This window comes from Heterocephalus glaber, unplaced genomic scaffold, assembly GCF_053883595.1.
Source record: "Heterocephalus glaber isolate CG9 unplaced genomic scaffold, H.glaber_assembly_v1.0 deba00001442, whole genome shotgun sequence".
Classification (NCBI taxonomy): Eukaryota; Metazoa; Chordata; class Mammalia; order Rodentia; family Bathyergidae; genus Heterocephalus; species Heterocephalus glaber.
Genome location: NW_028258296.1, coordinates 26,954,974 through 27,077,034, shown reverse-complemented (window position 1 = coordinate 27,077,034; position 122,061 = coordinate 26,954,974). Strand labels below are relative to the sequence as shown.

Below are 122,061 nucleotides of genomic sequence, written 5' to 3'. Positions count from 1 at the left end.
AGCTAATTGTTCTCCTATGTTCATGGCAGCATTAGTCACAGTTGCCAAAATTTGGAAACAACCTAAGTGCCTGTGGATAAAGTCCAATACATAGCATGTAGAATGGTGGCTGAGGGTGGAGATGGGGAGAAGTGGGTCAAAGGGTACACAGTTACAGTTAAGTAAACTGGATAAATAGCTCTAATGTATGAAGACTGTAGTTAGTAATATTAGACTATGTGATAGAAATTTGCCAAGAGAGTAAATTTTAGGTGCTCCTACCCCATAAAAAAAAACTAAGATGAAGGGCCAGGGATTTGGCTCAATGGTTCCGCCTCCTCCCTCACAAGCACAAGATCTCGAGTTCGATCTCCAGTACTAAAAAAAAAAAAAGAGGAAACATGTATATGTGCCAACTCTCCATGATGAATGTATTCATTATGTAACACAAGCATATACCAATAAGAAATTAAAAGAAAGAAAACTGTGGAATGAATGACAGTGTTATGGTTTAGAACTGGGATATCTCCTAGAAACTTCATGTGTTTGGAAGGTGGTTGGATCATGGAGGCACTACACCCATCAGTGCATTAATCTGCTAATAAATCCATAGCTAAATGTGCTGTTGGGAGGTGTGGTCTGGTCAGAAGTGGCAGATCTCTGGGGGTGTGACCTGGAAGCCTACACTGTAGCTCCCTTGAGTTCTTCTGCGTGTCCTCTCTCTCTCTCTCTCTCTCTCTCTCTCTCTCTCTCTCTCTCTCTCTCTCTCTCTCTCTCCTCTCTCCTCTCTCTCCTCTCTCTCCTCTCCTTCCTCCCTCCCTCCCTCCCTCTCTCTCTGTCTGTCTCTGTCTCTCTGTCTCTCTCTGCTTCTGGATGCCATGAGGTGACTAGATTTCCTCTGTCAGACCCCTTCTATGCATTTCTGCCTTGGAACCAGCCAACCATGAACTATAACTGTGAGCCAAAATAAACCTCTCCTTGTCTAAGTTGTTGGTATCTGATATTGTCTCTGCAATGGGAAAGTGACTAAAATTGATGGGTATTTTAATTGGCCTGACTAAAGTGATCATCTCACTATGTATATCAAACATCATGTTGTACAGCTTAAATATCTACAGTAAACTAAACCAGGCATTCTAGCACCAGGATCTATCCCTTCAGAATCGCACTAGATTTTTACCTAAGCCTTTTGACCAACCAATGAAGTAAAAACTAGGTTATTTGCTTGTTTGGGAAGGGGTAACAAGATGATTTTTTGGTCATGTAAGTTAACTTTTAAAAACTACCTGAGACAACTATGTGAAATGATTAAAAAATAAGTATCTCTTTAAAAGACAAAACACAAAGAAGCTGGGAGTGTACCCCAGGGCTAGTGCTTAGCCATGTGTCCCCCCCCCCACCATCAAATTCCTAGCAGTATTGCTTCACTTTGTACCTTTAGAGGTTTTTTGTTTGTTTGTTTGTTTGTTTTTTTACTGAAAAAATTATTTCTATTTTAATCAGTTTACTCTGCAGTCATTTATCCCTTAATGTGAATTTGTTTCTTGAAAGACGTTTTGATCTGGAGGAAGAATCCTGAGGAACTAGCAATGCGAGTTCTGAAGGGAAACATAGCTAAACCCATACTTTTCTTTGGGGTTCTTCTTTTTTTTTTTCATTAAGTTTATTGGTACGTTTAGGTATACAATACAGTTACATTCATCACTGGGACCTTGTACCATTACATGAGTATCTTGGTTCTTTTATTTCCCTTTCCCCTGCCCTTCTTTCACCCCCTCCACCCTTCCCTATTTCCAAAGACTTTGTTTCCATTTTTTCCTTTTCTCATATTTTTTTCTTTTCCCTTCTTTCTTAACTGTGATTCTTATGTGTGAAAAATAAATTTAAGTAAAATTACCTTAGAAGGCAGAAAACTTCTTCCAAGGATTCCAAGTCTTGGAAGCAAGTTGATTTAAAAAAAAAATGTTTTTTTCTGGTACCAGAATCAAACTCAGGACCTTGAACTTGCCAGGCTGGTGCAGTGCCACTGAGCTAAGCCCCCACCCTGATTTTTTTGATATATTATATTTCCTATTTCCAAGTTTTTTGACATATCTCAAAATGAAAACACCTTTTTCTTTTGGTACTGGGACTTGAACCCAGGGACTTCACATTAAACCACATCCCCAGCCCTTTTTATTTTTACTTTAAGATGGGTTTACTAAGTTGCCCAGGCAAATTTTCAGTCCTCTTGCCTTAGCTTCTCAAAGTGCTGGGATTACAAGTATGTACCATTATGCTCAGCTTGTTTTTCCTTTAAAAAAATCTTTTAATTAAAAATGTTTTGAATATACAAAGGAGTTGTGTCAGTCAGCTTTCCCATATCTGTGACATAATACCTGACACACAACTTAAAGGAGGAAAGTTTTAGTTTGGCTCCTGGTTTCAGGGGATTCAGTCCATGGTCAGCTGGCTCTAAGGCAGAAACATCCTGGAGAAATCAGTATTAACTCCCCTAGTCAGTGGTATTTGTTTAATATCCTAAAATGACAAAGACAGAAAGATAACCTGACATTATGAGCCTCCAGCTACAGTGGAATTAAGGTTGTAATGGAATTAAGCTTGCTAATCAAATAACCATAAAACCTTAATTCTCTCTACAACCTTAATTCCTTTTTGCCTCATAGCCTGACATATTCACAGGTTCTGGGCTCAGGACATGAACTTCTTTTTCTTGGAAAAGCCATTCTTCTGTGGTAATTCATTTTGTATCTCATTGTTGTGGACCCTAGGAAGTCCAACATCAAGATGCTAACAGATTTGATATCTGTTAAGGGCTCACCCTATTCTTCCAAGATGATACCTTGTTGCTACATCCTCATATATTAGAAGGGACAACAGCTCCTTCTTTACTTCTTTTATAAGGACACTAATCTCATTCATGAAGGCTCTACCCTCATGGTTTAATTATTTCCTAAAAGTCTTACCTCTTTAGCACTATCACATGGGGAATTAAGTTTCAGTATATGAATTTTGGGGGGACATTTTCAGATCATAGCAGAGTCTTTGTTTTTAAACTCCATTTCAAGCTGGAAGCTCTGCCACATGCCTGCAATCCCAGCTACTTGGGTGGCTGAGGCAGGAAGATCTCAAATGTGAGCCCAGCCTGGGTGTCTTAATGAGATCCTGTCTCAAAATTTAAAAATAAAAAGAGAGTTGGTCTTGGTGGCACATGTCTGTAATTTCAGTGCTCCAGAAGCTGAAGCAGAAGGATCCACATTCAAGCACAGCCTGGCAACTTAGTGACTTAGCAGAGTCTGTCTCACAATAAAAAATTTAAAAAGGAAGAATGTAGCTAAGAAAAAGGCCACAGGTGCAACCCCCAGGACTGACACAAAGGAACAAAAATCTATTATTCTGTATTGAAAATGCTTTGTTAGTAACATGAGCAGAATCACTCAATTGTATTATCCCGTGAGAGTTTCAAACCAGTATCAACATCACTACTAGTTAATATTATAGTATCTAAAATAATAATAATCTAAAATAATTAGATTATTTGTATTCAGTTTAAAGTATTTTGCATCTCTATTTGTATATAAAACAATTTATCCAAGAGGTACAGTTAAAATACTAGGTGCTAGGGTTAATTGAAATATTTTTCTTTATGTGATTATGTCACTGCTTTGATATGCAAAGTTCATTTTTATATAAATGGGTTTCAATTTAATTTTTAAAAATTCTTTTGACCACGTATCAAAAAGCATGCACATTTGGATAATAAAATACAAGAAATGAAACTAAAAATGTCTGGAAAGTAGTTTAATCTTGAAAAGAGGAGTCTGAATCTATGATCTGGGACATGGAGGGGGAAGTAGGATGGCTAGACAAATTTTATTTTTTTATTTCAATGTTGGTTATGAGAGTCTTTTAAAATGGGCTATGTGTAGAATGCATAATATAGATTATATTTTTAGTGTATAGTCAGCCCTCAATATTCAGATGGTCTATATCTTGGATTCAACCAATGGCAGGTCAAAAATATTCATAAACAATTTGAGAGTTCTGTTATCATCTAAACAATATAGTAGAACACCTATGTCTATATCATTTACATTGTATTAGCTATTATAAGTAATCTGAAGATGATTTAAAGGCAGTGGAAGGTTGTACATAGGTTGTAGGCAAATATTCCATTATTTTTAGATTTCAAAATGTCAGGTAAAAGGGCCAAAAACCAAGACCAGACCAGGCCACAACAAGCCTTTATTAGGGGAATAGATCTTCTGGGCTGTCTCTGAACAAAGGAGAGACAAAAGCAATATGGCCAGGGCAGGAAGAGTCTTTTATAGAGACTGGGATGGGGTTTGTAGGGGCTGAGGCGGGGTTGAGTGAGGTAGTGACTAGGGAATGGAGGAGCCAGTGATGTCACTAGGTGGTAGGAGGTGAGTGAGTATTAGGTTACTTTCTAGACAGGAACAGGGGCATGCTGGGAAGAAAGGTTTATTCTTTAGTGGGAGAAACCATCTTGGCATGACGTCACACAGGGGAGGGGGCAAGCCACCATAGGAAGAGGGCAGCTACTATACATAATAGCTGCTGAGGTAGTGGGAGACCTATCACTAAAGTTTAGTTCTTTTAAAAAAATTTTATTAGTACATATTTACAGTATGTAATGATTTTATTTATTTTGGAGAGTTGGTACATGTACATATATCTGCAGATTTTTGGTATCAACAGAGGTTTCTGTAACCAATCCTCTGTGGATACCTAGGAACAATTCCATAATAATAATTTTAAGTTATAGATGTATTCAGTGTGGTTGCCTGCATCTGTGTTTATTTTAAAATAGAAAGATTTTTAAAAAGTACTACATGTTAAAGAGAGTTAAACATTTTGAGTTTAAAAGGTAGGGTACAATGAGGACATTGATTTTCTTGTATAGCTGATGCTATGGTTTAGATCAAGAATGACCCCAAAACTTTCATGTGCTCAGAGGAGGGGCTTTTGAAAGGTGATTGAATTATGGGGGCACTATAGATGACTTGCTGTTAGGAGGTAGGGCCTGGTTCAAATAGGCGGGTTAGGGGAGCATGACCGGGAAGAGTAAATCTCCCTTCCCAGCTCCTCCCTTCTGTCTCTGCTTCCTGACCACCAAAATGTGAGCAGCTTTCCTCCACCAGACTCTTCCAGAATGCCCTTCCTGCCCTTTAGCCAGCTGAACATGGTCTGAAAACATGAACCAAAATAAACTTCTCCTCCTTTAAGATGTGGAAGTTTGGGTACTCTGTCCCAGAAACTAGAAAGTGATTAGGACACCTCTCTAGAAAACATCTCAAACGAGTTCTGCAAAAGTAATAATAATATAGTTTAAATTAATATATATTATACCTTGGTAATTAGTTTTAAGTAAAACTTCTGATTTAAATGAATCATTTCTAGTACATTAAAAAACTATCATGTTGGAATCAGCCCACTACAGACAGGCAGGTCTGCGTATGCCCTACCGAGGTCGCGCGTTTTGGGGAACATGCTGAATCAGCCCACGCCCTGGCAACAATCCATTGACAACCGCCCCATTCCTTTGTACAGCCACCTGGTTCCACATTGCAAAGACGCAGAGGACACCGGACCACCAGACCACGGTACTGAGTCCCGCTGCTGCCGGCCCAGAGGGCAGAGAAGCTCAGCTGGTCCCAGAACCCAGAAGGAAGCTCCCCGCCTCCATCCCAGGCTCCTAGGGCAGAGAAGGTGAGCTGGTCCCAGAACCCGGAAGGAAGCTCCCTAAGGAAGGTAAGCCACGTGGGTGCCAGCTGCCCCGTGGAAATGAGAAAACACATAAGCAAGCCTCAAAAACAGAGTTCCAGATCACCTACAGCAACCCCAAAGGGAAACGAGATGGAACAATCTGATACTCAACCACCTGGACTCTCTGAACTGGCAACAAAAGAGGATCTGGGAAAAATGAAATCAGAAATAATTACTCAGATAACAGCAAAAATTTTGCTCATGGTGCAAAACATGATTAATAAATCTAGAGAGGACACAGATAAAAAAATAGAGGATCTGAGGAACATGATAGAATCCCAACATAGGAAACAAATGGAATCCGTAAAACAGATGCAAACGGATTTCCAAGAGATTAAAAACTCCATTGAAAGTCTGCACAGCAGAATGAACCAATGTGAGGACAGAATTTCACATATAGAAGATAAGATTGCAATTAGTGAGGAGGAAAAGAAAAATTGCTTTAAAATTGTAAGGGAACACAAGAAATCAATCCAGCAGTTGCTAGATGATGCAAAGAAGAATAACATAAGACTGATTGGAGTCAATGAAGAAAGAGGAGAGAGTGCAGATGACATAAAAAACTCTTCACAGAAGTGATGGCAGAAAACTTCCCAAGGAGGGGGAAAGGACTTGACATACAGATAAGTGAGGCATATAGGACTCCAGCTAGGCTTGATAAAAAAAAAAATCTATACATAGGCATGTAATGGTTAGGATTCCAGAAATCCAACAGAAGAAAAAAAATTCTACAAGCAGTGAGAGAAAACAAACAAATCACATACAAAAGAAAGCCCATCAGAATCACAGCAGACTTCTCAATGCAAACCCTCAAGGCAAGAAGAGCTTGGAGTGATGTATTTCAAGCCCTAAAGGAAAACAGTCTCCAACCCAGATTGATGTACCCTGCAAAACTATCTTTCAAAATTGATGGAGAAGTAAGATACTTTCATGATAAAGAGCACCTCAGGAACTTCATGAATACCAAACCGGCACTCCAAAAAATTTTAGACAATACCCTGGGAAAAGACAATGAAGATCACAACCCCAGGAAGCCCAGCAGAATGAATCCATTGGGCATGACAAATTAAATGCAAAGGGGGAGAATCCAACACAAAGAAAAAGTCATGACAAGGCTTTTAAAACTTTTGACTTCATCTCCCTAATGAGTGTATAATTCAATCTTATTATTGTACTGATTAGTATTTTTCTGATTCTAGAGTTGCACACCATTCCTTGTGCTATACTGGCTATTTATCATTTTCTTATGTCTACATTTTAATTGGGCTGTCTATTAATGAGCTCTAAGAATTCTCTATATATTCTCATCTTAGTTTATATGCATTGTAAATATAGTCTGTTTAAGTACTACTTTTCATTTTAATATGTCATTTAAAGTTCTAAATTGTGATGGAATCTCATTTATCAATTTTTTTCTTTTATACATCATGTCTTTTGTATCCTAGGTAGTTCTTGCCTACCCTGAATTCAAAAATATTTTCCCTTATAATTTCTTCTTGAAGTTTTATACTTTTAGGCTTTCTTATTTAGGTTCATAGTTCCCTTCAAGTTATTTTCATGTATGGAAAAAAAGGGTTGGGGTTAATTTTTTATATACGGATACCAGGTGTTCTAGTGCCATGTGCTGAAAACACTATCTCTTCCTCGGCTCTTGAATTGAGTTTATAGTCTATAAAATGCTAATGTTAAATAATCTTTCAAAACTCAGTGGACCATATATGTGTGGTTCTATTTCTAGATTCTCTGTTTTATTCCAATGATCTGTATGTCTTTCCTTACACCAACAATGCCTTGATTATTGTAGCTTTAGAAGAAGTCTTAAAATTAGGTATTAAACATCTTCCAACACTGTTTTTTTTTTAACTTTTCTAGGTCCTTTGTACTCCTACATAACTTCTAAATTTCAATATCCAATTCTTCATTTATAGCAAGTATACACAGACCTGAATTTTTATATATACCTTGTGTTTTCTAATCCTGCTAAATTCAAGTACAAGTTCTAGGGGCTCCTAGAGATTTCTTGGTATTTTCTCTGTAGATGATCATTTCATCTACATATAAAGATTTTGCTTCTGCCATACCAATCCTATCCTAGTTGTATCATTTTATTGCCAGACTATTTTGGTGGGGCCTAGGTTTCAAAGTTTAATGGACAGATAAAGAGTAAGCATATCTGCCCTTGTTCCCCACCTTAAGGAGAAAGCTTTGTATCTTCTCCATTTATATAAGGCATTCTCACTGGAAGTATGGAGTACATGTCTTTAATCTGTTGAGAAGTTTCTGTTCTACTTCTAGGCTCCTGATAGCTTTTACCACGAATTTAGTATTCAGCTGTAGAATTTAGTCCAATAATTTTTCTCCAACTAGTGACAGGATCATATGGCTTTTGCCGACTTTATGCCAACTGATATTGTATAACAGGAAGAAAAGGTCTAAAAGAGCAGGGAAACTGGGAGGGGTAGGGGAAGGGAAAAAAGAGAAAGGAAAAAATATGAGAAGAGGAAAAAAAATGGAAACAAGGTCTTTGCAAATAGGGAAGGGTGGAGGAGGTGAAGGGAGGGCAAAGGAAGAGGAAAAAAAAATAAGAACCAAGAGACTCATGTAATGGTACAAGATCCCAATGATGAATATAACTGTATTGTATACTGAAAATGTACCTATAAACTTAATGGGGGGAAAAATGTACCAATGATTAGAATGAATAATCGATAATGCAAAATAGGAAGGAAAGGTCCAAAGGGGTAGAGGTAGTGGGAGGGGCAGGGGAAGGGAAAGAAGGGAAAGGAAAAATGATGAGAAATGGAAAAAATGGAAATAAAGTCTTTGTAAATAGGGAAGGGTGGAGAGGGTGAAGGGAGGGCTAGGAATGGGGAAAAAATAAGAACCAAGAAGCATTATGTAAAGGTACAATTCCCAATGAGAAATGTAATTGTGTTGTATACCTAAAAAGTACCAATAAAAGAATTTAACAACAACAGCAACAAAAAAACTATCATGTTTGAGTTACACATATATGGATTTATTTTCATGGCAATATTGAGCTGAATGGGGATCATGAGATTATTACTACTGACCTCCTTTTCTCAGGGAAGAACTGCATGGAAATTATCTCCAAAAAATGTGATTTTTTTCTTTTCATTGCTTCCCTCATCTTACCATTTCCTCATGCATCTTTTCTTCCTTTCTACCCTCTCAAAATATGAAGAAGCTAATGAAGTTGAAGCTTTAGGAGCCCCATTTCCACAATCCCTAAAAGGCTTTAGTAGGGTTACTAGAAACGTGTTTACTTAGGTATGTTTTTGTAAAGCTTGCAAAAATAAGAGCTTTTGACCTCAACCTGTCAACATTCATTGTCTCTTTCCCCTTGCCCAATTGTTGCTTTTTATCTGGAGGTACTACTGAGTGACTGCAGGAATTTTAAAGATTTAACTACAATGAAACTGCATTGGGGATACGGTAGCTCTGGGTAGTGAGGCATGTTTATTGATTCATATTCACTTCCATGTCTAGATAGGCTCTTGCACCCTGTCCTGGTGTAGGCATGGTTCCCAGGAATACAGTACTTTGCTGGTTCCTTCTGCATGGTGACATAAAAGGGTAGAGCCCAAGGTCACATCACTTCGTAAAGATGTCTTAGAGCAACAGGTACTAGAAGTACATAGGAAGTACTTGTATATAGGTAAGTAAGTAGAGGCTTCAGTTCTCACTATTGCCTCATCAGAACAAAAGGAATATCCTCAGAAATGTAGAATATGCAATTATTCACACAAAATTTTGTTTTGAGACCCATACAAGATAGAATGTCATAACTTCTGCATTTATAACCTCTGTTTATGATATAAGCCAGCTTTCTAGAAATTGTAATCTGTTGTGATTTCTTTCTCATTCTAAATAATCATTTTATGTTTTATAAAAGAAAGGGGGGAAGCCACACCATATTTAACTGTTTCAAAGTATTCCCAATACCATATCAACCTGATGTTTATTATCATTTTGCTTTGTAAAATAAGAAACTTGGGCTATTTTATGAAAGAACAAAGAAGCATTTATCTAGCAGGACTTTGGGGGTGGATATGAAAGATAATTTAATGAATTTATTTACTCCCAGTGAGATACTAGTTCTATAAAATTGAGAGAGAGAGTTGATGGGCTATGTTTCTCTGGGCATTTAGAACTAAACAAAATAAAAGCACTAACTAGAACCTTGCAGGGTAATTAAAGTTTAAGAGTAGATCATTTGTCATTGAAACATACATTTTTTAAGTGCTAGAGTTCAACCTGGGACCTCACACATGCTAGGCACACACTCTCCCAGTGAACCATATCCCCAGCCACTCCCCTGTAGGTTATTTTGAGTTCAGGTCTTGCTATGTTGCAAAGCAATCCTCCCTTGCCTCAGTCCTCTCCTTGGCTGTGACACAGGTGCATGCCACTGTACCTGGCAAACACAAAAAGTAGAAAAAGGAGTAATAATAAAAATCAAATTGAAATATCCCTCAAGTACATTTTAAATATCATAATTAAATGTCCATACTACTTAGAGTAAAAATGATTGAATTTTTCCTCAAAGGAAAATTTTTATTTCAGTCCTAATTTCTACATAGAAGGTACTTTGACTATGTTCAGGGATGACTTTAACATTTCAACACAGTGATTAAGACTATATTTCTTGCAGTAATGAATATATATAGGCTTCCTGGAGGTCTAAATATGAAGTAAATAACCTGGCATACACTGGATGCTTCAGAGCAAATTTCCTAAAGGTGTTGTATGAGATGTGTGTTGAGCTCTTTCCAGCTATTTTCCTGAAAGAGTCTGGAAACATCAAGATCTGGCACTCTAGAAGCTGCCCGAAGTATAACAGTGAATTCCTTTTTTGTTATGAAACCATCTTCATCAAGACCAAAAAGCTTAAATGACATTTGCAGAATCTTTTCAGTGTTGGCAGGATTGCACAGGATGGTCAGACCTATCACATACTCTCTGAAGTCTATTGATGCCATCGTTATTCCTGTCAAAGAGCAAAAAGTTGTCTCAAGGGCTCTGAAATTGGGAGTTTTAAATAACTTGAAAACTCTTCAATTCCTATCTTCCTTCCTTTTGAGGCAACTGCAATTATAGCATAGTCATCCAAATGTTTATCAATATTATCCCAATCTAATTTTAATTTATGGCTAATTTTTGTAAATTCTACCAAACCAGCTTCCATGGGTAGTTGAGGAAGTGTGGTCTGTCACAGGTACTCCGAAAGCATTCTCCATGTTAATTTGGACCTCACTGGCAAAAAGGAGGGGTCTTTTTTTCTTCATCATTTGGGATATAAACAGGCATAAACTCAACTTTCACCCTGGTGAAAGGTTGACTCAGAGTTAACATGCAGGCCTGGAAGCCTGTAAACCCCTGCCAGGTCCAGGTCACCGTGTCCAGGGAGTTTGGGTACCTGAGCAGCGCTGGGTGCACAGGGGCACCTGGGGAGAAGGCTCCTGCTTTAAAAGTGACCCGACAGGAGCTATTGGTGCACACACTTTCCGGAAAAATCAGAATTTGCGGCCCCTTCGTTTCGGATGTCACTCGCTTCAGGATTTCATTCCTGGCTTTCTTTCTAGAATCTGGGTCTTCTCGGGTCACAAGCACCGGTTCTGTTAACATGAAGAGTTTCCCAGCCAGCGGGATCTGCATGTTCTGACTTGCAGAGACCACCGAGGGTAACCCTGCCACAACACAGGCGATTGCATCAAAGAAAGTGGAGTGTGGGCCTGTAACGAAGATTGGGGCCTCGTCTATCTCCAGTCGCCTTTTCCCTTTTCCCTTTAACCGTGAACCCAGCGAAAAAGAACGCTACCTGAAACAAGAATTTGAGTACTGATTTCGTCAGATTTTTTCTCCAACTCTTGGTGGGTTCCGTCAGTCGAGTAGGAAGACCAAAGGTGGAAAGCATGACCACTGGTCGGAGGAAGAGGAAGAGGAAGAGGAAGGCGAGGCAGGCCACCCGCACAGACACCAGCACAGCCCCCAGGAGGATGGTGCAGGCCCAGCACCACGCACTCAGGTGCACCTGCTGCAGGAACGGGGTGGCCACCGCTGCAGGGTACCGGTACCGGAACTGGCTTCTTTCCTGCGCGACCGACCGCAGTATCCCATATCTCTGTCTCGGAGTCCGCAGACAGATCAGCTCTCAAGCCGACTTCTTAGTAAACTCAGAATGCGGGCACTTTGGCTCTGGGCGTGGCCTCTACATGCACTCCCTCCTCACATTCAAGCACTCTTTCGGTTTGCACATAATTAGAACTCTTAGGGGATTGTGGGTTAATGAATAGGAAATGATGTATGACCTTTGAAATCAGAAAAATCAAAGATGGTAAATATAACAAGCTATTTATAATCATATCAAAAAAAATCATTTTTCCTTTCCTGCAAACACCTTGCTTTTGACATATATGGGTAATAAGTTATTTTCACATAACAAATTCTGATATTTATATTATGCATATATATCTACTAAAGCTATATTCATTTGAATGGATAAATGCTAATTACAACTTTTTAATTTAAGTACCATTACCACTTAAAGTTTATTTACTGTGAGCTGCTTTGGCAGATAGTTTGTCAAATTAATTTACTCTCATTACAAATTGATTGCTATGGAAATAGTTCTCTTTATCCTAAGAAGTTTAACTGATGGCACCCTTGAGCCTTTGTGTTACAAGGATTTTTCCACATACACTGAAAACTAGAGTGCATCTTAATAGGTCAGAATTGACCCAGGCATGATGCTGCACTCCTGTAATCCCGGCTACTTAGAAGCTGCTCAGAAAAGGAATCACAAATCAAGGTCCATCTGGGCAACTTAGGGAAACCCTATCTTAAAATAAAATAGGACAGAATTGGCCATGACACATTTGATGTGTGTGTGTGTGTGTGTGTGTGTGTGTGTGTTACTGAGAATTGAACTCAAGGTCTTTGCACTGAGCTACATCTTCAGCCTCCATTTTCTATTTTGAAAAAGGTCCCATTAAATTGCCCAGGCTGGGCTGGAACTTGTGATTCTCCTGCCTCAGCTTCCCAGAGTGCTGGGATTACAAGTATGAAACCATGCCTGGTTTTGGTTCATATTCTTAAAATTGGTCCACATGAGTCAATCACCAGTCCAAAATGACATAAGTAACAACAATAACAACAAACCTCAAAATCAACTTAATAATAGGTTTTCATTAAAATAAATCAGTATTTATTGTGGCAACACACACAACTAACGATTCATGTTCCTTTTTGTTGTTGTTGCTGCTCTTCAAAAGTGATAAAGAGGGAAACACAATCAAAGTTGGTATGAATCAGGCTTTCTTCTATACCTGCAATTCTGACAACGTCAAATGGAGGATTCTTATGTTTGCTAATCACTAATTTGAATTCCTTTTTCCAAGAATTAAAAGTCATATTGTAGGTCTCTGAGACATGTTTCCATCTTTTGGAGAATACCAGATTACTGCTACCACAGGAAGAGTGGTATGGATACCAAAGCTGGTAAACAAAATGTGTTGGAAGTTCCAGATCATGGGCTATATTTTATAGCCAAATGGATCTTAGGCTTGATCCAACACTTATGCTATGGGCATTGGCAAAGTTACTCATTAAACTTCATTTCCACATCTATAAATTGGTGATAGTCCCTACCCTGTAATGTTGTTATGAGACACCAGCATAATATATGTAAAGAATAGTTATCATTGTAAATACAAGTTGCTATGGTATGAGAATTTTTAGAGATGTTCCACTTTCTTCTGTCACTTTGAGAATTATGCTTAGAGAGGGAGACATTCTTTTCACCAACATAGGACTAATTAGGGAACACAGTGTGGTCTCTAAAGTGCCATGATTTGGCAATGTTACTATTTGTCTCCTCCACCCAAGGAGAACCTAAAGGGAATGAGGAACAGTCCTTTGAGCTGGTATTGTTCTCTATTTTGCAGCTCTTCTCACTTTTACTTGTAATGTTCATTTCTACTCTTGAATCTTTAACTGCATTCCGTGTATACTTTTAAGGAAAAGTTATCATGTAATCTATCTTTCTTTTATATTCTCCTCCTACACATGGTGTCTAGCAGTATATCAGATATACAGTATTATAGTAGTTTTTCTTTATCCACAGCTTCAGTTACCTGTAGTCAGCCACAGTTTGAAAATATTAAATGAAATAGGGGAAGTAGGAGGGGTAGGGGAAAGGAAAGAAGGGAAAAGAAAAAATATGACAAAAGGAAAAACATGGAAACAAAGTCTTTGTAAATAGGGAGGGGTGGAGGGGGTGAAGGGAGGGCAGGGGAATGGGGAAAAAATAAGAACCAAGATATATCATGTAAAGGTACAAGATCCCAATGATGAATGTAACTGTATTGTATACCTAAAATGTACCAATAAACTAAATGGAAAAAAGAGAAAATATTAAATGAAAAATTTCAGAAATAAACCTGTAATCCTAGCACTTAGGAGGACAAGGTAGGACGATTTTGAGCTCATGGCCAACCTAGGTTATAGAGTGAGTTCTGGCTTGGACTACATGACAAAGATCCTGTCTGAAACAAAACAAAACAATTCATAAGTTTTAAATTGTGCACTAGTCTGAGCAGTGTGATCCCACTCAGGATGTGAATCATCCCACTGTTCAGCATATCCAGGCTGAATAAGCTACCAGCTACCCACCAGTTAGTCACTTAGCTATCTCCATTATCAGCTTTTCCTGATAACGAAGTGCTTGTGTAACCTTTATTTTACTTAATTACAGCCCCAAGGTGTAAAGAGTGGTGATGCTGGCAATTCAGATATGACAAAGCTGTAAAGTGCTTCCTTTAAGTGAAAAGGTGAAAGTTCTAGACTTAAAGAATCATATGCTGAAGTTGCTAAGATCTACAGTAAGAACAAATCCATCTTTGAAATTGGAAAGAAGAAAAAAGAAATTCATGCTAATTTGCTGTCTTACCGAAAACTGAAAAAGAAATAGCCCCAGTGCATGACAAGTGCTTAGTTAGGATGCAAAAGGTGTTGCTGTATGGTGTTCCATGGTGTCCTCAGTTTTGGACATCTGCTGGAGGGGGGGCTCTTAGAATGGATACCCCGTGGATAAGGGGGACTACTATATTTAGTCATTAAGCAAATATTTGTTTGCTTACAGTGTACCAGGCTCTTATTCTAGCCTCCAGATGTCTATTAGTAAACAAAACAAAACAAAAAACAAAATCCCTGCCTTGTGGAGCTCAGATTCCAGTGCAGACAGGAAGAACACTATTAAATTCTTCTTACATTGAATGGAGAAAAAAGACATTTTGATCACTTTCCTAATTTACCAAATAGGCTGGAGAATTCAGGAAAGCAACTTAGTGGATGTGCATTCCTACTCTACAACGTTTAACAAATATATATATGCATAAATATAATGGTTGAAAATAATAAAAAGAACTTTTAAATAATAAAATTTATACCACTGCAGATTTGTCTTTTAATATGGCACAGCTAATCCTTAACTTTCATTTATAAGAGGCACCTTATGTCAATAAGGTAAAGAAAACAAGAAACCAAAACTAAGCCGTTCCCCAATTTCCTTTTTGTAAAAGTGTATACATTTTAAGGCAGATACTTTTCTGTGCAGAATACTACAGATGAAAATCAACATGATATCACATGCTCACACATTCACACTTTTTCAGTACCATTTTCAGGATATTTATTTATAATAAAGCATATTAAAACAGACTTTTCCCCTAGTAAAACATAAAGAAGTTGATGAATAATTTTTAAAAATTAGAGACTTCATTAAAGACCCTTCATAGAAGATAAAGAAAACTCAGTCTTTTTTTCTTGTTTCTTCTTTTAGAAATGTCCATATCAATTTGTTCACTATGTCAGGTTGGTCTTGCTGAAGCCAATGGCTGGCTTCTAACAAAATAGTTAATCTGAAGTAGTTCTTAACATATATCTTTGTGACTTCAGCCATCTCAACCTCCATGAATGCGTCTTTCTCTCCCCATAGTAGTAATGTTGGAGTGGTTACCATGTGATGCTTGAGAGGCAGGCAGCTATAAAACAAAACATGTGAGCTTTGAGATTCACTGTGAAAATTAAAATAACATTTTCCACAATGTTCCATTACACTATGGATTCTATACATTCAAAGGGGGCAATATGACCTCCAAAGGGGTAAAAACTGTTTCAGGGTAGGGAGAATCTTAATTTTTCTAAAGCATGAAGGATACATACAGTAGATAAACAGATAATAAAATTTCACGGGGTAGAGCATAATTAGGGAAAGAATGTTTTAAAAAGTCTCCTTAAGGAAGTGATAATGAAAAATGGTTGAGAAATACTATATCAAGCAGTCACTTGTATAATAAAACAAATAAAAGGTTATTTAAGAAGGGGTACAATAAAATTTTAAATTGCATGAGACCGGCAAAATTTATAGAAGACTATAATTAAATATGAAATTAATCACTATGAGGAATTGATACAAATGCCAGAATTTGAGTGATATAAGAGGTCAGACATGTGCCGGGAAGGTGGCGCCCCCAATTCCATAGGGACAATGGCTTTTGCATTCAGGACCCTTCCAGACCTTACCCTGTGTACCTCTTCCTCTGGCTGCTTATGTTTATTCTTTAATATATCCTGTATACCACCTGCCTCACAAGCGCAAGGTCCCGAGTTCAATCCCTGGTACCAAAAAAAAAAAAAACCACACAAATATATCCTGTATAATAAACCAGTAAGTGTACACATGTTTCCTTGAGTTCTGTGAACTGTCTCAATCTCAGGAGGGGTTTGTGGGAACCCCAATTTTTCTGATTGGTCAGAAGTTCCAAAGGCCCAGAATTGGGTTTAAACTGGTTTAAAGCAGGGTCAGTCTTGAGCATTAAGCTCTCAACCTGTGATATGATGCTATCTCCAAGTAGATAGTGTCAGAACTGAATGAGAGAACGCCCAGCTGTGTCCCCTGCAGAATTATTTGCTTACTGGTGGGGAGAAGTTCCCACATCTTTTGGGGTCACAGAAACCATCTGTATTGATTCATGTGAGAGCAAAGCAGCTTTGTTTTAGATACACATTAATATTGTCCAAATTTCTGAATGTATGGAGTTTTCTAAAATTTTGTTAATTTCTAACAGCATTGCATTCAGAGAACATAATCTATATGATATTAAGTTTTTGGTATTTGGTTAAGAGTTGTTTTGTAGTCCAGTATACAATGAATCTTTGTAAATATTCTTCATATGCTTGAAAATTAATGTATATTTTCTATTTACTGAGTAGAGAATTGTTTATAAGACCAAAGATTTTAACAGGACTGGTCAAATCTCTTATAACTTCATAAATTATTTTTCTGCTTGATCAAATCCCATGAGAAGTGGGTTAAAATCTTCTATAGCATTTGTGAATTTGGCTATTTTCCATAAGTCTGTCAATTTTTACTTTTATATCTGATGTTTTATTGTAAGTTTTTACTTGTTTATCTTTCCACATAGATACTGCATAGATCCTATAGTTAATCTGATTCCCAGTCTGTTTTGGATCCTTGATTCCAGGTTTTGGAGAGTACTTAGATGAAGCTGTGATCCTGGGGAGACTAAGGGTGATAAATGAGGGCCAATTTCATGCATGAGTACAATGAAATATGTTTAATTTGTAGTCTTATTATATGTCATACACCCCTGTTTTTAATTATGTACTTGGCTTGCTTATTCTGTATGAAGAACAGTCCTAAGGGCATCAGTTGAGCTTTCAGAAGGTCTAATGTGACCTTCACCCAACTAGATTTAATCTACAACAATCTAGTTTGAAACTGTCTTTTGTCTTTATAATTTTGTGAGTTCTGCTTTTCACAGGCTCTGTCTCTCTTTGCCTCTCTCTCTGTCTCTGTCTCTCTGTGTCTTGTCTCTCTGCTAATTAACAGGATGCCAGTGCTCCCTCTTGGGAATGCAAACCTTTCTAATGAGCAATTGTTAGTAAAAGAACTTTGGAAAGATGAGATTTTTTTTCTTGTAGTTATGTAACAACATACTGTTTTATATCTCAGAGTTAGCTCTAAATAAGGGATAAAATGAAAACATTTTTTTAAAAAAAACTATCATTCTTGTCTTCTGTCCAAAACTAAGACTTGCATGAAAATTCATCATTCTCTTTATTTGCTCTTTACAAACGTATATGTATGTATTTGTAATGTTTTTGTTGCTTGTTCAAAAAAGAAGTTTGAATTTTCTTCTCCCTTCATTTGTATCTCATGACTCCCCTTGGATTCCACATTGACACAGTTGTTTTATTTAAACCAACACCTGCTATATACCTTTTTTTCTGTCTTCTTTTGAAAATTTTGTATTCTTATGCTTTACTTGTGACTGCATAAATACCATTAACGTGGAATTTTTAAAAACCCAATCTGGAAATATTAATTCATTGATAGTGATCACGCTCACTAACATATGAAATTGATTTGTCATTCTATTTTGTGCTTTTTATTTTCTCTTCTCTGCTTCTTTTTTATCCTTTTGTACCTTCCTTTGAATTTCTTATCCTCCTCTACTGGTTTAAAAATATTTAATGTATTTTCTTTCTATTATTTTTCCCAGAAAAATTCTTAGTGTATATACATACATATTCTTAGTGTAAATACAGATATGCACTTAACATTTTATACATACTGTATGTATTATATATATATACATATTCTTAGCATTTATATATTATACACAATTTCTAATTCTATTCCCATGTCAAATACATCTTGTTTTTTAAGTCTGCATTTGTTTCGCTAAGGTATATTCTGGTTAAGCTTTTGAGATATAATTTCTAATTAATAATTTTCTTTATCTTGTATAAGATGCTACTTAATTCACTTATTAACTCTAAGACATCAATGGTCATTCTTTTCATTTTCTAAAAGTTCTTCCAGGTTTTTAAAAATGTCTTGCAAACGCAAGGTCCTGAGTTTGATCCTTAGCACCTGAAAAAAAAAAAGAAGGAAAAAAGAAAACAAAAGGAAAACAAAACATACATGCTATCAGTGTAAGTGATACTGGTGTATGAAACATGCAATTATCATATGTGAAAATTGGGTGTGACAGTTGAAGCAAAGATTATTCTTGTTGTGGAGTTCCATTGGTATTTTCATTGTAGTTCACAGATTTTCATTTCTGGTGTTATCTTTTAGGTTTTGTAATCAAGTAAACAGCTGATGTGAAATGTTGATGTCTATTCTAAACACTCATTACACATTTGGTATTTTATTTTATTCCTATCTTATTTTCCTGCTAAGTGTATGTTGTATAATATCGTAGGAAGCTCCTGACAAAACAGGAAAAGGTTAAAAAAAAATGGCCTCCCACATAGGAAAGGAAAGCTAAGCATATGTGCTGTCAGTGTAAGGGAGATATTTACATGGAACATGCAGGTGTCATGTATGAAGACTGCCTCGAGTGTAACAATTGAAGTAAAGATTATTTTTGTTGTAGTGTTCTGTTGATATTTTCATTGTAGTTCACATAACATAGGTTTTTATTTCTGATGTTATCTTTTAGGTTTTTTAAGAAAGTACACAACTGATGTGAAAATGTTGATGTCTATTTTAAGTACTCATTACATATTTCATATTTTATTTTATTGCTATCTTATTTTATTATTTAGGTGTGATAATTGAAGTAAATATTTTTTGTAGAGTGCTTTTTGTATTTTTATTGTTCATATAGGAATTTATTTCTAATGTTATCTCTTAAGTTTTGTAAGCAAGTATACAGTTGATGTGAAAATGTTGATGTTTATTCTAAATGTACAATATGTATTAATAACTTAATACTTTATTTTATTGATATTTTATGTTCCTGTTAACTACACATTGTATAATATAATAAGAACTTCCTGACAAAACAGCAAGACCAGCGAGATGTCAAGTATGTTCTACAAAAAAGCCAGAAAAACAAAACACATGTGCTGTTAGTGTAAGTGATACATGTGTATGGAATATGCTGTTGTCATGTGTCAAGACTGCCTTAGGTGTGACGATTGAAGTAAATAATTTTTTTGTAGAGTGCTACTGATATTTTCATTGTAGCTCATTTAGGAATTTATTTCTCTTGTTCTTTTTTAGAGTTTGTACACCAAAAAGTCAATGTTGAAAATTTTGATGCTTTTTTATAAACGCTCAGTAAATATTAAAAATGCAATACTTCATTTTTGTGATTTTTTTCTTGTTAAGCACTCATCATTTAATATAATAAAACTCATTAAATTGAAATTAATAATTCATCAATAGAAATATTCTAAAGAATAAACATGGGTTTGACACACCCACGTTTCTGCGACTTTATGACAAAATATGTGTTACATTTTGGGGGCTAAATCTTTCTTCATCTCTAAAACTTTCTTCATCTCTACTGTTTTCAGACTGGGTAATTCACTCTACCATTGACTCTAACCTGGACTGTAGTTCTTGTATATACACTGAATCTCCTCCAATACATTGTCCACATTATGGCCTGAGTAAACTTACCCAAATATGAACTGGATCCTTTCTCTCCTCTTTTTCTGAAGCTTGTTCACTGGCTTCATAATCATGCTCTTATATTTTTAATATGGCCTGCTTGGCTCTGCATGGTCAGCTGCTAACTACCTTCGGGACCTATCTTCACCTCATGCTCTTCTCACCCTCCCTTGGGGTGTTCCAGCCACAGTGGCCCTAATTCTGTCATTGGAAAGCATAACACCCATTTTCCCACACAACTTTGGTCCATGTTCTTTCCTATTCCTGGATTGCCAGTTCCCCTACCTTTAACTGTGTTCAACAAATACCTATATCCTTTGCTTCTTTGTTCAAACATCACTTCTTTAGTTCTCATCTCTTTCTTTCAACATTCTGTTAGTATATAACCATGCATTCATTATTGTGGTGGTTTAGTGTGTGGTACTCCCACAATGCTACAAGTTTTCATGAGACCAGGAATCTTTTTCAGTTTTGCTTATCACTGTATCTTAGAATACTCTTTTTTTTTTTTTTGAGACAGGGTCTGGCTTTGAATTCACTATGCACCACCATGCCTGGCTCAATAAAATAGTCTTGAATGAATGAATAATCATTAAAATATAAATCTATTCAAACAAATTCAAAAAGAGATTAAGTGGATAGAATTATGGATAAAACAAGTGATAGCTATGTGGAGGATCTATTGTATTACATATTCTTCTCTTAACTTTTCCATATGTTTGAAATTTTCCATAAAAAGATAATGCAACTACTAAAAATTTAGAGTATTGTATTTGACTACTTGGATAAGTGGTGAATTTAATCTTAAAATACTGCCTCTTTACATTCAAACTGAAATATTTTAATAAAAAATAAATTATACTGACCTGAAAATATTTCGGTAATGGTTAATTGGACCACTTAATGCTCCAGGCTGAGAAAAGACATAAATATAAGCTTCAAGATCTTCTGTTGTTAATCGACATCCTTTTCTTCCAATGCCAGTGCTCTGACTGGTAAAGAGATGTTTCAAAGCCTAATTTAAGTGAAAAGAGAATAATTAAACTTTTCAATTATCTAATAATAGCTAAATCTTTAGCTTTAAAGGGAGATGGTGATCAGCGTGCAGTGACAACTCCTAACTTTTGTTCCAGCTAGGTTCATGATTTCATTGTTTAAAAACACATTTTATGAATTTTTGTTTTTCTGACCTTTTTATATTCTTCCCTTTTAGCTCCTTTTGCATACTTCACCCTTTTGAAAAGCTTCTTGTATTCTTGGTGTCTTTTCATATTCTACAAAGTCCAGCTCAAGTGCTACTCCTACCAAAAAGCCTTTCTTAATATTCCAGCTGTTGCTTACTGACAACTGATCTTCTCCCCCACCAAGTCTCCACCCTCATTTTGAAAAATACTGCTCTCTATACCAGCATTTCACAAAGTACACATCTAAATCACCTGCGTAAGAATAATGGGTGGTTGTTTAATTGTAAACCCCTCAACCCCAAAAACATGCTTGTAAAAATGTAAAATGACGTATGTATGAAGTAACTGCAAAACTATTTGTAATAGAAAATGACTGGAAACAATCACATATCCATTTGTAGTGGGACTGGTTGAATAAACCGTGGTATAGTTACACAATGGTGTATTGTATTCTTAGTACTCCAAGAAAAGATGGTCGTAAACTATATGTTTATATGGCATAATCTCCAGGCTATATTGTTAAGTGAAAAAACAAAAAACAAAACAAACAAACATAGGTTAAAAAAGTGTTTTACAACATGCTATCTTTTGTATAAGAAGGGAGATAAATAGAACTACATGTAAGGTTATAGTTTTAAAAAGAAACCATATAAAGATAAGCCAAAATTAAATAAAATTGTTTCCTGTGGGAGATGGAGAGAACAAGATGGAGGGTTCAAAGAAGCAAGCAAGACCTGTCTGAATGTACTTTGTTTTAGAATTTTGACTTGGAACTACACAAATGTTTTATGTAAAATCACAGAGTTAAGTAAAAACCCTATAGTCTTAAATTTGTGATGGAAAAACAAGTAAATACATTATTTCTTCTTTCTAAAAAATATGCACATCTAAATCCTATCCAATGGAAAGATTTAATAGCAATAAAATCCCAGTTACAATGATCACCTTTTCACCTAGATTGTAGTCTCTAAATACCATTTCTTGCCGAAAGGATTCAAAGTTCCTTCACTAAATGTCTGATTTTAGATGTATAGTAGGAAATAAAATGTAGGCCTACAACAGTGATGGTGAACCTTCTAGAGTTTTCAATGATAACAAAGAGTTGGCTGCGGCAGTTGTGCCGTAAGTTCACCACTGCTGACCTAGAACATTAAGAAGTAATGTTTCTTGCTGGGGATTTAGCTCAGTGGTTCTAGTGCCTGCCTTGCAAGCACAAGGTCCCAAGTTTGATCCCCAGTACCAAAAAAAAAAAAAAGTAATGTTCCTGAACACTGAGTACTAATTATTCTTGATTTAAGGGATTATGTCAAAGGACATAGGAGCCAATGTCCAGGGGTTCTCACTTGCCTAATATGAGACAATCTGGGATCAAAAGGAATAATGATTGTAATTGATTGGTGTATAACAAGTATGAATTCATTACATTGACAACTGTTTAATAAAGGAAAGAATGAAGCTTTTGTCCTGCCATTCTTGTGTAAACTGTATTTAAGAATAATCAAACAGATGATGCGGAGGACTTCTTTGCAAAGGAATTCCAATTAATAAAAGCATAAAGGATGACAGAAGTAAAAGAATCATTATTTTGCACACTTTAATGAAACAATAAACCTAGGCTATTGTCATCATTGTGCTAAAACTCATTTGAAAGGATGTCAGGAAATGTTTGATCAGTTGACAATTCATGGGCCCACTGATCAGTGTTCACATCATAAAACCAGGAACAGACTTCCTCAAGGTGATGAATTAGAAAATATACAGCAACAACTATTAAGTATTCTTGTCAAATTAAACTTCAGTCTAATCAAGCCTCTATATCATTAGTACCTATGAAGTAGAAAAAGTACACAATGAAGAAATTAGTCAAATCCAAAATGTGGATCTTTCTTCAGGACAACTGACCCAATTTCTCAATAAGTACATGGTATATTTTTTTAGAAAGAAAAAGCCCAGAAAAGAATTTGTAATACATTGAAAAAGCATAATAGCCAGGTATAGGGGCATGTGACAGTAGTCCTAGCTCCTCAAGTGGCTGAAGCAGGAGAATCACTTGAGCCCACAAGTTCAAGACCAGTCTGGGGAACAACAGTGAGACTTTAATGAGGAAAAAAACAACAACAACATAATAGCCAAGTATAATGTATGGACCTTGTTGGTTCCTGATTCAAACAAATGAAGAATGTCAAGAGTTGAAATTGTTAAGGAAATTCAAATAGGTATTAAAAATTAAAAAGTTGTCATTCATTTTGTTAGGTTTGATAGTGGCACTGGGGTATATTATAAAAACAAAAAAAGCCCTTATTAGCTGAGAAGTAGCTCAGTGGTAGAACATATACTTAACATGTTAAAACCTTGGGTTCAATCTTCAGCTTAAAAAAATTCTTATCTGTCGGAGATATATACAAAATTATTTCCAGTAAAATTATATTGTCTTTTAAAATTTCCAATATCTACCACCATTGTGAACATATAAGAAGTGTTCAATAAGTTTCTAAGATACTCGCATATCAATATACATGGTACACCAACACCTGCATGTTTGCTTTGTTTTATTTATTCCCAAGGGCTTTCACTTCTGCTGCTGTCAATCTTTCTTGCCTGATATTCACACTCCCTCATCTCTCCATGAGGTTCTTTAAAAAGAGGTATACCTTAGAAGTATGGGCTCTCACAAAAAACCGTACAGCTAGGCACTCAAATATAAGAACAGAGACTATAAAGAGAACTAAGTCTATAGGTAAGTCCTCAAAGCATTCATTAAGTTTTAACATTTTAATTTCATTTTTCATTTGTAATGTTTGCCTTACCTTGAAATCATTTATTGAGAACATAAATTCTGGGAACTGTGGTATTTGGAAGAAGTAGTAATAGCTGGATTTGAATAGCTGGGCAGGGTGTTGTAAAATATATTCTGAAATTAAAATGCTATGTTAGACTTTATTCCAGAGGTATAAGCTACTTGCTATTGAAAGAACTTTTTAGGAGAATTTTACCTTTAAGACAATCTCATAAAAGAATCCACATAAAAGAATCTATATATTGCTCTTTAGAACAATTTCTATCTTCTTTAATTTTATTATAGGTATTTTTAGTATTTATAAAATTTATAGCACTTTAAGTAAAAAGAAAGTTCTCCTTTATGAAGTCCTCACTCAGAAGGGAGTAGGAAGCCCAAACTCTGCTTTTCCTCCAAAGTCATCATCAGCAACCTGACACTTTTCTTACGAATTCACAGTAATTTTCCCTTTAGAAAAGATTTTTCCTTACAGATTGATTCAAACTGAACATCTCATTCATTTGCCCTCAAAAAGAATTGGAGAGTTTCCTATAAATTCATTCATGTATCTAGAAAATTCATTCATTCAATGAATATCTGTGTGTCTACTGTGTCCCAGGAAATTTAGCCATGAATGAGACAGGAAAGGTCCCTGTGCACAAGAATCTTACACAGTAAGTGACAAATACTTAAAAATCACTTTAGAGAGCAATAGTCTCATAAAAAAATAAAACAAGCTAATCTTACTGAGAGTGATGGTGGCGTGGAGTGGAGGGACTCTGATAAGACGTGATCAGAGAAGGTCTCTCTGGGGACGTGATATGTGGGCTGAGTGCTGAATGGTTAACAGGGAGCCAGCCATGCAAAGATGTAGAAAGAGCACCCAGGAACAGCAAGTAGGTGTTGGGCTTGATATTAGCACAAAGGACAAAGAAGGCCAGAGTGACCGAAGGGCAGTGAAGGAGGCGGAAGTGGTATGAGAAGAATCAGAAAGAAAAACTGAAAGCAAATTTGGTAGGATTAGAATGGCAAGGATTTTATTTCAGGTGGTTTGGCGAGACACCTAAGTCTTAAATGGGGAGTAGTGTTATATATTGCACACTATGCTTTTATTTTCCTTGCCATAGGTCATTTTTCCTTATTTCTCATTTTGTGACTACATTAAATATGGTTATAGAGTTCTTAGAAATATAATTTTTAGGTAAATGTTCACAATTATGCTAGACTCTTTGTAAAATCATCATTAAACAAGATTTATTCACTCCTACATTAAGAGATATCAATACAATTAAAGAAAGAAAATAAAAATGTTACTTGGAATTCTCATATTGACCGGCTTAAAACTATTATTGATAATTTCAGAAATAGTCCAAGTATCTCCTTGTTGAAATCAATAACTACAATTAATCCATATAATACCACTACCAAAATAATAGTTACTCAAAGGTCCTGATCAATTGAACAGCATGTAGCATGACTTCTGCTGCCTAATTCAATTGAGAAAAATATAACAAATCTCAAGATATTTGAGTACTAAGCTTAGTAACTAAACAAAAATAGATCAATTGGTCATGTATCTAAAATTCAGTCCTTACACTTAAAATATGCAGTATTTACATATTCACAGTCCCTTTCTTCCTCACTTGTTTAGTTTGGGGAAGAAATAGAAATATGTTATTCTGAATTTTTTGTTTCCTAAAGGGCTGCTGTGGGTCTTAGGAGTACCTGTATCTCAGAAAACCTAACAAGGGCTGAGTGTAATAGTGCACATCTGTCTAACTACTCAGGAGGCTGAGGCAGGAGAATTTCAAGTTCAAGGCCAGCCTGGACAATTTAACAACTTCCTATCACAAAAAACAAATAAAACAACTTAATAAAGGTAATTAAAGAATAAAAAATTATATATTTTCCCAAACAAAAGATGTGCGTAGCCATTGTTCACAGGACTAAGAGTCATCATTAAGTTTTAAGAGTTCCCTTTAAAGCAAAGGCTCTCAAAGTATAGTTCCTGTGGATGCCTCTTCAAGATTCTTTTAAGGTGTCTACATGGCCAAATCTTTTTCATAAGACTATGACATCATTTATTGTTTTTCACTGTGTTGAAATTTGCATGGATGCTACCAAACCAATAGTGGATAAAGCCACTGATGTCTTAAGACAAATCAAGGGGTTGTGACTAAACTATACCAGTAGTCATGTTAGTCTTCACCACTGTACTCTTGTAGCAAATTCATTAATTAATTAATGTTCCAGTTTCACTTAATCTCCTTGATGAAAGAGCAAAAACTATTAATTTTATTAAAGCCTGAGTTTTAAGCACACATCTTTCTAGCATTTCAGTATTCCATGTGATTAAATAGAAAGAACACATAAAACAGTTTTGTTGCATACTCAAATACAATGGTTGTCTTAAGGAAAGGCATATCTGCAATCATTTTAGTTAATGAGTTGAGTTTGCTGCATTTTAAAAATGAAATATCATTTTAACTTGAAATAATGGCTTAACAAACTATCAGTTAGATAGGTATTTGGCAGATAATCCCTTGAAAAGGTGCAAACTGAGCCTCTCACTTTAAGGAAAACAACAGTATTTTTTGCCATTGATAAAATAAAAGCTTCCTTTTTTGTTTTTTTGAAAAAGGGTCTCCCTATATAGTTTAGGCTGACTTTGAACTCACTATGTAAGGCTGGCCTCTAGTTTGTGATCCTCCTGCCTCAGCCTCCTGACTGCTGGCATTACAGGTGTGCACCACCAACCCTGGCTTAAATAAAAGCTTGTTTTCAAATAAAGATTGGAATTTTGGAAAACTTCTATCTCCTACTGGAAACTTCATGGTTTTGCAATAGTTAAGGCTTTTTCTGATGAGGCTAAGGTGATATCAGTGTGATTTTTTGATATCAAGTAATGAAGTGTGTCATATCAACCTATTGAAGGACTGCAAAATTCAATGAACTCTGTGAACTACTGAAGGTCTCCATAACTCAGTTTTGTATCAATACAAAATCATGTATGTATAAAATATCTATTCAAAATGCTAGTGAGTCCAATTGATTTTAATGTGACACAGTATGAAAAGTTCTTTTACATGTCATGTTCCACATTGTTACTAACCTTTAAGAAACAACCAGTTTTTGAGTTTGGTGTACCATGATGGAGGAAAATCCATATTTAGCTGAAAAGGCTATTAAAATATTCTTCCTTTTTCCAATTACAAATCTGTGTGAGGTTAAATTTATTCTAACAATGTATTACAACAGATTGGGTGCAGAAGCAAATATAAGAATCCAGTTGTCTTGGATTAAGCCCCAAATTAAAGAAATTTTCAAAAATATAACATACCCGTTCTCATTAAAGCTTTGGTTAGTGTAGTTGGTAGTTTTATGTAGTCTGTAGTTAGTTTTAGTTAAAACATGCTACTTATGTTAACACATAATCGATTTTTAAAGAAATGAATTAATGTCTAAATACTTTTAAAATTTGTTTTAATTTCCAGTACAGTGACTATTTGCAGATATAACCTATATAAGCAAAATACCATTGGGGTCTTTAATGATTTTAAAAGTATAAAGACATCCTGAGACCAAAAATGAGAGAGCTGCTGCTTTAAAAAATATTTGTATTTCTAGTAGCCAAAGCAGTTATACAAGAGGAAAATTTATTTCTAGGTTTTCAGAATTCAGTACTTTCAAAGTAATGTCATTGCATTTTCCCCTTTATCTCTCTCTAAAATAATGGTGAAATGTTTCCTTTGCAAGCAAAGAAGATAAATTTTTCTTACAGTCTTCAGGAAGATTTAAAATCAAGGCATCTAACACTGTCATATATCATGGTTTAGTCATTTTATTGTTAAAAGAACATATTAGCCAAATTTTGCTGTTTTTAATCCAAAATGTCAGCGCCAATAGTGACTTGTCACATTAGCACAGATGATTTAATGAAAACTTAAACTCACCTGTAAATACATTTGGATGAGGGAAGTTAATAACAATAAGCTTTGTCACCATTTCAGGATAACAGATAGCAATTAGCCAAGCGATCATGCCCCCCCAGTCATGGCCAATCAGAACACATTCGCTATACCCTGAAATTGAGAAAAATGTTAATGTCATTGAAAAAGAACAGGTGGGTGCATCATTACCTCACAAAAAAGTGACATTTCAGAAGCTACTCTTTCCACCATCCTACCCTATACTTTTCACAGATAAACTGTGGTTAGTGTTTCCAAAACCTGTCTGTACATCAGAATCACATAGATAGCTTTTTAGAAAATTTAGGTGCCCAGGATCCACTCTAGACCTACAGATTCCAAATCTCTTTCAAGAATCTACATTTAAAAATAAATCTGAAATAGCCAGCTCAGTTCTGTTCTTATGGATCTGAGTTTAGAAACTATGGTAAAGAGTGCACATAATTAGGTCTTAAATGTAATTATTTGAATTCATTTTTAAATGCTGAGAAATTACCAGCTATAGTAAAATCATAAACGGCACATTTATGTCCAATCTGTATTTTTTTTTGAGACAGGGTCTTACTACAGTCACAGGCTGGCCTGAAAGTCACTATGTAGCCCAAACTGGCCTTGGACTCGTGATCCTCCTGCCTTTGTCTCCTGGGTGCTGGGATTATAGATGTGCGCTACTGCACTGGGCTTCAACTTGTAAATCTTTATGTATAGAAAGTATGTATTTTCTCTCTAACTCCACAAATCCAGTGTTACAACTAAACATGTCAAACTGAATTAGTGGCAAGTCTTAATTATAGCATCTTTAGTTACAGTCATGCACTGTGGAATCCCATTTCCATACATATATGACGGTGGTCCCATAAAATTATAACAGGGATGAAAAATTCCTATCACTTACTGATGTAGCTGTCCAAGCGTAGCACAATGCATTACTCAGGTGTTTGTGGTAATGCTGGTATAAATGAACCTACTGTTCTGTTAGTCATTGGGAAGTACAGCATGTACAATTGTGTATAATAAATACTTGATAATGATAAATGACTGTTACTGGCTTATATACTTCCTATACTATACTTTTATTGTTATTTTAGAGTGTACTCCTTCTAATTATTAAAAATTACTGTAAAACAGTATGCTATGTTATGCTGAAAGCAGCCTTGTGCATCTTATGCTTTTCATGTCTCTTGATTGCAAGAGGCCACATTAAGTAACTGATACAATTTAGGTTTGTGTAAATACACTCTATGACAAGTGCACAAAGATCAAACAGCCTGGGCTGGGGATTTAGCTCAGTGGCGCTGTGCCTGCCTCACAAGCACAAGGTCCTGAGTTTGATCTTTGGTTCAAAAAAAAAAGGAGCAAAGATAAAACAGCCTAATGATGCATTTCTCAGAATAAATTCCACCATCAAGTGAGACATGACTGTAAGCTTCATTTCATGTAATCACTAAGATAATATGAATTAGGTTAAACTATTTTTATTAGTACTTTTATTAGTACATGTTTGTAGTACATAATGATTACATTCATTGTAGGGAATTGGTACATGTATATAATACATCTCAATTCTTCTTTTCTCCCTTCCCTCTACCCCCTTTTATTTTGTCAGCATCAGATTCATTTATTTATCTTATAATATCTAATAAAGTTAATTATCATATACACAGATTAAAAACCAGACTAATAGGCCAAAAAGCATATAAAACACATAAGACAATTATACTAAGTTAAGGTACACTTTTAGGTACATTGTCCATGCTAGATTACAATAACTGGGCCGGGGATTTAGCTCAGTGGTTCCGCTGCCTGCTTTGCAAGTGCAAAGTCCTGAGTTTGATCCCCGGTACCAAAAAAAAAAATAGATTACAATAACCCTTTTTCCCCTCTCTAACAGAGATTCCTAAAAGATTTCCCTTGTACAGCTTGATAAGATTCATTTGTAATTTATTTCTGAAGTACTTAAAATTACTTAATTCTTTCAATAATTTCTCACCATTATTATTCTAACATACACACACACATACACACATACTTGTTTATATTATTGATTTCCCTAGGAAATTTCATGATGACAGATTTAGGTCAGGTCTGACTGAATTATCACAAAATCTGAATGTAATACAACAGTTTGAAATCAACATCGGAGTCTCTTTTATTGTAATCAAACTCAATAAAGCCATTGTAGACTGACTCCATCCATTATTTTCTCCTCTAAAGTATTCAGTCTGATCTATACTCTCATTAGATTACTGTAGAAAGGCTCTTTGGTTTCATGGCGCTTTTCACTGTGTTGTTTCCCTTAACATACTGATTTTAGTAGTAGTAGTAGCTTGTAGTAATAGTAGTAGTAGTAGTAGCTTAGTAGATTTTAGTAGTAGCTGATTTTTAGTCATCAGGGATGTAGTAGATTAGATTATTGTTTTAAAAAATACTCCCCACTTCTACCTGCCATAGAAGAAATATACTGTGCTGCCCCGTTGATATTAAACTTGGCCATGTGATTTGCTTTGGTCTCTTGGCAGAACCAAAGGCTTTATGACCTGACTTTAGGCACTGCCATATGACTTTCTTTGGCCAATGAGCTGCTCACTGAAGCCTGAAATATGCTAGTGCAGCTGGGCTCAACCTCTTGCCATTTCTGCCATTGCCCAAAGAGCTCTCCCCAGTCCCAGTTAGCAACTCATCTTTAGCTTAGGCTCTAGCCAAACTTACAGTAAGAAGCCAGACCCAGGTAGACCAGAAGCCTGAAGCAAAGACCTACATTTGACCTGCGGATCCATGAACACAGAAGGAAATGATTATGGTTATACGTCACTAAGTTTGAGGTAGTTTCTTATACAATATTAATGTGATACCAGCTGATCAGTAAAAGACAAATAATGTAAAGTACTTTTGAATCTCATAATACTTTAAAATTATATTTAATTGTGGGTTCTGAAAAAATAAATTTTCTGAGTGCAAGATCAAAATTTTCAATAATTGGTTCTAAAAATAATAAATAGTATATATTGTCTATTTTTTCCTAAAAATAAATGGCACTTTCTTCTTCTACACCCCCAAAGAACAGTAAGGAAGGTCTATTTTTATAAAACAAACTTTGAAAGTCATTCTTTTTTTTTTGGTACCGGGGATTGAACTCAAGACCTTGCGCTTTTGAGGCAGGCTCAGTGCCACTGAGCTAAATGCCCAGCCCTGAAAGTCATTCTTAACTGTGTACTCTAGATGTATTATTTTAAATTTTCTGGACACATATTTCAAGCTGTATAACTAAAACCATGGAGATAGGAAGCAGATAACAGCTTGGGTAGATGGAAAATGCACCCTCCCAAGAAAATAAGTCATCAATTCACAATTTGTTGAAGTTAGTTCCTTAAAAAGAATTTAATACTGTTCAAAAAAATTAACCTACCTAAAGAGTCTAAAATATCCTTTATATCTGTAATTAGACAGTCCAATTTATAATTTTCTCGATGACCAGGGGCATCTGTTTCTCCATAGCCTCTCAAATCCAGTGCAACAACTCTATATGCACTTTTAAATTCTCTCAGTTGGTGACGCCAAGAATACCTGCAGGGAAAAAGAAACATTAAAAATACTCTATTAACTAACACAAAAAATAACATTAGTAGGGCATGGTGATGAGTGCCTGTAGTCCCAGCTACTTGGGGCTGAGGCGAAAAGATCACTGAGCACAGAAATTCAGGATCAGCCTGGGCAGCATAGTGAGACCTTGTCTCAAAATAACAAAAAATGAACACCAAAAACAGTAATACTAAAGTTTTCCCAAGTGGAAATCTATAAGAAATTCTTTATTTTGAAAAATAATATAATTGCTTCTCAGTAAAAAAAAGAAAACCATGTGAGAAGGAAGCACTGATAATCTTTACTAAAATTATCTTATCTTTTTACCAGCTTCAGCAGGGTATGTATGACAAAACGATTTACAGAAACTATAAAAAGTTGGATATAAAAATCAATATATATGTATATATGAAATCAATTTTCTAAGCTTTTCTTAAATGATGCTTGTAGCCATCAGGGAATCTGTACTAAGATCAATCCATTATTTTATAGCCTTAAGTTTTAGATATAATAAATAATTATAAAGTTTTGAAATATTGTGAGAGAGAATGCGAGCTTGAGTGTTTTATAAAAGCATCTGAATGGTTATTTTACCCAGGACTTTGGTGGAGTAACATAAGCAAAACGTTTTTGTACAATCATTTGATTCTCTTATTAGTAAATTTATTAGATGAAAATATATTTTCCTCTAAAGCAGATTTTTCTCATCTTACTCTACTATCAAAAGGGCCTGGTGTTTTCAGTAATTACTATATAATAATTTATTTATGGATGAAAAAGCCTGAAAATTAAGACAGATTATCACTGAAAGAATCCAATAGCACAACCTTTTAAAATGATTCTCTACTTGCTATGCAAAATTCTCTGGAGAAGATCTGAACCCATGACTAAAAGCAAGAGTGATACTCAAAACAGTTAACAACCAAAATGGCCAAAATGATGAGTCAGAATGGCCAGAGTGCTGTAGCCATGCTCTCCAGGGCTCTGCGGTGCCAGGTATTCCCTCTTGTGCTTAATCATGAAAGTGCAGAAAGAAACTGCATGAAACTGCAGGAGATTTTTTTTCCTCCAATAAGCAAAGTCATTTTGGATAACTAACAAGAAAAGTATATATATATACATTTTTTTTTTCAAGGTGACTCATTGTGTTATAGAACTCAAAATGTGCACTTAAAAAAAAGCATCCTTATGCACATCTGTTCACGGAAACACAGTGTAAAATGATCTGACACAAGCCAAACGGGAGATTATTGCCTGAAAATATCTCTGGAGTGCAACAGACAAGCAAACACAGAGATGTAAGATTAAGCCAGTAGTGAGACGGCAGTGCAAAGTGACCCAAAAGTCAAGGTGGTGGTGCATGGCTGTAATCCCAGCACTTGGGGAGCCTGAGACAGGAGCATCACAAGTTCAAGTCCAACCTGAGTAATTTAGTGAGAACCTGCTTCAAAATAAAAATAAATAGGAAAAGGGCCGGGGATGCAGTGCAGGGTGAAGGCCCTGCATTCAATCCTCCATACAGTCCCTCCTCCAAGTGACATAAAGCAATAAGATCAATATAACAAGTCAATCACCTCACATTGACAGATTATCAGGAAGAGTCTCAGACACAGATTTGGAATTATGAATGCACACAAAATCTCTAACCTTTTGCTAGGATATCTATGACTTAAATATCTGCAAAAATATTGCCAATTAAGATGGGTTTGAAAAATGTTAATAGCATTTGCTTTTGCTAGACCATAGCAATCTTCTTAATCTTGGCTCTAGGTTGTAACAAAAATGAAGCAGTTTGCTTCCTCATAGCTTCTCATCAATTGACACACATAACTTTGTTATTTTCTCATTAGCCTTACAATTTTGAATTGGTTTTTATGTCTATGAAACTGAAGCCCAACTCTCCCCACTGTATAATCTCTCATACTCAGTCAATAAAGTTCTGCAGATTTAACATCTTAAATATTTATGTAATCACTCCTCCTGTCCATCCTGTTATGATTACATTAATTCAGGATTCCATTTTTGCACCAGTCTATTGATTACTCTGTGTCTATTTCATTCGTCTTAGCTCTGTCTTCTGTGAAACCAGAATGACACAGCAAAAACATAACCTTCCTTATTTCCCTGCTGAAGATCTTATGATTCCCTATCCCTCACAACATGAAGCCTATGCTCATTATCCTGACAGACTAAACCTTTAAGATTTGACTACTGCCCAGTCTTCCAGGACGATCATTTTTCAGTCTGTAATTCACTTTGTAATAAAAATAAATGACATCTACATCATTCTTACTACGTGCCAGGCCCAACTATAAGTGCTTCACATATGGTAATGCTGATCTTCAAAACAATTCTTTTTAGTAGGTATTATTATTATTATTATTCCACTTTACAAAGAGTCAGGGTACAGCAAGGCCAATTGAAGTGCTGAAGGTCACAGAGTTAGCAAATAGAAGAGCCACGATTTGAACCTAGATAGTCTGACCTTGAAGTCTACCTTATGCTGCCTCTGCAGCACTGACCTTGGAGTTTACCTTATGCTGCCACTGCAGCACTAGACTGTTATACATGGGTATTGTGTTTTGCTTTTATGGGTTTGTTCGTACTGTGTCCTTTGAAACACTATCTTCCCCATCATCCCCCTATGACCCCACAATCCTTGACCATCACTTCTCAGTTTTCTCCTCTACACACTGGGCCTGTCCTCATTCAGGAGACACCTAGGCTGCCTCCTTTATAGGCTTGGGTGGCCCTTCTGTACTCTCCAGTGCACTGGGCACATGTTATACAATGGTCTATTCCTATTTGGCTCTTCTACCCAATATTGAGCTCCCTGAGTTGCGTGTAGGTGCTTAATAAAGATTTGTTGAATAAGTGAAACAACAAACTAATGGAACACTGATTTAATGGTAGTGCTAGTTTTTCAATTAGACTTCTGCCCTATTCAAACCTTAAGATATATTCCTGCTAAAGAATTCATAAATAATAACACATTTGATTCACACTTTATCCCTAAACTGAAAAAAAAAATCACCCTAGTGATAGCCTGATGGGCATGTCATTCATATGAATAAAACAAAACACCGCCCTGACACAGAAATTGATACATCTTGCAAAAGCAGTAACCCTCCAAAATATCTAAATAAAACTATTTTCATCCACATTGCCTTTTTTTTCTGGTAGCTTTAGGTAATAATAGAGGCTGCTCAGAAAAAAAAAGCAAATCAACTCTTTCCCAGTTGTTACTCTCAAAATAAGGAGGGCTGCTAGTTTTACCAGGCCAGCAGCCACTTTTAAATGTAAAAACATCCTTTTCCTCTTCGCCACAGTGGAAGACAATGGTTGTTGGCCTCTGTACTCAGCTATATGCATGAAGAGCCTTTGCATGCCTTGGCTCAGCATTTGAGTGATGAAGCATGTTTTCCACACAGCTGGTGATGAGGACAACTCACAGAAATTGTCTCGGTCAGCTCAAAATATTTTTAAAAGAGATGCAAATTGAGATGGAGAGAGAGAAAAATCATCCTCTGATGGCCTTATTTGAAGCTAATTTAGCTAAAGTTCTGAAATATGTGTCTTTGATGTTTCCTTTAGATTTTAAGAAAGAATGCTCAGGATTTTATTGTTTTCTGTGTACTGTGTAATAGTATACATTAAATATACCATTTCTCAACAGCTATTCTTAAGCAATGATGATAAAATTAGAGAATACATTATACTTGTATGGTGCTTCTCTGTCTAAAAACCACTTTCACACACATTACCAATTTATGATTATTGTTTTCATTGTATCAAATACTTCTGATCTACCTGACCTAACCTACAAGCTTGTACATTCATGTGCACTTATGTAAAGGTTAACTGATAGAGGAATAACATTAATGTAAACTGAAAGTGTTTTTGAAATGCCACGCATAAAGTATTTTTGGCTTCTAAAATGAAAAAACAAACAAACAAAATGGAGTTATGTTCTAAAACATAAATCTTAGAATTTGGTCCTAAATTCTAAGATTTGGATTTTTTTCACTAGCACTTGAATGGAACTGACTAAATTGCTTAATGGGTAATAATGGTACCCACTAAAGGTCCTAGGATATGTACAGCAATCAGCAGGACTTTCTATTTTGTTTGGCTTGTGTCAGATCATTTTACACTGTATATCTATGCACAGATATGCACGAGGACGCTTTTTTAAAAATGCATATTTTGAGTTCCATAACACAGTGAGTCACCTTGAAAAAATATATAAACACTTTTCTTGTTAGTTATCCAAAATGACTTTGCTTATTGGAGGAAGAAAATCTCCTGCAGTGTCATGCAGTTTCTTTCTGCACTTTCACAAGGGAATGCCTGGCACTGCAGAGCCCTGGAGAGCTTGGCAACAGCACTCTGGCCATTCTAACTCATCATTTTGGCCATTTTGGTTTTTAACTGTTTTGAGTATCACTGTTCCATAAACAATGGAACATTGTTATGAAAACTAGGTCAAAAAAAGTATCTCTTTTAAGATAAAACAGAAAGCAACTATTGCCCTGTGTTAAATGGGTACCACTGCCATTCTCTGGGACTCTGAAACAATTACCAAGTGGTAGAAGTGGTTGTAGGTTCATTTTTAACTTTATGTAGATTGTTCCACATGTAAAGAGTTGACACTCCAGCAGGAGAAAGAGTGTGGACTGGAATTGGGGTAAATATTATCCCCCCCATTCAGACCATGAATTTTATTTAGAATTATGATTTAAAATATTAACGTAAGTTATTCTTATATTGTACATTAACTTTTGAGCCAAGGTCTTGTTATGTTGGCCAGGCTGGTTTTGACCTCCTGACTCAAGCCATCCTCCTGCCTCAGCCTTCCTAATGCTGGGGCTGCAGTTACCACTGCATTCAGCTTGCTGGCTGACTTTTTAATGCCCTCTTGAATGTTGGTATAAAGTGAAATTTGAGGGGTAAAAACTCACATATGTATCAGATCATTACGGTTCCTATAGACTGAGGACAGACAGCAGAGTTCAGCTCTGAATTTTAAGAATGAGGAGCACCTTACTTTCTGGTACTGCTAATTTTAAATGGAGAACTATGAGGTTTAACTGAGAAGATATAGGCAAAACACTTCTAAGAGTACTTGGGTCATAGTAAATGCTCAGTAAATGTTAATTATCATCACTATCATTGCCACAATTAGGAAATTATAGATTTCCACACTGAGTGAAGGAGAATGAAGGAAGAAAACATTTATTGAGTATTCCCTAGGACCATGTGAATGGCTTTTCATATTTTGATTCATAACATCTCTGCAAGATTACTAAGACAACTGTGCAGGACCACATAAGCCAGTAAGTAGCTAAACCAGAATTCACTGCCTACATTACCCTGAGTAGATCTGACTAATGCTTCAGAGTAACATTTTATTGTGAGCCACTTGTGTCATGCGCTCTCTGTGTCAAGTACTCATGTGAGTCTGCATACAGATGCTTGAATTGCATAGGCAGATGCACATTATCCTCAGATGGAAGAACAGATGAAAATTACATGTTTATTTAGATCCAGAAAGGGGAAAAAGTCTTCATGAAGGGAAAGTCACCTCAGGAAGAGGTACCCATGTGTTATATCTTGTATCTAGACAATCCCCTCAAAGCCTCATACAGTCATAGGTGGGACTTTTCAGAGATGGCTGTATCTAGGGTGTGTGAATGTGGATTAAGAGTGTGATATTGGGATTAAGCATATGTGGTACTGGATTAGTCCACTAATTGATTTATCATAGTTCTGAATGTGTGTAATGGGATGCCCCAGCCTGAATGTGGGTAGCACCACAAAAAAGGCTTGCAGCCTGGATGGGATAAAAGGGAAAGGGAGGCTTGTTGATGCTGCTTGCTGCTTTCCTGCTTTCTGCCTGCCCTGCTATGGAATGTTTCTCCTTTTTCAGTGCCCTTCTGCCTTGTCATCCTGTTGTGGAGCCAGCAACAATGGACTATAACCTCTACAAACTGAGCTGAAATAAACCTTTCCTCTTTTAACATGTGGATGTCAGGTATTTGTCTCAGCGATGAGTAAAGAAAGACACCATGGATTTTGCTCCAGAAAAATTATGAGGTAGATGGATCATTACCACCCTCCATTCCATTCTTCAATGCCTAATACTTCTTGGTACACTAATGTCTTCAAAGTATTTACTCATATAGTCTCCTTCATTCAGAAAGTACAGTATTAACTAACTTGTCTAAAATTAATATGCCTTTCAGAGACAGATGCATTTTAAATCGGACTTTGGGTGACACAAAATCTTTGAAACTCTAAAGGAGGTGAAGAATTTTAATAGTGGAATTCTAGGTATTATGAAATAGTAAAGGAGAAATTTTGGGACAGACTGTTATCCCAGACTTTTTCAAAAGACACTGGATATTCTACCTCTGAGTCAGCTCAGAAAATGTACTTTATATATTCATTCATTTCTGGACCTATTTAGTTCAGACCATCTGAAGATCACCGCCCTGTGCTACCGGTAGAAGCCACTATAATATTTACCACCCTACTCCATTTGATATAGAACTCAGGGCCTATCGTATGTTAGACAAGTACTTTACCTCTGAGCTAAATCTTCAGCTCTTTCTTTAAATTTTATTTTGAGACAGCTTGCTAAATTTCCCCAGCTGGCCTTAAACTAGTGATCCTCCTACTTCAGCCTCTCAAGTGGGATTACTCTACCATCTCTGTTAAAGATACTTCATTAAATTTTTTTTAAAAATCAGGTGTTGCTTTAACCTGTATTTATTTGGCCTTCTGGAGCCAATGGAGAAATTTTCTCCTTGGGTAACTTTTATGGTCTGAATATGTACCCTAAAATTCAGATGATGAAACTTAATCACCAATGTAATAGTATTAAGGGAGGGGCCTTAAAAGGTGATTAAGTCACAAGGGCAACATCCTCATAAATGCTATTAGCAACCTTATAAAAGGGCTTGGCCATTTTTCCTCAGTCTTTCTACCATGTGAATTCACAGCATTAAGCCCCTCTGGAGGACACAGCAACAAAGTACCATCTTGGAAGCAGAGATTGGGTCCTTACTAGACACCAACCAGTTCATGTCTTAATCTTGGCCTCCAGAATTACGTGAAATAAATTTCTGTTCATTATGAATCACTCCATCTCAGATATTTTGTTATAGCAGCACAAACAGAGTAAGATATTAACAACTGTGCATTTTTGGCTTTAGGTTTTCTTTTTAATGTGAAATATACAAGTCTTCAACTTCTCTTGCTTTCATGTAAGTCTATTCTATGTGTATAGGAAACAGTTTAGTTTCACCAAAAGCTTCCTGATAAAAACCACTCCAAGCCTTTGCTTTGTTTAAAAACTCCTTTTGCCACCCAATGTCGTAATTTTGTCCACAGTAACAACTCTATAAAGAAGTGTTGTAAACTATTTTGGAAATTTGAAATATTAAAAATACTTTTTGTAAAAAAACAATCACTTTTTGTAATATTCATAAAATTAATAAATTTAGGATAGTCACATGTAGATTTCCTTAAGAGGAAAACCATTGCTGTGATTCAGGAACATTCAGGAATGATAACTCTGGGAAAATTATCATACGATAGGGTCTGTCAAAAATCATTATAAAAAATGATTGTATAATAAGTGCTATGGTTTGAACGTTTGCCCCCTTTAAAACATATTGCAATGTAATTGCCATTATAATAGTATTAAGAGATGGGAGCTCTAAGAAGTGATTGGGCCATGAGGGATCTGCCCTCAAGGAGGAATTAAAGCCATTATGGAAGGATGAGTTCACTCTTTTGCCCTTTTGCCTTTCTACCGCAACAAAAAGATCCTCACAAGATACTCCTTGATCTTGGACTTTTCAGCCACCGAACTGAGAGAAAATTAATTTCTATTTATTATAAATTTACCACTCTGTAGTATTCTGTTATTGAAGCACAAAATCAACTAAGCCAATAAACCAAGTTTTAATGCAAAAGAAAAAGTTATTTGGTAAGTTTACCAGAATTCTGGAAATCCATGAAGCAGCAGCATGAGTGGTTTGCCTCTTTCCCCAGCAGCAACATAGTGAAATCTTAACCCCGAATCCTGAAAATGGAAGGCATGGAATTTTAGTGATGTTTGGTTTTGATCATAAGACTAGAATATTTAGTAATTTCATTTTATTTTTTAAAATCTGGCTTGCATTTTTTTAACATCAAGAAATAAAAAATCAATTTTGAAAAATAAAAACTTCATGTTTTATCAATAGGATAAATTGATCAAGTTTTATGAACATTTCCTTCACAGTAACTTCCTTTTTAGTTCTGACTAAAGGTCAATTTATATATTTTGAGCTTTTGAAGCAATGTCATAATTTGTAGCTTTCATCTTGAGGATGTGTCACCTTTTATCTCATTCAAATTTGGCAGGACATGTAAATAATTCTGATCTGAATTTAAATTCCTGCCAAGTTTACTTCCTAGTCACGTACTTTTCTCAGCTTACCCGTCAAAAGCTGTGCCATCAGTTATATAATTCACACCTCCTTCTCTTATTTTTAGGTCTCCCTTCCCACATTATTATTTTGAGTGTTGCATGTACCGTTCCCCTTGCTGCCTGCTCCTCATGTCATGTCAGTGTGTGTTTCTAACAACAGAATACCTAGAGTGCTCAACACTTCACCCTGCATGTGGGAGTCAATACAGCCCAAGGAAAAGAAAAGGAATGGGAATGGGAGAAGAATATAGCAACACTAAGGAAACAAAAGAGAAGAAAGGAAAATAAAAAACAAGAAAGAAAAGCAAAATTCTGAAAGAAAGCTGAGAGAGGAAAAACACCAATAGCTATATAGGAACCCTAAGTTATACTGTGTACAGGTACCCATAGGATTGGGTTTTCAGATGTTAATGAGTCTTAAAAGTCATCTAATTCAACATCATCATTTTACAGATCTAGAAAACGAGGTTCAAAGATGTTAACACAAGTCATAAAGGTGATTGGGCGCAGAACATGACTAGAATCCTCATCCTGTACAAACCCCCAGGATGATATTCTTTCCATTCTTTAGTTCTGCATCTCTGGGGAGATCCTTAGGAGGCCAGAGTCACAAGAAAAGCACCTGAGGAATTCCAGATGACTCTCAGGATGCTTTTACTCTTCCACTTGGACAGTTAACATCTGACTTTGCCCTCAACTGCAGAATGCCTTCTTAGAAGTTCAAAAACTTCTCTTATTCTGGTGGTGAGTCTTTAAGGATGACTGCTGTAGGCATTTGACTGGATTTAATTCACACATACTTTATTGTACAGACGTGTCAGGTATTGTTCTAAGTTGTCCAATTTGGGGTTTTTTTGGTGGGGGTGGTGGTGGCAAATATTAACTCAATTCTCATATCAACCCTAGGGTGAGGAAGGGCAAGAGAAACATCTTGAAGGAAGGAAACTCTCACCCTTCTGAATTCCATCCTGCTGGAAAATTTAGCTCCTACTAGGAAATTAGGACTTGGTGACATAAGTATCTCCTCATGCGATGCTGATTTTGAAGGCTTATGAGTCAGACTGCAGGGTATATGTCACAGGGATTGTTTTTCCCTTTACCACCTGGAGTCTTTGGAAATAGAGTATCTCTGGGCCATGAGAAAGCCTAGGACAAGGACAAACAACTATAGAGGGCATGCACGGCCAATAATTACTTTTAATTCCATTCCTTTGATTCCTGACTTCATAAATATACTTCCCTCCTCACACACATATAGCATTTATTCTTTTTATTTTTTTTTCATGCTACCTAGGTCATCTGTGATTACAACAAACCCCGAGTTTCAAAGATTTATTCTGTTTATTCTTTCTACCTCAAAATTTGGGCAAAGAAAGCCTCCTGAGACAGTAAGGCATCACCAGGAGAAATTCCTTACAGTTGATCTGAGCTCTAAAAGGCAAAAAGGTGACAGGAGGCAGCTTCCCTTGACAGTAGGAAAGGAAGTACTAGAGAACTCTGATTTTAAAACTCCAGAAAGCAACCAAGGTGTCTGCAAAACGTACCGCCACCCCAAACCCAAGCAAACCTGCCCACACCTTGTTCCTCTCCTGCCTCTCCTTGCGTCCACCCCCCCCCACCCCCCCCGCTCACCAGCCCCGGCATTACAAGGGGACGCGGAGCCGAGGGTCAGGGAAGGCGCAGCCCGGCCCCTCAGCTCCCCAGGCCATCGCGTCCTTCCTGCATTACCGCCAGGCCCGCGCCGGCCTTCACCTTAATGCGCACGTAGCAGTGGGTGCCCAGAGAGGGGTCGTTCAGGCACGCAGGAGGGTGTTCCCGGGCCACCCGCCGGAAGGTCTGTGCCGGTCCCTTCCCGATGCTCCACAAAAGTTTGAGCAGGTGGACGGAGGCGCAGAGCCCGCTGTAGCAGTAGACCAGGGACCAGAAGAGCAGGGACCGGATCGCTCTTGTTAGGCGAGGCAGGCAGTCCCGCAGCCTCGCCATAGGGCGGAGCGGCGGCAGGGCCCACAGTCCGCGCTCGGGAGCTGGAGAGCCGCGCCGCTGCGCGTGCGGCCGGACCGCCCGTGCGCCCTCGCCGCTCCGCGCGCGCCCTCCCTGGGCCTGGCGGCCGCGCCGCTCCTTACCCGAGTCCGAGCTCGGCTCCCGCATATGCTGCGCGCTCGGGCCGCCAGGCGCAACCCGGGAGCGCCGCTGCTCAGAGTCCCCGGCTCTGGTCCGCCCTGGGCCAAGCAAGGGTGGACGCCACGGCCTTCTTTCGCCGAGAGTGACTTCACATTTGACAGCTACTAAAATTATGGGCGAAATGAAGGCGACTTTCCAAACCCTTCTGGTTACCGCGGAAGCGCCGCTGTCGTTTTGACCATTGTTCTCATCCCCCGTTGCCCACCTAGTTGGAATTTCATTACGCCCTTCTCCGTGTCACAGAATAATGCGGTACGGGAAGAGAGGAGACAGCAAACGACTTTCGTACTAGATTGTGGACATTGTTACTTTATTCCTGACGATCTCAAGATATTAATATTCTCCAGCTAGGTTCAAAGTTGTTACAGTCCAGATAGAAAACAGCAAGTAAGCTTTTTAGAGCAAGCTAAGCCCAAAGCAACCAACCATTGGTCTGTTTGTCCCTGATTTTTGTTGTTTAGAAGAGTATTGTATAAATGGAATCATATAGTATGTAACCTTTTGTTCCTGGCTTCTTTTAGGTACCATAATGATGTGAGATTCAACCATACTATTGCATGTATCTATATTGTGAATTACTGTTTCATTAAATGGATATAACACAATTGTTTATGCATTCTCCAGTTAAACGTTTTTCCTTCCAGTTTGGGGCTGTTATGAACAAATCCACTATAAAGTCACATACAGATGTGTGTGTGTGAATGTTTTCACTTCACTTGGATAACTACTGAGAAGTGGGATTGTTGTACATTTAACTTTATGAAAAACTGTCAAAACTGGTCTTCAAAGGGGCTACATTGGGATAGGGGTATAGCTAAGTGGGAGAGCCTGTGCCTAATTGTGTGCTGAGGCCATAGGTTCATCCCTCGTACAAAAGAGTGGCTGCATAATATTGAAATCACACCATCAAGGTGAGAGAGAGCTACTTAGTTCACTTCTTGAAAGCACTAGGTATTATTTTTTTAAAACTATTTTTAGTTTTAGACATTCCATTAAGTGTGCAGTGGTATTCCACTTCCCCAATGTCTAGTAATATTGAGCTCCTAAGTAACTTGTGTGCCACTCAAATATATTTTTTGACAAATCTTTCATTTGTTTTAAAGATTAAAAATTTCCCCCTACTGTTGATTGTTCTTGTATGTTTTGGTTACAAATTCTTTATCATATCTGATGTAATATGCAAATATTTTCTCCTAGACTCTAGCTTTTCAGAGTAAGTTTAATTTGGATAGTCACATTCGTCCACTTTTCCATTTATGTCATGCTTTTGATGTCAAATCAAAAAGATCATGATCTTCTTTTCTTGATTACACATGGACCATGATCCATTTTGAGTTTTTTATATAAGGTGTGGTTGTTTTTGTTCTTGTCAACGGATATCCAGTGCTACTTGTTGAAAAGACTACCTTTCCCCTGTGGAACTGCATCTGTTGTATTTGTGTAGCTCTATTTCTGATATCTCTGTCCTATTCCATTATCTATGCATATTCGTGTTCACTTTTTCCTCCTTTCCTTCCTATCTCCTTCCCTTTCTCCCTTTCTCCCATGATCCTTGTTTTGTATATTTGTATGTTCTTATATACGTCTCCTTGGTTTGTAATAGCTTCCCTAGGGTATATAGTTGGAAAGAGTTGCTGGGTTACCACTACACAGCTATTCAATTTTATAAAATATTGAACTGTCTTACAAAATAGCTATATATGTATTTATGCTATTGGCATGAGTTCCTACTGATACTCTTGTATCACTTTAGCTAATGTGGTGAATAAAGATTAGAGTCATTTATGGCTTCGATTTTCATTTCCCTCAGTATTAAGCTGAACATCTTTTCGTGTTCATTAGCCATAAGTATTGTCTTTGAAGTGACAAATTTGTGTGAGGCAGAGAATCACCAATGTCCATGAGTTGTTTCAAATTTCACAGATTTGCAGTCAAATGTGGCCAAGTGGTTGGGTTCTGGTTAGGAGATACGAATGCAAGAGGCCTCTTTCAAATCTGACTATTAAAAACTTTCTGTGTAATGCTTTCACTCTATATTCCTGTGCTATAGCAATTTTAGAGAACACAGGTTCCTGGTGATGTAACTATAAATGGAATAGAGCCATTCAAACCACTTTACTTCCCATAAAAATTGAATATCCCTTATACATTTAAGACAGCATTTCGTGGAAAAAATATTTCACTGCCATTTTACTGAGCTCAGAATTCCAAGCTGACTTTCCCTCCTTTGTTTTCCTTTTTATTTAATCAAAGACTGGTGGATAAACAGAAATACAGCATAATCACTTCAGATCATTCTTCTTGTATACACACAGATCTATGATCTATAATGTGAAAAGAAATACACAGTTGGCAAAGAAATGTATGTAACTTTTCCTTCTCCCACTCAAAACCTTTTAAATCATACAAACTTAGAATCTCATCAGTATGTTCTTTTCTTTGACAAATGGTTCAGAATACGGTGAAAAGAAACTATATGCTAACATGTGCATAAACTGTTAATGAAAAAAACCAGAAATAGCCATGATTATCAGTCACTGATAATCAGTTATGCCCTACAGAGCACTGTCAAAAAAGAAATTGCAGCAGAGAAAAGCTATATATACATACACAAGAGCAAATAAACTGCAAGATTAATGCATGCATGTTTTAAGGTAGAAAAAAATCATAGCCCTCCAAATTCTCCGCATTTCAATCTGACAGTTTTCTTTCAAGACTTTTGAAAATTAATTTCATTGTTTTTGGTACTCATTGTTTTTATTTTTGTTTTTTCAGTCTTGGGGATAAATCTAAGGCCTTATGCATATTAGGCATATGCTCTACCACTGAGTCACATCCCCAGGCCTTTAAAAAATGCTATTTTGAGACAGTCTAAGTCGCTCAGGGTAGCCTCAGGCTCCCGAGTAGCTCACATTTCATACCTGTATCACTGCACCCAGCTACTACTCCTTAATTCTGCTGGTGAAATAAAAATAAGCTCCTTTATAGCTTTTTCCCTGCTTACAAAATTCTCTTTGCTTATGGTGGTGTGTTGGCCATTGAAAAATGTCTTAAGTATGAATTTCTTTTTCATTATCCTGTTTAGGATATTGTAATTCCAGAATAAAAGGTTTAACTTTTCTCAATTTTAAGAAAATTACAATTATTTTCTCAAATTAATGACCCTTTCTATTCTTCTGGTTGCTTCCAAGTACTCTCATTAGATGTAGTAGAGCTTTTCATTTTATCCTGTAGATCCGTTAGCAAATTTCCTGACATTTTATCAGTAAGAGGTCAGATGGCAGGTATTTTAGTTTTTGAGGGCCATACAATATTTGTCACAACTACTGACATAGTACAAAAGACAGAGACATGTAAATAAATAGATGCGGATGTATTTCAATAAAACTTTGCAAAACCAGGCAGCAAGCTGGATCTGACCTGTTGGGTCATGGTTTGTCAAGCCCTACACTCTAATTTCTTAACATCTTTTTACATCTTCCTTCTCCTTGTCTATTTGTGCTGCTTGGTATATTCATTTGGGTTATCTTCTAGCTCATTGTTTTTGCTTTTTGATAGTGCTGGGGATTGAACCCAGGGTCTGATGCATGTTAGGCCAGTGGTCTACCACTGAACTCGGTCCTAGCTCATTTTCTCTTCCCTGTTTCTAATTGCTTTTCTAGCAGTTGCATTTTTTTCCCCAATCTGCCGATCTTCCACTCCAAAAAATTTTTATTTTTAAAAACATTTTCAAGTGGCTATTCTCTGGAAGTCCTGGGGAGAGCAGGGTAAAAGGATGTTACAATGTCTGCTCTCACTGAAGCTTTGGCCTTTAGCCTTTCAAAGACCTTCCTTCAACTTTCCCGCCTCACCAGTGCCCCATGACACAACTACCATGCTTACATAGCCCTACACATCTGATTTGGAAGAAGTCCCACCATCCCAGTTGCTTAGTGTGTTTCCAACTAATTTCAGGATGAAAGACCAGAGAGTATAATTGTAAAGCTGAAGATAAAATTGGTAGATCTCTAATTCTAATCTAATTTCAGTTAAAGCCTTCATAGTGTTTAGATTAGTCAACTTTTATGAATTATAAATTTTTATCAGCAATTGTTATGCAATTCAGACATTCAGTAAGCAAATTGTGTTAGCATAACTGATAATTCGTTTAGAAGGAAAGGAAGCCCCCTTACCTCATAACCATAGATTAAAACTATCCTTAATACATCTGGAATTCTACTGTAAAAATTACATCTGGATTTTAAGTGCAAAGTATATGTAAGTATATTATCAACTTGATGTAGGGGATAAAATATTCATAAAGCAAAGGCCAGATGTGTGACTACATAAAATTTAAAATTTTAATGTGAAAAAAGAGAGCCTCAAAAGACTAATGTATGGAAAAAAATGTTTTCAAAACAAAGAGCCAAAAAGAAAAAATTGTACAGGTTGTACAGGTTGATAAGAAAAAAAACTAAAAAGAACGACCAGGCAACTCACATGGCAAACAAATATAAGACAATCCAACTTCATTTATGGTCATGCAAATGAAAGAAACAAAACTTTTTTTACTTTAACAAAAAATGAGGGCAAGAACCTCCAATGATGGTGAGGATAATGAGAAAGTGGTATTTCAAACTTTTAAGAATATGAACCACTCTACCATTTGGGGGAACAGTTTATCTGGCAGTATCTATTAAAATTAAAACTATTTCCTTGGACTGTACCTTCTGACCCACAGATCCTATTTTAGGAGCTTGATCATTTAGAAACAAAAGCACAAATACCTAAAGCTATATTAACAGCATGTTTGAGTACTATTCATAGTAGAAAAAGATGGTAAGCAACTGAGTCAACAGGGGATTGTTTACATAAACATGATACAGCTGTATGTACTACTTATGTACAGCTTTTTTAAAAGTCAGAGTATAGCCATCTAGTGATCTGATTAGATGTTCATGAGGCATTAAATAAAATGTATGATGGCCTTATTTTTGTAAAAACAAGTCCTTCAAATCTTTTATATTTGGATAAGCAAAAAGAATGTAAAATAACACACAAGTCTTGATCTCTCTATAAATAGGGTAGAGGAAAACTTTCTTAATACCTCTAAATTTTATACATAAATGATATCTAAAAGCTTTGTGATTAAGCACATTAAGAAATTAACAATTAGATATAATATTCATGTATAAATAACTTATGATTTTTGAGCTGGTAAATTGGTTCTGTTGTTTTCTGCACAATTATATACAAATGTTTAAATAGGCATAGATAATATTTGTAATACAAAATGCTAAGATTCAGTATAATGAATTATGAAAAAATTTATAAACAAGAATTATCCTTTAATGACCATACAAAAAACCAATGAACTGCACTTTTTTAAAAGGTGTGCTTTAATTTTTAAAAACTACTATAAAAAGAAAGAATGAGCCAAGGATGCAAAGGGCCAACATAAAGAAGGAAATCACAAGTTCTGTAGTTGATCTTTCAGAAAAAGCAGTTTGTATGTTGATAATTATCTACAGGAGGGAACACTGATAATGGAAATCACAACTGCTGGAGCAATGTCCTTGGGGAGGTGAGAAAGAACTGTTCAGAGATTTGCCATAACTTAGGTGTCAGAAGGGAGAAGAGAACATATGAAGTTCGTAGATGTGGTGTTGGAAACTGTTGAAATTCTCAACGAATGACTTGTTACCTCAGTGAAAAGCAGAGAGAAGTAGCATAGACTGATGGTAAGGGAGGCTGTTTTGGTTGGAGGTCTGAAGCATAATGGAAATATGAAATAGCCAAATGCCTCGGGATAGTGAAATCATGAAAACTTACCAAGATTTCTGGCCAACATTAAAGCTCATTTGAGTTTATGCTCAGAAATTTAAAGTGAGAATGGTAATCATGGCTGCACATCTTTCACCATATTCAGCTCAATGGGTACTGAGCCAGTGGTCAGATTTCATAAGGATTTGAATTTGGCTAAGGGAATACAACATAGAAAGGAGCAAAGGACTCAAGAGGATATGTGAAGGAGTGATTATAACACTGTACTCCAAACTTAGAGGATAAGTAGAGAAGTGAGGGCATGAAAGGGAAAAGTAGTGTTTGTTTAGTTAAGAATTGAACTTGGGGCGTTACACATGCTGAGCACATGCTCTACCGCTGAGCTGCAACCCCAGTGTGAGAAGCACTGTGAAAAGAATCGACAGATTATAGGTCCTGGGGAGGTCTAAAGATTGTTGGAGTCAAGGACTATTCACAGTAAGCTGGAAAAATTTGGGTGGAAGTAGTGAGAGATGTTTGACATGGAGACTAAGGAAAAGTTTCAGAAATTGGCAAAGGCAAAAGAGTGAGTGGCTGAAGCTGATCTTGCTAATCAAGATCATTAGCACAGAAGTATCCATAGGAGAGAAACAATGAGAAACTGACATCTCTGGGAAAAAGAAGGAATGAGCAAGGGATGGTAAATGATATGGAAGATGTAGCCTAATGACATGAAAAATTTAAAGTGGGGAGTTTTTTAGACACTGAATTTTTACTTTAGTTAAGTCTAAAGTCTGAGAACTTGCATTTCTAAAAATGTCCCACCTGAAACTGATGCAGCTGGTCCAGGGGTCACATTTTCTGTATAACTCAGAATAAAACCAGAAAAGAAATGAGACGGTCAACTATGTAGGGAGTGCTGCTGACTTTTCATGAAGACCAGAAAACACAATGAAAAGATTTTAGGATTTGGAGAGCAGTGATAGATGAGGCTAGAAAAAGGGTCCTCACAAAACTAGGCTTTAGTCAAAGAAAGTTAAATGTAAGAAGAGAAACCAAACTTCTCATTGTTAAATGAAAGACAACATTATCTTTTACCAAAAAAAACAGTGTATACTATAGAAAGGATCAGTTATAAATCAGTATCATTCTCCGCTAAACTGACTTCAACCAAGCTACCAAAATTGAGGAAGTCTTACAAACTGCCAAGCTGGTTAAAGTAAACATGGTAGTTATAACATAGCTTCCTATAATTTTTTAGGGAAATAACATAAAACATACTGTTTAGCATACACATACTGATTTCTTGATTAAAAATAGATACAGCTGAATAGGAATAGTTATCTCACTTTAATTCTAGCCATTGCATGGAGGTAACACCACTGCTTTTATCAGTTAATCATGTTTTAATTGGTTAACAGTCTAAAGGTATTTCAAATATTTATCATTATAAAAATGAGTTCAAGAAAACTTACTCTTCTTCTCTAAAATATATACACTTTGAATTTTTATCAGAATAGTGCCTGAATAATTTTACAATCAAGTGTTCAAAATTTTAAAATACACAAAGCTAACATGATTTATACAAAATTGCAACTTGAAAATGACCAAAAAAAAATATTTTACAGAATATTAAGACTTACTAGAGTTAAGTAAAACTAACATCGTTATCACATATACATATGAAGAAACATTTGATAAATTCTTATAGAAACTTGTATACATAATTAATATTTACTATCATTTTGCTTCAAATCCAACATCTTTTTTTTGAGACAGGGTCTTACTATGTCAGGCTGGCCTTGAACTCACTATGTAGCCCATGCTGGCCTCAAACTTGGAGTGATCCTCCTGCCTCCACCTGTCAAGTGCTGGGATTACAGGTGCACCACCACACCTGGCTAAATTCAATATCTTTCAAACCATAGGTAATGTTTCTTTAAATTAAATGTCTATATAAAACTTGAATATGGAACCAGCAGAGACTCTTAAATAACTCGATGTTCAAGGAAACCAAGTATTATTTGTTAGAAGCTCTAAATATTTTTGAAGGCAGACAAATATTCGTTTTAAAAGTTAAAAATTCAATGGGAATCATGTTTTTATATATTTTTATATAGTCATCATTTTTTAAACAATCAGGGAGTATCTATTGGATTTTCATTGCTTAAAACAAAGCCTATCATACATTGCTGACAATTATTTGTAGAATGAATAACATATAGAAACTATGTAGTTTTCGGGGATCCAAATTATAAAATTTTCTATACTATCCTTAAGAATAAACATATAGCTATTTAAAAATGTAAGTGAAATTGTTTAATCACTTTAGACCAGTGAAAATACAACATGAGATTGGTATCTTCATGTCTGAAAGCAGTCATTTTACCATATGCATTTTAATTTTTTATATTATTCATTTAAAGTTGATGGTTAATTTAAAAACTGAGTTTCAATCAAAGTTGTTTTCAAACATTGTCATAATGTCCCTCTGAAGAGTCATATCAATGGTACCCGCCATCTGTAAAAAAAGAGAACATTTTAATTTCTTTAAAAATATATGCCTTTACTACAACTATATAAAAATGATTACACAACATACGGAAACAGACTATACAAAATGCCAACAATTTATTTAACAAAATGGATTATTTTTGATTTGCTAAAATACTGTGTTTTTGTTAACACACTGTTCATGAGGTAAATAAAAATGAAAACCTGTATGAACATGAAAAATAAATTTGAGCAATTTCTCAAAGACAGGAAACTGAATACTGATAAAGTGAGTATTAATAAGAATATTGAGAGTGCACATTGTTTTATTTATTTCTGTAACCAACATAGTGTTAGACACATACAATTATTTTCTGAACGAAGCAATATTTTCTCTACATAAAAGAATTGATGTAATGTCAAAGCTGAGGGCTTTCCTTGATTCTTCCACTTATCAACTGTGGAACTAAGGCAAATTATTTAACTAAGTCTATCCTATATATAGATATTTATGAAGATAGAATCAAACTGCATGTACAACATTCAAAACAATGCTTTATTGAATACTCAAAAGCTTTTAAATACTAAGCTATTAAGTACTAAAATAAGTTGAAGTACAGAAAAGGGTAATTAAGACCAAAGAGATATTTACTGTAACCTAAAGTTATATTCTATCCCCTTGTTATATAGGTTGGATAGTCCCCGCCAACTGAAATGACATCTAATATTAAAATTTTAAAAAAACCTCAAAAAATGGTCCTTAATGAACAGCAGCAGACCAGAGTGATAGGTAAAAGCACCAACTTACAAACGGTTGGCTTCCTGGTAGGCACTGATATTTTCATTAGTTGTGTAGGAAGAGATTTGGAATTATGATCTACCTACTATAATTTATTATCCCTTTGGGTATGTCTAACTCACTATACTTAACATTTATCTTAGAGGTAAAAAGATACTTCTTAAACCAGGTTACTTTCCTAATGCCTAGCTCCTAGTATGTCAAATGTCTAGCTAAATAGTTCTTAAAGTTCTTATTTTAAGCCTGAAATGTGAGAGCTGGGTATATTATCCTACTCTAAATGTCACATGGTATTCTGTAAGTATACATACTGTAAGATTAAAGGAAACGTAATAAAATCTCTTTCTATTTAAGGATTTTTGTGTACATCATGTTGTACACCAAAAATGTAAATTATTTTTTATTAAAATATGTTTTTTGTGCAAGCGCAAGGACCCGAGTTCGATCCCTGGTACCAAAAAAAAAAAAATGTTTTAAAAAAAATGAACTCTCAAGCCACAAAAAGACACTTCTTGTTTTTCTCCGAAGTACTGGGGATTGCACCCAGGGGACTGCTAAACTGTGCCCTATCCTGGGCCCTTTTTATTTTGGGACAGGGTCTCACTAAGTTGCCCATTCTGGCCTTCAACTTGGAATGCTCCTGCCTCAGCCTCCTGAATAGTTAGGATCACAAGCATACACCACCATGTCCAGCAGACATAGAAGAGCTTTAAATGCACATTGTTAAGTGAAAGAAAACCAAGTGAAAAGGCTACACACTGTATGGTTCCAACTACAGGACATTATGGAAAAGCTATAACTATGGAGACTAGAAAAATCAGTGGTTGCCAGGGTTTCAGGAGGAGCACGGGGGACTTTTAGGGCAAGGAACAATGACCGATAAATGTCATTATTCATTTGTCAAAATCCATAAAAGATACAACACAAAAAGTGAGTATTAATGTAAACTATAGACTTACGAACCTAAGGTGGACAATGCTATGTTGGATGGTAGGGGAGTATTTCAGCCCAATTTTGCTATGAAGCAAAACTGCTCCCAAAATAAAGCTCTTTTTTTTTTTTTTGGTACCAGGGATCAAACTCAGGACCTTGTGCTTGAGAGGCAGGTGGCGGCACTACTGAGCTAAATCCCCAGCCCTGTTTTTTTTTTTTTTTAAAGCTAAATAAAGACATTTTCAGATACAAAAATGCTGAAAGAATTCATCAACAGTAGACTCACACTACTGTGAGGCTGAGGCAGGAGGATCACAAGTTCAAGGCCAGCCTGGACCTGTGAGACCCTATGTCAGAATAAAACATAAATAAATAAAAAGGACAAGGGATGTAGCTTAATAGTCGAATGCTTGCATAACAGTATGTGCAAAGTCCTGGGTTTAATCCCCAGTACTGAAAGAAAAAAATAGGAGCACTGGAAGTATTAACCGCACAAACAAATCTTAAAAAGCTTTTCTTATTTGGAACATTTCTTATTTGGAACATTTTGGAATAGAATTTCCCTATGCCAACACTAGTCACAAAAAGGTAAAGTGGCTATATTAAATTTCAGGGTAAACAAAATTGCCAGGAATAAAGATAATTTCACTATGAAAATGGGGAAATAACAGAGGACATGATAATATAATAAGCCTAAGTGTTGAACTACTTAATAACAGCTTTGAAATGCATGAAATGAAATTGACAGAATTCTACAGATAAAAAGACAAATTTATAGTTATGTAATCATGGATGTAAAGGCTTTTTTCCCTCAATAACTGATAGAACAAATAGTAAAAAATTAGCTAGGACATAGTAGACTTTTTACCAACCAACTTAACCTATATCCAACAGCAGCAGAATATTTACCAAGCTAATCCATAAAACAGGCCACAAAACAAGTCTCAACAAATCAACAGAATTCAAGTTAGCACTATTCTCTGACTATAACAAAATTAAACTAGAAACCACTAACAGAAATCACTCATCATAAAATTCCCAAATATTTGAAAATTCAATACTTCTAAAACATTCCATGGATAAAAGGAATCAATTCTAGTTTTAAAAATATCTTCTGTATATAAGGACTCTGAAATCAAGCCAATTTCTTAATCTAGCATTCGAAGAAATGCTGGTCTGGAACAGATGGCATATCTTTTGACCACAATTCATAAGTGATTTACAGATTTTTTCATGAGTAATAATGTTTCATTTCATTTATGTGCCAGGCATTTTTCTATGTGCTTAATGCATTTGCATGTTAATTAAATTCATCTTCAAAATAGGTATTATGAGTCCCTCTTTCTAAATGACCAAATTGAGTCAGAATGATTAAACTGTCAAAGCCCAAATGTCTAGTAAATAGCAGAACTCAGGCCTATAATCCTGTCAGTCTAGCAGCTGTGATGTCAATATTCTAAATTACATTTACACTTGCCTCCTTTGACTATGTTAAACTCGATTTTAGAACCTCACCCTCACCAAAGAAGTAACTGCGATGTCACTGAAAACCCACTGAATGCATCTTTGAATGTATGAAAGACAGTGTTCTGTTAAATCGTTTGTTAAAGTAAAATTCACTTACTGCTTCTCTCCTCCTTCTCTCTTGCTCTTTCTCCCTTGCTAAATTACGGTCTTTGAGAAGCCAGAGATAGCATTTATCTTGAGCTTCCAATGATTGCTGATGTTCTTTTTGCTCTTCTCCAAGGCACTTGTTTTGGAGTTCATTTGAAAAAAATTCTAGAGTCAATCCATTTTCAAGGTCCCTTAAAGAAACAGTAAAGTTCAAAGTAGGTTTCAAGTTCTGTAAAAGTTTTTATTACAAAGATGCATTACTAAATAACAAATATAAAGCAATATACCAGATACCATTTTCCCATGCTACAACATTATTTTTAAACTTTATTTCTGATGTGTCGAATTTTACATAGAGTAATCTAAATTAAAGACAACAACAACAAAACGTTTTGGAAAACTGTGACCAAGTTACATCACTATCTCCTTACAGAATGAAAAAACTTTTAACACGTTTTTGGAAAATAATGTGTGTATAGTATGGCAGTACTTATATCTTTCCTAGCTTAATCACTTATTTCTATGTTTTTCAAAATACATTAGATACTGTTGTTCAGAAAAAAATCAATAAAATGTACTTTTTAAAATTACAATTTGTTTTGTGTTCTACTAAATAACCATAGTTACACTTAACAAATATTTAGAATACATTCCTATACCTCCCAATGCCTCTCTTAACCATTTACCAGTCCAATTATTTAAATATAGGATGATCAAAAATTGCATATTTTTTCATTAATTTTTATAAGATAATAGGAAATATAAAAATGACAATTTTATCAAATCTATTCAATACAGGAATTGACTGATTGAAATGACACCTCCCTGAGCAACGCTTTGGAGAGTCACTATGTAAACAAATGCACTAATTCAACTCATGCTTGGGGTAAACTGTTAAGTGATTTATCCAGTAAATTACAGACCTCTGATTTTCTTGAGACACTTTTGGTTCCTTTGCATTTTGCTCCAGATGTTTCCTTATTAATTCTTGTGTTCGAGCTTTTACTTCCTTTTCTATTGCTGCTTTTTTAAATTGGTTGAAGAGCTGATCTGAAGATTTCGGTACGCCTGATGTTTTCACTGGTTTGCCTAAGCTTTTCCAAGAGTCTGCATTCTTAATCTTTATACCCTAAAAGAGATATTTGATTCGGCCTGTGTCAATCAAATTTTAGAAGGAAGATAGTATCTTTTGATCTAGTAATAGATCAAATTAAGATTTCAAAGGACTTAATGGACTTTTATTAAATGTTACTAAAGTCAGGGGCAAAATGAAAACAGGATACAAACTCAGGTATTCCTCTAAGAACAAATTAAAGTAGCATGATCACCAATTATTTCAATTTAAGACATACATTAACTGCATAATAATTTGCAAGGAGTATAAAAATAAAAAAACCGCTCACTGTAGTCATCTTATGATACTTATGATCCTATAGGGAAAATAAAGACATTAGTGATTAAGAGGCATATTGATTAAATTAAGAATGAATGGCATGGGATTTGCTGAGAACCTTCTAACATGGCTATGTCTTTCCTTTTGTGGTAAGAAGGAAAAAACTATCTGATATGATCAAACAGTCTTAAGATAGATTGAGATCCATGCTACCCAAAAGAAATATATGTAATTTAAAATTTCCTAGTAGCTATACCTAAGGTTTTTTAAATGTAAATTTTATTATATTTTATTTAACCAGATATACCCAAAGCAAACTTTAAACTTTAAGTTGCTCCAACCACATTTCAAGGGCGCTCTAGCCACATGAAAATTACAAGTCTAGTTGGCTTTTCTAAGAGTTAATCTATTCATGGTAAGAAAAGATTAAGCAATATAGCATTGAAATACTTCTTTTTATAATTTTCTCCTTAATGATTATTCATGACTGCTCTTTTGATATATTCCCATGAAATATTAGGGATTAATAGAAAATAAAACTTAGGACTGATATAACCATTGGCCGTCAATTTCTGTCCCAAAATAGTAAGTCAGAACATCCTTCCTACATCCTTCTACACACACAGGGACCTTCACCAATGATTACTCAGGTGTGCTTTTGAAGTTTTTCCTATAAATTGTCAATAAAACCTGTATTTGTCTTTACCAATGGAATGGGCTAAATATCAGTTCAGGGCTCATGTGACCACTTAGTCAACTCAAGAATCTCACTTTCCAAAGAGATTTGAAAGAGGACAGGGAATACCTCTTAGTATATTTAATAGGGAACAAAGACAGGACAAAACTCTTGTCTCCGGTTCTGCGTCCTGAAATTACTTTCTACTGAAATGAAATTTCAACAGATTCTAAAATGAGAAAGTTTATATGTAGGGTTAGGGTACATGATACCTGAAATATTTTCAGGTATCATGAAGAATGAGAGAATACTTCTGACAGACATGAGACATGAGAATGGAAAGCATTCCTCATGGAAGAAAGAACATAATGAAAGGTATTACTAGGTATACCAGGGGAGAAATGAGTCAGTTTCAATGAATTGTAAGGCATACTGTTAAGATTGAGGAACTAGTGGGGTCACAATGCAGAAGTGTTAAATCTTCATCCTACAGGCAGAAGTCGGAAACCATTAAAACTTTCATATAGATGATTAACATGATCAGAGCAGTACATCAAGAGAACATAAGAATACTGAAACAGAATGGATCAAAAGTACATAGGAAACAAAACGTTTGATTGAAGAAACTCTATAGCACTTATTCTTTCTGACCTAAAGGGCTGGACAACACTGTCACTTAAAACAAAAACTAATAAAATAAAATAGAAAATTAATGATGGCTGTCAGAAAAGGGATTTTTAAGGGGTTCTAATCCATACTTAGCACTAACAGAACACCTAAATTAAACATAGTCTTGAATGATAACTACTAGTAGAGCACTAGGTAAAAAATGAAAGATACTGCACACAAGGGCCAAATCATTATGTTCTGTGGGGTAAAATATTACATTTTATATGTATGGCCAAACAATAATCTCAAATATTAAGACTAAGATCTGTTCTCTGAAATACTTGCAAGGAAGAGAAGGAAGACAGGTAAAGGGCAAAGGAGAGAGGAGAGAGGAAAGGAGAAAGGGAGAGAAAGCGGGAGGGAGAGAAACAGAGGGACAGGCAGAGAGAGTGAGAGCGAGAGAGACAGAGGGAGAGAGAGGGAGAGAGAGAGAAAGGGGGGAGCGAGAAAATATAAATATCCCCTTCATACTTCCTGTTAATTAAACTTAAATGCCTACAGTAGTTATCTGGCATATTTAACATATCCTAGACCTCTGGAATATTTGTTTAGAGAATGATATCAATGTGTGGTTTGACAATTAAGCATACATAAGACCCCATTAAGAAATGCCTTACAATCCATTCTAAAGATGGTTTTACATCATGCTTTAAAATTGGGACAAGGGGTTGGGGATGTAGATTCAATGGTAGAGGAGCATGTGTTTATTATGTACAAAGCTCTGGATCTGAAAACACAGACACACACACACACACATAGAGAGACAGAATGAATACTAACATTATAGAATATCCGATTAAAACATAAGCATGAGGACAGATGGTAGGGGATACTAATTTTTAAAAATTATATAAGCAAAAATTAGGACTAGATATCCAAAAACATCTCTTACCTTAATCATAATTTTAAATTCTTTTGACATTTATGAGAAAAAAAATAACATTACTTTTACCTTCTGCATGGGAACTTGATGTTCAGATTCTAACACCTTTGTGTCGCTATCACCAGATGGATGCATCACAGTTGGGCTGTTCAGGAGTTGTTTGGAATCACCTAGAAGCACAGGTTTTTAGAATGGTATAATTAAATATTTCATTGTAGTTATCTAGAATTTGATTTTCCTTGCAGTTAAGACACTATGAAAATTAAATAATTGTTGATGAACCTTAGCTTTGGAGTATTCTTTGTTGGGGGCTTGTTGTACTCTAAACATTTCTCACTTGAAAATGGTCTCCTTTGTTTTCTTTCTGTTATTGTCTGTTCTTGTTTTGATCAGCTATACTTTATTTATGGGTGAGCTGCCAAAACCCATTTTATCTGTCCCCATGCTATACAGCTATTCAATTGTAGACTGCTTTCAGCTCCAGAGATGGGTTTTGATTAAGTCAACCCAATCACCACAATCCTTTCCCCCCACCAGTAACTTTAGACACAGCAGGCCAATGTAGGGGTTCCAAGGAAAGATATTACCTGGTTTGCCAATTTGAGAATAAAACACAGAGAAAGAACTAAAATGCCAGACATAGCCGGCAATAACAGCTAGTGAGACAATGGGGTAAGAAATGTAAAATTTTGCTTCTCTGAGGTGAAGAGAACAAACTATACAATCCTCTTAATTCTTTTTCTTTTTTGGGGGCTGTATGGGAGGTGTTGGGTACTGAACTAAGGGCCTCATGAATAATCTCATTAATCGCTAAGCTTTCAGACAAATATTTAATTTACTATTATAGGTAAAGATAAACTACAGAAATAGTTTGCACTATGATCAAACCATGCCTAAAAGAGTGACTTATCTTTGGACCACTGGCAATGCATGAACAAAATTCTGTATTATTTCAGTTTGAGCTGAGTTTTCTGTCATTTGCAACCAGGAACATCCTGCTGCTGCTAATGAAACTTAACTGATAAATTCTGTTTAACTTTTTATTGTCCTTTTCTATAGGTCTAATCAGTGGCAAAGGTATAGAGGACAAATCAAAACTAAGCTGCTATCTTTGTTAACTGGCTCAAGCGCTCAAAATCCTAGCCATTTATGTCTTATAGAAACTCATATCAAAGCTTCTACCACACCCCAGTCCATTGACTGATTTTCTGACTAAATTATACTCCTTGAAGTTAAGCCTGAGAAAAGGGGGCAATAAACATCAGGGATGGAAGTAAGCAGAGGAAGAACCATACTGTCAGAGGAGGCATGGACAAAAGAACAACGAGGAATGGAGAAACTGGGGTGGTGGTGATGAGCTATAAGAACATGACTACATTCCTTCTCTACCTGGGGTCAGATATTATTTAGAAAGTAGAAAGCATACATGGCAAGTGAAAGAAATTCTAAAATGAGTGTCAATTTGCTGATATTAAGTTGATAAGTGGTAACAGTGCCATTGTCATGAACTAAAGAGAAAAGATTAAAATCTGGGGGTTGAAAGGGAGAATTTACAGTTTTTACATCCCTGTGTTTGAAATTTTTATATGATATTTAAGAAAGGTACAACAGTTGTATGAGCATGCTTGGGGACAGATATATTTGAGTTGTAAAAATAAGAATAGAAATCATAGATGTCATGATTACCCAAAAAGGCTTCAAAATCTTTCTCACATGGTGCTATGTAAAAAAGGATAAAGGCTTGGAACATCCAGGTTAATAGGAAGGCTACTCCAAGCCCGCTGCTATGAGACCTGAGAACACTAGCTCAGTAAGCCTATGTTTTGGAGGCTCTGGAGTAGAATAAAACGTTAAAGAAATAACTCAGAATATTGCCAACATCTAAAGATAGTCAGATAAAGAGACCACTATAAAATTATTCAGAGATTGGATGGTTGAGAAAATAGTGCCCCAGGTGTCTAGAACTGTATCAAGGGACCTCTCTGAGAAACATATTTACATGAATAGTTTTCTGACATCTCAAACACTAAAAATCCTATGTCCAGTATCACCACTCCTGTTCAATATAGTTTTGGAAACATCAGCCACAGTAATTAGATAAGAGAAAGAAATAAAAGGAGTAAAGATAGGAAATGAATTCAAATTGTCATTATTTGCAGATGACATGATACTCTATTTCAAAGACCCCAAGAACTCCACCAAAAGTCTTCTAGACTTAATAACCAAATTCAGTAGAGTAGCTGGATACAAGGTCAACACACAAAAATCAATAGCTTTCCTCTACACGAACAAAAGACTCACTGAGAGAGAAATAGGGCAAACAATTCCTTTCATAATAGCATCCAAAAAACTGAAATATCTAGGAATCAACCTAACAAAAGAAATCAAAGACCTCTTCTCTGAAAATTATAGCACTTTGAAAAAAGAGACTGAAGATTGATTCAAAAAATGGAAAGACATCCCTTGCTTCTGGGTAGAAAGGATCAACATAGTGAAAATGGCCATACTTCAAAAACTGCTATATAGATTCAATGCAATCCCAATTGAAATTCCAGCAGCATACTTCATGGACCTTGAGAAAACAATCCAAAAATTCATTTGGAACAAGAAGAGACCCAGAATAGCAAAAGCAATTCTAGGTAACAGAGACATGGCAGGCGGTATTACAACCCCCAACTTGAAACTATACTACAAAGCTACTGTGATAAAAACAGCATGGTACTGGCAAAGAAATAGACCTGAGGATCAGTGGAACAGATTAGAAGATGCAGAAACAACGCCAGACACACTCAGCCACCTCATCTTTGACAAAGGAGCCAAACATCCTCACTGGAGGAAAGATAGCCTCTTTAATAAATGGTGCTAGAGAAATTGGGTTTCAACTTGCCAAAGATTAAAACTAGACCTATTACCTCTCACCATGCACTAAACTAAAATCGAAATGGATTAAAGATCTAAATATTAAAACAGAAATGCTGAACCGGCTGGAATAGAGGTTAGGTAGAACTCTTGAAGACATTGGTGTAGGAAATGTCTTTATGAACAAAACCTCAGTTGCCCGTGAACTAGCACAAACAATCAACAAGCGGCATCTGTTCTTACTAAAAAGCTTCTACACAGCAATAGAAACCACCAGCAGTGTGAAGAGACAACCCACAATGTGGGAAAACATTTTCACCAGCAATCCCTCAGTCAAAGGTCTACTATCTCAAGCCTATAAAGAACTTAAAAAAAACCAGAACTTCCAAATTTAAAGACCCAATCCAAAAACGGGCATCTGAAGTGAACAGACATTTCTCACACAAAGAAGTAGAAATAGCAAATAAACATATGAAAAAATGTTCAACATCACTGGTCATTCGAGAGATGCAAATGAAAACAACTCTGAGATTCCACCTCACTCCAGAAAGAATGGCTGCTATCATGAAATCAACCAATAACAAATGCTGGCAGAGCTGTGGGGAAAGAGGAACCCTGCTCCACTGCTGGTGGGAGTGTAGACTGGTGCAAGCACTGTGGAAAACAGTATGGAGATACCTCGAAGAACTAGGACTGGAAGTCCCATTTGGCCCAGCTATTCCCCTGCTGGGTATCTTCCCCAAAGAATTAAAAGAAGCATACCACAGTGATATATGCACACCCATGTTCATAGCAGCACAGTTTGTAACAGTTAAAACTTGGAAACAGCCCAAGTGCCCATCAACTGGAGACTGGATCAAGAAAATGTGTGTTTTTTTTTTTATAAAATGGAGTACTGCTCAGCCATCAAGAACAAGAAATTAGAGACATTTATTGCTAAATGGATGCACACTGAGGCAATACTCTTAAATGAAATAAACAGGACACACATGTGTAAATACTGAATAGTTTCTCTAGTGTGAGAAACTGAAAGTGTAAATAAGGACTAAAAGGTATAATAGATAATATGAAACAGGAAGAAAAGGGGCAAAGGGGAAGGGGAAGTGGAAGGGGTAGGGGAAAGGAAAGAAGGGAATGGAATTAATATGAAAAAATGAGAAAAAGGAAACAAAGTCTTTGTAAATAAGGAGGGATGGAGGGGTTGAAGGAGAGCAGGGGAAGGGGGAAAAAAATAAGAACCAAGAAGAGTATGTAAAGGTGCCTATCTCTAATGACGAATGTCATTATATTGTACACCTAAAATGTACCAATAAAAGGATATTTAAAAACCTACTAAAAATCCTATCTTTTTTCAGAAACCCATTCTTCATCTCTATTCCAGAACTGTTATCATGGATCAGTATCCAGCCAGTATCATGTGATTCACCAAAGCTCTCCATTCCTCCCTTTGTTATTAACCTAGTATATATTCCTCATTTGTGAAACTACTCATTTTAGCCTTGTAATTACTTTTAGCTTTCTGCCTTTTCTATCACTTTGCTTCAGATTTTTCCCTACAACTGCAACAGCTCAATTGGTCTCCACTTCTGGTCTCTATGACCCATTCCCACAACAAACGTCCATAATACTGGAAGATTAGTTACCTACACCCTCTGCCCCAAATCCTTCCTTGGCTCTCCACTACCCACGTAAGTCTAAAATATCAAGAGTCCAAGTTCTTTATGATCTGCGCCTGATTTTCCTTTGGACATTTATCTCCCTGCATTTCTATTTATCCAACCAAGATTTTAATCGCATTGAATTATTAGTTGCCTAATACATTCACTTACATTGTTTCCACCTCAAAGAATACTCAATTCTGTAAAATATCCATCTGCCAGAGAGATCTTGTAATTCTACCTTCCTTGTCTTCTTATATTTCACTTTTGTTTCTTTAAGGCATTTTAAAAAACCTTTTTTTGTACAAGATAGTTGCTTCTGCTGGTTGGCAAACACTTCAATTTATCTTTTCATTTGTCATGTGAATTCAAGTTGATTAAACAGCATAAGTTTTTTTTTAATCTAATAAATTCAGTTGACATTTTTTATGAGAAGAATAAATGGCAAGCTATAAAGACAGGATCATAAATCTTTTGTGACTAAAAACTTCAACTTACAAGGGGAAAATTAGACATCTTCCATTTTGTGTAGAGATGAAGATAAAGGGGAAAGAGATGAAGAAAACTTGGTCAAACTATTTTTCCAAGAAAACTTCAGCATAAAAATTTAGTACTGTAGTTATTTAAATCTAAGGTAAGATTTTTTTAAAAAATGATTTTCATTGAGATTAAACCACAGAAAAATTAATTTCTCTATATACTTTAGTTTATATATATTTGCAATCCCTTGGGCATATCGCCACCTACAGTTGGAAAATATTACAGTAGAATGAACAGTCAATTGTAGCATCATCCAAACTCCCTTTACAGAAGAGTAAGCACAGAAACATAATCTGAGGTGATATAACAGCCTAATCCTTACTGAAAATTTAAGTATTAAAATCCTATTATTCATATACAGCTTGTTTTTTTATAACAGAAATAAAAACATCTTATTTGCATTCTTAACATTGCTTTTCATTGTTTCTATTCCTTTCCAAGGGGACGGCTATTCTTACTATTCTTCTATAAATATTCTAGTGAAACCAATTTTTCACTATTTTTTTCCTAACCAACCTTTAAACATATTCAAAGCTCTCTAATTCAAACACTCATAAACAAAACCTCTCCCATTGCTCAAAAAAAAAGTCTTGTCAAAGATCCAGTATTTTCCTACCGTCTTCACCAACAAGCTTGTTCAAAGACTGCTGTATACAGTGCTCACTACACCCAGATTCCATTACTTCTTAGATTACAGCAATCTCATGTCTGCCCAAAACACAATGACTACTTTGCTTATGCAGCCAGGTGTGGTGGTGGACACCTATAAGACCAGCACTATGGGAGGCTGAGGCAGGAAGATCACAAGTTTGAGCTCAGCTTGGGCAACTTAGTGAGAACATCTCAAGATAAAAAACATGAAAAGAGCTGTGGATGTAACTGAATGTGAAGGTCTCAAGTTCGATCCCCAGTGCTGGAAGAAAACAAAACAAAAAAACTTTTGCAAAAGCAAACCTCCTCATATTACCAATTTTAATATTCTTTCACATTTCTGTATCCTATTCGAATGGTCTGCAGGATGTGATATTCTATTATACCACTTTTCCTTTTTCTCCTACTTTTTGGATACCTCTTTTTTATTTTTGAGACAGGGTCTTGCTATGTTGCCCAGGGTAGTCTTGAACTTCTGGGCTCAAGCAATCCTCCTGCCTTAGTCTCCAGAGTAGTTGGGATTATAGGCACATACTACTGCCTTTGTTGTGAATATGTGTGTGTGTGTGTGTGTGTGTGTGTGTGTGCGCGTGCGTGTATGTGTGTGGTGGTGGTGTCAAACCCAGGGCCTTGTACATGCCAGGCAAGCACTCTACCTCTGAGCTATATTCCCAGCCCTTCTTTAACTTACTAGTTTCTTTTATATTTACTAAGGTTTTGTTCCTAGAATTTTGTCCTCAGCCTTTTCCTAATCTGAACATTTTTCTGGTGTTTTCACTCATTTTCATGGCTTCAAGTGGGTTTTACCTACTGGATTGCTAAACTATATTTCTTGTTATTCCCTGTTAGCTCCAGAAACCTATTTCTGTGTTTTGTATTTCTAGTTAAATATTCTTTTAGCAGTTTGCAAATGTCCCAAATGGGCTCTGCCTCTTATTTTAATTTTTGATAGGCTGCTATTCTATTACTTCTCCACACAAATATCTTTCTGCTAGATGTGGTGGTATATACCTGTAACTCTTAGCACTCTGGGAGACTGAGGCAGGAGGATCATAAATTCAAGTCCAGCAATTTAGCAAGCCTGTCTCAAAATAACTAAAATAAAAGATTAAAAAAAAGGCCTTTGAGTGTAGCTCAGTATGAAAGCACTAGGTTCAATCCTCAGTACCAACAACAAAAAAAAATCTTTCCTAATGTGTAGCTTTTTATGCTCACTATATTTGGTTTGGTTGTAGTAATTTATTTCCTAGACAACAGCATTCAGCGTCTTTATTTAGTCCTAATTGCATCAGTGCATCCTCATCTTAGTCCAGCCTCTAGAAAGTGGTAATTTCATCCTACTAAAATCATTTTATTCATTCTGTGGTGCTGTGGACTGAACCTAGGTCCTCATATGACAGCCCCTAAAATCCTGTTAGTTCCATGTACCTGTTCAAAGTTTAGTGTTGCAAACAAAATACATTACCCAACTGCAATACTGGAAAATCAGAGCTACCATATATCCACACTCTTCTATGAAGTACACTAAACATTTATTTCCAGAAAAGGGTGAACATAAGCATTACATACTTTGGAGGTTTATTTGTCCTGGAATGACCTCCAGCATGGACTTAGATAGTTTTCTTTTTTTTTCTTTTGATGTTTATAATTTGTATTTAGTGTTGGGAACACTCACAACTACCTCTAGTCTAGGTTTAAATACGTTAGTGTCTCCCAGTGCAGGCACCCTCTAGCTACGGCCATTGATACCACAGAAGTAAGCCTTTGCACCTCACATCCAACTCCTACCCCTAAAATATCAAGATTCCAAGTTGAGCCTACAATATTGTCACTTCTGACAAGATGAACAGACATGATATTTACTATAAAGCAAGTGAATCCAACAATACAAAAATTTAGCCAGTTTTGGGAGATATTTTCAGTAAACAGGAACCATCATGAGGCAATTATTTCTAGCCCAAGTTTCTTTAACTCTTAAACTACTTTTTAAATAGATAAGTTCGTTTACAGAATTTATAAATATCTTTTACTCACTACAGCCTACATTTTTAACTCAGAGATGTTATAGCAGCATTTCCCAAGTCTGCTAAGAACTTGGCTGTACACATTTGGGCAGGGATAGGCTCTTTTACATAGTCTAAGTGCCAATGTGTATACTGTATATGAAAACAAACTGAGTGTAAATGATATAGGGAGAATATTCTTTCTTTAAAGTGTAATGAGTGTCTACAACAGTGGTGGCCACTTTTTAGAGTTTTCAATGACAACAAACAGCCAGCAGCAACACATAGATTTGCGACCACTGGCCTGTGGTATGAAGCAATAAATTTCTAACAATGTCCATTGTTGAGTATTTTCAACCTGGAATTTACTAGTTAGAATTTTCAGTATTTGTAAGATGTGCAACATTTATGATGGCCTTAGCATTTTTACATATAGATTTAGAAGTTTCTTAGTCACAATTATTTATTTATCAATTTCTTACCTGAAGGAGGTTGCATTTGTAATGGTATGTTTTTAACAGTCTGTACACATTCTAATTCTTGATGACTGAATGTTAACTCATGATGATTTGGTGGCATTCCACATAAATGTGCCGTCTGGTAAACAAGGGTAGTTTTAGCAGAAGGTTTGTCTTGCACAGAAGACTGTATCTGCTAAGACAAAGTTTAAGTTATCTTTCACAATTTTAACCAAACAAGAAGCATAATTAAGCAAGCAGAAACACAAGAGGCAAGAATATAATTTAATGATACCTTTTGAATATCATATTACCTAAGTCATACAATGATCTATTATAGATAGGTGAATTAAAGTTTAGGAAGATCAAATAACATGACCATCATGTAGCTTCTAAGCCTGTGGTGGTGAACCTATGGCATGCATGCCTCAGCCAGCATGCAGACCCCTCCCTCTCTGTTGGCATGCAAGACCAGTGTACGAGCTGCTCTTTCTACACTAAAAACCTCAGTATTCAAGTTTAATTGCAGTTTTGACACTTTGCAATAAATAAGTGGGTTTTTGGTTGCAGTTTGGGCACTTGGTCTCTAAAAGGTTCGCCATCACTGTTAAAAGGTAGAGTTAGTCAAAGCCAATGATCTTAGTTATTATTACAGATTGATTTATGTCTGTTATTAAATAATGCTACTTTAAAAAAAATTTCCTGTGATCTATTAAAAATAAAAACTGGGTGGTTCCCCACCTGCTTTGCAAGCGCAAAGTCCCGAGTTCAATCCCCGGTACCAAAAACAAAACAAAACAAAACTGAGCTTTTATACCAAATCTACAAACCATTCCATTTCCTTTACCCCTTCTGTCTTTACTGAACTATACATATAAGAGGAGAAATTTTAAATTTCATATTGGTTCACCCATAAGACTACCAACAAATTCTGATTCACTATTCAGACAACTACTAAAAAAAGCTATCATGCTGAACTAATGTACTAATACCTACCATGTGCACAGAAGCACTGGGACAAGTGTTTAATCATCACAGGAATCCCACCAGTTAGGCATAACTATCTCCGTTTATGGTTTACAATAGCACTTATAAAAAGAAACAACTTATGTAAAATCTCACACCTATTCAGCGTCAAGCTAAATTGTAGTGGCAAAGCTCAGTAATGTAACCTCCAAGCTTGGAGTTGTACATGGCACAGAGATAAAATAGTCTTTTTCCTCTGACTAATAAGGGAATTGGAGTGTGTGAGTAGATAAGGCAAGTTGATGAATAACATCTGTGCAAGACAAAATCTCTGCTATTTCAATAAAACAAATGCCATAGGAAGGTTTATCCCAGCAATAATGCAGACCCAAGCTTAAAGCTAAAAGTCAAATGTGTAGGGTTAAATCAGAGAATAATTACTTTCTGAAATACGCAAATATATGCATTCATTCATAAACACATAAATTAATAATATACTCTCCTTTATCATAAATGGGTATTTTATTGCCCAATGAGTGAAACGAAAAAAAAAAAAAGCCTCTGGTCAAAATAGCATAAAGTGGCATTCTACATGCTACATAGAGAATGCTTCTAGAGCGCCTTCATAACTTAATCTTTTGATGCTACTAATACCTAACTTCAAGATGGGCCATCTTCATCTTAGAAAAGCTCCTTGAGAGCTCACTCCTGCCTATCATTAAATATTCCAATATTTCACTTGAGGGTCCAAAGTGCTACTTTATCCCTCAAGCCCTTAAATCCCTTATGAATACCCTCAGCTGCCACATTTTCCTGAATGCAACTGCTGTGCCTTATTTGCCTCTCTTCATGCTGTTACTTTTGTTTCAGAAGTCTCTAATCTGTATATAAACATCCATTTAAAATCCATATTAAGCATTTCCTGCTTGGTGAAAGTAGTATACATTCCTTCATTTTCTTAAAAACACTTATGAATACAGGTAATTATACAGATTATACAGATTATATCATATAATCTCCTTTGATTACTTTCCTTTTTACAACTTAGAATTCTTCATGATTTTTATTTATTGTTGTATTTTCCTAACCTAGCTAGATGGTATATAAATTTACTGTAATTCTGAATTTGCGATGGGTACACAGGCTAAAAATTTTATATGAGAATGACAACTTCAACTAGTAAAAAAATTACTTCTTTTCCTATTAACTACTAATCAAACATATAAGTGCTAAAATTGATAGCTGGCAATTGTAAACTTTAACTATAGAACCCCTAACTACCTTTTCTTTACTAGCTGTTATTAAGAAGTTTCTACTGTGTACTGCACATCCTACTGTGTGCACACTAATTATCAGACACACCAGGCATTTCCTCTGTATCCAGATTTGAATGTAAGTGGAAGAATGTGTTCTATTTATCTGTCTGACTGATATTAACACTTACATCTTATTAGAAAAATAAAACCAAATAGTTTCTCTAAGTAATTTTTAGGAAGAAATCCTTTTTAATGAAAATAAACAATTTTAAAGACGGCTAATACTATACAAGCAAGTTCTAATATACATACTGTTTTAAATTATTAGGAATAAATAATTACCTTTATATTCTCACTACGAGGTGAATCACTGTGTTTTATTCCAGTAAGTTTAGGAGATATTTCTGCAAATGTATACAGATAATTATTTCAATATTTGTCAGCTTAAAAACTACAAAGTTAGGGGCTGGGGATTTAGCTCAGTGGTTCTGTCACCTACCTCACAAGCGCAAGGTCCCGAGTTCAATCCCTAGTACCGAAAAAAACCTCCAAAACTACAAAGTTATATTTTTCCATATTAGAAAAATAAGTAATGGTTTCAAAAGATTGTCCTTTACTCCAAGGAATTCTTACAGTCCAGGTTTTTGCTATTTGAATTAACCAAAATTTATGAAGAGACACCTGCTTTTCTTATGGGACAAGATCTCTTCTTTTCCCATAACAAAACATATACCCACTCTAAAATTCCAACTTGTATTATGAGTAGGCAAAAAAAAAATTTCACAGGAAAGAGCTTGAGTAAATGACAACTTAAAAAGGAAAAAGTTACAACAGAGATAACAAGGCTTCAAACAAACAGTAGCAATTATACTAATACTATCCTTTACCAAGTAACCCTAAATATAGCCATGAGGCTGAATTAAAATAATTATGAATTTACTGTAAAAGAAGGGGTACCCTGCTTATCTGAGAAGACAGTCTTTTATTAAAAGTGGAAGTTATTTGATTTTTGTGGTAAGGTCTGCACTAAAGATTCCATCTAATTAATAGTGTGATTGCTTCTAAGCTGTTTGGTAGTCTCAATTCATAGTAACAAATGAGTTTTACAGAACTTTTGTTAACCTTTAGAAATACCTGTACAGCTCACGCTGGCTGTAGAAGGAGATACATAAGATCTCTCTCCATCAAGATGCAAATAGGTTTCTCTTTGCTCATCCTACAATTGATTGAGGTGCAATCCTTCCCAATTATAACCCTAGGCCAGTGTGGCGAAGTACCACCCTGGCAATTACTGCCTTGATCTGTCTCTTCAAGTCAGCTTTCATAACCAACCTGAGTTGTTTTCTTCTGGATCCAGGCCAACAATGTTAGTAAGTACCAATTATTATTCAAACTTAAAACATTCTACCTCCTGAAATGCCATGTTTCTACTGGATGTGTTACTGTTCTTTCCTCTCCTAAAATTTTTGATGCTGGACAATTTTAAAATTGCTAAATGCCAATTAATGACTTGTTTTAATTTATAGAATTCAAGTATTTAAAATGACATGAACCATTTTAATGTCACTCAGCTAAATATTTAAGTGTTGGAGGGTAAGTGAAAAGGGAAAAGACTGAGGATATTAAGTCCAAGTAACCTCATATTTAATGTAGAAATATTAGTTTCAGTCTTGAAGAAAAAACAGAGTTCATTAATATGATCATATATGCAAATCTGTAAATCTATCTTAATTATTCAAACATGCACCAACACTACTTTATCTTATAATATAAACTATTAAGTTTAATAACCACATTAGTGTTCTGCTACAAAAAATTCATGGACATCATCATAGTTTTCTGAAGTATGAAATGAAAGCTCAGACATATAAAAAATTCAAATCTGAAAACACTAGCAAAAGGCATCAAAGAACTGCAAATGAAAATATCAAAAACACCTACTATATACAGTATGTCTCCTTACAGACTACAGATATATAACAATAGCCTCTAAAAGTACTTTACTTCTCATTCTAATTTTACAGTAGGGTTTTACTTACAAGAGCATAGTAAACTAAAACTATGTATGTTTATTCATGAGTTCCTGGCCTTTGAAATTAAAAGACATACATACATGCTTTCATTATTTAGCTTAAAATCATAGTTCAACTAAACAAGATCTACCAGGTCTAGCAAACTTCAATTAAATTGAGAACAGTTATGACAACTTAGTCAACTAGTTTTTCTGGGGAAGCTTAATTACCCAAATCAAGTTCAATGGATTAAAAAACAAGCAATTGAATCAAGCACAGTGGTGTATACCTATAATCTCAGTACTCTGGGAGGCTGAGGCAGGAGGATTCCAATTTCAAGCCAGCCTAGGCAACTTATCAACTTAGGAAGACCCTGTCTCAAAATAAATAAAAATAGGGTTGGAAATGTAGCTCAGTAAGAAAGCCCTGGGGTTCAATCCACCCTACCAGTATAATAAAAAGCAAGCAACAGGGCTGGGGATTTAGCTCAGTGGTTCCGGCACCTGCCTTGCAAGTGCAAGGTCCCAAGTTCAATCCCCAGTACCAAAAAAAAAAAAAAAGCAACAATTTGGCCTTATTCTAAAAAAAGTATTACCTTTAAAGAATATTTTGGCAATTTCCAAGTGTCTGGTGGTTATTTCAATATAAACTACTTGTTCTTTTTACTAAGGGCTTTTTTTTTTGGTACTAGGGATTGAACTTGGGACCTTGAACTTGCGAGGCAGGCAGTGGAACCACTGAGCTAAATCCCTGGCCCCCACTAACGGCTTTTTAAATGGAGTTAGAAAGCAGAAAACAACAGACACCAGTGATTTTTTTGTTGTTTTTTTAGTACTGGGAATCGAACTCAGGGCCTTGCACTTGCCAGGCAGGCACTGCACCACTGAGCTACTTGCTCGGGCCAAAACAAATGAAAACCTAGTCCAGTGGTTCTTAAATATGGCGGCACCTGAGAATTCCTGGGAATATCTTCTGGATCCCCTTCCCTTTTAATTCAGATTCTGATTATATTAAAAGTTTTATAGGTGATTCTAATGTGTTGCCAATGTTGAGAGGCATGATTTTAGATAAGTGTTTATTCAAGAAGACTTACTTTGAATAGAAAATTTAAAAACATATCAGACAGAAATGACCACTACTTCTAAGACTGCAAACTCAATACAAACCTCAAAATATGGAAGGTTTTTTATCAAGCCTGGTTACTTGAATTTCATCCTTGTAGACCACTGAACCAAATAATTTAATTGATGAGAAACTTAACAGATTACTGTCACCTCCTTTAAAGACCTAGGTTGCACTACTAAAAAGTCAAAGTGTATTTCTACTTTGAAGTAACCAATAATTAAGAACGGTTAAAAACAAAGAAATATTACTTTAAGAATAAATATCATTCTCTGAACATTACACTATAGTCAAAAAAGCAAAAAGTTCCCTTCTCCACTGCTCTGCCCCTGAGAAATAATGCAGTTTGATTCAAGGCACTTCCCTCCTCTGTGGCTGCTGGATTTCAAGACAAAGCTTCCAGAATGGTGAGTTCCCCTCCTTCCAGAGTAAAGCTGACTTTCATTTATCTCTGGGCCATATAGAAAACTGGTCTAGGTTTAATCCTGAAACTCTCAAAAAATAAATGTAAAAGTTTTAGTCCAGATTTATCTGTCTTTCAGCCCTCAGGCAAAATTAGAGAATGGTGAGAACAGCTAACCCAGCTCTGGCTACTTCCTTACACCTCTAGTCAGCTGCCACTGGCACTGGATGAAATAAAGTCTAAGGGGCACCTTAGATTGGGCACAGAACAAGAGGGATAGACAGGGATGCCTTCTTTTCCTTTTTTTGTCTTCAAAATGGAAAAAACTGTCATAGGGAGACATCAACAGCAGAGCAGGTTGGAGCCTTAGCAGGCCTTCTTCCCTCACTGTTTGAAATTCATACTTAGCTCCAAAGAGTGTCACTTAAGTCTCTTCTACATACAACCTGGTCTGAGTGGATCCCCATTGGAGACAGTTAAAATACCTTTAACGGTGGTCTGTCCCTTTAGAGGGAACAATTACATGTGGCTATCGAACAACCGTGGCTATCAAAGCAACCATGAGAAGCCTGTATAGCTGGGTATTCCAGTCAGATAAAACCATCAGCTTAGGGCCCATCTTAAAACTGTTTTTGCTTTCACAGGTGTAGAAGATTTTTATTCCTTTTGATTCTTATTATGAGATCTGTTAATTGACCTACAAAGTTCTGACTAGTCTTTTTTATAATTATAAACCTAAAAATTATAAAAGTTATTATAATTCAACTTGGCCAATATCTGGGTACACTGTGGCTTATAAACAAGTTGTCTTATGTGTGTGTGTGTCTGTTTATCTGTTCAATTTGCTACAACACATACAGCTATAGTGTTTGAGCTTTTTTCTTTTTGCATTTTGGATATTTTAAGATGTTTGCCTGTAACTATAGATAAATGTCACTAAAGACATGCTTCCCCCAGGTTGCCAGATTATCCAAATAATGTCAACTGGTTTTACAAATACAGTACATATTGTTCTCTATATATAATATCTCGGGAATCTTTCATTGGTCAAAAATAATATGTTAATTGTTAAGATCTGGCTCTCATAGGTCTTCTAAAAATGTAACATAATTAAATAAAGACTCTTGGGCTTAGGAAAACTACTGGACAGGACTCCCCTTGGTAAATAAAGGAGCGGCTGCTTGGAAAAATTTATTCCAGCCTTGGTTCACAAAGGGGACCCCAATAACTTCCATAGCCTTGTGGGAAATACATTGCTAAACATTATTATTATAATATGTATACACTGGTCATGGTCAAACGGCTAAGTTTTCTGTGGGAAAACAGTAAGGTTTTATTTAAAATGTTCTTGGTTCAAAACAAAATTAAGTGACAAAGGTTTCATGTAACTGACACTCATTGTTGTTTCACAGTATAAATATTCATGCCTTCCAGGTGTACAAGTCTTCTAGGATATTGTTTATGGTAATGATCGTTTTTGACTCAGGTATCTGCCTTTTTCTTGGACTCCAGGTACTTGTGATAAGAGGCACATGTCAAGCCAGCATGAGAAAACCAGTCAGATAATAGTTTTCTTAAAAACTTATGTGATGCAGCGATATATGCACACCCATGTTTAAAGCAGCACAGTTTGTAATAGCTAAAACTTGGAAACAGACCAAATGCCCATCAACTGGAGACTGGATAAAGAAGATGTGGGCTTTTTAATAAAATGGAGTACTACTCAGCCATAAAGAACGAGAATCTAGAGACATTTATAACTAAATGGATGCACATTGAGGCAGTACTCTTAAGTGAAATAAATAGGACACACGTGTAAATACTGAATAGTTTCTCTGGTGTGAAAAACTAAAAGTGTAAATAAGGTTCAAATGGTATAACTGATCATGTGAAATAGGAAGTAAAGGTCTAAAGGAGTAGGGAAGTGGAAGGGGTAGGGGAAAGGAAAGAAGGGAAAAGAAAAAATATGAGAACAGGAAAAAATGAAACAAAGTCTGTAAATAGGGAAGGGTGGAGCAGATGAAGGGAGGGCAGGGAAATGGGGAAAAAATAAGAACTAAGATACACTATGTAAAGGTACAAGATCCCAATGAGGAATGTAACTGTATTTTATACCTAAAATGTACCAATAAACTTAATGAAAAAAGAAAAAAAAACTTATGTGATGTATGTTATATGTGTCACCTCACTTAGGGATGTTCAGTCACCAAACAGTTGAAACAATGTCACACATTAAAATTAGAGACTAGACATTATGAACTCCTAAGGTACATTTATAGGCCAATATGTATGTTCTCTTTAAATGGCATCCTACTAAAGGACAACAAATAAGAGTTTTCTTTATGTCATTTAATGTCTGTGTCTTGACTGAAAGACTATTCTGTACTAAGATGGACATGTAAACGTTGCAAAAAAATGTCATCATGATTGTCATGTTATGTGTAGCTCTTGATCTTAAATTTCTCTATAATATATAACTGTTGTCTGTTAACATTCTTCAGGGATTCAACTACTAAAACAACCATAGTTGGTAAAAAATAACAGCCCTCCAACTGTGCTTTATACTTCAAAAGTGCTTTATGTCTTAACTATTATAATAGTTAAGCTCACTGCTCCTACTGAAATATTTATGTCACTGATCTTCTCTTCTGGGTGTTCAACAACTAAAGTTTGGAGACCAAAACTAGACAGGTAACTGGGCTATGAGGACAGCCAATATTTTGGCCCTGGCCCCTCAAGGTCAACAAAGATCCAGGACCCAAAGGAACCTTTCTTACAGGATCCTACATCTTTGGTAAGTCACTCAACCTCCTCAGCAGGGAGACTGCTGGGCACCAGAGGACAAATGACCCTCCGTGTGCCAAAGGAGGGTCATAAAGAGGGAAAAATCTCCCATGCTTTCACTGAAAGCAAGGCCATGACCCATCCTGACTGCTGACAGTGACAGAGGAGCAGAGAGACTCTATGCATGGTTCCAAAATAATGCCTGAGGAGACTTAACTGACCTCAATAGATAGCAAGAGGTTCCTACTGATTGACACAGGTCTCACTTTAACGTGGTCCTAAACACCCAGCAGAAAAGAGTAACCAAAAGAGGTATAAAATAATGCCATAGTAATAAAGCTAGATATAAAAAGGGGCTCCAGTCACTGACCCTTTCTGGCAGTTTCTAGCTACACCAGTAGCTGACCACAGTTATGGATCATTAGGGAAAAACTATGGTAAAATCTCTAAATGCTCAGCTAGAGTTTTAAATTTCTTAAGTGACATTTGTTCTTCAAATTGTCTCTTAAAAGGATCAGACTTATACATAACCTTTATCAATGAAAGAATCTAAGAGCCAGCAGGTTACAATCACTATTTCAATTTCTAAGTGTGACTTTCTCCCCAACCTGCCCTTTCACTCTAGTGTGCTCATGCTTAGATTATGCATGCTCTAATTTCTTAAAAGTTTTGTTTATTCTTGCCTAGAGGCTGCCAAACTCCAAACAGTCATACAAATGGAGCCAACAACAAATGTGCTAGACTTCTTTTACTGGGATACACCAGATTCACCTTGTAAACAGCTCATAACTGCTAAACTATACAATACGACTTCTATGTTGGATTCTGAAGTCCCTTGGACCTTCTTATCCTCTTTGTGGGAGGCTATTACTAGTTCCCCCCAGGGGAAACACTTGATGGCTATATTCATAGCAATTGTGCTGGCCTTATAATTTGGCCCAAGTATTCTTAACTGTTTCTTTGGCTTTGTCTCCTCCAGACTCAAAGCTATACCAAGAAGACAATGCCTGGTGCCTATGGAAGGCCTTTAGATAGACTCTCCGTAGAGTAACGCTGACTGCTGATCACAACTCCGACCCTCTTCAGCTGGAAGTAGCCAGAACAGTCTTTGCCCTTTGCCCCCTCACAGCAGTTAGGGGTACTTCTTCACAGGGGGAATATTGCAGATAAGTAAGTTAATTACATATCTGGTAGGCAGTTAAGACAGGGCCAGCCCACAAGGAGCCAAAATGGAGGACAGTGAAGACACATTCACTGAAGGCCAGCATTGTAAAAAGAGAGAAACTACCACACCCATGTAGGATAAATAACAGTGATTGATATTCTAAACAAATATCAATCACCTGGGTGGGGGGGCCAAGGTCCTAACCCAGCCTTTCTGGGAAAAATCCCTGATCCCCACCCTTACTGAAAATCCTTGTATTCTTGCTACGTGACTTGCTCCCCTATTTGACCCCCATTTAATCAATATTACCTGGGTGACTGTACTTGTAATCTTATTGGTTGGTTGTGGTTTTATCCCACCTCATGCCCACCTTGTAAATTTCCATTGGGTCTTATAGTTTTGTCCCACTTTGTACCCACTTCACCACATGGCTTTGCTGTATAAAACATCTTTGAAAAGTGGGGTGAGCAGGCAACCCACTTTCCAATCCCCCTTCTGTCTCTCTTAGGCAGAAGCTTTCTTTCTGCCAATAAATTTTTCCTACTCAAAAAAAAAAGCAAAAAGTCCAGGGCCGGGGATTTAGCTCAGTGGTTCCACTGCCTGCCTCGAAATGCAAGGTCCTGACTTTGATCCCCGGTACCAAAAAAAAAAGAAGTCCAAAAAATGAAGTGACACATTTTTTCTAGGTTAAAACCAAACAAAACCAAACAAAACTGAACTGTTGTCATAACCATTGAGTTCCTTCGTGTTTTACTGTATAACAACCGAAATTAAGCATACTTTTAAAATATTGTTTCACACTATTTGAGCTTATATTTAGGCAGTTCCTGAAGTTATTTTCCATAAGGATTTAATCAAAAGCACTACTAGTGATGTACTGCTCCATTTGATTATCTTTTCTCAGTAAATTTATTGGCCAGAGGATTAAAGCTACTAGTTACATCCCTCTCCATTATACAGTTCCAGGTAAACTCAAGACTGCTGGGCATTAGAAAACTTTACTAGGATACACGAATTAGAATTAATTTTAAAGGCTCCTCTACATCTTTAATCTGACATTTATTATTTTGACAGTTACAAAAAATACTCTTAAAGGTTTTATGTTTATCTCGACTTTTCTGCACATTACTATTTGCAAATGCTGTCAGGAAGATAATTTAATCAAATCAAATTACAGTTTCTAGGCTAGAATTTCAATAAAAATTCCCTTAGAAATCAGTGCTCTGCTTTATAATCAATTCACCTTAACAAAGTAAAAATAAGTCTGTATTTTTAAAAAATACATAAAGTTCAAGAATAATGGAAGATAGTCGTTTAATGCAGAATAAATACCTCTAACATTTCTTCAAACACTTCAATGTTTGTCAGACATTACTCTCAGAACATTTGAAACACCACAAACAGAACGGTACTACAGTTAAAAAAAAAGACCAACTCAACTCATAATACACCATAACCATAAGAACAAGAAGTGAGTAATCTTAAGGAATTTAGAAAAGGTAAATTTACAGCTCTGTACCTAAGATGTAAAATTCTAAAAGACTGGGACTTGGTTAAGGAAATTGCATAAAAGCCAAGTTGCTGTAAAAATCCAAGAAGACAGATACTGTAAATCAAGGAAAAATGACTAAGGATCACCATTCTTTTATCAGAAGAGAATATGTCACAGCTTTCCAAAATTTATTAAAGTTTTTTTTTTTTGGTACCGGGGATCAAGCTCAGGACCCTGTGCTTGCGAGGCAGGCAGCAGAACCACTGAGCTAAATCCCCAGGCCTACTGTATTAAAGTTTTGAAGAAATGAAATAACATTCATTTCTAGCTTGAATAAATAAAAGCGTATGAAGCAGAGCTCTGGGAATCATGATATTCAACTGTAAATTTTAGTTCAGAACAAGTCATAATTAATTATAAGGGTGTAATATTTACATTTTCAGTACCTATGTACCAGTATGTATGTATGTATGTATGTATGTACGTATGTATACATGATCTCACTATGCAGCCCAGCCTGGCCTCGAACTTTGCAGCCCAAGCTAGCCTCAAACTCCAGATCCTTCTATGTCAGCCTCCCAGGTGTTGGGATTACAGGTGTGTGCCACAACACCTGGATATTTATTTTTGTGGTGCTGAGGATCAAACCAAAATGACTTTGTGTTTTCTTTTGTGGTGCTGGGAATTGAACTCATGGCCTTGTACATGGTAGATATGAGCTCTGCCACAAAGCCACACACCTAGCCCAAGTTAAACAGATGTAGCAGATAAAGCTTTTGCTTACATACCCAATTTTCACAAATTTTATTTTCTCACTAAAGAACCCCATTTCCCTCATTTCTACAACTCTGACAGATCTGTCACCCATTCCTCAAGAATGTCATATACATAATTAAGAACAGATGCTTTAATTAGCTTTATAATAGGTATTATTACTGACAGTTTGACTTGTTTATTTCCATAATTTACAGTCCTTTTCTTTATAATTTTTAAAAATAATTTTTAGTTTTATTGCCACACTAGGAATTAAGAGTGTTTTAATGGGCACGACTGAAGTTATTAGTATTTAAAACAAAAAGTCCTTGCTTAATTTACTTATATTAAGCAAATAAATATAAATTTTCCCATTAATGTAAATTTTGCATTTGCAGTTTATTATATATGTAAACTATGTGTTTTCAATGAAGTACATGGATAGAGTGTTCATAAAATAAAATTTCAAAAATAAATGACAATGTACAGTATTGGGTCAGAAGACAAATTGACCTTAGTGTCACAAATTTTATGATGTATATTACTTGCAACATAGATTGAAATAGAAAAACCTGTGAGTATAGCTCACTGGAAGAGTGTTTTCCTAAAATGTACAAGATTCTGAGTTTAATTCACCAAATGGAAGAACAGAAGGGAGGAAAGAAGGAAAGGAGGGAGGGAGGAAGGTAAGAAGAACCAGCAAAAGAAAATTTGCTACTCTGATTTTAACAATACATTTTTAAAAACATTTCCCTCAAATTGAGAAAGATGGCATTAACTAGAATATCAGTCATAAAAATTTAGCCATGTCATTAAGATTTGAATTGTGAGGATGAGTTATTTTGCTAGAAAGACAGGAAACATAAAACATTGTACCATTTAAAAAATATATTGAAAATGGTAAACATTCCTTCCTTCAAGCAATATATTAGTCTATGAAAATCTGACAATTCATATTAAAGTTCAGGAAGTTTACTGAAAAACTCTACTTTTCCACTAATATTGAAAGGATTTACTGATCAATAGTCAAATAATTCTAACTAATAGTTAACAATAACATTTTTATCTTACAAATAAAAGACAAAGTGCTCTAACTTACCAGGCCATAAATGGTTTATTAAATAACAATTACTAATTACAATTTAAAATTCTAAACGTAACTTAGATTTTTTCCAGTATTGTTTTATGCTTAGGAACTGAATAAGGAAATACCATATAATCAGAGCCCTAAGTACATTTTAAAATTTTCTAGCACAACAAATTCCAGCAAAAGTAAAAATTTTCTTACAAAATTATTTACTACTATACTTTATTTATTTACGTTGGGTTTTTTTGACAGGCTCTCACTGTGAAGCCCAGACTGGCTTTGAACTTTTGGTGATCCTCCTGCCTTAGCCTCCCAAGTGCTGGGATTATAGGTGTGTGCCAACATGCCAGGCTACCACTATATGCTTCAGAAGTTTAAAAGTGAAATGAAGCAATCAGAACCACACAGATGCAAACTAAACAGATTCAAAAGTAAAAGAGAATGTACTGCACGCCAGCAGACTCTGCTACCAGTCTGAAAAGAGGCATATTCTTACAAATGGCAAGAATTCTTGATGTTAAAATAGTCTATGAGGGATTTTTTAAAAGGAAAAGTGAATTTCTCACAACAAGATACATTTCATTTAAAATAAAGCAAATATTAGGCACAAAAGTGTCCTACATTCTCAATTTATCTTTTGGTCATTAATGATGGACCACCACTGCCAAGTCAGAAGTGATCACTTTCCCAGTATATGGCCATTAATAAAGAAACACAAACCATGCATGACCTAAACTTGATACAATGGAATAGGGTACTTTAACTGAGAATATGAATTTAAAGTACATTTTTCTGTAGATAGAAGGTAATATTCTATGGTAAACAAACCAAGAAGGTGGGAAAAAAAATTGGCTTTATAACTTCTGGGGTAACTGGTTTAACTCAAAACAACTGTTCAATTCAGAATGCAGCACCACAATATAACATACTTTGCAACACTAGAATGAGCTGACATCATGAAATTAAACTAAAAAGTATCCTCGAAAAATCTTTTTATTTTGTAAGAAGTAGCAGTTTATTATCTGATTTTTTGGTTTTAAGTTCTAGTTTTATTTATTTATTTAGTAGCGGAGGTTGAACTCAGGACCTCGTGCTTGCTAGGCAGGTGCTGTGCCGCTGAGCTAAATTCCCGGCCCTTCTAGTATTATTTATTAAGAGGCTATCCCACCATGAATAAAGCTATTTTCAATATTACAAATCGTCAAGGCATATATGTATAATATGAAATTTCACTTTATACAGTGTCTTTTAAATACCCTCTACATGCAATTAAATAATAAGCACGGCATCGAAAGAGTAGGTTCGGGGTAAGTAATAAATACTACGTCAAGACAGAGTTTCAATATTACAAGAAATTAAGTGTTCCCACCCACGGAGAGAGGCACACTTAGGGTGTGGCCAACCTGGTTCTGAGTCGCTGCTGTCAGAGGAGCTGGAATCACTGCTGCTGCTGCTACTGCTACTGCTACTTCTGCTGCTGCTGCTGCTCTCACTCAGACGGGATCCAATGCCAAGTGCTGTGGATGACTGAGGCTTCTCAGCTACCAAACAGGAAAACACATTAAAATGCCAACAGAATCAAATAGTTGCAAGAGCATTTAAAAACTGCCACCTACGTTTTGCTTGACGTTTTCCGTAATTTAATTGATTGTTGACCTCCAATAACTGCTTTTCCAACTCTTGTTTTTTCTGGGAATGAATTTCTTCTTTGGACTTCTTTACTTTAACTGTGTGATTTAGGAGATAAAAAAGTAAGTATAACCAAAAATTAACACAAATACCATACTGGACTTTTATTAGTATGCAGAAACACATACCATGGGGTTTTAATGGTCTTTTTCTTAGACATGCCGAAACATATTTTTCTAGTTCTCTTAATGTTGATGCTTTTAGTGTTTCTAAGTTTATCTCTACCTCGGCAGGACTGGAACTTCCCAGTGAGAGCTCTCTTGATTGTATTATATTAACTACTTGGCCCAGTTTATCTCCATGGAGTTTGTTTATATCCAAACTCAACTGTCTTTTCTCATCATAGTTCATAGGCTTAGCATTATCTTCATCTTCAGATTTAGGAGTAAAGACCTCTTGTTTCCTCTTCTTGGGTTGACTGTAATAAAATCACCGTTAGTTACATCTTATTTATTGTTTGTTTGGGACTGGGCAGGCAAACCAGGGCCCTAGGCATGCTAAATATCCACTCTACCACTGAGCTACATCCCAGTCAAATTTATTTTAGATAATGTTATTCTTATATAAGCCCTCGTAAAAATCCTTACTTGCTCTTGGACTTTTTCTTCAGTTGAAAATTTTTCTTCAGCTTTTCATCTCTATTATTAATCTTTTCTTCTTTTTTCCTCTTTTTAGTGTTCTCATTCTTTTTCTTTAGCTTACGGAAAGGTACTTGGGACAAAGCCTGCAGTTGTTGATGAATAGCTTTAAGCTGAAAAAGAAAAAAAAAATCTTTAAATATTTATGGCTGTAAATAATCAGAGACACTAGAAAAAAAATTAAAGCCTCCAAAGCCAAGAGTATTTTTTTGTGAAATTCATTTCATATTATATTTTCTTTAGGTTTTTATTTCATTTCAGAAATTCATTGTTTTGAAGGGTGTACATTAAACTTACAATACTATAATGTGTTCAAGCTAACACAGACCATGAGAGCTAGGAGTATTGTTCAATGGTAGAGAGCTGCCCAGCAAATGTGAGGCTTTAGTTTGATTCCTATCACTGCAAAAATGAATTAGAAAAATAAATAAAAATAGACCAAGAATAATTAGCATTTCCAGGCCACCTTAAGTTGTTTAAACATTAACTTTTCAGACCTGAGCTCAGAGCAGGTTAACATTCTATCACAAAAAATAGCAAATGTTAAATAGGATCTCATCCACAACATATCTCTGATTATGTCATAAATCACTTCAGTAAGAATCAACCACTCATTGTGAGTAGGAATATAAATAACACAATTATATTTAAAAACAGAATTTTAAAGGGGATTTAGCTCAGTGGTTCTGCGGCCTGCCTCGCAAGCATAAGGTCCTGAGTTCGATCCCCAGTACCAAAGGAAAAAAACAAAACAAACAAACAAACCCCCAGGATTTTATTAGTATATAGAAATTTGAGTATGAAAGACTAATTACACATGACAAAATATGCAATAAGTAAATAAAATTGCATTTGCTAAATGGTCTAATTACAGTAGCCTTAAATCTATAAAGAAGGCAGGGATGTAGCTCAGTGGCAGAGCATTTGTCTACCACGTGTGAAGCCCTTGGTTTGATCCACGCTAATATACACACACAAAGTAAGTTTTGTATAAGGGCACACAATTATAATTCTAGTTACTCTTTGAAAGTTCAAGGCCAGCCTGAGTAACACAGAGATCCTGTCTCAAAATTAAAAAATAAGGGCTGGGGATGTAGCTCAGTGCTCCCTAGGTTTAATCCTTAGTACCAACAAACAAACAAATGAAAAGCCTACAAGAATTTCAATAGATGAGCTTGTAGAAATATCATCAAAATCTGTATTAGTAACAATAAACTACCTGCTCCTGAAGCTTTGCAAGACATTTAACTTGTTCATCTTCAGAATCATCAGAAGAGTTATCTTCAGAGGAAGCTTCACTACTGCTTTCTCTACTAAGGGTTTTTGTAGTACCTGTTGTGATGTTACATACAGGAGTGCTCTCGATAGGTTCATCAGAGATTTTGGCAAAATGCACTTCAAAAACATCCTATGATGGAAAATTAGACTGTTAAAAGTATTCTGCATTTATAATTTAAGGCAGCAATAACACCTTTTAACAGAAAGAATTTCATTGTTGTATTTTGACCAGAATTCTTGTTAAAGACATACCAAGGTCATAAGTTTCTCTGCATGCCAACTTTGGCAATTTCTCTCCATTTTTCTAAACAAGACAATCTCAAGTTATATAGAGGATCTTCTTTTAAGAACTCTATAGTTGGTGCATAGTATTACCTTCAGACTCAGACATCCTTGGACCTTCTCTTGAATGGGACCTTCTCTAATCAACCCCATCTCATATCTACAGCCCTCTCTTCACATTATTTCTCATTTCTTCTGTATCACAGATAGGTTCATTAAAAGATTTGGTACTACAGGATGAAATAACTCAAGACAAACCCAGAGTTTTAAAAGTGTAACTTATAAATTATTCTACACTATTTAAATTATTCTGTACTATTATTCTTTATCTCTTATAGTTCTAAAAATTTTCAACTATGTTCAGAGGAAAAAGCACATTTAAAGCATAAGTGAAAACTCACCTGAAGAGTCTTAGCCATTGCCACTATGTCATGATCTGGAGAATTGTATTTGTAGCAATTCATGAACATTAATCTAACATCTGCAGCAAATTCATATGCATCTTTATATTCTTGATTGTCCATTTTCTTCTAAATTAAGAAAAATTACAGGATTCACAAACAATACAGTTTAACTCAGTGACTAAGCATCCCTCTTTAAGTGTTTACATTCTGAAAAGATTCAGAAATACAGAAGAATGCAGAAAACAACAAAAACTACCCACTGTATTTGACAACTATTAAAATTATAGTTTCACATTTTTTAGGCTGAAAAAAAATAAAATAAATTTTGACAAGTAGAGATAAAGAAGGAAGGCATTCCAGGCAAAGAAAGGATAAGAATAAAATCAGAAAGACAGGAAAACAGTGCTATCAGATGGTCTTGAGTAGGCAAGTTTGATAATAAGAAAGCAATTAAAAAAAAAAACCTCCTTAAACCAATCTTGATCATCTGAATGAAAGATTTATACTAAAATCTGCTGAGAATGAAAAAATATTAAAAATAGAAGACTAATATGACTGTGGATTACACTTTTAGGCAGTTGCACATAAGATGGATAGCAAAGTGGGAGGTAGAGTAGCTAATTAGGCAGCCATTAGAAGAAGAAAAACTAGCAATACTATAGACTACTGGGAAAAATGTGTACATTAATGGATAATTCACAAACAAATATGAGAGGCCAATAAACAAACACCACACACTATATATATATATATATCTCATTGCAAAGTAAGGAAATACAAAACTGAATCATGAAACACAATCTTCTACCAATCAGATCACTGCCAATTGATAGACTTCAGAGAACTGAATTAAAGTCACCATCTTCTAGTTCTTGGAATCCTGCAATAGCCTCCTAACCAGTCTGTAAACTGCTGCTAGAGAAAACACTACAGAAATCAAATATAAGGTCATAATTCCCATGTTGAATGGCAGCTGTCTTTCTTGAGACTTGTATTTCCTTCCAGTCTCCTCTGTGCCTGCGTTTCCTTTGTATTCCCCATGCATTTCAAATTGGTACAAATATAGTATTCTAAATGTTTTCTTCATCTCATGGCCATTCTACAAGTTGTCTCTCCTGCCTAGAATATTCTTACTAAAGTCCTATTTATCCTTTAAGATTTGGTTCAGGTTTACTTAGGTCAGATAATGCTTCATGACCTCTGAGTCTGAGTTAGTACACAGGGAAAATTAGGAAAGTACTATTTTGAAGACATAGAGGTTAAACATATTTTCAGAACTTGAAGACACAAGTCTTGACTAATGACTAAGTCTTGCTAAGTTCCAGTTAAGATGAATAAAATCAAACGTACAGCTAGAAAGAAAGGAAGACAGGTTACTTATGAAGGGATGACAAACCAAGAGCAGATAACAGCTCTTCAAGAGATGCCAGAATGTTTTCCAAGTGATGAGGGAAAATAACTGTCATTTTAGAATTACCTAGTCAAATAATCACTTGAGAATAAGGGGACACAATAGCATCCAAGAAAATGAAATACCTAGGAATCAACCTAACAAAAGAAATCAAAGACCTCTTCTCTGAAAACTATAGCACTCTGAAAAGAGACATTGAAAATGATATCAGAAAATGGAAAGACACACCCCTTGCTCCTGGGTAGGAAGAATCAATATAGTGAAAATGGCCATACTTCCAAAACTGCTATATAGATTCAATGCAATCCCAATTGAAATTTCAGCAGCATACTTCACGGATCTTGAGAAAACAATCCAAAAATTCATTTGGAACAAGAAGAGACCTCAAACAGCAAAAGCAATTATAGGCAACAGAGACATGGCAGAGGTTATCACAACCCCCAACTTGAAACTATACTACAAAGCTACTATGATAAAAACAGCATGGTACTGGCAAAGAAACAGATCTGAGGACCAGTGGAACAGATTAGATGCAGAAACAAGTCCAGACACACTCAGCCATCTCATCTTCAACAAAGGAGCCAAACACCCTCACTGGAGGAAAGATAGCCTCTTTCAATAAATGGTGCTGGAGAAATTGGGTTTCAACTTGCCAAAGATTAAAACTAGACTTATATCTCTCACCATGCACTAAACTAAAATTGAAATGGATGAAAGATCTAAATATTAAAACAGAAATGCTGACCTGGCTGGAACAGAGGTTAGGTAGAACTCTTGAAGACACTGGTGTAGGAAAAGATCTTATGAGAATAAGGGCAAAGTATAGATATTGCCAGACACAGTAGCACACACTGGTAATCCCAGCTAATCAAGGCTGAGGCAGGAGGATCACAAGTTTGAAGCAGCCTGGGCAACTTAGACATATCTTGTCAAAAGGAAATTCAAAAAAATAAAGGGCTGGGGTGTATAGCCCTTGCCTAACATGTGCAAGGCTCTAGATTCAATCCTCAGTACTGCAAAAAAAAAGTAAAATTAGATTCTGATATGTTAATAAAGATTATGTTGCTGATTAAAAAGAAATAAAATTGTGTTTAAAAGAATCAAATATCTAGACAAAAATAAACAATAGAGAGTACAATGAGTAATTGCTTTGGAGGAGGACTAAGATTCTGAATAATTTTGAAGGTGGTATAGTTTATCTTTTTTTTTTTTGCGGATCAAACTGCTATAGTTTATCCTTTTTTTGCGGGGGGGGTGTGTCAAACTCAGGACCTTGTGCTTGCCAGGGTGCCACTGAGTTACATCACAGCCCTTATCCTTTTAAATAGTTAACCTTAAAATGAATATACATAACATATTGTCCATAAAGTTTTCCAATGATTTAAATCTTCCAGCCAGGTGTGGTGGTACACACCTGTAATCCCAGCACATGGGAGGCTAAGGCAGGAAGATTCCCACGATTTCAAGGCTACTCTGAGCTACACAGTGAATTCAAAGCCCGTGTGAACTACACAGTGAGATTCTGTCTCAAAAAACCAAAAACCAAACCAAAACCAAAACAAACGAAAAAATGTCTAAATTAGCAATAAAGAAAAGTTTACCAATCCAAGAGAAGACATCCTCCAAACAATGGACAGGAATAAAGTTATAAACTGCATAAATGCCTCACCAAAAATAAAGGATTAAAAAAATTCTAGAAACATGTAATTATTAAAAAAATATTCTTAAAGAAGATGAACATGGTGGTGCATGCCTATAATCCCAGCTACTTCAGAGACTGGAGGAGGAAGATCACAAATATGGACAATTTTGTGAGATTCTGTCTCAAAATAAAAATTACAAAATGGGCTGCAGGTGCAGTTCAGTGATAGAGAAGTACAGGGGCCCTCCATTCAATTCTCAGTACAAAAAAAAAAAAGCAAACTTGAAGAATGTGAAACAAGAAAATGTCCCATTATATAGGAATGAAAATTCAGGGTACAGATTATATTACATATTATAACCCAGATATTATGGTAAAGAAAAATGGGTGTGCCAAGGATGCAGCTCAGTGGCACAGAGCCTGCCTGGCAAGCCCAAGGCCCTGAGTTCAATTCCCAGTACACACACAAAAAGAATAGGTATGTTCACATGAGAATGAAAAAGTGTATTTTAAATTGTTCCAATGATTTGCTTCAGATGATATGTTCTGTTAAAATTTTCTTCAGCTTTTTCTGGGTTTTGCAATGATGAATTTCTTTCTTTCTTTTTTGGAGACAAATTCTAGATATGTTGCCCAGGCTGGCATCAAACTCCTGGGCTCAAGTGATCCTTGTGTTTCAGCCTCTAGAGAAGCTGGGATTATAGGCATGCACCACCTTGTGCAGCTGGATGAGTTATTTTTATATCAAGAAAAGAAGTGAGCTGTGGATGAAATCTCAGAACTTGGGAGGCTGAACCAGAGGCTTGAGAGTTTGAGGCCAGCCTGGGCTACATAGCAAGAACCTATCTCTTAAAAAACAAAACAAAAGTTATCCCCCTCAAACAGAAAAGAAGTTCTTCCTATTAAAGTAATATTTACCTTAATAGTCCCAAGATCCATTGGATTTTTGACAATGTCATAGTAGTTATGTAGACCCAAAGCATTAACATCAACAGGACTATGAAAAGGCCATGCATATGAAAAATGTTTCTTGGAAAGCATTTCTTTAAGAATTTCATTACAGTGCTTTAGTTGTTCAGTTATTTTAATTCTCTTTCCAACTTTACAATGTTGCTGTGAATCTGATAAAACATTTTTCAGCTCGTTTTCTTTTATTGCTGGCATTCTGGCTGGTTTTTTTCCCACAGGTGGTGCAGAAGATTCATTACTTGCTTTAACTACAGAAGTTGTAGGAGTTGTTGTATCTGCTTTTCTCTTCACACCCCTGGTAACCTTAAAGTAAAACAATTCAACAACAAAAAGTTATACTTCAACAAAAGCTATACTTGGGCCAGGGATTTAGCTCAGTAGTTCTGCCACCTGCTTTGCAAGCCAAGGTCCCAAGTTCGATCCCTGGTACCACACCAAAAAATAAATAAATAAAATTAAACCATAAAGTACCATTTTTTAAAAAAGCTATACTTAAAGAGATATTTATCAGTTAAGGAAAAAGGAGGCTGGGTATGGCAGTGCACCCTTGTGATCTCAGTACTCTAGAGGCTGAGGAAGGGGCTCATTATGAGTTCAAGGGCAGCCTTAACTACAAAACAGGACACTGTCTCAAAAAAATGAAACAAAACAAAAAATGAATAAAAAGAAAAAGGCAATAGAGATAATTTACACATACTATTGTCAATCCATGAATTAAATCTTAGCAAAGACTAATTTCTATTTTATAGGCAAAATAAACAGCACTAACAATTTCTTCCCACATTCCAAAAAATTATCTTGTAAAAATTATTAAGACAATAAAGACAGAAAATCAAAGTCATAGTTGTACAAAAAGGTTTCTGAATATCTGAAATAAGCAAGGGTATACATTTTAAAAATAAAATTATATGAATGGACAACTTTTGATCTTAATATTATCAAGATACTAAAGTTTAAACTCTATCAAATAAATCTCTAAAATTTGATTAGCATTCTAGTTCTCTGTTCACAAAATGCACAGAAAGGCAGAAATAGTATGACCAAATTCTTGTATGCTGAAGACTAATTTTCATATCAACTTAAATAAAAGTAAAAGCCAGGCAGAGTGGTACATGCCTGTAACCCCAGTATTCTGGGAGGTTGAGGCAGGAGGACTGCAATTTTGAGCCGAGCCTATGCTACTTAGTAACTTAGTGAGCCCTTTTTTTGTTTTGTTTTGTTTTGTTTTATTTTATTTTAAGAAAAAGGACTGGAGCTGTTCAAACCCAAATACTCCTAAAAAACCCAATAAACAGGTCCGGGGATTTAGCTCGGTGGTACCACCTCATAAGTGCAAGGTCCTAAGTTTGATTCCCGGTACCAAAACAACAAACAAACAAACCAAAAACCAAAAACCAAAAACCAAAAGAAAGCACCAATATTCTAGGTTACATTGAAAATATTTCAAGAACTACTGATTTAAAAACTGTAATAAACTTACCTGGACCACAGTTTGTGAGCTAGACTCCAGTAGAGCTCCTTGTGCCATGTTTAAGGGAAACACAGATGTCTCAGGAAGTACAGAGGGACTCTCTTCCTGCTTAAATACCATTTCCATTGCTTTAGGGGGTGGCTTTTCTTTAACAGAAGAAACTGATATATTCTGTTGAGTGCCTAGTGAAAGATGAACAAAGTCAAATATCTGAGTAAGCATAAAACACCATTCTCTCTTACATTCTAATTTAGTTCTGCTTTTTAGCAAAGTAGTTATTTATATAAGTACTTATTCTAAATATAAGTATACTTATATTTAGAATAAGTACTTATAAAGCAAACACACTCCCATTTTTGAAATTCTCCCATATATACTGTTGCTGATATTATTAGATCGATTTTAATGGATTTGAACCACAATCTGAAAAGATATAGTCCCAAATGCTGAAATATTGGAAGTTCAAAATCCTGCAAGTCTAAATTCCAAAACACTGAAATTCTAAAAATATAATTCTGGAGAAAATAATTTTTTTTTTTTGTACTAGGGATCGAACTCAGGACATCACGCTTGTGAGGCAGGCAGCGGCACCACTGAGCTAAATCCCCGGCCCTAGAGAAAATAATTTTAAAAATATTTATGTATTTTCTGGTACTGGGGGTTGAACCTAGGGGCTTGTGCACACTGCAGGTTTTATACTTCAGATATGTTTACATTTTTTAAAAGGGTTTGAAGAAAATAACAACAGCAAAATATTTCACAGGCCATTTTACACAATAAAATAGGCAAAAATAACATTATTTTTTACAAGTACAGACACTTAAGTATACTAAGAAGAGTTGCACAGGTATAACAGTTACAAGCATATGAATTATATTCATGAATAAATCGGTCTAAAAATAAAACTTCATTTCACATCACTTTCCACTCTCGTTTCACTCTGGCCTGTTCTGCTGACTGGCCCTGCCATCCTCAAAGGTGGTGAGCACAGCTAACTATTTGCTCTGTATGGAAGAACACATCCTCATGGCTCAGTCCAACATTTCCTTCCGGCATTTAATCATATGTCACCATCTCAACCACCTTCCCTAAAAATATCCTCTCTCTCTATCTCCACCACTCTCTAGTTCTTTTATGCTGCTTTATTTTTTCCATGCCATTATCACATTTGATACATAAGATACCTGTACACCCCTGGCTCTCTGGTTCTTCCTAAACAAACTCAGGATCTTAATATTTTCAGATAGTGTTGATACTCCTTAATATCTGAGTTCTCACAACTCACTAGAATTTAGGAGTCAAACAGATTCATATAATCTCACATCCTTTTATATACCAACAGTTGCTCTTTGAACTCACGAGCTAAACAGATATTTATAGTGAGGAATACTTACAATTACTTAAGTTCGTCTATCATAGTTTGTATTATGAATGTTCCCTAAAGGGCCATGTGTTGCTTTTGGGAGGTGGTGAAACTTGTAGAACATTAGGTCATTGGGGGTGTGCCCTTGAAGCAGATAGAGACCTGGGCCACTTCCTGTCTCACTATGTCCTGTCCACCACAACGTGAACAGGACTCCTTTGCCATGCACTCCTACCATGATACATTGTGCTGCCACAGGCACAAAGTAATAGGGCCAAGTGGGCTGAAACCTCTGAATCCTTTAGCCAAAGCAAAACAAAAAAACAAAAATTCCCTTCCTCCTTTGAAGTAGATTATCTCGGATATTTTGTCACAGAAATGCACAAAGGTAAGGAATACTTAGGTTTAATGAACAGGGTTGGGGTGTCACTTTCTCTCTCTCTCCTTCTTCCTCTTCTACCTTTCTATCTCTCCCTCCCACTCTATCTGACCCCCCATCCCCTACTTTGAGATAATGCCTCACTAGGTAGCCCAGGCTCCCATCACACTGCCAATCTTCCTGCCTCTGCCTCGTGAGTACCCTAGATTCAATCCCCAATAGCAAACAACAAAAATGTGTTATTAAACACCTTTTTCCAAAAGAACGTTCGAAAATGTTTTACCTTGCTAGAGATAGGAATTTAAGTCAGCAATAATCAGCACTTTGCATTAACCATTTAAATACAACACTGATCTATGTGTTATTTTAATCCTCATATAGAAGTGCAGAAGATCAGACTCAAGATCAACTTTTTGCAAAGTAAGAATAAAATAAGAACTTAAATAGTCAGTGAATATCTCACTGGATTGATTACAGCAAATTATAATCTATGACCCATCTTAAGGATCTACTAAGAATAAAGAAAAAATATAGCCGGGCTTAGTGGCACACACCTGTAATCCCAGCAATTGGGAGCCTGAGGCAGGAGGATCACAGGGAGTTTGAGGCCAGCCTGGGCTACACAGTGAGTTCAGGGCCAGCCTGAGCTACAAAGGGAGACCCTGCCTCAACAAACAAACAAACAAACTACACACACACACACACACACACACACAGAACTATCAATAAAAACAATATCATTAACTCACCAAAAGCCTATTTCCCAGGCTCTTAGCCATATACTGAACAATTACAACCATGAAAAAGAAATATTTTTCTGATGTTTTAGATGAGGAAACTAATATAGAATGATTAAAGAACTTAACCAAGATTATGTAGCTTTTTAATGATCCAAACATGAACTGACATTTGATCTATAATATTTTTGGTTAGCCTCTGCAATAAATCTATATGCATATTTAAAGCTCTCTCTCCATATATTTTTTTATGATCCTGGGGATTAGACCTAAGCCTTCATCCCGAGCCAGATGAAAATTTATTTTTTTAAATTTTGAGATAGGCTTTTGCCAAATCACTAAGTTTCTTAGGCTAGGCTCAAGCCTGTGGTTCTCCTACCTCAGTCTCCCAGAGTCCTAGGATTATAGGTGTGTGCCTCCATGCCTAGCATAACTCCATGTTTAGGTTGGTTTTTTTACATTCCAGGAATAAAACTTAGGGCCTTGCAGGTGTGGCACCACTGAGCTACATCCCTGGCCCCCATAAGTCCATATTAAAATAATATGATGATTATCTGCAAATATGTTCTCTAAAACTTTTTTAAAGTTATAAGCAAAATTAGAAAGACAATGTTCAGACTCAACAGCAACATTTCATTCATAGCTATGAAATCTATTGGCAATGAGCACCTTCTTATCAGTACAGTACATAGTTACAAGCTATACTGAAAATAGTAATAATAATATGATTTATTGGATGCCTATTCGATGAATATCACTAAGCAACAGGAAACCTGGCTGTAACCCCATTATCAATGCAATCTTCCCTCTTCTTGCATGATAACCATCCTAGTGATTAAGGTTTGGCAGACTAAAAGAACATCTGTACCAATATAATAGGATGTAGAAGAACTTCTGGATGTCTACCTCCCCTGAAGGATTTTATGTTCATATACACAAGAGAGACTGAAAGAAAGAGAGATCAGGCAGACAGATGACATAAATGATTTAACTCTTCTTGGCTTACCTTTCTTTACTCTTTCTTTAATCACAACTTGCTCTTCTTGTGGCATCTGAGATAATTTCTGCATAAACAACTTCTCTAGAGCTTGTGCCATAAGAACAACGTCATCTCCAGGCTAGAAAATGGATTAAATATATCATAAAGATATATAACATGACCACTGTATCAAAGTTTTTAAAATTCAGGCTAACTTATAGAAGGCAGTGATACAGTACTCCTAGTTGTTATTTCTTCTAAATTAGAAGTTTAGAAAATAGTGAACATTAAATTCTAACATTCTACCCCTTCAACTTCTAAAAAGGACCAGAATGCCTGAGCACCAGAAGTATAATTCAACCAATCCTATTACTACAACAAAGTAATACAAATAAGAATTTCTATTCCTCAATAGGTTAAAACAAAATGTATTTATTTCTGGGCAAAGTACTTTACTGTTTGACTAGAAGCAATTACTACATTTTAAGTTTTAAATTTGTTAAATGAATTCAGTGCTGATTCAATTTTAAAATCTTAACTATCTGATTAGAAGCTTTCTTATGCTTTATTTCACTGCTGAGAAAAAAATAAGTAATTAAAAAGTAACAGCCTAAACTGAGAACATTTATTTCTAAGTTAGGCAGCTAAGTAAAACTAGGGAACTTTGTTTTAAAGTATTAAATGTAAAGAACACTTTAGAATTGCTTTTAAATTAAGATAAAAGTTGAATGGTATTGATAACCATTGATAATGATTTTTTAAAAACACATCAGTTAACAGTTCTAAATCTTTCACACATACAAGGTGGCATTGATAGTAACCTTGGGAACCAAATCAAAACTTCTATTACATTACAGTATCACTAATGAGTGATTTTGTATAAACTAAATACTTATTTAAATGCTTAATTTTTCAAACTTTAATGGGATATGTCTTATAATATTTAGATACCATGAAACAGATCAAAAGGATACGATATTGTGGAAAACAGGAATATTGTATGGAAGGAAAACTAAATAAATAAATCCAGTTTCACAGATGAGAACAAATGTGAAGAGTAAGTTCAAAATGTTCACATGAGGTATGCTTGAAAAATGTTTAAATTTTTTAAAAAGTATCACAGTACAAGATACACTGCCATTAAACCCTCCTCATTTGGAACACACTTATGCCATCATTCTTGTCACTTTCTGAAGCAGTTCTGGAAGTCCTCTTTTGTAAGTATCTTTAACTGTGCTGTCATGGCTGCCTCTGTCTTCTGGCTTGATTCAGAACATTTGCCTTCCATGGTCATTTTGACTGTGGGGAAGACTCAGAAGTTCCATGGTGCTAGATCCAGTGAATAGGTAAATAACATGGCAGAGAACACATAGAAAATATTTTTATGAGCCTACCTTCCTGTCGGATGGCACTTGGCAGTGGCACTCACTGTATTTTTTATGAGACCTTGTAAAAACACTCACAAAAGAAAACTTGCAGAGCTGCTTCACATAGTGGCAAGAACAATGGGATAAGGGTGTTTGAAACAGGGGGAATATTTTGAAGGATATTAATGGCAATGTGTCTTAAAGAACGTGTCTGTTTGGGCACACCAGATCATGCCTATAATCCCAGAATTCAGAAGGCTGAGGCAGGAGGATTGTGAGTTCAAAGCTAGCCTTAACTATTCAGTGAGTTTGAGGCCAACCTGGACTACATAACAAGACTCTATCCAAAAAAAAACCTGTCATTAGTATTTCATTTTTCAAAATATTAAGCCATTACAGCTAGTCAGGTGAAAAGCCATCGAAATAGACTGAACAAATGTTGATATGTAAAAATTATGGAAACCAGTGAAAAACATTATCCTTAAATATATGTACAGTGGTCCAAATCAAAACTTAAATTTTGACATAAGTATACTTACTTATACGTATCTCTCCTATATGTAAAAGCAAAGAATTAGCCGCATAAGACTTACATACCTTGTTGTATAAATAACAATTTGAGAACATTACATTGAAGTCTTCTATACACTCTGAAGCCGTCCCATAATATTTATTCTCCAATCGCTTCTTAATTGTATTTAAATCCATTGGGTTTTTTATAATGGTATAATAATCCTATGGATTTGAAGATATTCTAAGTGTTAATAAGAATGAATTCACTACAAGTATTGGCGCACAAAGAAATTTCATAACTATACACCTGTGACTCGACAGAGCAACTGATCACCTTTCAAAAGCTATAATGTGGAAGCCAGAACATTTAGTAATTAAAAGCAAAACTGGCTGGGCATGGTTGCCCACATCTCATCTGTAACCCTAACACTCGGGAGGGCTGAGGCAGGAGGATCCCAAGTTTGAGGCCAGTCTGGACTGCCGAGAGAGACCCTGTCTCAAAAGACCAAAACCCAAACTGGCTGTCACAGTATTATTTTTCAGAGGAAAGAAAAAGCCAATAAAAATTAATAAAGACAAAACTTTAAAGAGAATTATCCTTGAAAAATAAAAATGGAAGGGTATCATGAAAAACAAAACCAAACCAAAAAACACCTAACACAAACAAAACCCAAAACCAAAAAACAATCAGCATGTATGGAATCTGACAGATTCAAAGTAAAATCCCAGCTCCACAACTAACAAGTCACATTACAAGTTATTCAACCATTCTGTTACTCGATGTCCACAAACTAGTAACAAGACCTAAACGTGAATTCTTTATGTGATATAAGTAAGTCTGCTAGGAAGTGTTAAAAGAAACTTCTTAGAGGCAACATTCATGACTACCCTTCATTGAAAGGTCAAGGGATACATCTGTAACAAGAAAACATGTATGATTTATCTTACACTGTTAAAATAAGAGTGTCGATGCCCCCCAAAATGAGCTTTTTTTCAGGGGTGGGGTGGGGTAGATACTCACTGTTGTATTCTTTAATAGTGCTGAATAAATCACGTGTTCATTAAAAAACTTTATGCTCTTCCTTTAAGCAGCCTGAGGTGGTGACCTGTGAAAATGGTTCACTACTTTCTTGACCCAGAAAACTCCACAAAATAATGCAAATACAGGTTCAAATCTTCATGTTCACTTTAAGAAGACCTGTAAAACTGCCCAAGCCATGAAGGATATGCATATACAAAAGGCCACCAAGTATCTAAGAGATATCCCTTTGACTAGTGGAGAAATACATGTTTAACTATCATAGCAGACTAGAGACAGCAGCACCCATAGGGACACTCACCAAGTTCACTAGGTATACAGCTTTGGGGATGAATGGGAGCCCAGCCACAGGAAGGCAATTTGAAGGAAGAAGGATAAGAAGAAGGGCCAATGCTGGATTTCTGAGGTTTCTCATAACCCACATTTGGAGGACATATCATCTTGGGGAAACATGAAAATTTCTCTGAGGGAAGAAGGAAGTGTAGTGGCTGCCAACAGATGCTCACCAGGCCCAGCTCTTCTCCTGCTGGGACTTGGGACCAGTGAATGAGGTATTTATTGGGGAAGACTTCCCCGGACTAGAGCAAAGTGGAGAGCACAAACAGGAGAGTCACTCAGAGGGCAGTGGTGGGTATACGATCAGTGAACCCAGAGACAAAGACAGGTAGAACGCAGGGTCCTAGCTAAGGGCCTAGGACTACACACAATGGAACCCATGAGGCAGTGAGAAATGCAGGGGCTTGCAATGGGTAGGCTCTGTGAGGACCAGGGGAAGAGAAGATGCTGGAGTGACACCAGTAGGGGCTTTTGGGGCTCTTCCCACTTCCTAGTTCTCAAAATCCACTGAAATTGTGTACTGGAGAAAGACTGATGAGAAGCTGAATAGCTGGGGCACACAAAAAAACACTCTGGATCAACACCTGCTGTGGCTCTTTCCTGCAAGTTCTTAGAAGCCACTGAAATTGTGAGAGAGAAAATCAGCAAGCAGGAATACTGAAGTGATACCCAAGCACAAAGTGCAGAGAAAAGCCATGAGAATGGTATCCTGGGGTGAAGGTGCTGCTTCTTGCCTATATCCTGGAAAATACCAAAGTTGAGACCAGATAAGGGTTCTGGCAGAGCAGAGGCACAGCTACAATGTGAGAGTGCTGTAGTCTGAGAGGTGAATGGTGCAAAGCAAATAGCAGAGCCTGTGATAGGAGCATGGTTTAGGAACCAAAGGCTATCACAAAACAGAAGCAGGGGCATGAGTACCCTGTCAGCATCCTGAGAACACCAGAGGCTCCTAAGCACAAAAGACTAAAGACAACAGCACAGACAAGCTGATTTAAAACTTTTACTCTAACCAAAGACTCGGGATAATTCTCTTTTTTTGGGTTATGCACTATATACTATATATACACTATATGTGTGTGTATTTATTATATGTATGTTTACGCATATATACCATATATGCATGTGTGTATGCTGCATATCGAAGTTTTGTGCATTTGCTTTTATAACGTTTCTTTTTTTTTAGTCACTTATGTCCACATCAGCAGTTGTTTCTTGGTGATATCTAATTGCTTGACTGTCTATTCAACAGGATACAAGTTCCTTATGTCTTCTTTAACCTTGTAATTATCTTTTTCTTATCTTTTCCTCTTTTATACATATAATATTAGGATTAATCCAAATGTCAGCAAGGTTTAATTATTTCTAACATATTATGCTTTATTATTTTCCCTGTCTTTTCCTGGGATAGCAAAATAGTACAGATCTCCTAAAACAAGATCTTAATAATTGTACTTACTCACTCCATTCAAAACAGTGTTAGGAGTTGAATTTAACATATTATTCAGAACAGATTAGAGGGAAACTCTCACATGGAAACAAACCCACAACCCCACATACATCACAAGAGACAACCACTCACCAAAAAGATATCCACACTACATCTGGAAAAATTCACATTTGTTCTCCAAAATTCTACACAAATAAAACTTTTATAGGCAAAAATATGCCTATAAAAACTCCTAACTCCCCAAACATAATCCTACAGATACTTTAAGTGGATGAAATTCCAAAGAATTAAAAAAAAAATCAACAGGATGATTAAAGAGATCAAGAAGAGACAAAGAAGTAGCTAAATGAATTGATTAATAAGATGATCAACATGCTTAAAGAAAATATAAATAAGAAGCTGAAGGAATTAAGGAAAGACAATGCAGGATATGAAAGATCACTTCAGTAAAGAGTTATAGGTTACAAAAAGCAAACAAGCAGTAATTCTGGAAATGAAAAACTCAAATGAAAGTGTCTGCAGTGGCTGGGCAAGTTGGCACACACTTGTATGTAATCCCAGCACTCTGTGAAGTTAGGGTAGTAAGAACACAAGTTCAAATCCAGAACCCCAAGTTCGACCCTAGTCTGGGCAACTTAGTGACTTACTGAGACCCTGCCTCCCCTCAAAAAAGGTAGAGGGCAGTAGCTCAGTGTAAAGACCATGGGTTCAATCCCACTACTGATGAGAAAAAGTGTCAGCATTAAGCAAGATCAGTCCAAAGAAAATATATCAGCACTTAAAGACAAGATGGATGTAATAGAGTAGTCAGTAATAATGGTAAAACAATAAGAGACAATCAAAAGATTATCTGACAGCTCCTAGACCACTCTACAAGAATAAACTTAAGAATCAAGGGAGGGGTTTAAGTAGAGGATAATGGCATAAAAATTTTATTCACTTAAATTATTGCAGAAAACTTCCCAAATCTAGGGAATGATACAGATATCCAGGTAAAGGATACAAATACACATGACCAGAAAAGAACTTCTCCATAACATATTATGGTCAAGATGCTAGAAACTTAGAAGAGAGAATACTAAGGGCTGTTAATGACAAGTGCCAAATCACAATTCAGAGGAAACTCAAGAGTATGAGATTTTCCAACACAAACCTTGAAAGTCAAGAAAACTTGGAGTGAAGGTTTTCAAGTCCTAAAAGAAAATAATTGCCAATCCAGATTATTATATGCTACAAAGTTATCTTACAAAATGAAAGGAAAAATAAAGACCTTTCATAATACAGATAAACTAAAGAAATTCATGACCAAGCCAGCACTGTAGAAAATACCTAAGGGGATCCTAAACAGAGAAAAGGAAGACAACACCATCAATGAGAACAAGGGAAAGAATAAATCTCACTGGGGAAGTAGTTAAATAAATGGAAAGCAAAGGAACCAAGCACTGGAAAAATTTAATGCCAGGAACCAGTGCATCCTCCTGCCTCAGCCTCCCAAGTGCTGGGGTCACAGGTATGTGCCACCGCACCCGGCTTAGCCCAATACTTTTGATGATCACAGGTGTAAAAATCTTCAATAAGATATGCACAAACAGAATTCAAAAACTAATTAAAAAGATCATACATCATGATCAAGTTGCTTTTCTTGCAAGGATGCAAGGATAGTTCAACATATGTAAATTAATAAATGTAATATACCACATAAATAATATCAAGGATAAAAATCACATGATCTCAATAGATGCAGAAAAACACACCCCTTCATGTAAAAGTCCTGCTGAAAATAGGTATAGAAGGACCTGACCTCAAATTGATAAAAGCCATATGACAGGGTCATAGCCAATATCATACCCAATGAAGAAAAAACTAAAAGGATTTTAAAATTCAGAACAAGACAAGAGTGTCTGTTCTCATCACTCTTGTTCAATATAGTAGTTTAACCAAGGGCAATTAGGCAAGAGAAATAAAAGGGACATGACTAAGAAAGGAAGAAGTCAACATATCCCTATTTGCAGATGATATGATTCTTTTCATAAAAGACACAAAAAGCTCCACAAGAAGACTTCTAGATTTGTGTTATGGCTTATATCTAGAAGTCCCCCTCAAAGCCTCATGCGTTCATAAGTGGGAAGTTTTGAAAGTAGCTGGATTAGGGAGTGTGAATGTGGATCAAAGGTGTGGATAATGGAAGCCCCAACCTGGGTATGGGTGGCACCGATCAATAGGTCTGTAGCCTGGATGGAACATAAAGTGACAGAAAGAAGGCAGGCTTGCTGCTGCACTGTCTCCTGCCTGCTTTTCCATGGACTATTTCTCTTCTGTGATGCCCCCCCTGCCATGCCACCCTGCCTTGAAGCCACCTGCCTGGTTGAAACCTCTACAAACTGTTAGTTGAAATAAACCTTTCCTCCTTTAACTTTGGGTGTCTGGTATTTTTTCTCAGTAAGTAACTAAGACAATCTGACAAATTCAGCAATGTAGCACGATACAAAATAAACACACAAAAACCAAAAGCATTCTTATATACCAATAATGAATCTATCAAGAAAGAAATTAGAAAAACAATTTCATTCACAATGCCTCCAAAAATTTTAAATAGATTGAACATGGCTGAAAAGAGGAAGAGTCATGTTGGACCTACTCAAGAGAAAAATCAACTGAATTTCTGAACTAGAAGACAGGAATGAATGCAGTTCATGACCATGAAAAGAAAGATATCTTAAAAATGGCAAGAGACCATGAAAAATCAATCCAACAATTGCAAGATGATGCAAAGAAGAACAATATACAATTGATTGGGGTCAATGAGAGAGTTGGAGATGCAAATGCCATACAAAGCCTGTTCAAAGAGTAATGGCAGAGAACTTCCCAAACATGAAAAAGAATTTGACACACAAATAAGTGAGGCCTATAGAACTTCAATGAGCCACGACCAAAATAAATCTACACCAAGGAATATAATTATCAAGATCCCAGAAATTCAGCACAAGAAAAGAATAGTAAAAGCTGTTGTTACAAAGGAAAGCCTATCAGAATCACAGCAGACTTCTCAACACAAACCCTCAAGTCAAGGAGAGCTTGGAGTGAAGTATTTCTTTTTTATTTTATGTTATTTTATTTTATTGGTACATTTTAGGCATACAGTATAATGACATTCATCATTGCAAATTTGCACCTTTACATAATCTCTCTTGGTTCTTATTTTTCCCCCTTCCCCTGCTCTCCCTTCAACCTCTCCATCCCTCCCTATTTACAAAGACTTTGTTTCCATTTTTTCATTTTCTCATATTAATTCCATTCCTTTCTTTCCTTTCCCCTACCCCTCCCACTTCCCCTTCCCCCTTGCCCATTTTCTTCCTATTTCACATTATCTATTATACCTTTTAGTCCTTATTTACACTTTCAGTTTCTCACACTAGAGAAACTATTCGGTATTTATACATGTGTGTCCCATGGAGTGAAGTATTTCAAGCCCTAAAAAAAACCCCCCTAGCCCAGACTGATGTATCCTGCAAAACTATCTTTCAAAATTGATGGAGAAATACAATACTTCCATGACAAAGAACACCTAAAGAAATTCATGACCAACAAACCAGCACTTCAAAATGTTCTGAAGGACATTCTAGAAAGAAATAATAAGGACTACAACTCCATGAACACCAAAAGAAAGAAGCCACCAGGGAGGGTAAGCAACTGAACAGAGGGGAAAGACAGGGAACCAACAGCAGGAAAATAATATGACAAGGATAAGCCAATACATTTCAGTTATAACCATCAATGTAAATGGTCTCAATTCACCAATCAAAAGAAACACATTGGCAGAATAGAATAAGAAGTAACATGCAATAATATGCTGCATACAGGAAACACATTTAATTAAAAAAGAAATTCATTCACTGAAAGTCAAAGGATGGAAAACAATACTCTATGTGACAGGAATCCAGAAAAAATCACGGGTAGCTATTCTATTTACAGACACAGTGGATATCAAGCCAAGACTGATTAATAGAGACAAAGAAGGTCACCACATCCTTGTAAAGGGAACAATCCAAGAGGAGGAGATAACAATCATAAATATATATGCACCAAATAGCAACGGACCCAATTATATCAAACAAATATTAACAGAATGAAAAATCAAATAAGCACTAACACAATTGTAATGTGGGTCCTCAATACTCCAGTCACAAATAGATGGATCAGCTGGATTAAAAAATCAACAAATATCAGAACTGAACCAAATTTTTGAACAAATGGACTTAGTAGATATCTACAGAGTGTACCATCCCAAAACAACAGAATACACATGCTTCTTCTCAGCTGCACACAGGATGTTTTCCAAAACAGACTACATACTAGCTCACAGAACATGCTTAAGTAAATGCAAAGGAATTGAAATTATCCCATGCATATTATCAGACCACAGTGCAATAAAATTGGAAATCAATGGCAAAAGAAACCACAAAAACTTCATAAACACATGGAAACTAAATGACACCCTCCTGAACAACAAATGGGTCACAGATGAATTTAAAGAAGAAATCACAGTTTCTAAAATTAAATGATAATACCAATACAACATACTAGAACTTATGGGATGCAATGAAAGCAGTCCTATGAGGGAAATTTATAGCAGTGAATTCCCATATCAGAAAAAGAGTGAGCTGACTCAAATAAACAACCTAATGTTGAACCTCAAACTTCTAGAAAAAGAAGAACAAGTTAAACCAAAGCTCATACAAGGGAAGAAATTATAAAGATCAGAGCAGAAATCAATGCAATGGAGACTAGAAAAAAATACAAAGAATCAATCAATGTTCTTTGAAAAGATTAAATAAATTGACAAACCCTTAGCCAACCTTATCAAAAAAAGGAAAAACTCAAATTCATATAATTAGGAATGAAAAAGGTGAAATCACAACAGATCCAGCAGAAATCCAGAAGATCATCAATACTTTGAGAACCTGTATTTTAATAAGATGGAAAACACAGAAGAAATGGACAGATTCCTAGATACATATGAATTACCAAAGCTGAACCAAGAAGATATAAAAATTCTAAATAACCGAGTATCAGTCAATGAAATTCAAAAAGTAATTAAAAACCTACCAACAAAGAAAAGCCCAGGCCCTGACAGATTCACTGCTGAATTCTATAAGAAATTTAATGTCACCACTCCTCAAACTCTTTAATGAAATTCAAAAGGAAGCAGCAATACTCTCAAAGTCATTCCTGGAAGCAAGCATTACCCTGATACTAAAACCAGAAAAGGATCCAACCACAAAAAAGAACTACAGGCCAATCTCCTTAATCAACATAGATGCAAAAATCCTCAATAATATACTGGCAAACACAATGCAGGAAATCATCAAAAAGATTATACACCACAACCAAGTAGGATTCATCCCAGGGATGCAGGGATAGTCCAACATATGCAAATCAATAAATGTAATAAACTACATTAACAGAGCCAAGGACAAAAATCATATAATCATCTCAATAGATGTAGAAAAAGTGTTTGACAAAGTCCAACACCCACTCATGATAAAAACCCTACAGAAAATTTGAATCAATGGTCTTTATCTCAATCTGATAAAAGCCACCTATGATAAACCAACACCCAACATCATACTGAATGGACAGAAACCGAAAGCTTTCACTCTAAAATCAGGAACAAGACAAGGATGCCCACTGTCACCACTCCTATTCGATATAGTTCTGCCAAGATTAGCCAGAGCAATTAGATAAGAGAAAGAAATAAAAGGAATATGGATAGGCAAAGAAGAAGTTAAATTATCATTATTTGCAGATGCTATGATACTCTACATAGAAAACCCCCAAAACTCCAACAAAAGACTTCCAGATTTAATAACCAAATTCAGTAGTATAGCTGGATATAAGTCAACAAGCAAGAATCAAAAGCATTCCTGAATACAACAAACTTACTGACAGAGAAACTAGGGAAACAACACCTTTCACAATAGCATTCAAAAAAATGAAATTCCTAGGAATCAATCTAACGAAGGAAGTAAAAGACCTTTACAATGAAAACTACAGTACTCTGAAGAAGAAGATCGAAGAGGTTATCAGAAAATGGAAAGGTATCCCCTGTTCTTAGTTGATAATGGCCATATTTCCAACATTGTTATACAGATTTAATGCAATACTGACCAAAGTCGCAAAAGGATATCTCACAGAAATAGAGAAAATAATCCTAAAATTCATTTGGAATCAGAAGAGACCTAGAATAGGTCTGGGCAATAACAACAAAAAGCTATTCTGGGCAACAATGGCAAGAAAGGTGGCATCACAATCCCTGACTTGAAATTATACAACAAAGCTACTATGATAAAAATAGCACAGGGGCCTGGAATGTAGCTCAGTGGTGCTGCGCCTGCCTGGCAAGTGCGTCTGCCTGGCAACAACCTGAGTTCGATCCCCAGTATCAGGGAAAATAACCCCCAAAAAACAAAAAAGCCCAGCATGGTACTGGCAAAAAAGTAGACCTCAGAATCAATGGAACAGATCAGAAGATGCAGAAACAATTCCAAACATACTCAGCTTTGACAAAGAGGCCAAACACCTTCACTGGAAGAAAGCCTCTTTAATAAAAGATAGCTGGGAAAACTGGCTTTCCACATGCTAAAGATTAAAACTAGACCTGTATCTTTCACAGAAGAAAAAGGTATCACAGAAGAAAATGAATAAAAATATTGCATGAGATTAAATTCAGCATAAAATAAATGCAAATAAAAGTATATGTGTGCCTGTGTGTGTGTGTGTATATATATATACACACACACACACACAGGCACACATATATATCCACAAATATCTAGGTATATAAAATGTTAAAGACTGGTTATTTCTTAAATTAACATAAGACATACTTACAGGTAACTTCAGTTTCACAGCATCTACAGGCTGTTGAAAAGGCCAAGAAAAAGCATGCTTCCATAAAGCTTTTAGGACAACTTTTTGTAGATACTGCAGTTGATTTGTCAGTCGCCCATTCTTCTTAGTATTTATATATTCTGGTGGAGGTGGGTTAACAATAGCTGTTTGTCGACTTGGCAGGGACATTGTTAACTACTTCAAATCTGGATACTCTAATTCTCTATAAATATATGTCCTGAAAAAGAAAAAATGAATACTTTAGAAACACCTTAAAACTTTTTTGTTTTTGTGGTACTTGAGATTGAACCCAGACAGCATTGAGCTATATCCCCAGCCATTTTTATATATTTATTTTGAAACAAGGTGTCACTAAGTTGTCCAGACTGGCCTGAAACCAGTGATCCTCCTGCCTCACCCTCCCAGGTAGCTACCATTACAGGGTGCACCATTCCATGGGTAGCTAGACTAAAAGTGGTTTTCATAGGAACTCCAAAGAAAAAGATGCCATATTTAAAACACTTGTAAGACAGAAAAAAGGGGCAAACAACAAATTAAATTTTAAATAAATACCAACCTTTCTCTAAACAAGTAATATAAGTTGTTTCATTTACATGTACTTTAGTCTTAAGATGGTTTAATTATTTCAACATTTCACAGAATTTCTCTCTGCCTTTCAAAACACAAACTAAGGTCTTAGTAGGAATAGTCTCTAAATTTCTGGTTAAAGAAACAGCAAGGAATGTAAAACATATTATTAGTATCCAAGTATCCTACAATTGTTCATTTTTGGGGGGGGGCGTACTGGGGATCGAACTCAGGTCCTTGAACTTACAACTGTTAATTTAATGACGGGAGAAAAGTAAAGGATTTTTCTGGCTAATTTTTCTTTTTTTGTTGTTTTTCCTGGCTAATTTAAATAAAGCGACTTTTTTAAAAACTCAATTCAGTTAGGGACAGTGTTACATCCCTGTAATCCCAGCTATTCCAGCCTAGGCAATTTAGTGAGACCCTATCTCAAAACATAGATCTAGGACAGCAATGCTGAACCTATGGCATGCATATCATAGTGGCTATTTACATCATCGAAAACTCTAAAAGATTCACCATCTCTGGTCTAGGATGTAGCTCACTGGTCAAGTGGAGGCCCTAAATTCAATCTCCAATATCAAAATACATGCATACATATATACATACAAACATTTTACAGGGACTGGGAGTGTAGCTCAATGGTAGCGTGTGCTTAGTATGAGCAAGATCCTAGATTTCAGCCTCAGTACCAAATGATAATAACAGTAAAAATATTAAAAATGAAAGTAAAATTAATCTCAGAGAAGGGGAGAGAAAGGGGGGCAGGAGAAAGAAAGAGAGGGAGAAGGAAGGAGAATGAATCAGCTGTTAAGTTCTTATATATAATAAATTTGTTTAAAGTGATACTCTAGATAGGTTTCAAGGAAGAAAATACTAAAGTGGAGAAGCCTTTAGGTAGGAACAGACTTTGTGTCCTTAATGGCAGAGTACAGAAAAGGGGACAGTAGTTTTCTGTAGTTGTTTTGGTTTTGTTTTTTGAGACAGGATCTCGTAAGAGGGGAGAGTAGTATAAAAAGAAAAAGCGGACAGTGGCTAGATTACATAGACTTCTTGACAATGGTAAGAACTTAAGTTTTATCCTCTAAATGCAGGCCAAGGGAAGACTGAAGAGAGCAGGACTGGAACAGACAGGCCATTAAGGGGCTTCTGAAGTAGTCCAGGTAAGAGAGAGATCGTAAACTGGTCTGACTTTAGCCCCCATCATCCTCACTCTTTCTCTCCCGCCAATGTCATCTCTTTTTACCAGATAATGATACTAAGACAAAAACCTAGACATCTTCCTGCTTTCCTTAAGCCTCCTCCCAACCATCCCAGTCAATCTCTTCTTAAATCCTTTTATTCCTCCTTGAAAATAAATCTATTCTCTGTTTCTTTCCCACTAAAACCTTCGTCCCAGTATATATCATCTCTTACAACTGGCACCCAAACTAGCTTGGGACCTCCAGAAAGAGCCTGGGCCATTGTTTCTTCAATCTCATCTTCTATTTTCTCATACTTCATAAAGGTTTTACCTCTTTTCCATAATGATCTTCTTTTCCCCCCGAGTCCTGTCATTTCATTAATTATTCCATTATTGCCATTGTTATATGTTTCTTTTTTATTAGATTTAGATTTAAGCACAAGGTCTCAAGTTCCATCCCCTGGTACCCACCCCCTCAAAAAATCAACATAATAAAGAAATCAGTTCTATTTCTATACATACAACCAAACTATCCAAAAAGCAGATCTGAAGTATAGCTCGGGTAGAGCACTTATCTAGCATGCATGGGGCCTTGGGTTTGATCCTTAGCACTGCAAAAACTATAATAAAATAAAATGCTTTGGAATAAAATTAACTAAGGAGCTTAAAGATCTGTGCACTGAAATCTATAACCGATAAAAGAAATTGAGGAAAACACAAATAAATGAAAGATATTCATGTTCACAGACCAGATGAATTAATACTATGAAAATATTCATACTATCCAAAGTGATCTACAAATTCAATGCAATCTCTATCAAAATTTCAATAGCAGAAATAGAAATAGAAGAATCACACAGAAATAGAAAAAAGAATCCTAAAAGCGATCTAGCAATCATTTATTTATTGAGGGCCGGGGTATCAAACCTAGGGGTGCTCTACCACTGAGCTACATTTTGAGGCAGGCGAGGCAGGCGCAGCGCCACTGAGCTAAATCCTTAGTCCTACATCTCCCTTTTTATTTTTTTACTTTGAGACAGGATCTCACTAATTTGTCCAGGCTGCCTTCAAACTTGGCCATAATACTGCCTCAGCCTCCCAGAATACTAGGATTACAGGCATCCACCACCATGCCCAGCTACCAAAGCAATCTTAAAAACAAAACTGGAGCCAGGCATGGTGGCACATGCCTGTAATCACAGCATTTGGGAGGCTGAGGCAGGAGGATTACTGCCAGTTAAAGGCCAGCCTGGACTACACAGTGAATACAAGGCTAGCCTAGAATATACAGTAAGACCCTGTCTCAAATAAACCAAAAACAAAAACCAAAAAAACCAAACACACACAAAGCTGGAGGCATCACATTCCCTCTCCAGCTATCAAACTACATTACAAAATCTCTATTAATCAAAACAGCCTGATATTGGCATAAAAATAGACATGGACCAGTGGAACAGAACAGAGAACCCAGAAATAAACACATTTACATAAGGTCAACTAGTCTTTGACAAAAAATATACAATGGGGAAAAGAAAGTCTCTTCAGTAAATGCTGCTAGAAAAAATCCATACACAAGAGTGAAATTGGACTCTTGTTTTACACTATATATAAAAATTAACTCAAAATGAATTACTTGAATGTAAGCTCTAAAACGACAAAACTCCTCAAAAATAGGGGAAAAATGCCTTAACACTGGCCGGGGTGATCATTATTAATATGACAGCATAAGGACAGACAACAAAAGCAAAAATAAACAAATGGCACTATATAAAACTAAAAAGCTTCTATGTAGCAAAGGAAACAATCAACAAATGAAATCTATAGAATCAAAGCAAATATTTGCAAATAAATGACTGATATGGGGCTAATATCCAAAATATATAAGGAACTCAAACAATAGAAAAAAAATTAAAAAGTGGAAAAAGGACTTGAATACCTATTTTTCCCAAAGAAGACATACCAAAAAGATAACAGGTATATAAAAAGATGCTCCGTATTACTAATCACCAGAGATGCAAATAACAAAGAGCTATCATACCTGTTAGGATGACTTATCAAAAGGACAAGATAACGTGTTGGAGAGGGTATGAAGTAAAGGAAACCCATGTACACTGTTGAAGGAAATGTAAACAACATGGGATCTCCTCCAAAGACAACTACCATATGATCTAGCAATCTCATTTCTGGAGAAAAAAAAATACATACGAATGAATTATATATGGATGAAAGAAGTCAGTATCTCAAGGAGATGCTGGCAAACCCTCTTCATTGTGAAATTATTCACAATAGCCAATCCTGAGAAAAGGGAAAATCTTGCCAATTTCAGTAACACAGGTAAACCTACAGGGCATTATGCTAAGTTAAATAAGCCAGATACAGGAAGACAAATACTGTATGATCTCACTTATATGTGGAATCTAAATAAGTCAAACTCAAAAACAGTAGCCAGGCTGGGGATGTAGCTGTTGTAGAGCACATGTGCTGAGCATGCACAAGGTCCTGGATTAAAACCCAGCACCACAATACAAACAAACAAACAAACAACAAAAATGGAGTAGAATGCTGGTTGTCAGGGGCTGGGAGGTAGGAAAAAAAGAGGAGGTACTGATTAAAGGACACAACCTTTCAGTTATAAGATGTGGGGATCTAATGTATCTTAGGGGTAATGATGAATGTTTTAATTTGATAATGTATTATATAATGCATATATATATTTAAAATTACATCATATACTTGGAATGTATATTTGTCAATTAAATATTTTAATTAAATATATTTGTCAATTAACTATTTTAAAGTAAAAGACAATGTTTTCTGGTCACATTTAATTATATGGAATTAATATCTGCTAGCATCTTGTCATACAGACATACTCTGGCCAGTACCTTAATTTTTTTCCTGAAAAATACCTTCCCAAGCCAGGTGTGGTGGTGCATGCCTGTAATCCCAGCACTTCCGAGGCCAAGGCAAGAAGATCACCTTGAGATTGAGGCCCACCTGGGCTACATAGTGAGCTCAAGGCCAGACTGAATTGCACAGCAAGACCCTGTTTCAAACCAACCAACAAACAAAAAAACAAAACAAAACTTTCCTGTTATGGCTTGTATCTAGATGTCCCTCTAAAGCCTCATGCAGTCCCAGGTGGGCCTTTATGGAGGTGGCTGGATCTAGGGTGTGTGATGCTAGGATCAAGGATTCGATTAGATTATGGATGTGAGTACTACCTGCCCTAAGGGTGGTAGCTGTCATAAAATAAAAGGGAAAAAGGGTTGTTGCTTGTCTTTTGTTTTTTGCCTTCTAATTACCCTGCCTTACCACGAACTATTTCACCTCTGTGATGCCTCTCTGCCATGTGCCACCCTGCCTTGGAGACAGTTGACTATGGGCTGAAACCTCTACAAATCATAAGCCAAATAAACTTTTCCTCCTTTAACTTTGGGTTTTGGCTATTTTGTCTCAGCAACAAGAAAAGTAAGACACTTCCCATACAAAACCTGAACATCTCAAGGCATGCTCCCTTTGGTGAACAAAGGAGCGGCCGCATGGAAATATTTTCCAGTCTTTGTTCACGAGGGGGACCTCAACAGTTTTCATCTTACAACAGACTGACCCGACAGTTTTCATAGCCTTATAAAAGACTTATATCAATAAATATTATTAAAATATATTATTATACTGTTTATATCAACTGTCAAACAAAGGGATAAATTCTAAATATGTTATTATGGTGTGCTTACACTGGTCATTTTCAAAGGACTAAATATCCTGTAAAAAACAATAACAAGGTTTTATTTTTTCTAGTGTACCAAATGTATTTGTACTTTCTGACTGTACAGGTTTTCTAATATTTGTTTATGATAATAACCTCCTTTTGATTCAGGTATTTACCTTTTCATACATTCCAGCTATTTATGACAACAGATACATACATGGGCTGAGATATTTTCTTTAGATGGTATCCTATCAAAAGATAATTTATTTATTTATTTATTTTAAAACGATAATAATTTAGATAAAAACTTCTGGTGTTTTTAAAAAATGAGTACGTTTAACAATGGCTATTTTATATCAAGCTGGACATTTAAATGTGTTACAAAGGTAAAGTCATCATAATTGTCATGGTAAAATATTATTTGTGGCTCTTTTTCTGTTAATATTCTACAGGAGTTCAACTACTAAAAAACAACCATGACTGATAACAGTAAGAGTTCTCTATATTTTAAATTCCAAAATGCTTGTTATTCAGGTAAAATTATAATAGTTAAGTTCATTACTTTTGTTACAATGCTAACGCTATTGACCTTCTCTTCTGGGTGTTCAACAACTAAAGTTTGGAGACCAAAACTAAAAGGTAACTGGGCTATGAGGACAGCCAATATTTTGGCCCTGGCCCTTCAAGGTCAACAAAGTTCCAGGACATGAGGGAACCTTCTCTACAGGGTCCTACATCTTTGGTAAGTCACTCAACCTCCTAAACTGGGAGATTGCTGGACACCAGAGGACAATGTACTGTGTGCCAAAGGAGGGTCATCAAGAAAAAAATCTCCAATGCTTTCACTGAAAGCAACTTGGTCAAGCAAGGCCATGACCCATCCTGATGGCTGACACTGACAGATAAGCAGACAGGCACTATGCATGGTTCCAAAGTAATGGCCTGGGGAGACTTAACTGACCTTGATAGATAACAAGAGGTTCATACTGATTGACACAGGTCTCACTTTAACTTGGTCTTAAACACCCAGCAGAAAAAATAATCAAAAGAGGTATAAAACAATGACATAATAATAAACCTAGACTTCAGAAAAATTAAGACATAGCCCACCCACTAAAATCTTTTGGTTCACTCATGACACAGCCATTTCAAAAAGACAAAACTTTGGGTACTAAATAGAAGCGAAAATCATTAATTAGCTACAAGTGTGTACAGATTCTTTTCAAAAAAATTAAAAGAAGTTCTTTACAGGTACCCAATCCTAGAAACCACTCGTCTCCAGATCTCTCCTTTTAGGTAAGTGTTTTTCTGATTCTGTGATAACTAATTAACTATCGTGTAGTGATCAAAAACAAAAAAACAAAAAACCATAAAGTAAGAGTATTGGGAAAAAAATCACCTGCTTGTCAGCCACAGTCAGGGTAAGTTCTATACCAAGCAGCTACAAGATTTATTCTTTTTAAAATAATGTACATCCTTGTTCTCTGTTTATGATGCCTCTTCTCACTGTGCTCATATTTCCTGGATACCTACCCGTGTCTAAAAAGATCAAGCCTTTTATGTTACACTTGATCGCCTTAAGTTGGCCAGTGTCCTTGTTGAGGTTATCAGTTCTCTTTATTTTTAAATATATCTAGGAGGCTTCCAAAAACTGAGAGATACAGGACTAAAACTGTCCTTTACACAACTATTCCATGGCTTTGCTGGAACTATCAACCTAAAATGTGTGCTTTCATGGCCTTGAATTTAAAGGAGAAGTCAGGTTCATAGTAACACTATACTCATCGGTATGTTGGCCTCCAAAAGACATTTGCTCAGTTACATACATCTTTTATATTCCAAAAAAAAAAAAAGGATTATAAAGATTATATAAATTGAGTTTATCACTTTTCCACTCATTCTCTAAGAGCAAGGACATGACACATGGGCCCTTAGATCAGGAGCTATGATCTCTTCCATAACAGTCTCTTACTTCTATAATAAATGAGCCCCTAAACTTCCAGCTGTCTCTGTAAAACCTACGTAAATAATAAATAAAAAAATTACATGTCAAATGAAAAAAATTAAAACTCAATGGGCCAGATAGATATGCCCCCCAAGGTACTAATCAACGGTGGGGTACCTTTGGTTCCTGGAGCTCATGGCTCCCCTGGCTATTACTACTCTTGGGACCCCTCAGTATTATCTGTTTAATTCTCTGTTTTGGACTGTGCCTGGTTCACTGTTTTCAAAATTTCTTGCAGGAACGACTGAGGACATTCACCAATCAGGCAGTCTCGGAGTTCATCTTTGCAGGGTACCAGCCAGTACGACAAAAGGAAGAGGTCCCCACTTGCCACGGGCCTCATCAGATCCAGGTCTAGCCCCGATCTTTGCCCCTTGTCAGCAGGAAGCAGCTCCAGAAGAGACCTTCATCCAACTATCATAAAACAAAAGCCTGGAATGACAGGTCTCCCACCACCTCAGCAGCTATTATGTATAGCCCTCTTCCTATCATGCCTTGCCCCCTCCCCTGTGTGACATCATACCAAGATGGTTGCTCCCACCAAAGAATAAACCCTTCTTCCCAGCACGCCCCTGTTCCCGCCTAGAAAGTAACCTAATACTCGCTCACCTCCTACCACCTAGTGATGTCACGTCACGGGCTCCTCCATTCCCTAGTCACTACCTCACTCAACCCCACCTCAGGCCCTACAAACCTCACCCCAGTCTCTATAAAAGACTCTCGCTGCCCCGGCCTTATTGCTTTTGTCTCTCCTTTGTTCAGAGCCAGCCCGGCAGATCTAGTCCCCTAATAAAGGCTTGTTGTGGCCTGAAAAAAAAAACAACAAAAAAACCCAAACCTGAACATCATTGTTTATAGAAACTTTACTGTATTCATAGTGGGCAAACCTTGGAAGTAACCAAGATGTCCTTCTTTAGGTGAATGGCTAAACCATAGTACATTCATGCAATGGAATATTATTCAGCACTGAAAAGAAATGAACCATCGCCAGGCATGATGCACGCCTGTAACCCTCCGCTACTCAGAAGGCTGAGATAGAAGACTGCGAAGTTAAGCTCAGTCTGGGCAACCTAGCAAGACCCTGTCTCAATAGTTAAACAACAGATGTAGCTCAGCAGTTGAGTATCTGCCTAGCATGCATGACGTCCTAGGTTCCAAACCCAGTAGCACAAAAACAAAATAAAATTATCACCCCATGAAAAGATAAGGAAGAAACTTTAATGGATATTACTAAGTGAAGGAAGACAATATTAAAAGTCTACAAACTGCATTTTCCAACTATATGACATTCTGGAAAAAACAAAAACTATGGGGAGTAGAAAGATCAGCAGTTGCCAAGGATTTGAAGAAGAGAGATAAACAGATTTTGGGGGGCAGTAAAACTATTCTGCATGAAATACATGTGTCAAAATATGTAGAATGCATAACACCACAAATGAATGTAATGTAGGCTATGGACTTTGAGGAATAACGATGTATTAATTAATGTAGGTTCACTGCTTGTAACACTGTACCACTCTAGTGTGGGATGTGGACAGTGGGGGAGGGTGCATGTGTATTGTAAACCTAAACACCTCTAGAAAAAATGCATTCAAACACACACCCCTTTCCTACTACATGCCTGATTACTAATTTAAAATTTTTGTTCCCAGGTTTTTTTTCAACTACCCTTTTTAAAAGTCCAATATACCTATCTGGCTTTGACTTCTGCAATGTTCTCCCCCAAATCATTAATACCTTCAAACAATTTAAATCCTTCATTGTCCTTCCAGTTATCTTCCCAGGCTTCTCTGTAGCATTTAACATAGCTACCAATAAGGTACCACCTATAAAGGCTTTTTACCAAAAACATGCAGCTAAATCTAATTAATCCCTTACACTTAGCTTTCATTTAGCAAAAAACTCAGAGGTTAGAGCTGTGCTGTCCAATATGATAGCTTCTAACCACAAGTAACTATTAAATTTAAAGTAATCAAAATTTAATAAACCTTAAAAATTTGGCCACATTTCAAGTGGCAAGTGACTACTGCATAAGACAACAGATACAAGCCACTGTAATAATGCTAGAAAAGTTCTATGGAAGAGCACTAGAATAAATTAAATGAAACCACAAAGAAATATAGAATATAGAACATTCCACAAGAGAAACAGCTATTTATTCATTGCAGCACTGGGGAGTGAACCCAGGAAAACTGAGCTACATCCCCCAGGCTTTTTTGGGGGATAATTTAGGGAAACTGAGGTAATTATTCCTTTTGACAGGTATAATAATAGTATGGTGATTATGTAGAGAAAATGCATGTTCAAAAAGCCTAGTGTGAATGGTCCTATCTTTAATGTGTTTTAAAAGCCTGAAGAAATATACACAGAAAAACAAAAATGGCGATGACAGTTTTGTTGGAAAACTTTAATAAACTTAAGTATTCAATGATAGAAGGCTGCAGCATAGACTGAAAGTAAACAAAAAGACCTTGCTAATTGTTTTTGGGCAAAACAGCTAATATTTCATAATCTGATTATCTTCTCAGGGTTGAATGTGTGGCATTCCTTGGTTGGAGGCCCTTGTTTCAAATGTGAGATGAAGTTTACTACACAGTAAAGACTAAGACATTTTTCTACTTCCAAAGTATTCTTTGTAATTATTCTACCTTATGTTCAAAGTATTTTAATCTTGTTTCTTATTTTAAAAAATTAAAAAAAAAAATAACTTAGCCAGGCATAGTGGCACATGCCTACAATCCCAGTGCTCTGGGAGGCAGAGACAGGAGAATTCGAGCCTAGCCTATGCAACCTAGCTACTTTAAGAGACCCTGTCTCACAGTAAAAAATAACATTATATAGGCGACCTCACATAATCTATTGCCTGTCCTATGTGAAAAGTCCACTGTTCAAGTGAGTTGTCATTTTATTGTTATTTCTGCTTTGAAAACGTTTTGCCCATGGATATGTTCCTAAAAAGACATCACAAGCAGTTGAATCTAGCATCAAGAAGAATGGAATATCATGTAGTAACCACCAATTAAAACTGCCCAAAGATAATATTCCATGAAGGATTATGAAAAATTCTGGTTTTCTCTGTTGAAGATTATTGTGCAACAGTGTAATATCCCCTTGTCAGATTGCCCCATGGTTCTATGAATAAGTTGCCTCAAAAACCACATCCTTTTTGTCCACTCAATAACTCATTACAAAATAACTTTGGTAATTCCAGAGAGATTCTTGGTGCAAAATTAAAGGATTTCTAACAAAAAAACAAAAAAAAGGCAAACCAGAAAAACAAAAACAGTTTATTTGAATTTTAAGATCGACATGGCATGAAATTTTGATGAAAATAGCATACAACAAAATTTTACACCGTCCCATCCTTATCTGTCAACTAACCAGGTCTCTCCTACTGTTTGGAAATTTCTTATACAGAAATGGGTTTTTTTGCACTTAATTCTTAGAAAATGTCCCTGGACAGCACATACATTACTGCCCAATTCTTTTTATCCAGTTCTAGGGGTTGAACTCAAAGCCTTTGGACTAAGCCACATCTCCAGCCCTTTTTTATTCTCTTGAGACAAGGTCTGGCTAAATCACTCAGTGGCCCAGTCTGGACTCAAATTTTCAATTTTCCTGCTTCAGCCTCTCAGAGTGCTGGGATTACAGGCATGTACCACCTGCTTGGCTATTTTTTTTTAACAACTGCATAGTGTATTATCATATGGATATTATCACATGGATCATATTATCATATGGTTATTGTCATTGTTACTACTGTAAGCAATGTTTCAGTGAGTATCCTGGTAAATACATCATTGTATATATACAAATACCTATCAGATATATTTCTATGAACTTCTGAGAAAATGCTTTTTTAAATTTATTTTTTCATTAGTACATGTTAGCAGTGCATAATGATCACATTCACTATGGGGGATTTGTACGTGCACATAACACACCCTAATTCTCTTTTTTTTTTTGTCCTCCTCCCCTCCCTCCAACCCTTGTTTCCCTCCCATTTTACAAAAGCTCTATTTCCATTTTTTCCTTTTATTTCTTTACACCCCTTTTCCCTTCCCTCCCCCACCCCATCTCTTGTCCCCCCTTCCCATTTAAACACATTTCTCATACTTTCTAGTATCTCCCCCATTTTGCTCCTTATTTATACTTTGGTTTTCCTGAACAAGAGAAACAATGAGATATTTAAACTTGTGTGTCTGATTTATTTCATTTAAGGTTATGGCTGCATCCATTTATATAAATATCACATTTTCTTTATCCATTCATATATTTTGATGGGCATATGGACTATTGTCAAGATTTAGCTATTATAAATTGTGCTATTTAAACATGGGTATGTGTGTATCGCTGTGGTATGATTTTTAACACTTCTGGGAAGATACCTAGACGGGGAATAGCTGGGTCAAACGGAACCTCTAATTTTAGTTTTTTGAGGAATCTCCATACTCCTTTCCATAGTGGTTGTACCAGATTACATTCCCACCAAAAATGAAGGATTCCTTTTTGCCCTGAAGCCTCACTAGCATTTATTATTGGTTCATTTCTTGACAGCCATTCTTTCTGGTGTGAATCTATATGTTGTTTAATTTGTATTTCTCAGTGATGTTGAACATTTTTTCATGTATTTATTGGCTGAACTTCTTTCTTTGAGAAGTGGCTATTCTCCAGATGTCCATTCTTTGATTGGGTCTTTAAATTTGGAGGGGTCTAATTTTTTTCTGCCCACAGTTAGATATTAGTCCTCTCTGGACCAATGCTTTTAGCCATTCAGTCTGAGGAACCTTCCTGACTAGAATTCTTGAGTCCTGAGACTAGGACAATACCCATTTGTGAAGGTCCTTGCTTTCTTTTTTCTATCTTCAACTTAAAAAAGAAAACAACAGCAACAACAACAACAAAAGCAGGTACCAAGGACTGAATCACAGGGCCAAGTACTCTACCACTGAGCTACTTTTGCAATTTTTTTTTTTAATTTTGAGGAAGTCCTACCAAAGTGCCTTGTTGCCCAAGTTGCTGGCCATGAGCTCCATCTTCTTTCCTCAGCCTCCCAAGAAGCTGGGATTACAGGTATGCACCAACATGTACACACTTCCTGTGCTATTTCCAACATTTCTATATTAGCTTCTCTCTATATACACTTTCTCAAGTTCCTTAAAATTCCTTCACTTATGATGATTGGAGTTTTCTTGATGCCATTAATATCTCTGCATAATCAGGACTGAAATACCCTGATTGCTCCAAATCTTAAATTTTTCTCTTAATATATTATCTGCCTATAGCCTCAATCTCCTGTGTATCTCATACCAGGGCACCCAGAAAAACTACTTTGTCTTCACTCCTCATTTTACACTTGGCTTTTCCTCACTATTCCTCTAAAACTCCCCACATACTAGTTTAACACTTACCATGTTTCGTTATTAAGTCCAATGGATTCTTTCCAAATCTTACTTGGCCTTTCAGTAACATGTCACTTGACTATTATTGTGACTCTCTTAAAATTCTACTCTGGTTTCCAGGATACCATTTTCCAAATTCTATTTGTTACTTTATTAAATATTTATAAAGTAGCTGGACATGGTAGCACATTCCTGCAATCCCAGCACTCAGGAGGCTGAGGCAGGAGGATCACCGTGAGTTTGAGGCCAGCCTGGGTTACATGGTGAGTTTAAGATCAGACTAAACTACATAGAGATACCCCATCTCAAATCCTCCTCCTAAATAAATTTATGCATTTTCTTATGCAAATCTCAGCCACTCCAAGGTAACAAATACCTTTATACAAATGAATGCTAAATATAAATTTATATATTCTGTATATTAAATGTGCTCCTATTCTCCACCTCCCAAACCACTGCTTTTGTTTAATCATTTGTCACTTCTCACATAATGTAATGGTGATGTTCTAATTTTTGTCCAGCAACTCGCTTAGGACCATTCTTCAAGCTGGGTGTGGTGGCACACATCTGTAATCCCACCACTGGGGAGGCTGAGTCAGAAGGATCACTGTTGAGTTCGAGGCCAGTCTGGGCAACACGGTGAATTCAAAGGCAGCCTGAACTACACAGCAAGACCCTGACTCAAAAAAAAGGGGAGCGCATTCTTCAATCCACTATCCTTTATGTTTTAGCACCCCTTTTAATTAAACCACTCAACCGCTTCCCATTGCCAGAGAACTTTCTGGACACAAGCCCTCCTCAGCTGTCAGCTATAATAAATGGGCTCAAATCTGACACAGGGCGTGGCACATCTCTATTGTTCTCTCATCCGTAACACTTTATAGTATGTCCCCTGGTGCATCTCACCTGGTTCATCTTTTGCTAGTCCACTCAAGCTGACATTGGATCAGCCACTCAACATTTTGCAATTCTGAGCCAAGTGTGGTGGTGCACATCTGTAATCCCAAGACTCAGGAGCTGGGGCAGAAGGATCACCTTGAGTTAGAGGCCAGCCTGGGCTACACAGCACAACCCTATCTCAACCTCCACCCTCAAAATCCCAATTCTTCACTGTGCCACCGTAGTCTACAAACACCTCTATACCTCTAAAACATTTCTCTCCCAGAGCTTCACTCACAGGCCAGCACCTTGAGGTCAGGCCCACCTCTGATTCTGCAGCCCCCAACAGGCGTTTTTCATGTTCTGAAGATTTAATAAAGTTAGTTGAATAAATCAACCACGAACACGACCTTTCTGTCCCAAATGTCAACAGATTAAACATAGATGTCAATTAAACTCTTCTGCCATGCCCAATTTACAGTACGAAGAGCAATTCAGTCCAAGTGTACAACTCTGTGGACCTCACCCCAACCTCCTCCTTCCCACCGCTACTCCCCACCCTTGCAGAAAAACCAAGCTCGGGAAGGGGGGGGGGCGCAGGGAACGGGTACAAAAGGATCCATAGGCTTACAGTTCGTAAAGTCAAAGGAAAGCAAGTCACACTTCATCTGGGCTTCAGCTCATACCTCGGAAGGTTTCCCCTCAACTGCCTTGCCCGTCACCCATTGTTAATGGGGGAGGGGAGAGAGGGAAAAAAAAACGGTTCCCTGGGGTCGCACCAGATGGGCAGCTAGCGTGGAGTCACTTGTAGAATCTCTATTACCTTTTTTTAAAAAGACTTTATCTGATCATCTCTTTCTGCTTCCACAAGGCAGAAGTGCAAGGCAGCGCTTCTCTCTCCTCCACTCGACGTCGATCGCCACCAGCTCGGCCTAATGGCGGCCGCTGGCTGGCTGCGCCTAGGGCTTTTACGGTAGACCCTCCGCGGGCTGGCTGCTGATTGGTTCGAACCTGTCACGTGACCACGCCCTCAGGCGAGCAACGCCCTTGTCACGGCTCCACAGCCCAGGGTCCCAGGGTGGATTAGGGAGTGAGATTACTGAATGCCAGCCCACTGCAGAGAACTGTGGGTTTGGGAGTAGAGCGCTGCCCTGGGGCTTGCTGTTAAAACAACTTTTTCCACTCAATGGTTAGTCTTAAATAGTGTTATTTTAATGGTTTGTGAGTTTGGGCTTGTGGCGTTACCGTCGTTTTTCCTTCTTTTCTCCGGCTCTCCGTACAACTCCTGTCTCTTGCACATAATGAATGCTTAATAATATTAGGTAACTGTTGAGGCTAGAGGCAAAACGATCACATTGGGTTTTAAATGGCACATATGAGGTGTTTCACAACAGCTGCATGAATATAGTGATTTAGGACTTTGAGTTTTAGCAACTACCTCCTTAAAGTTTGTGGAAATATTTAAAAGTGTTAACATAAACCGGGCATGGTGGCACACGCCTGTAATCCCAGCAGTTGGGAGGCTGAGGCAGGAGGATGCCCACGAGTTTGAGGCCAGCCTGGGCTACATAGCGAAAACCCTGTCGCAAAAAAAACCCAAAAAAAACAAAAACACAAAAACAAAACAATAACAAAAAGTATTAGCATACATCACAAGACTATATTAGCACCAGAGCTGTCTTCTGGATCCAAATGCAATGATTTTGAATTCTTAATACTCATTCCTAGATGAGTGGGGAAGGGAGAGGACAAAAATAGCTTGTGAAGGGCTCACTAACGGCTCAAAAAAACAACCTCCAGTTTCCTGAAGCACAAATCTGGTGCCATGAAGAGGTTGGCATGTCTTAATTCCATGGGGGTGTGGAGGAAATTCCTCAGGATCAAGGTTTCACAAGAAAGCAGCACACCCTATTTACTAACCAGAGGTCAAATAAATACCTGGGTACACAGGCGTTATTACATTATTCAAAACACCTTTCTTTTGTCAGAGGATTAGAAGACCCTGATTTTTCCAGTAAATTCGTGATCAAAAATTGTAGGCTGGGCATGGTGGCCCACACCTATAATCCCAGAATTCAGAAGACTAAGGCTGGAGGATCACTGAGTTTGAGGCCAGCCTGGGCTACATAGTGAGATCAAGGGCAGTCTGAACTACATAGTGAGAACGTGTCTGAACTATGTGACAAGTCCCTGTATAACAGAACAAGCTGGTTGGAAATTGTATTAGTTAAGACATATTTGAAAGGGCTGAGATCCAGAAATTGGTGACCGTTCATGGAGAAAAAGGTTGCTTTCTTCTAATATTCAGATGTGCCAGGGATGTGGGCCCAAAATAAAGAGGAAAGTAACTTCTAAATATTCAAAAGAGCCTTTTATGCCCTGCTCAGGGGAGGAGTCCATTTGGCATTGTCCTGAATTCCCATCGTAATTTAAAGGGAAATGTCGGGAGCCCTTAAAAAAAAAGTAACAAGAAAACAACAACAACAAAAATTATCTAAAAGAAAGTGGCTGAGAGACCATCCAAAGATTAGGATATTATAGGGCTATTCTATGACATATGGAAGTAGTTATAATTATGGTTTTATAAAGCATCCAACATATATTACAACACAGCTCAAACAGCCTTGCACATGCTAGGTAAGTATTCTATCACTGAGCTACGTCCCCAACACAAACACATCTTAGTTTTCATCCTTCATTGTAGAATTTGATTCAACAAGAGCTAGGCATGGTGGCACATGTCTGTAATCCCAGGACTCTGGAGGCTGAGGCTGGAGGATCACCACCAGTTTGAGGCCAGACTGAGCTATGTAGAGAGTTCAAGGTCAGCCTGAACTTCACAGAAATACTTTGTCCAATTTAAAAAAAAAAATCAACAAGAAGAAGCCCATCTTTCTGGTTTCCATAACGACCATAGATTCACAAGTGTACCCAAAATTCAAAGTTAAAGAATTGAAATTCACAACTGGCTTTACATGTAAATTAAGAGGCAGTGTTATATATGAGATGATTTATTATTAAAAATGAAAATACTTTGGTTTCCTGTGTTCTTACTGGTTCTTCTTAGTCCTCCACTGCGTCTGAATGCTCTACTGCTTAGTCCTTGGAACTTCTCCTCTGTATAGTCTCTGGGGAGCACACCCAATCGCAAGGGTTTTCTGCTCCTGGCTCTCAAACTTATTTTGGTCTGTCCTAAACCTTCCTGTTTTCCCTTGGCGTGAGCCACAGCTCCAGTCTTCCGGGGCTGTAGGCGCGTCCCTTTGCGCAGCTTACAGCCCATGGAGGCAGCCAGTCCAAAAGGCTGGATCCATCCCCAGATCTTTAGGCCAACATTTTAAAAAAGATTCCTATTTAGGGCCAGGGAGTTAGCTCAGTAGTTACGCGGTCTGTTTCAAAAGCACAAGGACCCAAGTTTGATCCCCGGTACCAAAAAAAAGAAAAAAAGAAAAGAAAAAAAGATTCCTATTTCAGACGAGTCCAGGCCTACATAATTTTTTATCTGACTTATGAGAAGAGATTTCCAACTGATCTCAATGCTTCTGTTTCTGCCTTTGGCTCCCGTTTAAGAATCCTTCAACATAGAAATAAAATAATCTTGGGAATGCCTAAGTCAGTTCGCATCAGCTCCCTCCTCAGAACCTTTCAGAAACTGCACCCCATTTTCCTCATGGTAAATGCCACAGTCCTTCAGTGGTCTTCAAAACCCTACAGCATAGGGCCTTCTCGTCCCTGTGTATCACCATCCGGGTGACTGATCTCTCTGCCTGCGGGCTGTGCACCCCATCTCTGCTGATTCCTGAACACTGGCAGAGCTCCAGCTACTCCATCTGCCTGGGAGGCTTTTGCCCCAGAGTCGATGGTTCGCTTCTTGATTCTCTTTAGATCTTGATTCAGCTGTCAGCTTCTCAGCATGGCCTTCTATGGCTGGTTTCCATAAATTAAAAAGTACAGACATACATTCATTCATACATTCATTTTCTATTTCCATTGCTGCTTTACTTTTCTCCTCACATACTGTGTATTTGTACTTAGTTATCTGCTAATAGCCCTACCCTCCTAAATTAATAAAAGGTGAAAGATTTATACGATCTGAAGAGAAACCAGAGTATATCCCTCCTAGATTAGAAGTACTGTAAGGGCAAGACTTTTATTTATTAGTTTTATATATTCTTTTCTGCCCCCCTCCTCCATCCTAGTCCTGGAGATTGAACCAAGGGCCTCATGCATGCTAGGCAAGTGCTTTACCACTGAACTACATCTTCAGTACCAGTCTTATTCTTGATGTAGCCCAAGTACCTGAAGCAGTGCCTGGCATAGAGCAGGCATTCAGTAAACCTGCAATGAATACGTCAGTGAATATGTATTTGGATTGTTCTGCTTCTTCACAGAAGGAGGATATAAATTTATGACCACACAATAGGAAAAAGGTTGAAATATGAATTGGCATAACCTAGCCCAGTGTGGTGGCATGTGCCTATAATCCCAGCACTTGGGAGTCTGAGGCAGGAGGGTCACAAGTTTGAGAGCAGCCTGGGCAATTTAGTGAGACTGTCTTGAAAAACAAAACAAAACAGGACTAAAACAACAACCAAAAG

At 36.4% G+C, this 122,061-nt stretch overlaps 2 protein-coding genes and 1 pseudogene across 5 annotated transcripts; all 3 read right to left on the bottom strand.

Moving 5' to 3' along the window:
- Positions 1-10,388: 10,388 nt before the first annotated feature.
- On the bottom strand, positions 10,389-13,200 carry LOC101698698 (lysophosphatidylcholine acyltransferase 2B-like; annotated as a pseudogene).
- Positions 13,201-15,463: 2,263 nt separating this feature from the next.
- Positions 15,464-42,346, bottom strand: Ephx4 (epoxide hydrolase 4). Of its 2 annotated transcripts, XM_004841279.3 has the most exons (7): positions 42,023-42,346; positions 39,795-39,880; positions 31,616-31,773; positions 28,195-28,323; positions 24,273-24,376; positions 21,148-21,296; positions 15,464-15,830 (listed from the first exon to the last, which is right to left on the bottom strand). In XM_004841279.3, the coding sequence occupies exons 1-7, from the start codon at positions 42,251-42,253 to the stop codon at positions 15,599-15,601; spliced, it is 1,089 nt and encodes a 362-aa protein (XP_004841336.1). In that variant the 5' UTR covers positions 42,254-42,346; the 3' UTR covers positions 15,464-15,598. The 2 variants fall into 2 exon arrangements, with proteins under 2 accessions (XP_004841336.1, XP_087069232.1); XM_087213106.1 differs by lacking the exon at positions 28,195-28,323 and having other exon boundaries at positions 15,465-15,830; positions 42,023-42,327.
- A 7,182-nt stretch (positions 42,347-49,528) lies between these two features.
- Brdt (bromodomain testis associated) lies at positions 49,529-118,448 on the bottom strand. 3 transcript variants are annotated; one of them, XM_021255387.2, is made up of 20 exons: positions 118,290-118,440; positions 117,731-117,829; positions 117,494-117,604; positions 103,698-103,935; positions 94,069-94,206; positions 92,132-92,243; positions 88,656-88,828; positions 87,125-87,478; positions 83,151-83,279; positions 82,409-82,597; positions 81,139-81,302; positions 80,680-80,969; positions 80,479-80,589; positions 80,266-80,403; positions 68,387-68,448; positions 65,847-66,018; positions 57,723-57,823; positions 54,956-55,161; positions 54,043-54,223; positions 49,529-50,714 (listed from the first exon to the last, which is right to left on the bottom strand). In XM_021255387.2, the coding sequence occupies exons 4-20, from the start codon at positions 103,884-103,886 to the stop codon at positions 50,646-50,648; spliced, it is 2,778 nt and encodes a 925-aa protein (XP_021111046.1). In that variant the 5' UTR covers positions 103,887-103,935; positions 117,494-117,604; positions 117,731-117,829; positions 118,290-118,440; the 3' UTR covers positions 49,529-50,645. The 3 variants fall into 3 exon arrangements, with proteins under 3 accessions (XP_021111046.1, XP_004841337.1, XP_087069231.1); XM_004841280.3 differs by having other exon boundaries at positions 65,847-66,015; XM_087213105.1 differs by lacking the exons at positions 117,494-117,604; positions 117,731-117,829 and adding an exon at positions 95,006-95,090 and having other exon boundaries at positions 118,290-118,448.
- Between the last annotated feature and the right edge of the window lie 3,613 nt (positions 118,449-122,061).

What these genes read in the sequence shown, in the direction of transcription:
- Ephx4 (XM_004841279.3), bottom strand. Translation starts at nt 42,253, where the DNA reads ATGGCGAGGCTGCGGGACTGCCTGCCTCGCCTAACAAGAGCGATCCGG. An exon ending in ACTGCTACGTGCGCATTAAG is followed by an intron (nt 39,881 to 42,022) that starts GTGAAGGCCGGC and finishes TTCCATTTTCAG; the next exon opens with GATTCGGGGTTAAGATTTCA. An exon ending in GGATATTTTAGACTCTTTAG is followed by an intron (nt 28,324 to 31,615) that starts GTAGGTTAATTT and finishes TCTCAATTTCAG; the next exon opens with GGTATAGCGAATGTGTTCTG.
- Brdt (XM_021255387.2), bottom strand. Translation starts at nt 103,886, where the DNA reads ATGTCCCTGCCAAGTCGACAAACAGCTATTGTTAACCCACCTCCACCA. An exon ending in ATTGTTATTTATACAACAAG is followed by an intron (nt 92,244 to 94,068) that starts GTATGTAAGTCT and finishes TCCATTTTCTAG; the next exon opens with CCTGGAGATGACGTTGTTCT. An exon ending in ATCAAGTTCCCATGCAGAAG is followed by an intron (nt 55,162 to 57,722) that starts GTAAAAGTAATG and finishes TATCTCTTTTAG; the next exon opens with GGTATAAAGATTAAGAATGC.